This window comes from Echeneis naucrates, chromosome 16 (assembly GCF_900963305.1).
Source record: "Echeneis naucrates chromosome 16, fEcheNa1.1, whole genome shotgun sequence".
Taxonomy (NCBI): domain Eukaryota; kingdom Metazoa; phylum Chordata; class Actinopteri; order Carangiformes; family Echeneidae; genus Echeneis; species Echeneis naucrates.
In genome coordinates, this window is record NC_042526.1 from 18566896 (window position 1) to 18711074 (window position 144179).

At 40.5% G+C, this 144179-nt stretch overlaps 4 protein-coding genes across 9 annotated transcripts; 2 read left to right on the forward strand and 2 right to left on the reverse strand.

The window, feature by feature from the left end:
* Window positions 1-12351: 12351 nt before the first annotated feature.
* Window positions 12352-34350, forward strand: slc6a13 (solute carrier family 6 member 13). The gene is made up of 23 exons (XM_029522546.1): window positions 12352-12444; window positions 12588-12755; window positions 12915-13031; window positions 13475-13552; window positions 14357-14479; window positions 14896-15005; window positions 15942-16107; window positions 16209-16291; window positions 24039-24064; window positions 25380-25580; window positions 26781-26915; window positions 27642-27782; window positions 28172-28253; window positions 28410-28542; window positions 29620-29754; window positions 31165-31268; window positions 31557-31681; window positions 31886-31998; window positions 32195-32332; window positions 32745-32847; window positions 33204-33304; window positions 33539-33709; window positions 34186-34350. Exons 1-23 carry the CDS (start codon window positions 12352-12354, stop codon window positions 34348-34350), a joined length of 2811 nt encoding a protein of 936 aa, XP_029378406.1.
* Window positions 34351-42074: 7724 nt separating this feature from the next.
* On the forward strand, window positions 42075-78545 carry mon2 (MON2 homolog, regulator of endosome-to-Golgi trafficking). 5 transcript variants are annotated; one of them, XM_029522438.1, is made up of 36 exons: window positions 42075-42573; window positions 49250-49313; window positions 50742-50869; window positions 53759-53890; window positions 54334-54463; window positions 55649-55746; window positions 56134-56259; window positions 56425-56616; window positions 57034-57158; window positions 58017-58156; window positions 58487-58640; window positions 59660-59850; window positions 60247-60328; window positions 60794-60975; window positions 62318-62430; window positions 63212-63316; window positions 63573-63653; window positions 63808-63881; window positions 64357-64447; window positions 64671-64772; window positions 65187-65189; window positions 66101-66211; window positions 67110-67285; window positions 67393-67555; window positions 67990-68283; window positions 68561-68759; window positions 69780-70423; window positions 71211-71354; window positions 72307-72324; window positions 72893-73021; window positions 74452-74642; window positions 74744-74804; window positions 74889-75012; window positions 75502-75709; window positions 77251-77333; window positions 77853-78545. In XM_029522438.1, the coding sequence occupies exons 1-36, from the start codon at window positions 42466-42468 to the stop codon at window positions 78014-78016; spliced, it is 5130 nt and encodes a 1709-aa protein (XP_029378298.1). In that variant the 5' UTR covers window positions 42075-42465; the 3' UTR covers window positions 78017-78545. The 5 variants fall into 5 exon arrangements, with proteins under 5 accessions (XP_029378298.1, XP_029378299.1, XP_029378300.1 ...); XM_029522439.1 differs by lacking the exon at window positions 65187-65189 and adding an exon at window positions 59904-59942 and having other exon boundaries at window positions 60250-60328; window positions 77853-78016; XM_029522440.1 differs by lacking the exons at window positions 65187-65189; window positions 72307-72324 and adding an exon at window positions 59904-59942 and having other exon boundaries at window positions 60250-60328; window positions 77853-78016.
* A 6777-nt stretch (window positions 78546-85322) lies between these two features.
* Window positions 85323-119835, reverse strand: ppm1h (protein phosphatase, Mg2+/Mn2+ dependent, 1H). The gene is made up of 10 exons (XM_029522885.1): window positions 119460-119835; window positions 111144-111309; window positions 108771-109127; window positions 101542-101654; window positions 100873-100957; window positions 100456-100574; window positions 92078-92141; window positions 89761-89868; window positions 86496-86647; window positions 85323-86076 (listed from the first exon to the last, which is right to left on the reverse strand). Exons 1-10 carry the CDS (start codon window positions 119690-119692, stop codon window positions 85929-85931), a joined length of 1545 nt encoding a protein of 514 aa, XP_029378745.1. The 5' UTR covers window positions 119693-119835; the 3' UTR covers window positions 85323-85928.
* Window positions 119836-131131: 11296 nt separating this feature from the next.
* avpr1aa (arginine vasopressin receptor 1Aa) lies at window positions 131132-134417 on the reverse strand. Of its 2 annotated transcripts, none has more exons than XM_029522252.1 (2): window positions 133336-134417; window positions 131132-132826 (listed from the first exon to the last, which is right to left on the reverse strand). In XM_029522252.1, the coding sequence occupies exons 1-2, from the start codon at window positions 134282-134284 to the stop codon at window positions 132543-132545; spliced, it is 1233 nt and encodes a 410-aa protein (XP_029378112.1). In that variant the 5' UTR covers window positions 134285-134417; the 3' UTR covers window positions 131132-132542. The 2 variants fall into 2 exon arrangements, with proteins under 2 accessions (XP_029378112.1, XP_029378113.1); XM_029522253.1 differs by having other exon boundaries at window positions 132667-132826; window positions 133340-134417.
* Window positions 134418-144179: the final 9762 nt, after the last annotated feature.

Sequence of the window (144179 nt, forward strand, 5' to 3'; positions counted from 1 at the left end):
AGTTTGGTATATATTCTGCAATTTTGCTTAATCTCTCCCTCTATAGGCCTCTGCATTCATTCTGGACTTAGTTTTTTACTGCTTCATTATGTACTCAGTTGCTTAGAATGATTTCCTTGTTCAAAATAGCAGTGGTGTTTAACAGGTCGGAATGACATAGAAATGGAATATTCAAGGGGTGTCCTCGACTAAAGATTTTCATAGTTGAATCTGATTCATCAGATTTTCGCTATAGCTGACAAATCATTGAATCAGGTTGTTTTTTCCGTTATTGGTTCATGATCTCAATTGGGTCTTTTTCCACTCCAGAGTTAACAGCTAAAACACCTGAATAAACAAATTTAATTCTCCAGTTAGTATAAGATTACAATAACAGGACATTCTCCATCCATCCTTTTCCTGATCTCACTCATTATGCATGCATGACATCACCGTCTCTCCTTTTGGGGATGGTGTAGCGATGATAAGCACAAGTGTGTGCTGTAAATTAACGAGTGTGTATGGGGAATGAAAATGTTAAGTTCCATCATTGTGTGGCCATGATATGTACATCAGTGCTTGTCGCCGGTTCATAGGTCGAGTGTCAGAGCACCATCAATGGACAGAGAACGCATACCTTTAGTTTAAATTTGTAAATACAACATTAGGTCCAAAATAAATTTCCGGGAAACAACATCATGTAGTGAGAGAGAGACAGAGAGATGTTCAGCAGCAGGGAGCACCCCTATTTATTCAGAATGGTGCAAGTTTTTATTTCAAAACCATATTTTCCAACACATGGACGACAAGGTTGATAGTTGACAATTCAGAGAGGTCTGATTCAACTATTTGAGGTCACCCCTAGAATATTCTGTAGGGCCTGTGCTTGACACATGTTAAAAGGTGAAGCTTATTAGAAATACTCACCAAGCATCAGTAACAAAAATAGCATTTCTCACCTGTTTTCAGTGGCAAGGAGTGGGCCAATTCCTGGCAGCCAAAGGATTCTCTTCAAATTGATTAAAAATAAAAATGTGTAATGTGAATAGTTTTGTTTCAGTGTGAATATTTTGTTTCAGCATACACAGGTGAAACTCAAAAATATGAATATCGTGCAAAAGTTCATTCAAGTCAGCAATTCAATTTCAAATGTGAAACTAACGTGATATAATCGTTACATATCACTTAACGTGATATGTCAAGGCTTTATTTGTTTTAATCTTGATGATCGTGGCTTACAGTTTTTGAAAACACCAAATTCCAAATCTCAGAAAATTTGAATATTTGGAAAAGGTCCAATACTATAGGCTCAAAGTGTCACACACTCAGCCAATTAATCCAAAACACCCTGAGTCTTTAGATGGTCTCTCAGTCTGGTTCAGTAGAATTCACAATCATCACAATCAGTCAGGGGGAGGCATGTAAGGCTCGAGGGACGCGATCCAGGGCTTCCACCTCATGAAGGCTGAGAGAATGCCACGTTGTTCAGTAGTTTCAGGTTTCAGCATGGCCCAATAGATGTCTGCATAGGAACCTTGCATTGGCTGGAGGAGATAACTGCCTTGTTTAGAGGGGTTTCTGGAACAGGGCAACTCAGTCCCATCTGGTAGAGTCAATGTGAGTCCATCTGGTCAACACATTATGGATGCCCCCAGTTTTATCAACAAGTCTCTACCTAGGAGATTGACAGACACGGTTGGAGAGTAAATGAACGGATGTATAAGGCTTTGCTTCCCCACGGTGGTTAATAGTGGCTTGGTCAACGGCAGAGTTTTTGATTCCCCAGAGAAACCCATGACGGTGGTCGTTTGGTCTGACAGTGCAGCTGGTCGAGAAGTGTTCATCGTGGAGCATGTTGCGCCAGTATCGACCAGAAATGGCAGCACCTGTTTGTCGACTGAGACGGGTAACATCGGGTCTGCCGTTAAGATTCCACCCACGTCTCTCTGTGGGGTGTATCACTGGGCATGGGATGGGCAGAACTGGCCACCAGAAGCTGACATTTGGCGGACAGGACCATGCCCACCGCCTCCATGCCCAGGGTGCCCTTGAGGTGTGATCTGAGGATATCTTGTGCCTCGTCCCCGTGACCTGTGCAGACATTCACAAGCCCAATGCCCTTCTTGTTCACAGTAGTAACACCGGTCATTGCTCCCTCCTCCCGAGAAATTGACTTGGCTTGCCCCGACCTATGAACCCCCACGCCCCCGATTATAGGGTGCTCCTGATCCTCCTTGGAACATCACCAGAGGCATTTCCTGGTGTGTCAGCTCTTCCCAAGGTGGGGTGGGATCCCTGGAGCCCTGGCTTACCTGGGTGTGCACCGGTGTGGTGGATCCACTTATCTTTACATTTATCTAGAAAATCTCTGGGGTTTTGGTTATTTTCCCACTTAAACGTAGGTACCGCCGCTGCGATGGGCAGGGGGTATTTTGCGCGTATGGCTCCTCCTATTTGGTCACTAAACCTGGTGAATCTCTTATCGTCTCTATGTCACAGCGTCCCTGCCTGATTCTCCATTTCTCTCATGTCAGCGTTAGTCATGCATCTTCCCGCCACTGCTCTGAAGTCACCTAGAGCCAGCATCTGGCCCGCAGTCAAACTGTTCAGTTTCCCTAACCACAATGCTCCTCCCTCTGACACAGGGGGTAGCTTGTCCACTATGGCCTGAACATCTCATAGTCTGAAGGGTCGGCATTTATGTCCTTGTGCTATTGACAGTAATTGCATGGCTAACCCTGGCCCCTTGTGTTGCTTGGATCTCAGAGTTATTGTATGTGTCCCTTTTGCTTGTACAGTCTCTCCTCTTTCCCCTAACTTCTGGTGTATATGCTGTAGCAATTGTCCTGATGCCTCCCACATCTGCTCTAGGCCGTCAGTGCTACCTGTCTCACTATCCTCTGCTTCTTCTTTGGGCTCTCTAGTTTCTCCTCCGAGCCAGGCGTCCTCCTGGCTTTCTGCCCACTGTCCGCTAATTTTTTCTGTGACCTGCTCTGCACACTCATCCTGCCATAAACCTGTCAGGTGCAATCCCACTTGATTATCTCCTCCCTGTGAACCTCTCCTATTCATTCTTTCTGTTTCCCTTCTCACCTTTTGTTCCCTCATCATTTGTTCCTCCATGCTTCTGAGTTGATTTTCTAACATCTCTTGTTCTCCCCCCCCCCCCCCCTCTCTTTTTTTGTGTCTGATATTGCAGCGGCAGCTGATATTACCATTAGAACTTGTGCCAGCAGCGGCTTCCAGATGGGTGGTCCCCACCCGTCATCATCTATCTCCCCGTCGAATTCACCGTCCATCCTAATTAATCTCTCAGCCGGTCAGTGGGTATGACACTTTCGTTCCGAGTAAAATACCCTTCTTCTACCTGCTCAGTGTAGCCAACCAGTTTGTATGACACTTACGTTCAGAGCAACTGGTCCTTGACCTCTACTGACACTGTTTATGTTATCACCGTTAGGTTTCCACAGTAGTCAGTTTCAGGCTGACACTACACCTTACAGATATCAGGACACTGAGAGCCTTCCCGCCTCTGTGTGTGTGTGCGGATACTTACAACACGGCGTCTTCTTCCCTTTATCCAATTCTGTCTGGTTTTTCTGTAATAACAGATAACTGAACAATGACCTTTAATATAGGAGATCTCGCCTCCTTGTACCAAAGTCTTTCAAAAACCAAACTAGTGTCCCTGACACTTCCAGATCCTCGTCAGAATCTGGTGGGACGCGTCACGGTCAAGATATTTACTGAGTGGCTGCTTTTGACTCCGGAGAGTTCCTCACGTTTATGCTATTCAAGTACTTAATTCACAGTCAAGTTCTTATGTTATTTTAGAATGCTCAATAGGGCAGTTTTTAGAAAAGGTTTGCTTACCTTTATTTCGTCGCGACTCGAAGTTGACTGATCCTTTTTCCTTGAACCCGGACCTATGCCGGACGAGCCCCCAAATTGTTGCAACCGCACTTGCTATGCTCCTCTCATGGTTGCTCTCCCAAAGTCCAAATTAATGCGAAGACAGGTGAACTGGGTGAGGATAAACACTTCTTTATTCAACGATCGTTGGAGAGCATTACATGCAAGCGCCGTGTGAAAATGCTCTGAACAACAAAGAGAGGTCCCAGTCTTTTGTACCCCAGGATTTCCCTATGTTTTTTTTTTTTTGTTTTGTTAAATTATCCTATTATGGAGTTGTTTTTCTGCTTTCGAACGACAGTGAGTCTTTGCAGCTCTCGGATCCCCCTCCCCTTCTTTCTCGTTCAGAGCAGTTTTCTCAAGGCCATTATTACATAGGTTGTTCTGCTTTGCAGGAGCAGCTCCTCAAGGCCATGATTATGTAAATTGCTCTGCTTTACTGTTACACTACTAGATTATGATTAAAACATATATGAATTCTTACAATTGTTACAGTACCGGATTATGATTCAAACATATGAATTCTCACACTTGTTACAGTACCAGATTATGACTCAAACATATTATGTGAATTCCCCACAGTTCCTTCAGCAGACAAGCTTTATGGAGATGCTGACTTCATTTTCCAATAAGATATGGCACCTGCCCACACTGCCAAAAGTATCAAAACCTGGTTAAATAACCATCAGATAACAGTACTTGATTGGCCAACAAACTCGCCAGACCTGAACTTCATAGAGAGCCGCTATCAAAGCATCCTGGTCTTCCATAACACCTAAGCAGTGCCACAGGCTGATATCATCCATGCCACGCTGCATTGAGGCAGTAATTCATGCAAAAGGGGCCCAAACCAAGTACTAAGTGTCAGGCCGGGACTCAGACGCAGAGGCTTTGCAAGACACAGACTTTATTCTGGGTAGCAATGATCTCAGAACCGAGTGATAAACAAATAGGGCTATGAAACTTTATTACGAGGATGTCACTAGGTTCTATATAAACTAGAAAACAAAAATCGCTGCCGAAGGAGGTAGATAATCCTAGAATAGAAAAACCCAAAAGGGGGAAACAAAAAAAAACACTCCGTAAGGAGGAAAACCCTGACTAATAAAACGAAAGAAAATTCACTCATGCTACTAAGCGGAGGGTCAAAAGGCAGTACTATAAAAGGTTACTGAAACTCAAAATCACTCGAGAGGAAAACACAAAAGCTATGAACATTAATCTATCAAAAGGATCTACAAACAAAAGGTCACACATACAGAGGAAACACAAAGGCTATGGAAAAAGGCTAAACTGAGATATAGAAATTACAACAAAAATTCACTCAATCAAGGACCAAACGCTTAAACAAAGACTCGAGGACTGTGGCATGGACATAATGCTGGTGTGGGACATGAATCAATGACACACTGGCACAAGACAAGGAGAAGACAGACTATTTAAGATGTGGAGGGGAAATGGGGAACAGGTGGAAACATGGTAATCAGGACGACACAGGACACATGAGGAAGGGCAAGTGTTCTGAAAAGAGGAGAGTTAGGACTTTCAAAATAAAACAGGAAATGACAAGACAATAAACCAAGACGAGACAACCTCACCACAGTGTGACACTAAGTACATATGCAAGATTAAACCTTTCAGAGGGCTAATATTTCCCTGTTTAAAATCCCCTTTCTATTAATTTTATGTGATATACAAATTTTTGGAGATTTTCAATTTGAGGTTTTCATAAGTTGTAAGCCATAATCATCAAAATAATATCAAATGAAGGCTTGAAAGATCTTGAGTTACATGTTATGAACATATGTCATACATCAGTTTCACCTTGTAAATCTAATTGCTGGAATAAACTAACCTTTGCACACTATTCAAATTTTTTGAGTTTCACCTGTATTTCAAGTTTCTGTGCTGTATCTAAGGAAATATTTATTTTAAGTTCAAATCAAATCAAATCAGATTTATTTGTATAGCGCCAAATCATAACAAAGTTACATCAAGGCACTTTACATATAGAGCAGGTCTAGACCAAACTCTTTATAAATGTATTTAAAGAGACCCAACAGATCCCCCGATGAGCAAGCACTTGGCAACAGTGGCAAGGAAAAACTTCCTTTAAGAGGTAGAAACCTCAAGCAGAACCAGGCTCAGGGGGGGCGGCCATCTGCCTCGACCGGTTGGGTTGAGAGTGGGAGAGAGAGAGAGAGAGAGAGAGAGAGAGAGAGAGAGAGAGTGAGACAGGCATTGGAGGGGGGGGGGGGTGTAGGCAGGAAAATGTTGCTGCATGGAGTTCATGGAGTTGAGCTGTAGTGCAGAATTCATGAAATATGGGACCAGCAGGTGTTGCAGGAACATGGGATGGCGATGAGTCACCACCTGCAGGATGAGGACAGAGAGAGAGAGGAAAGGAACTGGGAGAGACAGAGACTTTGGCAAAACATGGTTAGTAAATGCAGTATAATTGCTTAGAACTGGGTGAAACTGTGTTTTTAAGAAGGATGATATATATAAAGTTGATATACGATGGAGAACTCAACATACACTTCAATTTTATTATATCACAGCAAACGTATTGCTCGATTTCATGTTCTTGACGGTTTATTGCCTTTTTAAAGTTAGTTACTTTCACAATATTGAAAAACACACGTTGTTGCTTTTGTGGTGGACAAACTGTCGTGTCAAGAAATAAACATAATTAACAAATGATGAACACACTCATGCACACCCAAGTGGTCCCACTGTGCCACACTGTTCTAGCCTCCACTGGAAGATGTCAGACAGGAACACACATGACACAGTTATAGTGTGAATACACTTAGGTCTGCTACTTAACTCTACAAACAGAGAATGCAAACCCTCGGCGCGGGACCATTGCAGAACGGCAGATCCACAAATGATTTTCTCCTATAAATTAAGCTTTGCGCAAATTGAGGCCCTGAAGACACTGAAGTCATAAGTGCCCCCCAGCTGTTGTCAACTGAGAGCCAGCTGATTAGTCTCTACCCAATCACATTCATTCTGGAGAGGACCCTTCAGTGCCAAGTCTAACTGCATAACATTTGTTGCAATAAATGGTTTAAATCAATGACAAGAGTGTTCCTGAATGCTTACCACAGTCAACTATATCAAAACACAACCTGTCAAAGTCCAGATTTTTCACAGCACAATGTGAGGAAATGAGCATGGGCCATACTTCTTTTTTTCACATCCTGCCTTTGTGAGATGAGTGAGGTTTTTTCTGCTGTGGCCTCAATCAAGCCAAAATACAGATCGAAGCTGGACATTGCAAACTTTTTCTTATGAACCAAAGGGGGGCTCAGCAGAGACAGTTTGGTAACCGCTGATCTATCCTGTCAGTGTGGGAAAAGGTACAGTAGCTAGGCCTAGGCTGTGTTTATGGCCATATTAAGGGAATGGGGAAATATATCTCAAATATATATCATATATAAATATATCAAGAATACATATTTTAATGCGAAAGGTTGGGTTTAAACTGATCCAATTCGAGAAATCTGACTGTTTGGAAGGCAAACATTAATATTTTGAACATATTTGGCCATTAAATAGGCCTTCAAAATTGTCAGACTTATTTTATCTAGCTGGGACTTTTAAGGCATCTGAGAAAGTACACCTGAAAGAGGCTTGGCTTGGAGCAAGATTTAGAATTATTTAGAATTATTTTTTATCACAGGCGGACAATGAAGACATCATTGGAAAGGTCTTGACCTAGGGAGTAACATATTTCAGAATGGAACATGTGGGTGTTTCCTTCGCCTCAGGAATGACCTTTGAACCTTGAAATTGGGATGTTTTTGAAGGCTCATAAAGAAGCAACAACATGTGCTACAAATATGGGATCAAGAGTTTTGGAAAGCTCTTGAGCTATACTACGATAACCGAATTAGTGTCAATAGGGGGCGCCACTGATGAGGGCCAAAATCTTTAAAAAAAAAACATGGTTTTACCATTTCATCAATAATAAGAATAGAGTTTGACCTATGATATGTATTCCTCTTCGTCAAAAACTATTAATAAGCCAACAATATTCTTGGTTATGACTACACATAATAGAGAAAACATATTGGAACTACAGTGGCTATTTTTTCCCTAGCAAGTTAGAAGATGGTTTTCATAGTCTTGTGTTTAGTAATAAAACCGTTGTTCATCATTCTCGCAAGTTAGAAGATTGTTTTCATAGTCTCGTGTTTAGTAATGAAACCAATGTTAATCATTCCTTCAGTATATAAACCATGTGAATCAAAGCAAAGTAAGGCATCAGTGAGGCGGTCCGCTTGTAATTAACACGCAAGACGCAGAGAGCTTCGACTGATGTTCTTTTAATTCTCTCCTCTCTTTCCTTTCACCACTGGCCATTGGCACATTCTGTCACTCTGTCATTCTGTTAAGACACCGTGAAAACTATATAAATGGACAAAAAAATACAAATGCCGTGGTATTATATTTCAGAAAATAAAGCATAAATCATATTCACATTTTAACTAAAACAATCATTTTAGTACACTCTAATAATGAATTTTATATGAAATAATCCAATGAACCACTTCTTTCAGCCTCCTCCTACCTCCTTCTGCTTTCCAAGGGCGGTAAGCTTGAATTCTGGCTAGCAGCCTGTTTTCCACACACCTCGCGGTAACACTCTTCACACAAGATATACAAAAACACCAAGCGAACCACAATAAAATAACTTTCCACAAGTTCCAACACAGCATACAAGAAGTAAATAGTTCGTTTGCATGTTTTACCAGCTCTGGAGAAACGCAAGCATATCGTTACCTGAGGTGGGAGCAATAAGTCTGGCTTCGGCAAAACGGGAAGTAGCAAAATACAAGCGGTGCTCTTCAAAATAAAAGCACAAAAATAAAGTGGCAGAACTAAAAAAAACGTGATGTGAACTTGCCGTAAATAAAAAAGCAAAATAACCACAAAAGAGTTTTCTAATCACTACATGCCTGAAGCCTTTAGCAAGTAAGATGAGTAAAAGCATTAGATCATAAATATGGAAGGAAATTACACAAAATATGGCACTTGAGTCTTAAATGTACTGGCTTGACGTTACATTAAAATCCGGAAAAAAATAACAATTTGAAATCAATACGATACGAAATGTGATATACGAGGAATATCCGATTATTAAAATTCATTATTCAGTTGTTGTAAACATTCAGAAATGAAACAAAATCGAACCCCCTCTGTGCGCCGCGACCTATGACTCGTGCTTGTAGACACGAAATTAACTTGAAATACATTAGTTTGAAAAACGTTTTGGGGAGCACGAAAAAAGGGAGAAAATCATGCTGGTGAGAACGAAACAAGAGATTACAAAACGTGACAGTTTCACGATTTCCCGTGAGACTGGTTGTGCTCTGTTATGAGAGCAGCTGATCAACTGTTAATACTGACATTTGTGTTAGACTGCACAACACGCACAGTGAATGATATACACACTCACATAAATACATACAGATATACACAGGCACACATATAGACAGACGGGCACACAAAAACATAGCCAGACCCATACAGAGAGAAACATATATACAGACAGACAGCCCTATACATAGGCACGTACACATATACAGAAACACATATACAGACATACAAATACACACACCAGAGGTTGCGCTAGACTTTTTAATTGTCCGTCGTTTTGACTGTCAGGTAAAAAATAATTCTCTATAATATATTTTTATCTGTCATTTTAATTTTCGTTTTTTAATGATAATAAGGATACAGTCAGTGGCATTTAATTTTCATTTATTCGTTTTTAATGCAAATTCAATTAGAACAAACTAAATGATACACTTATCAAGGCATGAGAGAAAACATTGTTCATGTCAACACCACATTTCCCAGCAGTGACATCGGTGGCCACTAAAAACACCAACTGTGGCAATGCGTAGTAGTAAAACGCAGTTTTACAAAATTAAATTAAAATATGAACAAACTTCGCAAGAAATCAACTGAATTTTACTCAGTGGCCTGAACTCAGTCTCATTCACACCTTGTTCCTGTTGCGCATAGAGTGAAACAGGATGTCCGCTATTGTCAAGTGAGGTTGCTGCAGAGGCGATTGTCATTACATTTTGTACCTTTGCCTCGGACAGACGGCTTCTCATGCCTGTTTTGATATTGTTCTGAAGTAATTGCAACCCGTCAAAATGACAGATGGCCTTCAGATTTGTCCGTCAAATCTTAATGTCAATGATGGCGAATTCTCGGTTAACTCAACCCCTGATACATACACACACACACACACACACACACAAACCAGACTCAAGCACACAACTGACGAACACTATGACTATAGCCATCAGTTTGATACGGGAGCAGCTGATCAACTGTTAGTACTGACATTTGTGTTCGACTGCACAACACACGGAAACTGATACGCAGATGCAGACACAGACACGCATGTGCAGACATACACACACACATAGACGGGCACACAAAAACACAGCCGGACACATACAAAGAGACACAAATATACAGACAGACAGACAGCCCGATACATAAGCACACATATACATACAGAAACGCATATAAAGGCATCCAAATACATACAAACATATAGATACACCCACACACATAAATACATACAGACACACAATGAAACAGACACAATCACACAACTGACGAACACTATGACTGTGGCAATCAGTTTGAATGACTTCTTCTCTGACTCATCCCTGATTTATTTTAGACTGCAGAACACACACACACACACACACACACACACACACACACACACACACACACAAAGTCAGGAAGGCAGGCCAAAACACCACCGAGAATAAAAGGGACAAGGCTCTAACGCGGACCAAAGAGAAAACAGGATTTAAATACACAGTGACTAGACAAAACATAGGCGATCCGCATCAGGGCAGGGAACGCAATCAACAGGGGATAACAAGCAGGACGTAAAGTAACGGGGAACACGACAGAACCAGGACTTCAAAATAAAACAGGAAGTGACACAGACCAAACACTAGACACGAGACAGAACTCAAAACATGACAGAAAAAATTCAAACCCCGACATAGAACCATAACCATGACACATCCAGGCAACAGGCCTCGTGGCACTTCAAAATTTCCCTGTGTGGCACTCTAAAGGGTCTCATTTAATTTAAATTTACTCAATACCAAACAAAGTCATATTTAATAATATTGCATGTAGCCTGTTTCTTCAATTTTAGAGTAGAGAGAGTAGATATGGTGTATCTTTTGTTAAAGTAAAAAAAGTAAAATTCATACAAAACCAAAAGGGCATGCACTGCACATACAAAAAGGAAAGCCAGCTCTCAGCACTGGAAAGGGAAAGAAAAATGAGTGGGGTTGACTAACCCAAGACGAACCAAATCATAAACATACACAGCAAATGACACAAACAAAACAATACAGAAAATATACTTAAACTATACAGAGGTAAATAGAAAAACCAAGAAAAACAAAGAAATCCAACTACATCAAACTACAATAAATGGGCTCAAACCCGCAACTGGGACCCAGGCTTCAGTCGACTGTAAGCAGGATGACACACACACACTCACTCCAGAGTACAGACCCACTAACCATAAAGGCCACAATCGGTGGTAAGTAAAGGCAGCATTGGAGCAGCACAGCACCACACCAAACAGAGCAGACAAGGCTCAAGGTTCTGTTAGCAACTGGGGCTTACAGTCCCTATCACACACTCACACACACACACACACACACACACACACACACACACACACACACACACACACACACACAGGCTGTACAAGTGGAGTCTAGAGGAGGCAGAGTCCATCATGCATACATACTCACTGACCCTTCTGTCTAACCCCAGGCGTCAACAAGGTGTTCACTCAGGGGGATCACTCAGATGGAGTGGGGGGATAAGATCAAAGTCGCACCAGGTATCTAACCAGGTATCTAACATTGCAAAAGAGCCAGCCCAGTAACTGAAATAAAGCTTCAGCAGTTCAGCCATTACATGCTTACCTGCAACCGGTGGGGTAATGTAAACAGGAAACAAGGCAGCTGGAATAGGGTGTGCCCCAAAGCCCAGGGGCAAGAGAGGGCAAGAGAATGGCACTGCCTCTCTTTATAGGGTGCCCCCAGCTATGATTAGGCCAGGGGGAACACCAAAACTGATCCAATTACCCAAACAGGCGAGACCTCTATCCTGCTCCAATAATTACACAAGATTGTATAACAGGAGTCAGTGAGAGACAACTATGTGCTTTGCTGCAAGCTGGCAAACAAAGAATTGAGTTACAATTTACAATGTGACACATTATAGGTTGTCTTTACTAATCTGAAAATGTTCCCACTCAGTGAGCAGCAAACAGTATTACTGAACGAAAGGCCCAGATCAGGTGTTCAAGGTCCAAGGTTCAAGGCTGCGCAATGTGTGCTCAGGAGCGATCGTGTTGACCAGGTTGTCTTGTTCACAAGCATGGAGCTGACTGCAAAGAGCCACAGTATTCCTCTCAGTGACGGGAATTATATTCCACTGCTGGGACTGGGCACCTATGGGGACCCCCGAACGGTATGGAGAAGAGTTTTGGAGTTGTGTTTTGGATTTAGACATGAGTGTTTCTGTGACTGCAACTCGTGGTAAGATAAGAGTGTCTCATTGACTCAGTTCACTCTAGATTGGATCATTTTTACTTTTTCCTGGATTTCCCACAGACACCCAAAGGCACAGCATGGGAGTGTGTCAAGTTTGCCATAGATGTGGGCTACAGGCACTTTGATGGGGCATTGGTGTATTTCAATGAGCATGAAGTGGGACAAGCCATTAGAGAGAAGATTGCTGATGGAACAGTAAAACGAGAGGACATATTTTACTGTGGAAAGGTAATAAGTTCTGAATTTTCCCTGGTTCTCTTTTTACCTCATTTAAATTTCAACACAATTCATTTAAGGGTTGGCATTGTTATTTTTATGACACTTTAACTCTTATTTTTAAGGATTGTGTACTGCGCTTTATTTAACATTTTCTATTCCCCTCCTCAGCTTTGGAATACCTTTCATCCACCAGAGTTGGTGCGATCAGCTTTGGAGAGGACACTGAAAGTCTTACAACTTGATTATGTTGATCTCTACATCGTTGAGACTCCCATGGCCTTCAAGGTTTCTACATAGTTTAATGTTCAAGCTCAATAGACAGCTATTGAGCTTGAACCCTCACTACCCTCATTACCCTCACATTTAGATAAATATTCTCCTTGTCAAACAGGATAGGTATAAAAATACACTTTAGCCTCTCACTGAAACTAAATAATACAGTTGCAAAGGACTCAAAATCAATTCGAATGACACATCTGAATTATCATATATAGTATAACACAGAAAATGGCTGTTAGTGACAGTTTTACAGTTACATCCATGCATTGCTGCTCTTTAAGTTGCAGTGGGGTTTTCTAAGTTTTAAATTTGAAATAAGACAAGACTGGAACCATTTGGCAGTGCTCCAGGTTGTTTTGGTCACAGGTTTGTTTTAGCTCACAGTCTCATAGAATGTGAATCTTTGAATAGGAGATAATGCAAGGGATTCAATTGTGTTTGAATTTCAGCCTGGAAAAGACTTCTATCCAAGAGACAAGGATGGAAAATACATCTATCACCACACAGACCTCTGTGCAACATGGGAGGTGAGTTCATTTGAATTCACAGTGGAGGGTCCTGATGCTTAATTACCTTGCTCATCTGCTCCTTAGTGTCTGCTATATATATACATATATATATATATATATATATATATAATGGTAGGATTAATTGCAAGGATCTTGTTTTGGATTGCACTAGATTTACAGTTCAGTTTAATTCTTCCAGTATGCTCTCTATAAGGGTGTTAATTATGAGTCTTATCTTTATTTTGATAATATTTGTAATATGTAATTTATAAAGATCACTAGTCATTTCCCTGTCTAATTACAATATCCTTTCTCACCATCTGAGCTATGATGAATTTATTTAGAGTGAACACAAAAACTTGTGCAACTTGAGATGGTTGTGTGGACATAAATGAGGTGTTTATGTGCCACAGTATTCATATCTGTGAATCTGAATAAGTTGTGTAAATTCACAACTTAACCAGGTGTGCAATGATTCATTGGTGCTTCTCCAAATTGAAGGATGTGTTTTTCTTTTATGCACATTTAAATGTGACCTCTAATATGCAATATATTTTCTGAGAAAACTACACAATAGTGACTCATGTGCAACTCCTGTGAATTTGGTGTTGGCTATTCCTTCAGATTTGAAATGTTGGTGCTGAACATTTTGTGCTGCAGCACCAGACACTGACTAGGAGAGTCGTAAACAGCCAAACTGTTTTCTGATTTTTCCCCTCCCGTTTTACTTTTGTTCTGTTTTTTTGACCACTGTCTCAGAAAGTCTGCAAAGATAATCACTACCCAGTCTTTCAGGAGATATAAATCTTTTATTCTTGACAGGCTTTAGAGGCTTGTAAAGATGCAGGTCTTGTTAAGTCTCTTGGAGTCTCCAACTTCAACCGCAGACAACTGGAGTTGCTGCTGAATAAACCTGGCCTGAAACACAAGCCCGTGTCCAACCAGGTGATTCCAAACTTGTGTCCTTAGCCCCCATAATGATACTACACATAGAATAATATACATCATAGTAGTATATTATAGTATGCATTAGTTTTATAGGCTGTGAAGTAGAAGCCATTGTTTAATGTTTTATACTTTCATGCCCTTGAGATTTAAACCCTTGAAAAAAATTAATTGGCAACTTGCCAATAAGTGTGAGTTCATTCGAGTTGCTTGAGGAAAGGATTAATCATTACTTGATGAAGTACTAAGGTCTGTTATATGTATATTACATATTTAGCAATTTTACTTTTAACTGGTTATATAAAAACCAATGGCTCTGGCCATTTCTTTTCATTTAAAATTTTAGAATGCAGGGCACTCATGTAGTGTCAGGCCACTTTTTCTTCAAATCACATTTTCTTCTTACTCACCTGCAGGTTGAGTGTCATCCATATTTCACACAATCCAAGCTTCTGGACTTTTGTCGACAGCATGGCATAGTGATAGTTGGCTACTCCCCGATTGGCTCCTCTGTAGATGCATCCTGGTACGTATTTTCTAGGATCAACATACTCACTCACTTCTTCATCTTCTACCACTCATCCGTTTTTTGGTCGTGTTATATTTTTAAAATTTAGGAGATGACATTTGATGTCATCTTTTTGGGAATTTTGGAATTTTGCATTATAAGCAATAAAACACAGAGCAAGAACAGTGGGGTACAGGATGACTTACACTGAGGATGTTCCTTGAACATTGATGAATCAACGAGAATGGAAATTCACCAGTGCTGTTGTGCACAGTATGCCTGAGCGAACCCTGAGGATAGTCTAATGTACTGAAAAGGGAATGCTATAGAATGTTAATCTTCCGGGATTGGGAAAATACCCAGAGAAAAGCTGGGAAAGGGATGTGCAACTATGATATTGGTTCTCTAACCGTAATCAGGAAAACATTATTATTTCCCCATTCTGAAAACACAGAGTTACGGACCATCCAAGGTCTGCATTTATAAACCCCAGTTCCAGTAGTATCGGTATAAAGCTTCAGCTGTGTCAGGAGGAGCGGTCTGAGTGTCTCAAGGTCTCAAGATTTAGTGCAGTAGCTCATGGTGACCCTCTGACCTTCTGACAAATAGGCATACAGGAGAAGTCTCACCTACATCATGTCCGCTGGTACTGTACATTTTTCAGACAAACACATGATATGGGATCACATGTTGCTTCTGTAGCAAACATTAGTGACTAATTTGACTTCAAGATGCAGAACTCAGATTAAGTAACAAAACAGACATGAAGGTCCTGACATGACTCAAAAGTTTGCGTTCAAAAGAACCTGCATTGCGTTTTCAGCTGAGATCAGTATTTGCAGTTGACTAAATCAAACAACAGGTGTGCAAAATATTAATCTGTTATGTGACACTGTCCTATTATTAATGTGACAAACCCACATACTAAAGGTAAAAAAATGGTCTATTGCTCAGGGTGAATAAGAAACACCCTCCCCTGCGAGAGGATGAGCTGCTTGTCTCCATTGGGAAAAAATACAACAAGAGCAGTGCCCAGGTGTCTTTGCGCTTCAATGTCCAGAGAGGAGTCGTGGTTATTCCCAAGAGCTTCAGTCCTGAGAGGATCAAACACAACTTCCAGGTGCGTTTACATATATACACAGATATATTTGCATGTCTGATTCATAATCACTGGCTTGGCTGCTGTTCATTTAATAAAACCACCATTATATTCTGATGCAGATATTTGATTTTTCACTCACTGAGGAGGAAATGAAAGCCATTGAAGGACTAAACAAAAATGTTCGTATGGTCGACCTGCCAATGTAAGTAAAGATTGAACTAAATTTGTGTAATAATACGATGCATTGTAGTAACACAACATTAACTGTTGTACCTTGCATTATGTTTTGAAACAGGTGGAAAGACCATCCAGAGTACCCATTTTATGATGAATATTAAACTCACTTTCTTATGTAAGTGAATATCAACATCTTTTTCATCAAAGGTGTGAACAGTGCCTTTTCAGACTAAACACCAGAGGGCTCTAGCTCACATAAGATGAACAAGGCAAAAGCAGAAAATTAATAAAAGTGATGACACACAGCTCTCATGTGCAGGGGTAACATATATGTAATGTGTAATATTCGAAGGCAGTTAACTGTTAATTTGTACTGATGTGAAATTTGCTGAGTGACATAAAGGTTTCAGTTGTGGAGGATCTCATGGATGGACAGTAGCTGTAGCTAATTCACAGCTGTTGCTGTTTGAGCGGGAGGTTAAGTATCTTTGCCACCTCTAGGTCTATATTAGAAATTTTAGTAATTATTATGGGTCATGCTGAATGCTTAATCAGTCTTTATTTTAATGGAATGTTAAATATAACATCGCTTCGGGATTAAATAACCAGAGCAAATCATTAGGATGTCATATGATTATTGGTGCCATATCTGTACAATTCCCACAGATGCAATGAGCAAACAATTGCTTTGCAGATACTATTAGGATTATTTTTTGTCTGCATTAGTAAAATTAAAGCCCTTTCATGTATATTTACGAGGCCTGTTTTTAAATCCTCAGTTGTCTGGCTGCATATCATCATTAAATTTGTTCTGCTTGGTACTGCTAATATTAACTACAAACTGATAAAGTATTTGAAATTAAGATTAACACAGCTCACAGAGCTGGATAATTTTTGTTGTTGTTTGTTGTTGCTGTTGTTTTATTGCTCCTGTTGACAATTGTTGACACATTGCAATAAAATTGTTCAAATATTATGGTGATGTTAAAAAAAAAAAAGTAAATTCAACCATTCAGATTAATTAAGTTCTGCCTGGAAATTTATTCATAAGAATTAACGGAACTGCTGTAATAACTTTAGCTGGAAAAATGTTTTTACAGTAAATGTGAGTTAATTCATTTGTTCATCTACTCACACTTATCCATTTCCGGGTCGTGGGGATTGCTGAAGCCAATTCCAGTTCTCTCTGGGTGAGGGCAGGGTATACCCTGGACAGGTCACCAGTCCATCACAGGGCCAACACAGGGGAAGCTCCATTGAACTGGGCTTCAGTTTCTTAAAGTCATCCAGTGAAGTACAGTTTTATTTTCCAAGCTTAAAACAATGTCCTTCCCTTTGACTTATCTCCAGTTAGCCAATGTCTGCAACAAAAGTGGTCAAATATTAATCAAAGCCCAGTGACTGATCCTCTGTAATGTCTGAACTGCCGTGGATTTAAAGACTTACATTTTCTGTAGCCTTCAAATCACTTTTACATATCTAAATGAACCAGCATATTTGAGTTTGATGTGAAGGGACAAGCTGGGTCCTTTGGAGTAAACAGGCCACAATCAGAGCGGTGACCTGTGGCCATACAGTTAGAGAACAGTGGGAGGCCGCAGAGCAAATGAAAAAAAGACACTTCATTAATGAGTTTCCTTCTATTGTTTTGCCCTCTTTTCTTTTTCCTTTTATGTCCCATTCATATTCGCAAGCATGACTATGATTTGAAAGAAAGAAGTTGTAACACAATTATACTTTACACACACAGTATGGCGCTGAATGGCTGCAGACCAGTCAGGGTGTCCATGCTGTCCACCACCAGAAACCCCTACAATTGACATGTGCATCAGGAATGGTACACAGAGCAAAGAGAAAAGGTGGCCTAGTCTGATGGATCAGAGTTTCTTTTACAACATATGGCTAACCAGGTGCATGTACAACTCTTAGCTGGTGAATATATGACACCAGGACACAGCTAGAGACAGTGTGATGCTTTGGACAATGTTCTGCTATGAGACCTTGGGTCATTCATTCACTTTAATGATACTTCATGGAAGTATAATCATGGAAACTGCATTCCCTAAAGGCAGTGGCCTCTTTCAGAAGGATAATGTTCCCTGCCAACATTTCAGGAAAGTTTGAGGGACAACAGGCAGTTCCACGTGGTCCCCAGATCTCTGTCAAGCATCTGTGGGATGAGCTGGACAAACAAGTCTAATCCATGGAGGCTCCATCTCACAACTTCCAGGACTTAATGTATCTGGTGCTTGAGCCTCCACCAGACCTTTGAAGGTCTGAACAAGTCAGAGCAGTTTTTGCTGGCTAAAGAGGGCCAAATATAATATTTAGCAAGTGATTATAATGTTAATGCGGATGATTGTCTCTTTATATAGGACAAAATGGGTATGAATCTGCAGTCAACAGACAGCTAACCTAGCACAGAATAGCAAAAAGACAGAAAAAGAAAAGGAAGGGACAGCCTGCTTATCATGCTACTGTCTCTTCGATGCGATATTATGGAATTGTCTTTGACTATCTACGATTAGGCCATTGAAGCAGAGCTGTGTGTGATGCATTACAACATCATTTTGTGGTAAGGATCTGTAATCTCACTGAAGATATATATGAACAGATCTCACTGAATAGCAGCGAGGTCTGTTCATACATTGAAAGTCAAATCAATCACTTAACTGAAGTCAGGGAGACGTTTCAATCGTTACAGGAAGCCTAATGTGTCTGCGTCTTGAATTCCAATTTGATCATAGGTTAAGGGGGGTATGTGGGGAATATCCAAAAAAAAAAGAAAGGCCTCACCAGGAAAGATTCTGACTGGAAAAGGAGAAACACATCAGTCTCCCCTTCCTCACCTCTATAAAGACCCTCTGGATTGTGACCTCATAACAAATGCCCTGAACTGGGTTGCTCAAGACCCCTGTGGTGGGAAAATGTTCTGAATGGACTTCTGGGTCTGTGAGGAGGGAATCTGGTTGAGGGAATAAAGGCTCTTTTCCGGGGGATGAATTAAAGATGTGTGCTGAACCAAGGAGTGATGTTTTAATTCCAGTCAGTCAGAAGGAGAGCATTACTATGCACAAGATATTAGGAAACTCGTGCACAAATCAATTCAAGGCCACAGGTTTTGTGGATGAGAGATTCTTGTATTTTTAAATCAAGTTCAGTTCAACTTCAGAAGTCCTTTGTTGATCTTAATCATAAAGATACAGTACATGCTGTGATACATGTTCTCCACCTAAAACACAAATTGGACTGTCCTCTTCTTCAGTACTCTCTGCTTGGTCTTTGGACCGAAGGGCCCTCGGAGAATGCATGTGTCAAAAGGTTATGCAATCAGCCCACCACGCTGAGACAGCACAGACCTCTAGTGTGTTGTGGGGAGTGAGTGTGTGGGGGTGTCTGAATAGAACTGGATGAGGGGAGGGAGGATGGACGGGTGGGGGGTTCTCAGAGAGGGGCAAAGCAGAGAAAATCTCATTGCAGGCTGCACCAAAGTTTTCAGTTTTTCACATCTCCTCCCCTCCATGTAAGTTATACAGTGAAACCTGAAACAGCAGCAGGCTTGGATTTGGTGGTCCACTCTCTTCTGGAACCAACACCATGAAGGGTGAGTTGACATTGACTGCTTATCGTGTGACTTCCATTTGATTTTTCTCAGTCACATATGGGCGATATATTAATTATATTATCACTGCTGCATATGAGCGGATTTGTGGTCACAGTGGAATTTTATGCAATTGTTTATTTTTGGCAGCAGATCTCTGTGAAAGCTATTGCGTAACATTTCATTTATGAGACATTTCAACGATGTACGGGTTATTTGCCATGCAAATAACCTGTACATCGTTTTTCAGTTAACCCAGCAAATGAAAGGTGTGCATCATTAAAACAATACAAACATGCTCACACACAAAGACTGCACATGTGGGAATCAAAACTTGGCTTTTATAACTTAGCTGTTGTTTTCGGCACATTTTTATGCAGCATAGTGTATCCCATGCTGATATTCATGCTGTTCCACATTCTGCTAATCAGGACCATGTGACACTTTGCCTTACCAAAGAGAAAAACACAAAAGATTATTCTGCTTCTTCAGATGTTCAGAACTCACAACAGTTGTCAGTGTTGCCTTTTTCGATTTTCACTCTGTCCAAGTCTGATTTTGCATTTCGAACTACAAAACATCATATGCCACAATGGTATATCTTTGCTGTGCCCAGGTAGATGTGTAACATTGTTTGTCTTTGCCATATGTAACCAGTCTGGTTATGCATTAGCCTGCCATTTTCCAACTGTTGCGGTTTTAGGGCACAACAAGTTATGAGGATGTAACTCTGAGCGCCACGTGTTTATGAGAAATGCCAAGATCACTGCCATTGGCCATGAGATGCCATGAGGGCTCAAAGGACTAGGAAACCATTATTTCCCATGAATTAAGATATTTTTTCATCAGTATGCTTCTTTGTCTTTGTCTCATAATATTGCATCCAAAAGCATCTAGTAGCTATAGAGACGGACATTTCCTGATGTTGGCGGAGACAAAAGCGGACCTAAAGGTTATATTGTGCTACCAATATCAGGAGATACAAAACCAGACTGAATGCTGAAGTTGTGTGTGGCAGATGTGTAATGACTCAGCTGTTTAACGTGAAACACTGACAATCTTGGGCCACTTTGCCACACATCTCAATTCAGCACATAGGCCTGGGAATACATGATTCAAAGATCTGATCTCCAGTGGTTTCACTTCTCACCTTGCTGAAATACAGAAGAAATACATGCTTTTGATGTGTTACTACACTGTGACATCACAGAGTGGTTTGGTTGCAGAAGCAATGCTCATTGTTAAATGTACAATATGTATACGTATATGTATATATATATATATATATGCCAGACTAAAAAGATGGGTCTTAAGATTACTTTTAAAAATATTAATATTAATTACATCCCTCAGATCTTCAGTCAGGGAATTCCATGAACGGTGGGCATAGTAATAAAAAGATGCCTCACCATATGTTTTGGTTCTAACTTTGGGTAATGTTAAAAGGCCACTTGCAGAAGACCTCTGCTGGGTTCAAATGGTAAAAGCAAGTTAGATAAATAAGAAGGAGCAAGACCATTAAGAGCTTTATAAACCAATAAAAGAATTTTAAAAGCAATTCTAAAATGCACAGGAAGCCAATGCAGAGTCTTCAGTGCAATATGAGCTCTTTCTGGTCTTTGTCAGCATTCAAGCGGCTGAGTTTTGAAGTAATAGTAGTTGGAAAATATTCTTTTTAGGGAGACTAGAAAGAGAGTATTGCAGTAGTCAATCCTGCAGGTAATAAAAGCATGAATAACTGCAGTTCTGAGTTTTGTCCTGGTTGAGCTGTAGAAAGTTATCTGCCATCCAGGATTTAATTTCTGAAATACAGTTAAAAAGGACATCAAGTGGTCCTGTGTCATCAGGAGTAAAAGCTGTGTGTCATCTGCATAGCTGTGAAAGTTGATGCCGTCCCTCCTGATGACATTTCAAAGTGGGAGCATGTACAGATTAAAAAGGGTTCAAAAAGGGACCTAAAATTGACCCCTGGGGAACACCGCATTTCATTTGATAAAAACTAGATGTGTGTTCACACACGCTGACATAGAATTTCCTGTCCTGTTAAAAACAATACCAGAGATGCCAATTAAATTTCGGAATCTGTTTAAAAGAATGGTATCATCTACTGTGTCAAACACTGCACTCAAATCTAAAAGCACGAAGACAGATGGTATTTTTGTGTCCATGTTTGATCTGATGTCATTGACAATTTTCACTAGTGCCATCTCCGTGCTGTGATATTTTCTAAAACCAGACTGATATATTTAAGCAGTGTTTGTCAAGGTCATAAAATCATTTAAAAGATTAAAAACAAGTTTTTCTAAAATCTTACTTAAAAATGGCAAATTGGAAACAGGTCGATAGTTGTCTGGTAATGATGCGTCCATTAGACATAATGGACGCATCATCAGACCAACTATCAGAATTGCTTCAATTTAATAATCAATACATCATATCTTGGTTATCTGGAAAAAAAAGGTTGCTTTAAAGGCTAAGGGCCGTGCAACATTTTGTATGCCTGGTATCCTTTAGCATACTTTTTCAACATGTACGGTAGTCTAACACAGTTAAATATTGTTGGCTGTGTTGAAGGTTCACACACATGGGTCGAGACCGCATCATGGTTTCAAAGACACAAAGAACTTCAGTCAAAGGATATGCTTCTCGATACACAGTGATAAAAAGCAACACTAACGGGTCCTGAAGGGTGTGCGAATGCCACAAGTAAAGTGTGAATGCCGTGTTAAAAGGGGCTGCAGTAATAAGCCGCACCCGCTAAATTTAAAAAGAAAAACAGTTTTCTATATATATAGGCCGCACTTGTTTATAAGCCGCAGATGTCAGATATATGGGAGGAAATGGCATATGGCAGGAAATATGTTACACAGAAAGATTTTGCCTTTTCGCCAGATTGATCGAATTTAATTTGAAAGTTGCATCATATGCATTGCTCCGTGTGTTTTCCATGATAAGGGTGTGTGCATGAAGCGCAAAATAAATTAGTGAAGAATTCACTATTCTGAAGAATTTAGTGCGGGTGTGTTTAATTTAATTAAAGTTCGTTACCCGTGCTACCCATTATCCATAAATTAGCTGCATCGTTGTTTAAGTGTGTGGAAAAAAGTAACGTCTTATAATCCGGAAATTACGGTACTTGTTGGCTGAGTGTCGAAAATATTTGGAGCACTGTTGTCATTGTGAGGTTGCCAGACATCAACTGAATCCTCCAGAAGATGGATTTTTGTTACGTTTGCTTTTTCCATCCTCAAGATATGAAGGCAATCTATAGACAGAGGTGTAAAGGATTAAATTCTGAACAAAGAAACTAATATATATATATAATATAATTTACGGACTATTACTTTCAGGGTCATGCATAATTTAAGATCAGCGACCAATAGTCCAAGATGTCCAGTAAGTCAGCCAGTCCTCATTCAGTTAGTCAGTCTCCAATTCAATAGCTCAGCCTGTCAGTCACTCAGTCAGTCAGTTCACAGCTTTTCAGAGCGAGGTGAAGTTGGCGCTCTTTCATGGGATAATGCTGCACTTTGAGTGTGTGGGGTCATTCTCCTGGCATATTTTCTCACAGTGCACCTCTCCAGTGATGCTCAAGAAACACAAATGTAGGAAAACAATTTCGGCCCAACTTTAACTCTATAAATATCTAAAGTCACCAATTAAAAGGGGCCATTTGATGGTGTCTAAATAAAAACTATGAAAAAAAAGGAAATGGTAAACTGTGATCTAACTGCAAGGCCAGTGAGGATTCTCTTTTGCCAGCACAGTGGAGCAAGCGCCTCTGCTTTTGTTGCACTAACCCTTCATTCCCACCAAGTTCCTTTTAGAAAACAAGGGGCTTTATTTTTACCTCAGGCTGCAATTTGGCTTAGCGTTGAACATTTTGGCTCCAAAACCGGATCCAACTTCGTACACATACAGAATCACACTTGTGCTCGACCTCTGCCCTTTGCCAAGAGGAGCACATTCCTAAATGTGGCTTCACATTAGCCTGCTGGGTAAATGGGATTTCCACCCCATGTGTTGTTTTCAGAACGTCGAACAGTTGTCAACTATAGGCAACCTAATCAGACCCAACGCAACATGTACGAGGCATTGTTTATATGTTTGAAAGACAGAGGAAGGGAAAGAGTTTTGGTGCCACTGTGCATTTTCCTGTCTCCTCCTGCAGACTGATGACCTACTTGTTTGTGGACAGTTTCAGGGGGAGATAAAAGGCTAACAGAGGAGCTGCTGAGAGGCCTGTTAATCTGTTAATGCATCATGACAGGAGTGAGCACAGTCAGTGAGCTGTCTGTTTTCCTTCCCAGAGAAATTCTTTTCTCTGTCTGGCCGAGGTCTGGCCGAGGTCTTGACTAACATCTAATGTTCTCACATATGAAGCTATTACTGACATCACCCAGCATGGCAAAATAGTGATGTGATATGCTCATGTGAACATAAAGATATTTATTTGGCACATCACATGCATGGTGGGTAATGTTCTTGAGAGCTGGCCAAGGTCCTGAAACCTGAAGGTTTTCTACCTCCTGTTGTTAAATCCATTTAACCCAAAAACATACCCCTTTCAATAGAGAAAACAGAGGGCAGCACGGCAGCATAGTGGTTAGCGCTGTTGCCGCACAAGAAGGTCGTGGGTTTGGTTCCTAGCCTGGAGTTTGCATGTTCTCTGCATGCATTTCCTCTGGGTACTCCAGTTTCCTCCCACTGTCCAAAGACATCATGTTTGGTTTAACTGGTGACTCTAAATTCTCTGAGTGTGAGTGGTTGTTCGTCTTACTGATCTGCGATACACTGGTGACCTGTCCAGGGTGTACCCTGCCCTCACCCAGTTGGAGTTGGCTCACTCCCCACAACCCAGAAATGGACAAAACGGTAGAAGATGAATGGATGAATAAAAAATAGAGGGAAAATATATAAAATGTAGCTTGCTTTTGAACGTAGACATATTCCAGGTCTTCAAACTGCATAAAACTGTAAAGCATTGTCACCTAATCTGAAACCTGCTTATCCATTGAGTTGTTTCAAAGGCTCTTGCAATTCAGCTGCTGCATTTTGAATGAGCCGGAGCCATTTTATGGGATGCAACTTTAGGCTTACTAAGCAAACTGTACCACTGCTAACATTTGTACAGGGTTAGATAAAATAAGTGTAAATTTGTATCCTTAACCTTCTTCTTAAGTGTGGGACAATAATACTTCTATATCTGTACTGACTGTCGAATCACCTTTGACCGATGTCATACAAGATAGAAGAACAGAGTTGATTCTGTAACACAGCCAATTCGCTCTATTTTTTATGTGATTTTGATTATATTGATCCCTTTATGAATTGGATAAAGGAGTTTATTATGGGATATGGTTTTCAGGATATATGAAATTCTGATAATCCAGCTTCACGCTGCCTTGCTATGACCTTTGGTCATAGACAAAGCTCTGCAGGCAAGAGCTTTGTCTTTCTTTGTTACTTTGTAATTTTTTTTTCTTCTTGCTCTTCTTAATTTAACCGTTAGGACATAAAAGTGAAACGGAGAACACATCCAAGGTGGAGCCCTCCAGCAGGCCTCTGGACATTGTGCCCAGTACGGAGGAGAAGATGACAGACAGGGGTCAGTGGGGCAATAAGATTGAGTTTGTCCTGTCGGTGGCTGGAGAAATTATTGGCCTGGGAAATGTCTGGCGTTTTCCATACCTTTGTTATAAGAACGGAGGAGGTGAGTGCTAGAATGACTTCCCTTTGGTTTGTTCAACTGTATCACAAAGAGCACCTAAAGAGTATAACACACAGGTTGGTGTATGATCTATTCAGTGGAGCTCTGTTGCTCGAAGGTCATGATTCGTCAACCAGTTAGTTGATCCCCAACAGGAGATCAAACAATAAAGAATACAAATCTAAATGATGATTGTGATGTTAAATATTTTTGAATCCTTTGGCAAATACAGATGGGTGATTTATTTTAAAACCATTTTGCATTTTTTTTAATTTAGAAACATTTTGTCATAATCAATGACTGTCAGGGTTAAGCTAGTAGATGTCTAAGCCATCATCACCTCTATGCGCACAATAAATTCACCTATATTACAGCAAGGGAGCAGTAACCCAGCTAGTGATAGCAACAATATACATTTATACTACGGGCATGATTAGGTTAGCTGACATTAGCATTCCCAAATAGACGTAACCTAACGTAGCCTTAAACCTACCCACACACTGAGGAGAAGAAGCCGCTTATGAGTGAAACAGAAGTCTTTCTTTAAGCAACTTGTAGGCTTTCCCTCCATCTTGACTTGGTGCCACTGTCTATCTGTCCTTTAGAAAAGGAAATTAGAAAATGCTGCCCCACAATTCCATTTCAAATGCTGCACAATTATAATTTTACCACAGCAGACTCACATGAATGCATGAACATCAGAGCAGTGGTTTTATTAAACTAAAAAAAAAAAAACATTTTATATATTAAACAAATATATAAAAAAAAAATCAAAATCAATATGACCTGTCTAGATATAAGACATTCTGGCCTCCACGTGATTATTTTTTTATTGAATTGTTACTATAATATCTTAATGTTTTTGTACTTTCATTCTTTCGTTTTGTGTTTAGACTACAAGTGAACATTTAACTATAAGTTAGTTTTAAAAAAAGTGCAAGTTCTTTTGACTTCATAATGTTCATAAAGTTGTTCACTGATATCAAGGAATGGTGGTTAGGAAAGGAGACTATTTACACTTTTCAACCAAGGCCAGAGATTTTTAATGGTTATCCCCGTTGCCACTCGGCATTTGCTCTGCTCCTGCTCTTTCTTCGTCAGAGGCCTCATTTCCAATAATATGCACACATACGTACATCTTGCTTGGGAACATACTGAAGGCATCTGGCTGACACGTTTCTTTAATCTGTTTGCTTTTGTCAGGGGCCTTCTTTATCCCATACCTCATCTTCTTGTTTGCTTGTGGGATCCCAGTCTTCTTCCTGGAGACATCTCTGGGTCAATACACCAATGAAGGAGGCATCACCTGCTGGAGGAAGATCTGCCCTCTGTTTGAAGGTAGTAAATTTGTTTAGATAACATAAAGGTAATTTAACTTAAAGTTTAATGTTATTAAAATATCTTGCAGCACCAAGAGTAGCTCAAACTCATCTTAATATTTGATTTTTTGTCAGCCATGCATGATTAATATCAATAAGTATTTATCTACTTATCTATGCTCCCCCATACAACCATGAACTTGTGCACTCAGGACATCATTAAGATGTTTCCTATGCCCTGTAAAAGTTGTGTGTGTTATGTGTGGGGCTAGAGCCATCTTTATGACGATTGCTGATGATGAATTTAAAGCTGAAAATACATATCTGCTCAATGTGGAATGAAAAGAATTCAATTGTTTTCCTGTCCATTTTCTTGTCATTTTCATTGATATATGCTGACCAGGCAGTCGTGTACATGTAACTAAAATGACTGTAAACCAACCAGCACCGTCTCTTATCACATTTCTCCAATGCTTTTATGCATTCAATTGCAAATGAGTCTGTTGTCAGCCTGTACTCATGACAGCTGGAGTCCATCAGGGTACAAATCATACAATAAAAGCCAGGGCAGTCAAGAGAAGACATAAAATGGACATAAATGAAGCACAAGTTAAGGTTTCTAAAAAAGCCTCAAAAGATGTTGTATAATTACAGTTTTTATGTGATTGAATTAAAATCCTTTGGGTTTTTTTTTTTTTAAAGCTCAGTGAATGTCATAAACCTTATTTCCTGTTTTCTGCTCCAGGAGTGGGTTATGCCACCCAGGTGATTGTTGCTCTGCTCAATATCTACTACATCATTGTGTTAGCCTGGGCCATCTTCTTCCTGTCAAACTCCTTCACCTGGGACCTTCCCTGGGCCTCTTGCAACAACTCCTGGAACACAGGTAATCCACAACCGCAGCCGAAATGTTCCATGTTGAACCAGGCACGCAGTTATTTTGACAAGTCGAAGCATAAATTAGGAAAGGAAGTATGATATCGGGAAGTGATGACAGACACTGTTGCTAGTGTTAACCCACTCAGGTGCTCTTTTTGAATCAACAGTTCAGTTCAGTTTTCATATATTCGCCTACATTCTAGTCATTCTTTTTGATATGTCTGCTGTTGTCCTTCAGATTTTATTTCCTCCTTAGGGAGAGTTTTCCTCCACCATCTCTCCTCTCCATCTCTGTGGTTGCATTGTTTCTTTTGCCTGTGTGTAACTTGGAAACCTCAGAGAAAGCTTGGATTTCTTCATGAGATTGAATGTCTTTTTGTCTTTCCTTCATTCAAGATTCCTGTATGGCATTTCAGAGGGGGAATAGCTCCATCAATCACCATGAGAACGCCACCTCTCCTGTCATTGAGTTCTGGGAGTGAGTGGCTTTTTGTTTGGCTTTGTCCTCAAACAGCTTCATGTGCCAGCAAATTCACCAAATATTCATCCTAACAAGATAGTTTCAAAAATCTAAGATTAGATTAAACATTTTTGGTGTGTTTGACCTGTATGTGTATGTGTGTGTGTGCCCCAGACGAAGGGTCCTGAGAATTTCCTCTGGTATTCATCACATCGGCTCTCTGAACTGGGACCTGGTGGTCTGTCTGGCCATTGCTTGGGTTATTTGCTACTTCTGTATCTGGAAGGGAGTGAAGTCCACTGGCAAGGTAAAACCTTTTTCCTGTTCATGGTACTCACTATGGGACTAAGATCTCCTCGTCCCAGTAGATTAGGAGTGTTTGAGTGTTTACTGGGCAGCAAAGCAGCATAATGGTTAGTGCTGTTGACCCAAAATAAGAAGGTTGTGGATTTGGTTCCAGCCGGGGGCCTTTCTGTGCAGAGTTTGCATGTTCTATGCCTGCGTTTCCTCCAGGTACTCTGGTTACCTCCCACTGGTGACTCTTAATTGTCCATAGGTTTGAGTGTGAGTGTGAGTGGTTGTTGGCCTCTGTCTGTCTCTGTGTGTTGGCCCAGTGATTAACTGGTGACTTGCGATGGTGAGCTGGGATTGGCTCCAGCACCCTCTGTGACCCAGAAAGGATAAGCGTTTGAAGATGAATGAATGAATGAATGTTCGCTGACATCCAGTGCTGAAGCTCTTTAAACATTTGATAATGAACTAATTGTCTCATATTAAAGACGTGGCAGCAGGCAGATCCATATTCAAGCACTCAGTCAGAGCTAATGGCATTTGTAGTCACTCTTTGTTGTTTTAAATACTTTCTTAGCAATCAAATATCTTATGCGCACACTTTATAACACAATTTTGTGAACTAGAGCATATTTAATTCTGTCAGTTTATCTGTGTGTACAAGGTAGTGGTCCAGTTTCTCAAAATAAGACTTGAACCACTACCTCGTTCTCCTTGTTGTTATTGGAATGGACGTATTATTGATGACATTCTGCAGCATTTTCATTAAAAAAGCATTTAAAACCACTTTCCTCTGGTTTTTATTGTTAAAATTTGTTGCATAGTTAAGCCAAGAACTGGTCAGTATAATCAGCGTAAGCCACTTTAGCATGGCAGAATGGCAACAGCAGCACATCAACCATAAACAAGCATTTATTGGTAATTTCTATGCAGAAAATTTCAAAGCTTACCACCCCCCCCCGAACAATATTTTTGACTAAACAAACTCAAAGTTGAAGTTGAAGGTGCTGCCATCATGGGAGAGGCAGCTGTAAGCTGAGCAGATGAATGGGTGATGAATGCCTGATGACAAAATATTGCTGCTTCTCTGCAGGTGGTTTACTTCACAGCCACCTTCCCGTATATTATGTTACTGATCCTGCTTATCAGAGGGGTCACCCTGCCTGGAGCCTCCAGGGGAATCCACTTCTACCTCTACCCTGACCTAGGACGACTTTCTGATCCGCAGGTAGGTTGGAGGTGCATTCTCGCTCAGAGTTCATTTATTTTCATAAAAGTTTCCAGGCTGTTCCAAAGTGTAGCAGGTCTAGATTTGAAGAGGGGAGAGAAGATGAATCTTGTTAAACACTGCTGTGCCTTCTTGTATTGCATTAATACATTGCTTCCTGTTTTTGGTCCAAATGTAACCATCAGTTTTATTCACGCTGCTTTAAGTAGTTATAACAAACACTGCTGCCTCAAGGCAAGAGGTTGACTTCAAAATATGACCAACACAAGTTCGCAAACTGCAGGTGCAGAGTTTTTCCAGGATGGTGGTAGAACCACAGACTTTAAAATGCCATCTTTCCTGGGTGTTACCTTGCAAGCAGTGTGAAAATCCAGTGAAGAGGCCCACTTCAAACCCATTCAGGCTCTGTGAGTGAATACAAGCCCTGTGTACGCAGGCCAACACAAGCTAGGTACCTTGGGAATACCTGTTTTTGTGTCGTGTTGTTGGTTGGATTCCAAGTCAGTCAGGTCCTCAGTCCCCCTGCCAGCTGCCTTATACATGCCCCAGGCACTTTACTAGAGGCGCAAAAATAAAGACAGACCTCATTTAAATTTTTAATTGCGAGGGTGTTCAAAGAGAAGGTGGAAAAGCAGTGCACTCTGTGCCTCGGAATGGCTGAGGCGAGTAATGGGCTTTGCTGGTTTGGTGATGTTAGGATGGCATCAGTGGAGAGGGCGAGTTTTGGCATAAAGGATTTAGGGATTTCGTAACTGCGCCAGGAGATGAAGTGGTCTGAGTGGAAGGGAACACTTTAAACGTGAAAACTGGATGCAAGGTTGTGTGAACATCACAATGGACATTACTGATTTCAAAAGGCTTCACAGCTACTTTTCTGTGAGTCTGGGGCTGAACTGAGTCATTTGACGCAAGAAAAATCAGGTGTTTTGTCAGGTTAAATTCTTACTCAGATGTTCATTGTCCTTATTTTATCATAATTAGTTTGACATCTATTTCCACACAATAGAGTGAGTCAAGCCTGAAGTAAAAGCAATTCATAATTTTGGATTACTTACTGAGTTGTAAGCACACAAAGATGATGAAATATGTTAAACTGAACACCAGCCACGCTTTTTCTAATTATGACCTTGATCAGCTGGTTTGGTTTGAGATCTGTACCATCATTTTTCAGTATGTGAGAGTAGATTTAGGTCAGATAAAGAAAGACTGAAAGAACTATCCAGACATGAAAGACATTTTTTCAAAGTTGCCTCGGGCACATAATGCTTGGATATATTTTTTCAGCACACACTGTAGTTCTGTCCAATATTACACCTGAAGGTCACCAAAACAGAATCCTGATACAACAAATTCAAATTCAAATAATGTATTTTTTTCTCCCTCTTTATCTTATGTCTCTTTTAACCTAAGGTATGGATGGATGCTGGGACGCAGATCTTCTTCTCCTATGCTATCTGCCTGGGCTGCCTTGCCGCCCTGGGAAGCTACAACAAGTATAACAACAACTGCTACAGGTGGGGGCGGAAAAAAACATGAAAATGGCATTATGATCATCTGTCTAACTCTGAAATGTCAGCATGATTTAACCCTCTGTTAATCATTTAGTCAGTGTACATGCCTTTTACTACTACAAAAGCCAACAAAATTGATTAATACAGCTTTCTATCATAAGGAGAGTGGGTTGGTGTAGCCCCTGATTTCTAGCCAACAGTTTATAATTATATAAATGAAGTCAAAAACCAGACACTGCTGGGGACTATTGATTCCAGTTGATCGCAGTTCCCCCTCTGTGTGGTCTCCAGAGATTGCCTGTCGCTCTGCTTCCTGAACAGTGGCACCAGTTTTGTTGCAGGCTTCGCCATCTTCTCCATCCTGGGCTTTATGTCATACGAGCAAAACATCCATATTTCAGAGGTGGCTGAATCTGGTAGGTGGTTCTTTTACTGCAGCTTGCCCTTACTGCTTTTTCATCTTTTTCTTCTTTTTCTTTTACAGCATAAGAATAAAACAATAACAATTCCTATTCCCTCCTTAGCTGATATTGATGATATGGTCAGATATGGTCAGGGTCACACCCCTCCCCTGAGCAGGTGTTCTCAGTAAAAGGTCATTTGAACTCTGTCCAAACCAGGTCCAGGTTTAGCTTTCATAGCTTACCCTCGAGCTGTGTCCATGATGCCATTCTCCCCTCTGTGGGCCTGCTTCTTCTTCATTATGATTGTCTTCCTGGGACTGGACAGTCAAGTGAGACTGACATGTTCACTACAACTACACAGTCATACACACACAGCACGTTTAGTACAGTACAGATATCCAGATATAACTCTTGCTACACAATCTTTTTAATCAACTAAGACCAATGGTAGAAATCACATGCATTAACATGCTATATAATATGTATGTATGTGTGTGGGGGGGTTAATGTTGCTATCCTTATCAGTTTGTGTGCGTGGAGAGCCTGGTGACAGCCATGGTGGACATGTATCCTTCCACCTTCCGTCGTAAAAACCGCAGGGAGCTCTTCATCCTAGTGTTGGCTGTGGTGTCCTTCCTCATGGGACTCATCATGCTCACAGAGGTTAGTCTCACCAGCTCTTCCCACAAAATAATGATTTAATCTTTGCGTTTAAAAAGGGGTTTGTAAATAGCAAACCCATTTTTAAAGGTGATGGTGAGATGAATGAGTGTTAATGGGACGCAGTGATTTACTTCCTTGTAGCCAAGCTGATTGAATGACAAACAGTTTACCAATTTTGTTTTGAAGTGAAAATGTCTATTTCTATGTATTACAGCTTTGTCATCAAAGCCTTCATGACTCTGACTTGTACTTAGACTTGACGACAGACTACAGTAACACTCAGAAGTTGGGTGACTTAAAAGTATTCATTTAGGACAACTGTCTGAAGAGCTGAAACAGATCACTCACTTTAATCATATGCAGGTTTTCTTCACTTTCCTATTGGTTGATAAACATATGTTTGAGTCCACAGGGAGGAATGTACGTCTTCCAGCTCTTTGATTACTATGCAGCCAGTGGGATGTGTTTGCTCTTCGTGGCTGTTTTTGAGACAATTTGCATTGCTTGGATTTATGGTGAGTGTGTTACTCAGACTATTCAGCAACATTTGAAGGAGGTATTTAAAAGAGGCTTTAGTCTCACTAGACACTATTCATTCCCATCCCCTACTCTCCTGGGCTCTTTTTTGTCTAATGCATGGATTTGGAGGCTGAGCTGGAGCAAGGGTGGTATTTCTATGTGATGGCTTCGTTTGAATCTTAAAATGAATTAACTGAATAAGACGAATCTATTTATTTGAGCTAAATATCACATTAAAGTGGCCTAATTTGGGTAGGAAGTATTTATGGTGATGTCTTCAGTTCCAAGTGAATCTTGACGCATACAGTATGTTCATTCATATTGATCTGTCTCCACTGTGTTTCCCTTCCAGGTGCTGACCGTTACTATGACAACATAGAGGATATGATTGGTTATCGCCCCAGCCCTCTCATCAAATACTGTTGGCTTTTCTTCACACCTGCAACATGTTTTGTAGGTTTCACAATCATTGCCACGAGGCATGTTTTTACTTTGATGAAAGAAGAGCGGCATCTAGTGGCCGATGTGGAAAATACATCTTATTTTTAAATGACAACAAATGATATAGCAAATGTCTTTGCTATAATTACAAAATTATATGTTAGTATTGAAACTGGAACAGGTGAGCATAAGTACACACCATAATCAATACCAAAAAAGCTGAAATACGACTGTCTCTGTTATCAGGGAACTTTTGCCTTTGCTTTGATCAAATACACACCACTGAAGTACAACAATGAATACATATACCCATGGTGGGGCAATGGAATCGGCTGGATCCTGGCACTGTCCTCAATGCTGTGTATCCCTGTGTGGGTGGCAGTGAAGCTGTACTACACCCCTGGAACACTGAGAGAGGTACATTTCACCTAAAAAACTACCATCTAGGAGAACAAAGTCTCAGCTCTCTGCTCTGCAACTTTATTGTTTCCCTCAACGTTTTGATCAGCTTTGTTTTCCCACAGGCTGCTCTGGTGAAGCCATTGGGCACTGACTATTGCTGACTAGTTGCAGAACATAGTGAAACTTGCACCTTAAGAGCCTGATATTTCCCTCAGTAGTTGGTGGAGACCAAACCAAAGTGTGAACATTTGAATTATTCAGTAGATTGACTCAAAGTTAAGGCTAATATCTTGTGGACAGCTGCTGATATGTTAACCATATCATCTTCACAATGTCCTAATATGTCTTTGCTATGTCTACATTTTATTGCTCGTTCCTCAAGTGGCCTGGAAAAAAATTAGCTGTATCATGATGTCACCTCCTTAAAATGAAATCTTTTATTTGGGAATGAGTCAATAAATTTAAAGGATTCACACTTTGTTTCTTCACAGCGCCTGACTCTCTTGACCACACCCTCCACTGAGTTACCGAAGACAAAGCAGGAGCAAGAGAGGCTGCTTGCCATCTTTGCAGCGGATGGTGACAGCCACCAACAGAAATCACTTCCCACTAAAGACGGTTACTTCCCTGTCGATGAAAAAGAGTCCCATTGCTAAAAACCTAAGGGATGAAATAAGAGCCTTGCAGGGGGGTCAATGGTCACTCCTCAAGTCTGACACTCTGTCTGGCCCCTGCCCAACACTCTCTCTGCTATACCTCACCAGACAAAGTGACGAAACATGTAAAGACGCAGGGTTTAGGATCCCCCTGGGTCGTAACTGCAGAGCTGCTGCTGGAGGTTTCTCTTTTGTATGCTGCCTTAAACACACAGTATGACAGCATCAACATTCTTAATCAAATATTTAAATCCTTTTTAGGAGAGCTGGATTTCATATCATTTGCCAGTGGCAGAGTTGTGTATACACTTGAAAAAAATGTGGCCATTGCTGTAACGCAGTGACTAAGAATTTACATTTGGTCGTGTCTGCTTTCTAAGGAAGCATTTTTTTCTGTTATGGACATCTCTAATGTTCAGTTAGTCTGACTTGCCATTTTATTTTATTGATTCTAACAGCTATCCAAGTGAACAGATATGAAAAGTTCATTTGAATAAAATCAATGTGTTTAAATGCACTTCTGTAACATATACAGTACAGCAGTATTGTGTATTGAAATCAGACCTGCTGACAGCTCTGTTTTTAATGTCTAGTAGTGACTTATCATCTCAGGAGGTAAAATCATCCAGTAAAACACTTAAAAAAGCTTCTACTAATAACCAATCTTTGAAAAGACAACAAGCATTGGATTTTAAATTCACATATACCTGAATTGACCACAACTGATCTCAATTATGCTTCCCTGTCAGTATTTCATATTAATGTGACTGAGTTCATTGTTTCAACTTATGTTATTTTGTCTTTTTCTTCTGCATAAATATTTGAAATGACAACTTCTGATTATTGACACAAGTTTTATTCAGTTGCTTTTACCTCATCTTATGCATTGCATCATGGGAAATTAACATGTAGTGTGCCTGAAGGAGACAGCTGTGCCACTTGTATAATGTGAACAGGGAGAGCTGTAATGATTGAAGGGATTGATTCCAAAATCTCTTTTATCTCTTTTTTTTCTATATTATACTGAACTGATGTTTGACTAGTTATAAGCAGGATTGAATTTATGATAATCAATTACTGATAGGGAAAACTCTTAAATATGTAACTTTTTTATGCTAAAATTATTTTTTATGACTGAATAAAAATGCCTTCATGTGAAATTTGTCAATTTCTATTCAAAATCCTTCCTTATATTTTTGGATTCATACAATTCATTCTGTACATCAATGACATTTGTCATTTGCAATGACATTTCTGTGCATTGATGATTGAAGACATACATATTTAAAATTTCAGCAAAACCATCCTCACTTAGAATAAATACATGTTCTCAAACTAAAAGGTATCAAAACTTGAGATCTCACTCACTATCCTTCAATTCTTGAGTACTTGGGGATTTAGGGATCTCATGGTAAGTAAGTAAATGTGCTGTCCTCAGAAATGTTTTGTTTCGCATAATTTTAAATGTCAAAACACACTGGGTTGCAAAATGTACAGCATGAACAATTAACCCTCCTGTCGTGTTCAGGTCAAATCTGATTGATTTACAACTTAAAACACTCATAAATATTGTGTTTTACATCTGGTTGCCTCAAGGCCTTATGATATCCTCCACACTATGCACTTGAACATATAAAGTGATTCTCACCTCTTTCACTGAATTTTGAGTGTTTTAATCACCTGTGGTGTTCAAAAGTGACCGCCATAGTAAATGAATGGGTATCCAGACCGTATTCATCCATCGGACAGAAAACATCCCCATATACACCACCCCAACTCACTCACTCACACAGACTGAACAATGTCTTTTGCGGGTACACATCTCTTTCCCGCGCTTATGTGCCGATCCTCCCATGTGAACCAACTTCCTGATGAAACAATGTATCATATCTTCACACAGACTAGACAAGTGTCTGTTATGTGAACCCATCTCTTTCCAACACTTTTGTGCCTATCCCCCACGTGAACCACACCTTCCAGACTAATCAATGTATCATCTTCACACAGATGGCATGATGTTTGCCTTGCACTCCTTTTACTCTGAGCACAATGAGTAGGCCACTGACCAAGTGGTTCTGTCAAAGAGGTTCTGGTCCAGGTTTTTGGACATGATGAAGAGGGCACTGAAACTGAACCAGAGATAGAGGAGGATGTCTCGGAAGTGGAAGACAACCTAGATTTTGATCCAGACTTTGAGGAGACTGACCGGTCAACAGATGGAGAGGGAGAGGCACCTGAAGAACAGGCACCTAAAGAGACATTCCAGTCCAAGAGTGGACACTCTGGTCTTCATCCCCCCAGGAGGGAGGAAGTAGATCAAGAGTGGAAAACATCATAAAGATGACGCCAGGGCCAACACAGTATGCCACATCTCGTGTGGATGACATCAAGTCCAGCTTCCAACTCTTTTTACCAGAGTCCATTCAGGGTATTGTACTTGAGATGGAGGGGCCTGGAGGGGAAGCGTGTGTTTGGGGACACCTGGAGAAAAATCAACCTGGTAGACCTCGAAGCCTACATAGGTCTGCTGATTTTAGCTGGAGTATATCACTCCAACAATGAGGCTACAAAAAGTCTGTGGGATGCTGAGTCTGGGAGGCCTATATTCCAGGCAACTATGTCCTTACAACAGTTTCATGTTATTTCAAGAATTATTTGATTTGATAACAGAGATACGTGACCCATCTGCTGGCGAAATGAAAAACTGGCTGCCTTCAGGAACATTTGGGACCGGTGGGTGGAGCGCCTACCACTTATGTACAATCCAGGCCTTGAAGTGACAGTTGATGAGCGCCTGGTTCCCTTCAGCGGTCACTGTTCCTTCAAGGTGTACATTCCAAGCAAACCAGGGAAATATGGAACAAAGATCTGGGCAGCACGTGACGCCAGGAGCAGCTATGCCTGGAATATGCAGGTATACATGGGGAATCCCAGTACTGGAAGGGCCAAAAAAAACCAGGGCATGTGTGTTGTGCTGGACATGACAACCGGTCTCCAAGGGCATAATATCACATGTGACAACTTCTTCACATCATGTGCTCTTGGTCAGGAGCTGCTGAAAAGAAAGCTCACCATGGTAGGGACAGTGAGGAATAACAAGCCTGAACTTCCCCCTGCACTGGTATCGACCAGAGGAAGAGAGGCACTCTCATCAAAATTTGCTTTCACTGTCACACACTCTCTTGTGTCGTATGTTCCCAAAAAGAATAGAAATGTCATCCTGATGAGCTTGCTACACAAAGACGCCGCTGTCAGCACCACAGAGGACAGGAAGCCCCGGATGATCCAGGACTACAACAAGAACAAAGGAGGTGTTGACTGCCTTGATAAGGTAATGTAAAGTTTCATCCATCATGCATTTTACTTTTTTACTTATGTGAATCATAGCATTTTGTGTACAACAGATTCAATATTGTTCCCAATCTCTTATTTATTGTTCCTTTTATTGCAGCTTACTGGTACATACACCTGCAAGCGAATGACAGCCCGCTGGCCTGTGGCACTGTTCCACAACATCCTTGATGTGTCTGCTTTCAATGAACATGTGGTGTGGACAGCCATCGACACAACCTCGAATCAGGGGAAAAGTTTGAAGAGGAGACTTTTCCTAGCAGAGCGGTGAATAAGAGGTGACTCCGCTTATTCAAAAGCGCCAGCACATTCCCCGCACACTAGTCTCTGCCAGTCTGGTTAGGAGTGTGCAAGCCCCAGCTGCTCTCCCCCAACAAGGACATGGGCAGAAAAGGAAACGCTGTGAACTCTGTGCCCCTAGAGACAAAGCAAGCCTGAGATACTGCAAATGTGATGCCTATGTTTGCAAGACCCACTCTGACCTGAGTGTCACATGCCACTCATGTGCATGAATTCACATGCGCACAGACACACACGGCTTCATGTTGAGTTTGGTCTTTGGTTTTCCATTTCATGTTCATTTTGTAATACATTTTCAGTGCCTATTTGTATTTTCACTGCAGTTATTGTCTAATTCTATTAATTCATGTTAAACACTACTTTGAGACATTATTCACAGCTAAAGAACGTTGAATAAAAATTTGGTGGTGAAAAATGGTTTTTGTGCTAAATTTAAGAGCAGTTAAAACAAACCATTTTGACTGGGAATACTAAAGGGGTGGGAGGTGAACACGACCGGAGGGTTAAAAGGTTTTTTTTTCGAGCGGCTGTGGTGTAGTTGGACAGAACAGTGACTATGTGCATTGGACTGTAATAAACAAGATTACACTAGCTCTTAACATTGTGCTACCTGTATTCTGCTGGCTGCAAACTAGTCAATCACATCACACAACATGTTAAGACAGATATCCTAACTCCATCATGTACAAAATCCTCTTACACTTCTAATGTAAGCTGTTGATGGCCATAGAACTTTTGAAAGTGACATAAATATTCAAGAATATAATGAATGAATACCTGTATAAATCCAACTACTTTTGTGGTAAGTTTTATGTATTTTGTCATGACCAAACAGAAACACATGAAAATGCACACCACATTTTGTAGTCACTATTCAATCACATTAAGATTACATTAATAGTTTTTCTTCTAGGATGCAAGATTGGTAGCAGCATTCTACACGCCAAAACACACAAATATATATTATGACAAGCACTGGCCATACATAACACTACTATTACCATTACTGGGGAAATCTGTGTTTTAGTTTACTGATTTGCAATCATTTAACTTATTCTCTGACTTGAAATCTCAAAAATCACTGTGCTCTACTCAACACAAGATACATAAGGAACACTATATAAACTGAAATATGATGTGGCCAAAATCATCCATCTGTGACTGTAACTACCTAAGAATTTTGCAGTGGTTATTAGTTGCAAATATTTCAGGTCAGTTTACCAAAGTATCTATGCTTAAGGATCCTTTACAGCACAGCCATCTACTGCAAATGCGCATTTTTCAAGCTCTGAAGTTTTGGCCTCAGGTTACCTACACCTAGGTTGAGCATCACCCTTTGAATGAAGTCAAAGGTATTCTTAAGACTTTTGGGATAATCTTGAAGAGCATAGATTAGTCCAAATATGAGGCAAATAGCTTGCGCGTGGCTTTCAATGTCATCCATGACGAGATTACCTTCCAGTATGATACCAACGCTGGATGGTTCAAGGTGCAGAGCATTTGGACCTGGCCACTGACTCTTCAGGTATAACAGTCCCTACTCCAACGGGAACCTGTGTGAAATCCACAGTGGCATCCGAATCCTGCAAAGAAAGGTCAAAACTGAGGTTAAGATTTTGTCTTTGCAGTGCAGAACCTTTAACATACCAAATAAGGCAATACTTATGAAGCAGACTGAAGAAATCATTCCCATCATCACCGAGAAAAACTGGGAGGCATCGCAGGACAGCAGTCTTTATAATTGTCTCTTTATCATTTCCTTTATTTTAAAGGTACCAACAGATGATTTCTTGTGTGCTTAGATTGCACTGGTAACTTCTGAGGCCTCAAGAGCAACGACAGCTTCAATCCAGTTTACATGACTCAGCTGCTGGTGAAGCAGAGCCCAAGCCAACACACAGAGGACGGTGTGTAACTGACACACACACAATCCAACAATACATTGACCTTAAGGAGGACCTATTATTCCTTTCTGTGATGTATAGTGTTTTGTGCATCTAAGTGGTCTACAGAGTCACAAGACAAAGTTCACACTGAAGGAATTTATTACCGTAGGTATAAGACATAATAGCAGCATCACCCAGGGGAAAACTGCTGTTTTCTGTGTGAACATGCAGACAGAGATGTCTTTTATCATTGTGTGTAATAAAGGCGTTCTTAATTCCTGATCTTGTGCACTGAAATTGGTGTACTCTAATAAGAGAAAGAAGAAACAAACCAGATGAATTAAACTATTTTACTGAAATTGTTTCCTGTATCATGTATGTTGCAGATTTGCTGATTGAAGGCTGGCCCAGTCAAGACAATCATGCACTTAATTTGCTACCTTGTGGTAAAAAATCAGGTGCTCATTGTGGAGTAAAAGCAGGTTAAATGTTGTTGGACTGTACAATGTTATTGTTTGTAAATGTTTGTTTACTGTGTCTCCTCTCCAGGGTGAAGAGGCTAAAAGAATCCCCAGGTTCCCAAGCACCTATTTGAAGTCTCTGGGAGGAAACCAGACAGGTAATTAGTTTCAGGGTGTTAGTGTACTTTAACTTGCTGTTTAGGTCTTCTGATGAAACAGCAATTTTTACCCTGAATTGAAAACAGGTATAATGATTAGTGTTTGTTTAAGTATACCTGTATATTTTAATTTATTTGTCCTGCTTGCTTGGTTTAGATAGATAGATAGATAGATAGATAGATAGATAGATAGATAGATAGATAGATAGATAGATAGATAGATAGATAGATAGATAGATAGATAGATAGATAGATAGATAGATAGATAGATACTTTATTTATCCCAGACTGGGAAATTGCAATGTAACAGCAGCATTACATATAGGGAATAAAATATATAAAAATATATGCAATAGGAATAAAAAAATATATACAGTAGAGTAAAGTGCGCATTGACTGTAAGTAATGACCAGGGTTAATTAGCTGTTATTGTATAGTGTGATGGCATGTGGCAGGAAAGATTTCTTGTATCTGTTTCTTCGACAACGGAGCTGTAGTAGCCTGTGGGAGAAGTTGCTCCGCTGTCGGTCCACTGTGTAATGGAGAGGGTGCTGCTCATTGTCCATAATGGATAACAGTTTGTTCAGTATCCTCCTCTCCACTACAGTCTCAAAGGAGTCCAGTCTCAGACCAAGTACAGAGCCAGCCTTCTTGATGATGGTCAAGTCTGTTGGTGTCGCTGGCTCTGATGCTGCTGCCCCAACATGCAACAGCAAAGAAGATGGTGCTGGCAACAACAGACTGGTAGAAGATCTCCAACATCTTGCTGCACACGTTGAAGGATCTCAGCTTCCTCAGGAAGTAGAGTCTGCTCATCCCCTTCTTGTACACAGACTCGGTGTTGGATTTCCAGTCCAGTCTGTTGTCAATCATCACTCCCAGGAATTTGTAGTCCTCTACCCTCCACCACTTTAATGTCTAGATGTGAGTTTAGGCCCACCTTCTCTTGGAACTCTGGGACTTTTCTGTTTGTCTGGTCATGATGCATATGTTTACCAATTTCTGTTCATCTATGTCAATCTGGAGAGATGATAGATTTCCTCAATTTTCAACATGGAGTGGTTGAGCCATTTTATGACATGCATTTCTGCAATGCATTAAATATCAAAGTTTTCCCCATACTTGACAATTTGACCAAGTTTCGCAAGTTTTGGGCTGTCAAAAAATGTGCTTGTTGAGGTAAGAAAATAAAGAAGAAAAACAATTTCAATAGGACCTTCGCCAACTGTCTAGTGTCTGCTCAGGCCCTTAAGAAATGGCACTGACCTCATCAGAGGCCAAAAGGGCAGAAAGAAATGGACAATAATTTAAACACTGTGACAGGTAACGTTCATTGAACATGACACATTATTATGTATTTGACTAAGATACACTGCTACTGGGTACCGCATACAGATAGTTTCAGAGGCGGCTGCTGCAGCCTGCAGCTCCTCCCCTGGCCTTTGGGTGCTGCATGTCGCCATGTGAGGCTCTTCCAGCAGGGGGCGCTGCAGTCAACCGTCTGAATCCGTCACTGTTTACGGAAGTCCCAGTGACGTGTCACTGTCTAGCGGAGCATTGTGGGAAAAAAAAAGTGGTGGAGCTGTCGGCCGCCGATGGCAGACTGCTCAATTTGACAAATATCTTCGATTAGCGTGCGGTGCGAAGAAAAAAAGAGAGCTCCCTGTGGGGAGGGAGGCAGACGATGCTGCTTCACGGCTCCGGTGTGGACGAGCTCTGAGGAGGACGAACGCCTGCCGGTGTCATCGCCGCTCTCCTGTGGACGAACGGCCGAAGCAGAGTAGTGGGATCTTGTGTCAATGGACCGCGGCGTTTTTATTTTCTTTTCCCGCGAAGGCGAGTAAAGTAGCGGCGGATTAGCTCCCCGCCGTTGGATGGGTGGCAAGGGGGCGACTGCGCTCCCGCTTTCCTCATCGTTTTGAAGTTTCTTCGAGGCATCCGTCGACGGCGCCGTCAAAAATGTCGACCAGCAGCCCCGAGGCGGTAAAGAAATTGCTGGAGAACATGCAGACGGACCTGCGGTCTCTGTCCATGGAGTGCAAGAAGAAATTCCCTCCCGTCAAAGAGGTGAGCCGGCCAGTTAGCCCCACCGGGCGTTACTGCGGTAGTGATATACACGAGTGTGTTCGATCCCGGGTGCAGCACTACGCTGGGCCCCCAGCTCCGCTGCCGTACGTGGACTGACTTGTATTCATATAGTGCTGTTAAAATTAAAAGTCCTGCCATCAGCTGTTATTATGCACTTTTTAATGTGTGATCTCATTCATCAGATTGTGGAGGGTAGCCTGAAATAAACCCAGCTGACGATTTGTGTCATAACAATGCAACGCAATTATGTTTATTCAGGCAAATTTATTCGTCATTAAAGATTTGGACGTTCATAGTGAATTAATTCTCATTTGGACGTATTAGTAAAATATTCTATCATGATAAACTTGATTCTTTATTTTAGACCATGTGTTTTGAGTTGTTTCTACTGTTGCCTGTCTGGGATAAACATTTACTTCTAAGCCTTGCAAACATAGCAAGTGCTAATACTTCCAAATTCACAAAAATGCACATGAATGTCAATTCATGTGAGCATGATCTGTGATTCACCTTGAATGGCCATGGGTTTGACATTAAGCATGTTACTGCTGTGGTCTAAACTTTAGCAGTGTGTGTTTCTCACCAGCTAAAACTCACACTACCAGCAAGGCTCAAACTGTTAGGATTTGTGAGATCCAGCCCTTTAACCCTTCTAAATCTGGTAACGTGACAGAACTCCTTAGATTTCCTGCGAAGTCAAGTTCCCCTTCTGTAAAAAATGAAAGTGTATTTGACCTGCCTTATAATAGGTCTGTCTTTCTCGAATCTCATCTTGCAAGTTGGTTTCACACCAAGAATACTTGTTTTGCCGTAGCCAAGAGGCAATTGTTTTTCTTCACTTGAAATTACTTTCTGTCTGGCCACTGACTGGTTTCATTGTGGTGCAGCATGGGTGACATTTCTAGTACCATCAGTGAGCTTCAAGTATAGGGTCTTGCCATTTTTTTTTTTTTACAGTGTATGTGCATTGAGTCACACATAGAAGTCAACAGCCATCCCATTTTTTTTTTTATGACATTCCACTCCTTGTTATGCCCCTTGTTGATCCAAAGACAGGGTTAGAGTTCATTTACATCTGGACTGTATTATATCTTTACATAAATTTTAATATATATTTGACACACACAGATCAAAGCACAGCCTCCATTCACTTCTCCATTTCCAGATCAAGTTATGATTTTCATCTCACTGACGTGCACATGGGACATATAAGTGTTTGCGGAGTAATGTAATTTATCTGACGCAAATTCAGTCAGAGCCCCTCTACTGTCATTCCCTGCTATTCCCAGGTATGGCCATCTCACTGTTTGCTTTCTAATGTGACTATATAAGAGTGGTCACACTGGTTATTGGAAAAATGCTGTACTGTGTGTGGGGCTTTTGTGGTCTTGGAAATATGTGCCAACCAGCTGAGTGGGGAAACGCATATCAGGCTACGTGAGCTTAGTTTGTTTTCCCTGAGGTCTCACCTTGGATAAGACATTAAATCAAGAGAAGGAAATTCCCCAGCAGGTGCTTTCAGGTCCTTTGTGTTTCGCTCTCACTGCAGACTTCTCAACTTGAAAGCTGATTGCTTCAAAATGACATTTGCTGCAGTCACACAGGGCCATAAAAAGCAAACAGCTGGTCTAATGTCAAAGGCTGCTTGCTGGCCTTTGCCCAAGGGCCTTATGCAGGATCTCCTTCAAATATAGATTTATAATTTCCCAGGTTCTCTGGTTCTTACAAGCATATTTCTTTCAGAGATCACAGAAGTGCACAGAGCCACTTTGATGCTTCCCATTGCACAAACTCACTCATCCTTTGTTGATAGTGTTGTGATTGGAGCAGCACTTTCCAATTGGGGTTGTCGTGATTATTTTTGTCGGGATGTTACTGTTCAACAAACAAGCTGAGTATCAGGAGCTGTAGCTTTCATTCAAATAATTTGGAATGCTGTTGGTGCACGCCAATGTGGTCCGCATTACATTTTTCCATTCCTAAAATATGACTGCCTTTTTCTCTGTCCCAACCACAGTTTTGTCAAATACTACTTTTAGATGAAAAGCTGCTTAGGCATTTTTAAGTGAATCATGCTTGATAGTGAATACTCGAATCTTAATGCCAAAGCGTTGTATCCCTAATGTGAATGACAGATGAGGAAGCCCTGTCCTCATTTCCCAGTCAGTCTTTGTTCCAGTCCCCCCCAATTTCCCAGTGCATCTCCCACAATGGCATTGCACCCTTTCTGTGTTAAGATGGGCCAAGAACAGTTTTCATGGAGCAGCCAGTCAATGAAACCACCAGGGCTTTGCTGTCTGTAGTTCTCTGATTACTTTTGCCTTGCTGAAAAAAACCCAACAGACATCTAGCCCTCTGTTCTCCCTGTGGATGAGTCAGGTGCTGTCACCTCACCTGTGTGTAGCTCACAGCTAAATGTGTCTACTTGTCCAGGAAAAACCTGCAGAACTAATGAAAACATTATGGGCAACCTTTGTACAGTTCACTTAGCATAACGCATTTGCTAGACAGGTCATGTCTGCTGTAGAGAGACATGATAAGCAACATGCAGCAAGGCTTCAGCAAAGAGAGACTGTTGCGCTGCAGCTCTAACTGAATGAGCTGTTTCTATAATATGCTAAGTCAGGTCCATAAAACTGCTGAGTTCAAAGACTCTGACAGTGTTTCTAAGGAAGTCAGTCTGTGATGAGCTTCACTAACGTTGCTTTGCAAAGGAATGAGCTGGCGCTCAGACTTGGGTCAGTTCTGCTTTGAGGATCCCTACACAAACAAAAAGCTCTGGAGAAGAACTGAAACAGTGTAGCACATCCTGAAACAACTTAGCCCTGACATCAGTTACTCAACAGGCTTAATGTTTAATGTTGCTTTCTAATGGGTAACAGGATTTAAAAACCACATTTGTCCAGCTGTATTTTGTGTACTGATTGCCCCACAGTCATTCTTGAATATTTTGACTGCATAGTTTGCATTCATGAAATATCCACATGGATCTCACTAAAAGCATTCTGTTGATGTACAGCTTTACAGGGTGCTGTCAGAAACGTCAAAAAAATACAGTATACATAGAGGTCTACATACACTGTATCAAAATAAACATACACATTTTTTCTCACTGTCTGACATTAAATCAGACTAAACCTTTCCTGTTTTATGTCAGTTAGGATTACCAATATTTCTATTTGGTAAATGCAAGAAAGAATTATTATTATTATTATTATTTTTTATTTTTATTTTTATTTTTTTTTTTTGCAAAATCAGATGGTTTACATAGATTTCCTTCGTATTTGGTTTCGCATAGCTCTTAAACTGTATGAAATGGGTCAAACGTTTTGGCTATCCTTCAATGTGTGCATGTCGCTTCTCTAAAATACACTAAATCCATCAATAAATAAAAAGCAACAGAAGTTTATTGGACAGAGAAACCTTTGAGATGAGACACCTTGTTTTTTCTATTGGGGAATCAAAAGGAGTTGAGGACTTTAAAGAAGTATCAGGATTATGTAAAAGCAGGACATCCTCGTGGCAGAACAGTAAGGCATGTACCTAGAGCTGGATGGTGTTCCATAAATTGTACTGGGTTTATTTTCACAGAAACTGCTCTATGCAATAGCGATTTCAATTGGATTGATTTGGTTTAAGGTTTTTTGTGCTTATTATATGAATATTTCACACAAACAAACAAAGAGCCAGAAAGCACAGATATTGCCAAATTTGAAAACAATCAATTCTGAAAATTAATAAATAAATAAATTATAGAATGATCATTACCATAATGATATCATTAATGTCACTGGATGTCTCTCATTGACATTTCCTGTCTCTCTCATTCAGCTAAAGCAGCTGTGGAGCCCTCATTGGTTAATGCTTTAGGTTCCTCTCAAATGCACACAACATGATTGACATTTAAGTGACAATGTTTTCAAATTTTACCACCCAGCACTTTCCCACTGTAGCCACTGAGGTTATATGCTCTCTTACAATGACCTCATCTGGCCAGTGGTGTTTTTCCGCCACACATGGTGACATCACGGTGTTGACAGATAGGGAAGCCCATCCTTTATAGGTGGGCAGAAAAATGTGCTAGCCTTCTTAAAAGGAGTTTTCACTTTTCAGCCTTGGACTCCATCAGGCAGCAGGCCAAGATGAATTTGAATTTTCATAGCATAGAAACATGTTTGTATTTGGACCCAAGATGGAGCGTGCGGCTCCACTTGAGGCTGAAATGAAAGTAAACCCACACACTTCAAGGCATTTATTTTTTTTCTAGTTTGTTGCGTATTGGATTTACTCAGGGGTCTGAGCAAATCAAAGAGGCTTTCTTCACCCACTGTACCCACCCCCTTTAGCAGCCCGGGGCCAAAAATCTCCTCAGTACAGTTTTATCATTCACGTGGTCACCAGACTTAAACGTACATGGCCACTTTGGCAACCCCGTCCTCTTGATAACCACAAAGTCAGCTCTTGTCAGAAGTATTTTAAGGGGCCTTGAAACACCATTTATAACACGGTGATTAGAGAAAATTTGCTTGCCTTTCTCTGTGCCCTTCAGAGATAGGCTTCAGAATTTCTTTGTTACTCAGTGTATTTCACTAGGCTGACAGCTGTTGCCCATTTTAGAGGTGCTTTCGTGGTATATGTGTGTTTATATAGAATCTAAGATTTAAATCTGTTTCCAGTCTCCGGAGCTGAGACTGAGATCTTCAAATAAGGAATGTTTTTTCCGACTTGTATTATGAGTTGTAAAAACTATAAAAACTGCAAATATTAAAAAAAAGAAACAACCAAGGTTTACATATTCTTTATTCATAATCAAAACGAGTGTCAGTTGCAAAATTATTTAATTAATTAATTGCAGCGGCTCTAAATTCATTAGACGGCAGCATTAGCTTTATTACACCAATCCAAAGCCAGTGAAGAATATCTGGAAGCACTGCTTATAGTTGTCTATTTCATTAAAACCTCACCGAGACTCTCCTGGACTCGGTGGCCTGGCACTTGGGTTTTCAGTTATGCATCACAGCTATAATATATTATTCTCTAAGCCTCTGGGGATCTGATAAGTAGCTGAAATGTGGTTGTAACTATTTGGGACTGAACTTTCACTGCGTTGCTTTTGGTTTCCCGTAATGAACTCTGTCTCTGCGTGAGGAACAAAGGAGAAGAGGAAGCCTAGCATTTTTTTGAAGATTAACTTTTGAAGGAGTTGGGCCATATCAGAGTTTGTAAGAAGGCCCGACCCACTAACTGGTGGTTGCCTGGTAACCGGCAATTCAGCAGGTTATGAATTGTTGACTTGCAGAGAGGTTCAACTTTGTGACAGTTCCAATAACGTGTTAAAGCAACACAGTCACCTTATTGTCCAAATCCCAAGGCCAATATAATGTTAAGAGCATTCCTCCACATCCTATGCACTACAATTATTCATATTTTCTTTTTGTAAACACAGAGAATGGGTGGGTTGGTGGTGGCAGGGCGTGGGGGCTCGCTGCTTGATTTGCATCATTTTCACTTCATTCATTTGCAGACATACCAAATAGTCCCTAAAATCAAAATGATTTGGTTTGTGCCGTGTCTCTGTGGTGCTTGTTAATGGTTGCTTTGAGGATTGCGTGAGGAATGCAGTGTAGCATAGCCATGCTTGGGATATAGTCAATTCATGCAGAAGCTGCATGAAAAATGCATTGCAGTTATAGAGGCCCACTGGCAGTCTCATTGCTACTACTGATTTTAGTAGTAAACCTGTTGCTGGGATTAGATGCTGCAATGGCCATTTTTTTGCTTTTCCACAGTAAAATAAAAATGTTTTGCAAGGAAGTCTCAGCTGCAGTAAACTGACTGAATCGTGTTTAAGTCCTTTATCATCATGTGAAGAAATTATGCTTTATGGATTGATGGTTTTTCAGTCTGCTGCTCCACATCTGTCTGACAGTACAAATTTAGATGTAACATGTCTTAGGGTGGCTGTTTGCGTGAGGGGAAGTTGTTTTTAATAGCAATTATAAGAAAAAAATACTATCTGCAGTATATTGTGATTTTTGGAAAAGATCATATGAAATTAAGGGTGAAGAGGAGTAGTGATGGGAAGATGAGCAGTCAATATTGTGGAACGATTATGTGTTTCTTCTATTTGCGTTGTTTTTGTACTGCGCTGTTGTCTTTAACTTGTGCCCCTCAATACAAGCAAAGTTTCCCATTTAGTAAAATGATTCAACTGAAGTTAAGTTGGAAGGAATCTGACTGGCAAGTTACACTTGCATGTTGTTTTTATAGAGATATGATAAGAAGAGCTTCTGTTTTGACTGGTAAATTCTCAGTAACTGTTTCTCTCTCTTGTCTCCATGTCACCCCCCCGTCCTCCTCCTCCATCCCACTCTCCTCACTGCTTCCTACTTTCTTATTTTTTGCAACTCATCCCTGCCAGATACCTCACTGGGGAAATCACATTCTACTAGCGTATCCCTGTCAAGATGAGGCCCATTTCTTAGCTGTTTTATCAGCCCTGACTCTGTCGGTCCTTGTCACCCCCCATGGCCATCATTACATGAAGTTGTGCCCACCAGTAGTTCAGCAGTTGCTGCACCATCAGAACCATTTCATACGCATTACATCCAAGTGTTGACCTAAATGTCCCCTTTTCTTCTTTCCCCCCTGTCAGGCCGCAGAGTCTGGCATTGTGAAGATTAAGACTATTGCAGCCAGGAACATGGACATACTGGCAGGTGAGTAGGAAAGTGAGCAGAGTGGTGATTGGCCACAAATGCGAGATTTAGCTTCCACTTTGTGAAAGGGTTCACCTCATTCTGATTTGAAAAAGATGAATCCTCACTTAGCAGCATAGTGATATAGTGGCTAGCACTGTTGCCGCACGATAAGAAGGATGCAGTTTTGGTTCCCAGCCCTGGGGCCTTTCTCTGTGGAGTTTGCATGTTCTCCCTGTGCTTGTTTGGGTTTCCTCTGGGTACTCCGGTTTCCGCCCAGTGTCAGCTGGGATTGATTACAGCGACCCCCTGTGACATGGAAACGGAAAAGTGGTAGAAGTTGAATGAATGAATAACCCTCTATCAAAGTAATTTATATATTTGATTCATTTAAATTTAATCTGATCATGTTCATTCATTCATTCATCTTCAACCGCTTATCCATTTTGCGGGTTTTCTTTATAGTGGTTTAGTTGGTTTTGAAACACAGGTGCATTTTAAGCACACTCTCTTTTTATCACTTCTTTCTGCAAATTTTGAATAATATGCAATATCAAAAATGCTAAAAATATACAAACACATTTATGTTTAAATTCACATGAACAATGGATGTACAGAATGATAGCTTTCAATGCATTGTTGTTTTATTCATGGCATCAGCTTAATTAGATTCCTTTGATATATATATATATCTGTCATTTTGGTTGCTTCAGCTTTACCGTAAATTGAAGGACACCTTCATATGAATCCACGTTAGTGTTTATCCCTCAGCTTTGGTTGTGAATTGTCTTGACTGATCAGACATCTGTATGCCCTGAATTTACTACAGAGCAATTTCAAATGCAACTCCTTTCTCATCGCTTGAATTGGAAACAGTATCAGCACTGTCTTGTATCTTTTTGTGACATTTGCAGAGTTGACACATAGTCAACATTTCCTGGGTTCCACTGAAGGCTGTGCAGCTCCAAATGGGGCTCTGTGTCTGTGGACTGCACAGTGACACAGTTACTGCTGCAGAGCTGCTTTATCTTAGTTTCCACAATGGACTAATTAGTTGTAAAAGTAATGAGTTGGTGTTAAAATATAGCTAAAAGTCATTGTGTAGGTGTAGAGCCCTGATTCTGATGCATGATTAGACAGAAAGAACAAATGCATCTGAAACTTTGAAATCAAAAGTCTTATTTGATTCTGCAGTTTTGACCATTTCGTTATCATCCATGTCTCAGAGAAGTTTGGGAATTTTCTTTGCCCCTTCCTCTGCAGCACTGTTTGTGTTTGTATACTTTTTTCTTTTTTTCCCATCATTTTATTCACATGATGGAAGCATTTCTGTGCTTTCTAGTACATACCGAAATAAAAAAGAATGCTTAGATTCACAAAATGTGTATGTGCAATGATATATAAAAAAAAAAAATGCATTTTTCCTTACCCTTGTCCTTTCTCCTGCAGCTCTGAAGGAGAACAGCTCAGAGGTGGTGCAGCCTTTTCTAATGGGCTGTGGCACCAAAGAGCCAAAGATCACCCAGCTGTGCCTGGCTGCAATCCAGAGACTCATGTCCCATGAGGTGGTATCTGAGGTGAGAACAGAGAGCTGGTTCTGTTATTTCAAAATGCTGCCATACATGTGCAGTACATTCTGGCTTGGTCTGGAAGTTGAGACTTGCACATAAAAAAAGCGCGAAAGAGCCGAAGGCCATTATTATTATTATTAGTTTTATCCTAATTAAATAAGTGTATGTTGAGTCATTATTATGCTTACGAATAATATGCAGTCATGTTATTAAAAATAATTAAACCATTTTAGGCCCATTTCCACCACATACCTTTTCTTTTTTTTTATGTAAGTAAAATGTTCAAAACTGAACTGATTTGTAATGGACTCAGTCAAGGGGTGGAGATTAGACTAGAGAAGAAGCCATTAAATTCCGGGAAGGAACCACAAACTGTGTATTAAAATGGATGTTGACTCTAAAGTGAAGTCAATGCTGAAAAGCCTTAAAGAAACGCTTAACTCAGATTATCATTGTTTTGTAGTGATTATCATCTTTAAGAGCACAAAGTCAGCCGTGTTGTGAGCGGAAAAAATGGGTTTGAGGCCAGACAAAACATGACTCACTTCTTTGTGTTGTTCCGTGCTGCATCAGCTTTGTCTATATCACAGATCAGTATTGTTTGTATCTTTTGGATTGTCACAATTAAAACAGGCAAGACCCGTGTTTTCCTGCTATTGTTTGAGATAATTCTCTCTTGGACCAGTTCATCGACTACCAAGTAACTGCATATTGATAGTCCTCGTGTTGTAATTTAGGATTCAGTGTACATGTGCCTGCAAATTTAAATTCACCTACCATCTCAAGAACATATTTTTTGATAGCCTAATGGTAATTGGTTTAGATCAATACAGAAATCAGTTCAACACGTCAATACCTAACCAGACAGAGTAAATATGATTGTTTAATCTGAATTTACTCTTGTAGCTGATGGTGTCACCTGAAAGACACCGATCCCTCCTTTCTTCCTCCACTGCCGATTTCCTCCTTCAGTTACTAACTCTCTTTAGTCCTTTTACAGAGTTTCTGTATTTGAGGAAAACACTGGCCCGAAAAAGCCATGACTATAATGCTCCAGTAGTTTAATATGATCTATGTGTGTTATGGTAGTTGAACAGCCCTGAAGGAGTAGGTGTAACAATCTCAGAAAACAACACAAATATAGTTTAAAAGTTTTAAATAGTGAAGAGGTTTTGAACCTTTTAGATAATGAAGCTGGTAACCCACACCTGCAGCACCACTGCCTTGTTAATTAATTAATTAATTCATCCATCTTCTACCGCTCATCCATTTCCAGGTCACAGGGGTTGCTGGAGCCAATCCCAGCTCACTCTGGGTGAAGGCAGGGTACACCCTGGACAGGTCGCCAGTCCATCACAGGGCCAACACACTGAGACAGACAGAGACAAAGACCAACAACCACTTAAATTCATACCCACGGGCAATTTAGAGTCACCAATTAACCTAAACATGATGATGACGTTGGGAGAAAACAGGAATAGCCCAAGGAAACCCACGCAGACACAAGGAGAACATGCAAACTCTGCACCGAAAGGCCTAAGGCTTGGAATGGAACCCACAACCTTCTTTTTGTGGGGCAATATCAGAAAAAATGTTGTAAAAAGCTTGAGTCAGCCCGTATTTTCTTCTTTTTTGGGCAGGCATTAATTATTAGTTTAATATAGGTTTCAAAAGCCTCTGCTGTTTGCAGAGACTAAGCACTCTGTAGTCCCAGAAGAAATCCTCTTTCAAGAGAGGTGTGACATGACAGGCTGCTTGATCAAATTTTGATTCACTCTTAAAGCACATTTTCAAAGCATATAATTCACATTTTGATTGCAAATAATAATAATAATTATTAATTAATTGTCCACTAATCAATGGCCTGCATAACTGTATAATGCATCTAGTTTTGATAACGTCTTAAAATTCATGACAGTTTAATTAAAGCTATAAGTACAGTGTTGTCGTGGCAGTTGAGTATGAGAGATTTTATCAGAGAGTCTGAAGTTTGGGGGATTCTCGTCCTTTATCAAAGCATTTTGTCTTTTTAAAAAATATTTGCTTCCAAAGTTTTTTATCCTTGTCCTTGAATGGTTGTTCTCTCTGGTGCACCTAACAAATGTTTAGGAAATCTAGGACGCACTCCTTATATTCTATAATACACACATTTTCTGATCCATCGTACATAGTAAATTCTCTCTTTTTCTTTGCCAGCAGCACTCTATCTCATCAGAAGCACAGAACTGCAGGGTTTCAAAGCCACTTAAGGGCCTCATAAGGAAGCGCCAGTCTACCTTTATTCTGAAAGTGTCACCAGAGAGTACCGTTTCAAAAACATTGTCACAGAGAGAGAATTTGGTGTCACCTTGTTTCCTTGGGGAAGGAGACAACACTGTTCAAATTTTTTGACAGAAAATGTTGCAAAAGGACAGCAGAGACTGAATTGCTGATGGCTTAACTTATTGAATGGGGCTCAGTATTAGGACATATAAATCATATAAAAATCTAAAGTATTTAACATTTCTTTGATTTCTCACATGAGAATTTTCTGATTTTAATACTATAAATTTGTAGCTTCCTTGTGTTTTATAGACTGATTATTTTATTTAAGAAAGGACTATTTTCATCTATAATAAAAAAATTATTGATAGCCTTAGAGTGCATGCCATTTATTTATTTAGTTATTCCATAATAGAGGAGCTCAGAATGACTTGCGATGAGCAGTTTTTTTTTTTTTTGGACATCACCCAAAAAGGGAAGTGTGGTGTCTTATACAGTTAGTATCAAGTGACATAATGCTAACTGGCAGTTAGATTTTGTTGGTTATAAAAACTTGTGTCTGATGCTGCCTCCTGACGTTGAACTCTAAATGGCTGTGTTGTGTAACTGAAGGCTTTTGCTTTTACCCAACAGGCAGCAGCAGGAAATATCATCAACATGCTATGGCAGCTGATGGAAAATGGTTTGGAGGAGCTAAAACTTTTACAGACTGTCCTCGTCCTGCTAACCACCAACACAGTTGTACACGATGAAGTACTTTCCAAGGTACCCAGACAGCACACTCCTCTATCACATTATTGGTATCAGTACATACATACTGCACATGTAAGCTCCACACTTAACAAGTATTCATAAACCTACTTCTTCTCAGTGAGTCATCTTCCGTTTATTATTGATCTGTGGCTCTCAGAGTTTCCCATACATGGACCTATTTGTGCCAGCTTGCCACAATATTAACACTGATTGGCACATATTTAGTTTTCCTCCAGATGCATTTCCTTGCTCTACACTGGGGCAAAGAGATGCATGGGAATGGAGAATTACTGAGCTGTAATGTTTAATTATACTTGATTGTCAATTATATGGTGTCCTATTACCTCAATGAGCAACATCATAACTTAGCAGCAAACTATTCAACTCTGTTCACACAGTTTCAGTTCCTCTGCCAGTGTCTGCATATGCAACATCATATTTTTATGTAATTCCAGGCCATTGTGCTGTGTTTCCGTCTTCACTTCACCAAGGACAACATCACCAACAACACAGCAGCTGCCACAGTCAGACAGGTCGTCACTGTGGTGTTTGAGCGGATGGTGGCTGAGGATGACCGTTTCAAAGGTGAGAGGGCATTGCTGCTGTCTTGGTGAAATGCTGAACGATGATGGTTAAGTGTGTCAGTGTGGTGAAATGGAAAATATTGAGTTAGATTTCGTAAGCTCAGCTACATTGAAACTGTGAAGTACTGTATGCCAAGAGTCAGTTAAGATGTGCAGTTCTTGTTGCTGATATAATTTTAATAGAATATAATAATAATAATAATAAGGCTAAACCATGTGTTTGGAAAGGAACACCTGTGTTTTAAGTTATTATACTTAGCTTTAGTCATTTTAATTTAGAAAACATAAGTTATAGTTTTTTGAGTTGTACCCAAATTTTTTCAGCAATTCTCAAAACTATAAACACTTCATCTGTAAGTGATGCCATATCTTCATTGCTCATGCATCAGATATTGAATTTCTTATCCAGTTTTAAGCTACATTTTAGGACTACTATATATTTTAACTAGAAGAATCATTTTAGTCATGGATAGCTAAGGTTCATTTTTTGTTTTTGCTGGTTTTAATCATCTAATGCAGTTGCTATGGAGAAATGGACACGTATACTTCAGGTTCTGGTTAAAAACATCCCAAATGTCTGATTCCTTAGACAAACAATAGAAAAAAAGTGTAGCAGCAGTCTCTGTTTTTACTAGTTTCATTTCTTTTTTACCTGTGACCTGGAAACGGATAAGCAGTTGAATGAATGAATAAATTTCTCTTTGAAAAAGTTATGATATAAATTTTATAGATAAAAACAAACATTTAGAGGAAACTACATGATGCAGTCTGGATCCCCTATGATTGAGATATTGTGCCACACACGGCCCTGCCTGACAATCAGTATACAGAACAGAGCAGGTCAGATCCAGCCCTCACTCCTCCAGATATGGTTTCTAGAGGCTTCAAAATATAAGTTCACAAACCTATGGGTGACCTCACTTGGGTTGTCATTATTTGGTCTCTTTGTTTTGATGTGCACTAGACCTCTGTGAATAATTCAGCTTATGTTAAAAACCTTCTGAACCACTGAGAATGAATGAATTCAAACCAGGAGCTTACAGAAGCTTACAGAAATGGTGGTAAAGACAGAAACTCCCATTATTGAAATGGCACTTGTGGCAGAATTTACTTAAATCTTTATGTGTGTACATTAATATGTAAACATAACATCGGCGCTCACACTCAAGTTATTATTCCCCTCCAGGTATTGTGGAGCAGCCCCCGCCTGTCCAGGGAAACACGAACCGGCGTTCTGTCAGTACTCTGAGGCCCAGTGCCAAAGATGCGTATATGCTGTTCCAGGTAAGTCCACCAGGGGACAGCAGCCTTCCACAAACCTCATCAGCCTTAGGAGAAATCCATCAGGCCAGACTGGCTTTTAAACATGGCTCATGATGTCATCATTCGAGGACATAAGACATGAGATCAGAGCAGTCCCCACGACTGAAAATTACCAATGCTTAAACTTGAGTCAGTGGAAACTAGTTGGTAATTATTTTGTCTCAGCTATTAAATTAAATGTTTCAAAGTTCCCTTGCCTGCAAGTGTTTTCTTCGAACATGCTGGATTTTTCTCTGATAATGTTTGTCCTCTCTCCTCATCTTCAATGACTGCACTGTTTCAACCACTGTGCTGAGTGTGAGACATAGCACTCCATTGTTTTGAATGTTGTTGTGGGCTTCCCCGCAGGACTTGTGCCAGCTGGTTAATGCTGACGCCCCCTACTGGCTGGTGGGGATGACAGAAATGACGCGGACGTTTGGCCTGGAGCTATTGGAGTCTGTTCTTAATGACTTTCCTGGGGTATTCCTACAGGTGCATACATTCTTATACATTCTGTTGTTTTTCTACATCCTGTAGATTTAGTTTAATTGAAACACCAGTTATTCTGAAGTAGAACAGTAACTCTGTGACAACTTGTCAGTCTTCATATCTGACACTTGATCCCAGTGTTGCTCTCCCTTCCTCTGCTCCCAACAGCACCAGGAGTTCAGTTTCCTGCTGAAGGAGCGAGTGTGTCCCCTCGTCATCAAGCTCTTCTCCCCCAACATCAAATTTCGACAGGGCAGCAGCTCCGCCTCACCGGCGCCTGTGGAGAAACCTTACTTCCCCATCTGCATGAGGCTGCTGCGCGTTGTGTCTGTTCTCATCAAGCACTTCTACAGCTTACTGGTGAGGAAATGCTCTGGAGTGACGGTCGAGTTGCTAGAGTTAGAGCCCAACTGATCGAGCGAGGAATTTATTATCCAGACCAGAATTGATTTTCATTAGCATTGGGTTCGTGGAGTTGTACTGTTGTCTTAGTTCTGCTCTAAGTGCTTTCATGAGCACCTGCGTCTGAGTAAATCAGCATTACAGCTGTTTTTATTTCTATCTACCTATTGAGCTATTGATCTATCGATCACTTTCTATAGATGTGATTGAAAATAAAATTTGCCTAGTTGCCCATGTCCATCAAGAAGTTGGGCCACAAAACCTCTTCATCAAAGCCTGAAGGTATTCTGGGATTTAGCCAGAGGTGGTCTTCCAGTAATTTTTTGTTTAGTCAGTAATTTCTTATCCCAATTCTTATCTATGTTTGCTTGGCAGGTGACTGAGTGTGAGATCTTCTTGTCCCTACTGGTGAAGTTTCTAGACGGTGAGAAGCCCCAGTGGCTGAGAGCGGTGGCTGTAGAATCAGTCCACAGGCTGTGTGTGCAGCCACATTTATTACGGTAAGATACTTTTTAGTTGGTGTCCCAAAGCCCCCTACCACCCTGAAGAAAGTGTATTTTCTGCCATTGTTAAAGATAACAGATCTTAACTTATCTGCAAAACAGTGTGTAACTGTGTTAAACATTTGTGAAACTGCTAATTTATCTGCTTCAATACACAAGAACAGAGGTCAAGTTAAGCATGAAAGGAAACATACGCTCTTTCTTTCAAATCACAAAGTGATCTCCATAACCTTTAGTAGTATATATAAAAATGGCTTAATTTTTTCTTACTTTTTTAGACCTGTTATAATAATTTTTGTATTACATTTGACTCGGATATCCTTTTTAAATCATCAATGTCCACAATTGCCCTTATTAATGTCTATTCACAAAAGACAGATATATATATATATATAAGATGGGCACACACACATGTATGTGCACACTGCATTTGTCATCACAGTCTGTCTTTTATATGTGCTTTTCATATCACACTGGCTTTGGAGTTGTTAGTAATAAATTAAATGTGTAGTGCCACAGGGAATTTTCAGGAACCGGCAGTGTTTTGTGAAATGTCTCACCACTTTATAAACAAGGCTACAAAAATTAAGATAACATTTTGATGCTGGCACATAAATGAGAGTTAGCACATGAGCATGCCAACAGCAAGCATGAGGCCTAAAAGCAGCATGTAAACCTGGTTCACATTAGCTGCCATTAAAGGTCAGTTCAGCCTATTAATGTAGAGCTGAGTATGAAGTGTAAGAGATTCCCCAAAACTTTATTTATTTGTTTTTTAACGATGTAGTTCTGCATTGCTACACCAGCCACATGGCCACTTTCCTACTATGTCTGACCTCTTTTTGTCCCTCCCAGTTCTTTCTGCCAGTCATATGACATGAAGCAGCATTCCACCAAGGTATTCAGAGACATTGTCAATGCCCTGGGCTCCTTCATCCAGTCCCTCTTCATCGTCCCCAATACAAGCAGCACTGCTTCTGTCAGTGCACCTGCTGGTCAGTTCACTAGTTTTATATTCAGGTCCTTGTTTTGAGCTCTTCAATACTGTGGTCCACTTAACAGTTGGTTACAAATTAATTAAGTGATAAGAAATGATTAAGATTGCTGAAAAAAAAAACACATTTTCAGATTCAAAGGGAAAACCACTGAAATATAATCAATACATTTAATATACAAGTAGTGATGAGAATATTGTGCATATTTTAAGGATTATTTTATTTATACAGTACAGGCCAAATGTTTGGACATAACATCTCATTCTGTTTGACTCCTTTCATTCACTGTTCTCATTCTCCCTCTTTACTTTTCCCTGCTTTTGTGTTTAGGCAGCTCTGGTTCAGGGGCCCAGGGCACAGCACAGGGGACCCCGGGGACAGGAGGTGTCAGTGGCAATCTGACCACACAGGCAGCATTTGAATACCGAGGAACTTGGATCCCCTTGATGACTGTTAGTGTCCAGGGCAGCGCCAAAGCCACCTAGTAAGTCCTCTTACCACACTGACTTCAATAGTTCACCTTTTTGTCTTTGCTCCATCTAATTTATTTTTATGTGTGGTTCACAAATTTTAGCCTTTAACCCATACGAAGCTGTAGGATATCCCACGTTAGGGCTGCTCATTAGTATGAGCAGAAGCTTGCAGCATAATTTTTAAGCCACCTGTACCCTGCAGGCAGTGATACTGTGAAGCCATGCTTTTTCTTCCAACCACACATGATAATAAGACAGAGATCAAGGGCTTAACCCTACTCCAGGAGCCAAATGATATTATAATTAGTCCTTAAATTGTTCACTGCACAGCAATCGTTTTAAACAGAGAATAACATTAATAGCCAGAGGCTCTCTGGTAACAAGGTGAGGTGTTGTGCCTTCTCTGACTGTAATAATTAAGACTATTGTCAATGAGCTTGCAGGGTGCATATAGCAGAAGTAATGTAAGGGAGAATTTAACTCCAGTAATACCTTCTTTTACGGAATGAAACAAACCATCAGAATCCAGCTTTTGGTTTAAAATTACTGATTTATTCACTCCTCCCTACTCACAATCCAGGGACAGAATAATGAACTAATCAGTAAAATTCAATCACTGCTTCAATAATTTTCTCTGCACTGTTTTGACTTTACAGCAGCTACTTAGAATTTATTGCTTCTGCACTTGGGCAGCAGACAGGATTGGTAGGAGAGCATCACACAAGTAAAACCTGTGGGCTATAAAAGCTTGCAAGTTTTCTTCTTTGCTGCTCTGAGAGAGAAATGATAGCACTTCAGGAATATTTTTACGGTGGTAAATGGCAGATTTGGGTATAGGCATTTCTTCTTACAGTTTGCTCTGGCAGGGAGTAAGGCAGCAGTAAGATGATGCAGGGCAAGAGCAGATGTGTTTGCCGTGTTTATTTTTACACCTATGATGTAAACCCCTCAGATAGATTATTTATGAATAGATTAATATTAATCAACAAAATCTACATTGCTCATTTTGTCCCTCTGTTTCATCCACTAGTCTAGAGATGCTGGACAAGGTGGAGCCCCCGTCCATCCCTGAGGGCTATGCCATGTCTGTGGCATTCAGTGCCCTGTTGGACCTGGTCAGAGGCATTACCTCCATGATAGAAAGAGAATTGGCTGTGGAGGAGGAGACAGCTACAGAATTCAGGGAGGCTCACCCTGACCGGGAGTGGCAACCACAAGCTGGTAAGAACGGGCAAGAGCAAAAGTGGAGGACTATGGAGCTCATATGCCATGAGATGTTCAAAGGGGAAACTCGTACATTGATAAAATTAAATGTATGGAGTTGCATTAGATTCCTTTATGACACAAGGGATGCGTTAAAGAAAGCAAAGATGACGATGTCAAAAGCAACATCTGAAGAAGGAACAATGCATTGTGCTTGTTTGACAGCATGATTGCCAAACCAAATTCACTTCTGGCGTTGCAGCATTTTCATGACTGCTGATGCTCATACGAATTTACTCTTCCTCACTCATGTAAACAATTAAGGCTTTTCTTTTGGGGGGGGGGTTCAAAGTGATACCATCACAAGTGGAATGAAATGATTTCAAATGAACTCAGTAACAGTTTCTGCATCAGGAGCTCACCTGGTGTGGGAGGAGATGGTCAACGCCTGTTGGTGTGGTCTGCTTGCTGCTCTGTCTCTGCTGCTGGACGCCAGGTAAACCTGTTTGTTTTAACTCTGTAGTCAGCTGTGAGGTAACATTTACATCAGTGATACAAGCAGGAAAGAAATATCACACACCACAATAAATGTTTTCATACAGTACAGGCCAAAAGTTTGGACACACTTTCCTATTTATTTGAATGAGAAGGTGTGTCCAAACTTTTGGCCTTTACTGTATGTATACGGTAGGCACAATGGTTGAAAACAAATTGTAAACCCCGATACATGGCATGTTCTTGTTTTCGTCCTTGTTAGACATGTGCTTGTGACAATGAATGAGTGTTAAACTAATGCCAAAGTAGATGAGAAAATATATTATCTCATATATATATATATATATATATATATATATATATATATATATATATATATATATATACACACATACATACAAGAAAATACTGCAGGCAAAACATGTGAACTATAGTCATCATTTTTCTCTCCTCTTTTCATCTTCAGCACTGATGAGACAGCAACTGAGAACATCCTGAAGGCGGAGCTGACCATGGCCTCGCTGTGTGGTCGACTCGGCCTAGTTACTCCCCGGGATGCCTTCATCACAGCCATCTGCAAGGCCTCTCTGCCACCGCACTATGCTCTGACCGTTCTAAGCAGCAACGCCGCCAACCTCTCCAGCAAAGGTACAGCTCTGCCAGCTGCAAGAGGCTACTTTAAATAGTGCATAGAAAACACAGCACAAGTCCTACCTCAGGTGTGCGGTTACAGAGGTTTGCATCATCCTATCCATAGTGCGATCACCATCATGCATGCAGAGTTTTTCTGATTTCCACCACCCTCATCATGGCATAGCACCTACACCATAGAATGTATAAGGAACTGGACTCTGAAAAATGAAGCCATTGCTTAAGTGTTTTAAACCATCATTCCAGTCTGATTAAATTGAAATCTATGTTAACCTGCTTCTTTTTTGTTAGCTCAGTCAACATTTTCTTTGTGTTTATGGTCTGTAGTTCTATGTCTTTTTCAACACAACATAACATAAATTTTTTAAATGATGGCACCATTTAGATGAAAACAGACCACAAAGCAAAGTACGCATAAGGGTGTGCCCACCGATTGGTTGACAGACTGTAATACACACAGCAACCTGTTGAAAATCAGTATAAAGGCCAGAGCAGGGCAGATGCAGCCCTCATTCCTTCTAAGCTCCACATTCTCCTAGCAAAGTATTTTCTGGTTGGAAAAAAAAAAAAAAAAAAGGATGATGTCACATACGGGTTATACTTGACCTTGCTTGTGTGTTCTTTTCAATCATGCACATTAAACGATAGCAGGAAAAATAGTGAAAATATAGAAAATAATGACAATGGTAAAGTGAATACAGTAATGGGAAAGCAACTTAAATATTCCTTTGTACAAGACACCAGGCAAACATTTAACGTTGTACACACCTGAAATACCTGAGAATTTAAAACCATTCAGGGTTGATTTTAGAATTCATATCTGATCTCCTGCTTTAATGTGTGCATCATGAAATCCAAAACACAGCAGGAATACACACAGTGAAATGTTCCCCTTTCCAACCCTGAGGATGGCCTCTGGTCATGTTTAGTTATGTTAAATTAATGAGCACATCTCATGTCCCATATGATTCGTTGTGCATTCTGTTAACTGAGCTTAACATGCACACTGCCAGTGTTCTGCCTGTCCCTACTGCCCTGCTCTTATTACATTAATCCATAAGTTTTCACTCTGGCCCTTAATTAGAAACACCATTGGTATGTGGTATGTGTCTTGGGATGTACACACACAGACACACACAACTGCTCTCAAACGAACCACTCAAGACTTTCACCATTTGCATATTAGCTTGTAGAGATAAAGCTGGCAAATTGGGTCTCAACTCACGATGGATGTTTGCCTCAGAGTTAATTAACAAAGCTTTTCTTGCATGTCGTAAGCTTGTTACAAAACTGTGTGTGCATTGACTCACTCGTGTGTGTCTGTGTTTGTTTTTCACAGCCTACTCTATCCAGGGCCAGAATGTGCAAATTATCAGCCCTTCCAGTGAATCTCATCAGCAGGTAGTGGCTGTGGGACAGCCACTCACCGCCCAGCCCCAGGGCACTGTGGTGGTAAGGATACACAATTACAAAGAGGCTGCAGTTATACTTGACATTTAATAATTTAGTTCTTATAGCAGATTTCTAAAGACACAACATTTTGCAATCAAATTAGACAAAATATTTTGTACAAAGAAACAGCAGCCACAAATAAAGCAAAGCTGTTGCTGCTGGGGTGGATTAACAACCTGAGTACTCATGACATGAGATGGCCACAGCCAGGACCACTGGACATTAAACACTGTCAGACTCAAGCTTAGAGTCAAAGCCATAAACACCTTAGTGATTTATCTTGCACGAAATTCAGTCTTTATCTTAGTCTTGTTGCTGTTGCTAAAGTTTCGCTAAAAGTCACAAAAAAAAGTCACAAGTAAAACGCAAAGCATAGCAATTTGTTTACTAGTTTTGTGCGATATTAATATGCATATTATGAAAAAAAAAAAAAAACACATTTACAATACGCCCCCACATAAACCCATTCACTGGTCACCATTCAGGTACACAACAACTTTTATGAAAACCTGAATGTAAATCTACCTTGAGGGCAATATCGAAATACATAGGAGGTGACCTTGATCCTGACTGGGAAACATTATGCTGTAATTGTAATTTTCTGCTCTAGTCAGGATGGTTTAGCTCATACAGTTTGTGCATGTATTTACCCTACTTTGTCTATTTCAGGTTATTGTTTGAATTGACGTGAGCATTTTTACCCTTTTTTTCTGTCAAGGCTGAGTTCATTTGGACGTGCGTTTTAAATGTAGTGAAGTGTAACTGTGTGTCTCTCTGTCAGCTGACTGCAAAGAACATCCAGTGTATGCGAACCTTGCTGAACCTGGCACATTGCCATGGGGCCGTGCTGGGCACCTCCTGGCAGTTGGTGCTGGCTACCCTGCAGGTACTACTATCACTGCACACCAACACGCGCATCTTTATCTACTTAAACATATGCGCTCCATATTCTCTCACTCACACACCCACGCAAGTACACATCCTGTTCCCATAACACGTTTCTATTTGAACTGAAAGAAATGACCTATAGCACTTTAACATTTTCTGTTTGTTTATGCTGAATAATAATTATTATTTTCCAATATTAAGTATATTTTATATTATCTTCAATCTCCTTCATGATTTTCACTCATCTTTCCCAGCATTTAGTGTGGATCCTGGGTCTAAAGCCGGGGTTGGGCGGTGCCTTGAAGCCAGGCCGGGCTGTAGAAGGACCCAGCACAGTGAGTTTAGATTTTTATATTTTTTTTATATATATATATATATATAACCTAACCCTATCTCATTACCATTAAATCAATATCATTGAATTGTGTGTGGTTTCTCACCTCTTCGTTGCTGATAAGATAACTGTAGTTGTGCCTTTACCCTAAACAGGTCCTGACCACTGCGGTGATGACTGACCTGCCTGTCATCGCCAACATCCTCTCCAGACTGTTTGAGAGCTCCCAGTAGGGATCATTGCTTCATTTGTAAAACCCATCACCTATAATTACAAACTCCAGTTATATACCTATATGCTAACACACCTTCTACCACATGTGCTTTTTAAAGAAATGTTGGTCTCTTTAAATAATTTTAGAATTTCATAAAGAGTTTGGTCTCGACCTGCTCTATATGTAAAGTGCCTTGATGTAACAAAGTAGTAACAAAGTTACATCAATGCATTTGTTGGTGCTATATAAAATGGGAGAAATATAGCTGGCTGGCAAAGGTCACATCTGGTCAATAAAAATATTTTGTCTTTGCTGTGTGCGGGCAAGTTTTAGGCATATGATAAAGTCTCGGCTTGAATCTTTTTACTCTTTTTTTGGGAAAGAGTTTTGTTTATCCTCATTAATATTTGCTGTCCTTTCAGAAAAATTAGGATTTTCTCGTGAATATTCAGAGTTTTTCATCATGAGGTGTGTTTGTTGTTTGATCTAGGTACCTGGATGATGTCTCTCTTCATCACCTGATCAATGCTCTCTGCTCCCTCTCCCTGGAAGCCATGGAAATGGCTTATGGAAACAACAAGGTGAATACTTGCTATGCTTTACTAAGAGGTGAAATTTGGATAACTGATGTTTTTGAGCTGTGGCAAAATAATCTGAAGTAGTGTGACACATCCTTTCACTGCAGGTCGAGCATGGTACTTTAACTTGGACACATAGAGCCTCAATACATATATTTAACCAGACAGAATAGAGTGGAAGATGTCCAATACCACTTACTTTGAGTCTCTGCTTTCCTATTTTCAGGAACCATCCCTGTTTGCGGTTGCAAAGCTCCTGGAGACTGGCCTAGTCAATATGGATCGCATTGAAATCCTGTGGAGGCCTCTGACGGGCCACTTACTTGAGGTAGCATGTCAAGTCAAATTTAAATTATTTAAATTTACATGGAATCTGGAGCACATTAGCCCCTCAAGTAAAACTTGAAATTATAGCTGGAAGCAGCATCAGGGAGACACAGGCTTGAGTTTAGTCATGCAGGAGACAAATAGTTGAAGAGGAGCTGAATATTTTTAATTAGTGTAGCATTTTTTGATCAAAATCACAGTCATAAATTGAAGGACATTTTTAGAGCCTTGTCACACACAGCATGAGTCTTTACTTAACTCAGAATTTGTTGGACATCATGTCCTTTCCTGATGTAGGAGGATTCTGTTTTTACACAGTATATAGATGTGTGTAAAGGTGTGTGTTTGGAGGTTTTCTTCACATTTTCCTTGTCTGTCTCCCCTCTCTCTTTTTTGCATTCCTGTCTGTTTGCAGAAGGTAAGTTCAGATTCTCTTCTCCATAATCAATGGCTATCTCAACTCTCTTTATTACAATCTGTCCTCTCTCCCTCCTTAGTCTGGCAATGACATGTTGGAAGTTGAGGAGTCGCTGTGTCAGAATGTGTCCAACGTGCACTTGCTCTGCTGCCAGTGTTTGATTTTGTGTTTTTCTGTGCAATTTGCAATGTGAAGCTGTGATTTGTCACAGAGGCAGAATTAGAGACTTGCAGAGTTTTTACTTGCTGCTGAGCTAAAACGCTGCTTCTCTTTCTTAGCAGGCTTCGAAATTTTAAATTCTGAGCTTTTTATATTTTAAATGAAATTTGACAACTTCCCTCTTTTTTTTTATTATTTTTTTTTATTACAAATGTACATCATGAGGAAAGATAAGATTAAAATGTGAGGCACAAATCATCATGCAAGGCTATGGATGACAAAAAAATTCAAAAGATACACATGGAGTGTTTTGGTGGTGCACAGCTACAGTATGTTCAGTTTATCTTTATGCCTTTGAGCAATGCAAATTCTTTTCCTTGTAGATTACTTTTACAGCAGTCACACCTTTTCTGAGTTTGGCAAACTTCCCTACAGACCAAATAGTAATTAATTATAATTAAAGAATATTTAAATTTAATTTATTTGTTTATTTATAACACCAGTGTGCTTGGCCTTGACAGGCCAAGCCTCTCCATGTGTATCTGTAATAACTGATAATTGCACTGTCACAGCATATCCTGATATCACAGGGGGGTTCCCAGTCCAATTTCTGTGGTTTATTTCACTCACTTGTGTCACACCCATCCACTGTGACCAAAGCAAGGAAACACTGTTCCCAGCAAGGCTCTGCATCAAATCTTGTAGTCCTTGCTTGTGTATGCATTTTTGTGTATATGTGATCTGTCCTGCAGGTCTGCCAGCACCCAAATTCCAGAATGAGAGAGTGGGGGGCTGAGGCGTTGACGGCACTCATCAAAGCTGGCCTGGCTTACAAACATGACCCTCCACTGTCCCAAAATCAGGTAATTTAAGAAACCAGAAATGGCAATGACAAAACACAAAAACCTACTCTCAGAGATTTATTCTGTGGGTCCCACTCCTCATCATTGCTTGTTTGTAATGCTGACATTTGAGAAGTTACTGACAAGAAATCATGTGACAAATTTCCTGACTGTATAAAAAAAAAAGATTTTCTCTTTTCTCTCACAAAAACAGTCAGTGACCTTCACCTCAGTGAGAAAGATAAAGGTGCTGGTGCAGGGCTTATCTAAAAGAGAGCTCAGAAACTGTGGCGATTAATAAAACAGCACACGGCCATAAAAGTGATGACTGTCCTGTAGAAAACGCACAGTTTTACAGTGTTAAATATAAAATAGCAGTGGAGATAAAAAAGAGCAGCTCTACTACAAGAAGTAAGTGGCACAAATTGAATGTTGTTTTTTCACCATGTGGCCAGAATGTGCAGGTTTTGAAATCCTTCCCCCAACTATATTAATTGATGTATAGTAAATATAATGTAACTAAATTGTGAAATATCTGTATTTAATTGGTTTTACATGTATTTTTTTTTTTTCAATGTGTAAATTTCAGAAATTCTCCTGTGCTTCCAAGAGAACAGGGGTTATGCAATTAACCTGTTGTTTTTATGTGCCACAATAAATTGAGAAAGACTCCCAAGGCTGGTATAGAACAAATTTACCAGCAGATGGAATTTAACTGATTTTGCACCTTCCCACACATTATATGTCTCTGATGTAAAAAATGAGTGTAATATATTAAAGATGACTCTTAGATGCTTTCACCACAATCAACTGCTAATTTCACTTTAATTTTAAGTACCCATACTTTGCAGCATTTTAATAACTAAATTATAAAGATAACTGTCTGTCCATTAACAGTTAACTTCTTTTTATCTCCAAGCGGCTACAGCTTCTGTTGCTGAACCCCCTGAAGGAGTTGTCCAATGTACTGCATGCAGACATCCGCCAGAAACAGTTGGAAAGTGTCCTACAGATCTTACAGAGCCAGGGTGACAGCCTGGGTCCCGGCTGGCCCCTCGTCTTGGGAGTCATAGGAGCCATCCGCAATGACCAAGGGTAAGAGCACAAATGAAAAGAAGGCTCAAGTAATTATAACAGTTTTTGTTCTTGCTTCACACTTAATTTAAATGTTCTTGAAGAACCTGAACTTTTTTTGTTTTCAGTGAGTCGTTGATCCGAACAGCCTTCCAGTGCCTGCAGTTGGTGGTGACGGATTTCCTGCCCACCATGCCTTGCACGTGCCTCCAGATCGTAGTGGATGTAGCTGGCAGCTTTGGCTTGCAGAACCAGGAGCTCAACATCAGCCTCACCTCCATCGGCCTGCTGGTGAGAGATCAGTTTCCCACTGTGTTCTTTATTTCAAAGGCTATCCTTTAACAAAATGCCCTGAAATATGTCTCCTTTGTAAGCTCTTGACCACTCAAGCAATTATCTGAAAAGCAAAGGTGAACTGTGTTACGTTTAATATGATTAAGAGATTTAAATATCCCATGATTCTTGGCTTTGCATTATTGTATCTAATGTAACAGCACTCCACTGCTGCTCTGATATTTTCTATATACATTGTAAAGGATTGAGGACATGAAAAACCTGGTATTGAGCTGTGGTTTACAGGATTATTTCTCTTGGAGTGTGGCAGTTCCTTTCAGATAACTTTATGGTAATAGGATAGCTAAACCACCAGAAGCATTTTACCCAACCCTCTGCTCCAATTTATTCCTCCTTTCTCTGCCCCTCCCCACTTCCCTTTTCACCCACAGTGGAACATTTCAGACTACTTCTTCCAAAGGGGCGAAGCCATCACACATGAGTTGGAAAGGGAGGAGGAAGCTTTGCAAAAGCAGGCACTGGAGAGAGGGGAGACCCTAAACAGGCCATTTCACCCTGCCCCTCCCTTCGACTGCCTGTGGCTGTGCCTGTACGCCAAGCTGGGCGAGCTATGTGTCGACCCACGTCCCGCTGTGCGTAAAAGTGCTGGGCAGACAATGTTCTCCACCATCGCTGCCCACGGGACCCTGCTGCAGCAGCCAACGTGGCATATTGTGGTCTGGAAGGTAGCATGAAAAAATTTGTTCCCATTTCATTTCATTTTACTGAAGGAAGCAGGCATTGTTTGTCCAAAAAAGGGATTTAGTCAGGTAGAAAGTTTAAGAATCCAGGTTTTTTTTTTTTTTTCCCCAAAATTTTTTATCATAAATTAAATGATTCACAGCACAGATTGTATTACACATCGTATTTCTAGCTGTAAATAAATATGCTTACTGTGAAGATCTGCAGATTGCACCATGATTAATTTTGCTGGTGATTGAACCAATTCTGTCTCACCACCAGGTGCTGTTCCACCTGCTTGACTGTGTCAGGACATCATCAACCACGGCAGACAAGGAGAAGATCGAGTCTGGCGGAGGAAATATCCTCATCCATCACTCACGTGACACAGCAGAAAAACAGTGGGCGGAGACGTGGGTGCTGACGTTAGCTGGGGTGGCACGCATTTTCAACACAAGGCGGTATCTCCTCCAGCAATTAGGTGAGCCAGTTGTAATCCAAGCTGCTTGAACTGTGGTCTTTCATGTCTGTTGTACATATGCGATGGGAAATGTTGCTTAAGGAAAACAAACAATACAAATTAGATATTGAAACATATTTATGAATCTGTGCAGAAGTCCAAAAAACAGCCCAGCTGTTTGTGCTGGGATACTTACCACCTATTGAGTACAGGATTAATATCCCAGGGAGATATGAATCCTCTTTAATTACTCCCATTCCACTGAACAGTATGTCAACCAATGCCAAGTTCTAACAGGTGACTCATTCGGCCCACTTAACATAAAATCACGAGAAAGAATCTACACAAAAATGTTAAAATAACCTTCTGGTTAAATAATATCAGTGAATGTCACTGAAAATAGTGGTAACAGGAAACCAGATTCACCTGTGTCTCTTTGAGCCATAAGTGAAGGGAAATCCATGTGTGGTCTCTTTGAGTATATGGCCCTGTTTCGATCTGGCATCTAATCACAAATGGAAAGCCAACACAAAGTTTGAACACATACTTGAAAGTATGAACACATTCAAGGTGCAGTCAGGATGCATTTCAGATTTAATCATTAATGACCACATTCAGAGGAGTCATTGTTGAAATGTGGCCAGATTCTTTCACCAATGAAAGAAAAGTGTCCTGGTCACACTAGAAGACTGTGTCCTTTGCTGACATCCTCTGACACAGTCTAACTAGTTTGGACTCATAATGAACTGAAATAATTTTACCTTTTCAAAGTGTAGGCCTTGCTCAACCTTTCTCTATTGTGCTCTCTCACGCATACACATACTCACAAGCATATTGACAGCACTCCAAAAAAACCCAACGTCTGTTTACTTTTATATAAGGGGGAATTGCTCATTCATTCTGACTACTTGCCATCGGGTCATTGAAGATGCTTGTTTATGTGAGCCCTGAACGGGCCTCTGTTGGCTGAGTGATATAGGTTGTTGAGTCTCACATCTTAAAGTGCTCATTGTCTTCCACCATTATGCTCTTTATCTGCAGGAGATTTCTTCGAGGCCTGGGAGGTCCTGCTGAACCACATTCAGTCAGCTGCTCTGAGCAAAAACAATGAGGTCTCCCTGGCTGCCCTCAAGAGCTTCCAAGAGATCCTACAGATTGTTACACCAGTTAAAGACTCAGACAAAGCAGGGGACGCACTTGCTGCTATGGGCGTCCCTCCCGTGCTTATTGACCCACTATCAGCATCTGGTCCTGGCAGACCCCTGGTGCGTTCAGACTCGCTAGTAGAGCGGCTGACACGTTATAACGGCGCAGAGCTGCAGGCCCCTCCCCCAGGGGAGGAATCAGCCTTAGAGGACTCTGCATTGTGGTGGTCAGCATGGAACACATGGTATCGAACCGGTACAGACAGCACAAGGCCGCCCATTGGCCTGACAGAGAAGCTTTCCTTCATCCCAAGCCAGCCCTTCCTCACAGCGTTGATACAGATTTTCCCAGCGCTCTACCAGCACATCAAGGCTAACTTCAGTATGGAGGATCTGAAGAAGCTGGGGGTCATCCTCCACGGGGCGGTGTCTGTGCCTATCAGCAGTGATGCCTCACCTTTCATCCTTCCTTCCTACACTGAGGCAGTGCTCACCAGCTTGCAGGAGGCAGTGCACACAGCTCTGGATGTTTTACAGAAGGTGGGAAAATGAAATGTGTTATCAGTAAACAAGACATTGGTCCAAAAATAGTATGAAGTGATATATATTGTGTTCTTTATATATAAATCAGTTTTAGGTTCTATATTAACACTGTGAGTATCAAAGCTCAAAGACCACAGAGAAATTCTGGACTGTGCCTTAAAAGCAGCCCTCAGGAACTAAGGAAATTTGCGATGTCACAACAAGTCAGTTGCTGCCCTCAGCCTTGTCACCCAGCCCTGTGTACCTGTACATACCAAACAGAATTCAGTTTCTCTGAGTGTTTAACAGGAACCTCTGATATTTAAATTGGATCATGCGTTTTAACTGCAGAAAAAAAAAGGAACTTTGCACGTCGCACTTGTTTAATTAAAGAGTACCAAATTACTTGTAAAATAATATAAAATTAAGAAAAGCATTTTAAATTTGAAAATGTGGAACCAAGAAGACAGCAGTGGACGGTAGTATTATTCTTTCATGGTTGTCCGTCCTGCAAATTGTCATAAACAGAATATTCCAATCCTTTTAGGGAATTAAATTCATTAAATTTGGCACAAATGGCCACTTGACTTCTACCTGCTATGAATACATTGTCTGTAAGAAAATCAACCCTTAACACTACCTGCCAACCAGAAGTATATTCTTTCCCATTTTGTGTCATTTCAGCCTAGGAAACAGTGTTAGTCTTTGCTTATATTACATATTACTTATTACATATTCTTATGCAATATGCAGTCCCATGGCGGATGTCAACAGTGTTTGTTCCTCCCTTTCCCCCCTGCCGCAGGCCATCTGTGTGGGCCCGGAGAACCTGCAGGTCATGTACCCAGCCATCTTTGAACAGCTGCTACTCTTCGTGGAGTTCTCCTGCAAGCCTCCTCAGTACGGCAGGATGGAAACCAAACACGTGGCCAATGCCAAATACAACCAGGTATGGGGACAGAGACTTGGCACTTTAACTGCTTTGGCTTTCATTAGCTGTTGGAGCGTGTACACTGTTATTCATCGCCCTTCTCTCTTTGGCCATTCACAACAAGATCATCCGTCTTCTTTGATGTTCATGAAGCACACCCCCGCTCCCTCCTCCTTAGGGTCTAGTCCTCATGAGGCCCCTATTGTGGCCCTTGGTGAGCTTGACAGGTTTATTTAGGCCCGCATTAGCAGCTCTGAGCCAAATCTTCTCATATTTCTTTTGTCATGCTTCGTTGTGCTGGCAACATGCCAAAGAGAGAGGTTACAGTTCAACCACTGTTTAAATGCATTTTTTCTTTAAACTGCCACTTCCAATGAACTCAGTGAGCTCAAGCAAATTTACTTCATTTATAAAGCCACAACCACCCACTTGTTTTTTCTCAAGTGCATAGGAGTCTTTTGTCAACATTGTTCTGATGCCAGCTTCTTTCTTACTCCTTGTCTCTCTGGAAACCTATACAATCCAGCAAGTGCAATGCCTTCCGGGGAAAGCTGAGTGTTGTCTTAATCTAACCGGCAGGCACGTTTATGCAGAGAAATGTCAGTGCTATACACAACATTCCTCAGATCCTGGTGGCCAGCCTGTTAGGCTAGCATGTGGGACCCAGACTAAGCCCCGAATCGGGACATTTTTTGTTGATCCTATTCTGCCTAAACTGTTTAAGAAAGGGGGTCAAACAAAAGTCACACCCAGCCAAACAGATGTCATGGGTGGTCCTTATTGTCTTTTTGGCTTTTGACCAGTGCTGCAGGATTTCCTTGGTGCTAGGAGTGAGTGTTTCTGCCCCAAATCAGTCCTGAATATTGAACCTAGTCAACATGTGACTACAAATCTGACACAACTTGAAAAGTTTAATTGCGATGTTCTCTCATTCTGTTTCTTGGGATTACTCACTGGATAACCATTTTAGATCCAGCTGTTTGCACCGGTGAGTTCCATCATCTTCTGCAGCCCCCCTCCCCACTCTATAGTTGTACTAAGTTGTGCTGAATGGTGATGACCTGCCCTCTGCGGTAGGTGAGAAATCACACCGCATGGTAGGCTCTCACGTATCATCTGCATCTCTCACTCACTCCATGCTCCTCCTCTCTGCCTGCCACTAACTGGTGGTAATTGCCTCTGTGTGCACAGTCTCTGTGCAGATCCATTTTCAGTTTATTTTGTGCTTTTGGTGATGTTCCTATATGCTTGTGGTTCTGTTTATATCTGTTAAAGACACACTTTGTGGCAGCAAGTCTTTTTTTCCCTTGGCTTTAACATTTCAGCTTTGCTCATTCAAGCCAAACAAAACTTTAAACTAATGGTCAATGTGATGTTAATATAAGTGTGTGTGTTTATATGAAGTGTGCCTTTAAAAACTGCTTTCCCTGTGGCTCTGCCAAAAGGTAGGAATGATTGTTTTCATATTGGTTTGACTGTTTAATCAATCAATTCTTGTGTTTTTTTTTTTTTTTTCCCCTCCCCCGCCTCCCCTGTGATATTTTGTTGCCCTACAGGCAGAATGGGTTGCCTTAAACTATGTGCCCTTTGCTGAGCGCTCCCTGGAAGTGGTGGTGGACCTCTACCATAAAACTGCGTGCCACAAAGCTGTCATCAATGAGAAGGTTCTGCAGAACATTATCAAGGTATTTTCATCAGGATGTGGTGTTCAGTTTCCATGGGTACCAAACTCCTAGTTAAGCTGTGGAATTGATGGACTTAAAAAATATCAACAAGAAATGCGTTGGATTAGATTAATTTCAAAACACATCACATGTGTATCCTATATTGGGGAGTAAAGTGATAACATTTAGCAGTGAAATCTGACAGTGGCCCAGTAAGGAGAGTGAGACCTAAACATCACTTTGCTCTGACTGTACATTAAACAGCAGTTATTTTTTAGCCTTGTGCGGTGACAAGATTCTGTGAGATGTTGGTGGGTTGTAATTTTAAAAACTGCTCCTTTCGAACCGTAAGTCAAGATGATCTTCTTACGAAGGCTCCAATCAATAAGTTAATCAATATTTTTATGTTAACAATGGATCAGATGACTGCATGCATCTGAAAGGAACTTTTTAAACTCAGACTTATCACTCAGCTGTACATTTCACATTAGTTCTATTGTTCCTTTTAGTCTATTTTAATTTAAAATCTTTTAGATGTAATGCAGATTTATGAAAATGACAATAATCCCCAAAAAAGCCTAATTTTAAGCAAAAAAAAAAAAAGATTTAAAATGCAAGGTGAAAATTAGCTAGTAAATATGATGGAGCATTTAGTAGTTAAAGAACCACATGTTTTCTTTTAGGAGAAAAACATAGCAAAAAGAGCAATGTATATTTTACTTACTTTGCAGGGTAGCTAGAAAAATTACTTTTAATTATGTGTCTTGGCTTATTGTTTGAATGTAATAAGTGAGATATATTTTGAAATCCCTACTTAATTCTGTTAGCTGTCTGAGGAATGTCTTGCCCAGCCTCTGGGAAAATTTCACTTCACTTGTCTCACTTGTCTGACTTCACAACATTGATCTCAAGACTTGCATCTTGCACGTACATAGCACATATGACAAGCAAGTGGATGCCCGATACTTGTGGGGTTTCCAAACCTTTACTTTGTATGCATTGTCTCGAATACTTTTTTTTGTAAGTCATCATAGGCTTCATGTCCTATATCTGCTTCTGACACCTGTGTTCGACTGCTCTTTTCCCATAATCTGTTCATAGGAAACCCCAAACAGAGGAGCGTTCATTTTCCAAAGAACTATTAACAAAGTACAGTACAGATGGATCCAAATCTCACCCCCACCCCTTTTTTGTCTCCAAAACAAGAAAGTGATACTTGTAACCCCAGCTGTTTTCTGAAAAGAGAAACAGATTTTTGTATTGTGAAACATGAAGTAGAACTCTCCCCTATGCAAAAATGTCCAAAAAAGCTGCTTGGATGGTAACTCTGAATTCAAGAGACTCAACGTTTCAGTAAAACGAAAGCTTTTGGGTTACTCTGGTTAGTTCTATGATCTAACTTCTAGTTCTGCTCTTTGTGCAAGTCTCATGTCTCCTTTTTCTCTCTCTAGACTTTAAGAATACCGTTGGGTTTGAAGTATGCATGTCCATCAGAGAGCACCTGGAAGCTTGCTGTTTTGTCTCTGCTCAAGGTGTTGTCAATTGGGCTCCCAGTGGCCCGCCAGCATGCCTCATCTGGCAAGTTTGAGACAATGTGGCCAGAGCTGGCCAATGCCTTTGAAGACTTTCTTTTTACCAAAAGGTAGAGTTTTCGAAAGCCTTCATTTCAGCTGTTCTTACAAGTGAGTACTTAAGAAAGTCTGTGTAGGAAGTTCATTGTTTTGATCGTTTTGCTTTTTGTAGCACACCTCCAGATAACCTGTCCATCCAGGAATTTCAGAAAAATGAAGCTATTGATGTTGAGGTAAATGCTTGTGCCTACTTGTCTAGTATGTCAACCGTGATTGTTGAGTCGATTCACATCCTTGTTGTGTTCTCTTCATTTTAGGTGGTCCAGCTGATCAGCACGGAAATTTTACCTTTTGCCAATTTCATCCCCAAAGACTTTGTTGGCCAGATTATGGCTATGCTCAATAAAGGCTCTATTCACTCTCAGTCTCCCTCATTCACAGGTAAGATTTGACTTTAATTTATTTTTAGTTATGCCCTTAACTTATATGGCACAGTGGTCTAGATGGTTACTTGCTTCTTCCCATGGTCCAAAGACATGTATGGGAGGTTAGTTTTATGCTTGTGATTTTAAAAGTTCCCATAGATGTGTATGTGATGATGGACAGGCAACTTTACCAGGATGTCGCCTTGCCCAATTACAGCTGGGATTGTCTCCAGCCTCCCTGCAACCCTACAAGGACAAGCGGTATAAATAATGGATGCTGTTAACTTTATACATATATTTTTTTATATGTTTATTAATTTTTTCACACATGGGACAGAAAAGCAACCAAGAGCTAGTTATTTTATTTTAGTCAGGTTTTGTTACAATTGTCCTCCCTTTGGAAACAATGGCTGCTGTCAAACTCAGAAAGACAGTAAAGCACTCTCTTTTTGCTCATTGTAAATCACCCCAGAAAGCTGAAATGTAAATGGTTTTCTTTTGACAGAGGCAGAGATCGATGTACGGATGAGGGAGGAGTTTTCCAAAGTGTGCTTTGAGACGTTGCTGCAGTTCTCCTTTAGCAACAAAGTGTCCACTCCACAGGAGGGATACATCTCTCGTATGGCGCTCTCTGTTTTGCTCAAAAGATCCCAGGATGTTCTCCGGCGCTACGTGGAGGATGAGAGGTTGAGTGGACGTTGCCCCTTGCCCAGGTACAACCTTTCCATACGCTTCTGGATACAGGACATTGTGTACCTGTAAAAACAATTTTCGTTCGGAGTTCAGCTCCAATCACTGCACCATGATTCACCTGAAAACCAAGGTCATCCAAGCGCCATCTGTCATCAAGATTTCTCTTGTGTACATAACACAAAACTACTCATATCCTGTTTCACACACTGTTTGAGTGTGAGGTGTAACTCTTAACTGCAATAGTTTTTTTTTCTAAGACAACATGGAAGTTAAATGCTGCCCACAGGGAAAACGCTCCTTCAGTAGCAATAATGGGACGGTGGGAGTGTTGAAAAAATCATTCATTCATTAATTTTTTAGTGCTTATACATTTCCGTGTTGGGGGGATCTGGAGCCAATCCCAGCTCACACTGAGGGTGGGGTACACCCTGGACAGGTCACCAGTCCATCACAGGGCCAACACACAGAGACAGACAGAGACCAACAACCAGTCATACTCACATTCAGACCTACAGACAAATTAGAGCCACCAGTTAATCCAATCATGATGTCTTTGGACGGTGGGAGGAAACCAGAGTACCCAGAGAAAACCCACACAGGCACAGGGAAAACATGCAAACTCCACACAGAAAGGCCCCAGGCTGAGAACCAAACCCACAACCTTCTTGTTATGGAGCAACAGCGCTAACCATTATGCCGCCTTGCTGCATCAAATGGAAATTACACTTAAATACAGGCGATCATTAGTTTTAAACAAAGCATGTATTTAAAAATTGTATAGTTTTTCCAAATAAAAAAAATCAGTACAATAAGAATAGGCAGAAATTTCTTTTATCAAGTGATAACTTGATGGGCAGAGCTTTTATTTATGCTTTAATCAAATTACGTTAATAAAAGTGCCAAACAGGTGCTCCATCTCTCTCAGGTTTTAAATACATTTATACATATCTTCTGATTTATATTATGACCTTAATTCGCAATTTAAATCTTCAATTCCCGGGTGTTGCTCTTTGGGCCTGGTTGTCGCAGCAGCAACCTGGGTTCAAGTCAGGCATGTGGTCATTTGCTTCACGTCATCGGCTCACTCTTTCCTGTGTCTTACTCACTGTCACTTTAAGAAAGGCAAAAAAAGGAACAAATTCAAATTTTTGCTGTTACTACGTGGTTAATTTTGGCAGTAGCATCTGTTTACTTGCGAGTCAGGGAGAAAAACTTTGCATCAAACTCAGTCAGCACGCTAACCAGCTAGCACCTGCCCTATTTGTCATTTTCTGATAGCGACTCGTTTAGCCCCCAATCGACCCCGAACACGCAGCACTGCTCAAAAGGAATATTACAACCACTTGTCTTATCAGTACAATAAAGAGACAATAGCCACTCGCTCCCAGCAAAAAAACACATTCAGCAGCAAAGAAACTTTATAAAAAGCCTCATTCTGTCAGTGATGGGTTTATGATTTCACTTGAGGGCTCATTGCTTTTTCACTTGTCCCATAATTGTAACATCTATGAGTTTGTATGTCACAGCACCTAATGAAGGTCTTTGGTCTTTTTCACTTCAGGCAACAAGTGACAGAGATTATCTTTGTCTTGAAAGCTATCAGCACTTTGATGGACTCGCTTAAAAAGACACAGCCAGAAAATGGTGAGTATCAAAGTGTGTCAAGGATTAAATAGATCTTGGAAAGAGGAGACAAAAAAAAAAAAATCCAATAACGACACTGTATCTATCATCTATTCATTTCAGATAAATGTGTCAGAGTACAGTTGGGACCGTTTTTTTATATCAGTTTTATCTCTAATCTCAATAGAACTGTTTGTTTCCAACAAGGTCAATTACAAGAAGTGATCATATTTTATATATATATATATATATATATATATATATATATATATATATATGTATATTTTTTTACCGTAGTAGATTGAAGTGAGACAAGTGAAATTAAGTTTTTGAAGTGCCCTTCAAGATATTTGCGTTACATTGCCCTTTATTCAGAAAAAAACTAATTTCCATATGCCTGTGGGAATTTTATCAAGGAAATTGTTTCTCTGATTGCCCTCTGTTATAGTTCACATTCTCTTCCTTTGCTTCCCACCCCCAATCCTCCTTTGTGTTTTCTTTTCCTCTTGTTCTGCCATTTTTTTGGTCTACCACCTGTAGTGGATGGCAACACATGGGCTCAAGTGATTGCCTTGTACCCCACGCTGGTAGAGTGCATTACATGTTCTTCATCTGAAGTGAGCTCAGCCCTGAAAGATGCCCTTGGGCCCTTCAAAGACTTTATGCAACCACCCGTCTCCAAAGTACAGAATGGCGAGTCCTGACCAGGCATAGCCTGTGCTTCTTTCTTTTTTCTTTTTTTTTTTAATATTATGAAGAAGTCTTGAATGTGCTCTCTCGACCCACATGCTTCACTAGCGCACAGACATGAACTCTGCGTGAGACCCATCTACAGTGACATGAAGCAACCTATGGTGAGCAGAGATTCAAGGCCCGCTCGGGCCACATCAATGACCCTGACCTTCATATGCATCATTGTATGCTTCTCATGTGAGCTGATAACACCTCTGCCCCTTCCATTCTCATACAGACTGGCTGCACTCTTGTGTTAACTACAAAAATAAATAAAAAAAATCTGTGTTGCCTCTGGGTGTGTGTTGATGATGTTAAAAAAAAGGGGGGGGAGGCGAAAACTGGGACTTTATTGGTCTTAAAAATGAAAAAAGATTTTTGCAACATTTTCAGCAGTGAGGATTTTATGCAAGAAAACAAATCTTACTGTAACATTCCATGTCACCTTTAGCCAGCCATCTGAGACGGGATGTACTTGTCTGTGTAAAATAAATGGGACAATTCTACAATCAGCTTTGTGCTATGAGTGTGCTCAATTGCAATGTCAAAGAGTATTACCACCCAAGTACATGTATTTTACAATATCTGTTTATTAGTATCAGTCAGTTTCTATCAGCTTCCATGTCCCTGCCACAGCGCCTTTTATTTAAAGTTGAAATAGAGGCCTGAACCATCACGACCAACAACATGAAGGTAATATATTTCATCAAGGCAGTCACAGTGGATTAACCCACACACCTCTGCCAAACAAACAACCCCCCCCCCAAAAAAACAAGACAAGTTGCAGCTGTACTGCTTGTTGTCTGTAGGTGGTGGGGGTATTTAAATCACTTCAGCCAGTACTTTGGTTGCCTGCAGGTGGCCACACTGAAACATCTACATCTGCTGGTACGAACAATTTTCACAAAGAAGTATGTATTCCCCAGTGAGGTCACCATCAGCTTTCTAAAGTGTGGTTTTGTGGCTCAGAGAGACTACTTCACCATCACTATCTTGGAAGGGCCTTAGTCTTCTTGTCTTCCAGCAAATAATCCAGAGAGCTGAGATGATGTGTGTGGCAGTGACACTTTGTTGTATGCATTTTTAGAAAAAAAAAAATCACCTCTTACATGTTCTTTCCACAAAGACCAGCTAGCTATAAACATTTTTTTGTACCCAGCTGTAAACATGTTTACATTATTTGCTGTTGGGAATTTGGAGTGTTTGTGCATTGGCCCTTTTGGAGCCAGTCTTCATTGGAGTGAATTCTAGTTGAATTGAGGCCGATTTGAAGGGGGAGCATAAATAGGAAGTTGACTGTTTTTCTGTAGACTCCACTTTCAGTTGAGTGTTTGGAAGTAATCTGATGAAAAACTTAACTCACCCTTGTAGAGATGTAACACCAACTAAATATGCTTTTGTCATTTGTGACTGAGAAACAAGCCAGACTTGTTTATTAATCTATCAGGCAAATGAAAAAAAAAAAACAAAACAGTAGTCATCTAACCCGGATTCAAGTTTTAAAGAAAAAAAAACAAAAAACGATTTTTTTGGTAATATGTGATTGAACATCAAATTGACATAAAACCTGAGAAGTTGAAGATGAACACAGTGGTTTTGGACAAGAAGCTCAGACAAAACGGGACACGTCTTTAGTGTGTTAATCCATATTGTAACTGATCCTAGGGTCCTCAAATAACACATAATAGTTCTACACCACATCAGTATAGTGTGGGAGTTAATATTGATCCAGTTGCATAGATGCTAAAAGGAATTACTTTTCATTTCCTTTTCCTCCCTTTTTGTATTTTACTGCAAAGTCTCTTATCAAATCCCTGTGATCCGCGGTGCCGCCCCCCCCAGGTCGCCGAGCCCTAGCTAAGGACCATCCGCTGGGTCATATGAGGGGAAAGGGCCTGTGTGTGTGTGTGGTGGGGGGTTAGCAGAGGAGGGAGGGGGAGCAGGTCTGCCTGGGCGGGGTTTCCCCTCTTATTTCAAGTCTGCACCGAAGAGCAGCGACACTGAGAGAGAGGACGGTCCACCTTCGGCTGCATGGGAATGTCGCTGAACGCCTGCTGCCTTTCTTCACCTCTGCCCGTTTTCTTCCATCTTTTTTCATTTTTTGTTTTTGCTTCTTTTTGTTTGTTTTTTGAAATATATATTTTTTTTTTCTTGTTTGTAAATCGTCGTGCTTTTGGGCTCCCCTCCTTGCACTGAGCCCAGGCACTGGCTGAGGTAGTAGTTTGTGCTGTTGGTTGGGTTGTGACACTGCCCGCTATGGAGATGACTGCGCAAGCTACTGCCTTGCTAGTGCTGGTGCCTCCACTTCAGCCGAGCAGGAGAAGAAAGGGGAAGGAAAGCATCTAGAAAGGACGGCTTTTTTATTTGTTATTTTTTGGTGGTGTGTGTGTGTTTTTTTATTTATTTATTTATTTATTTTTCTCGGTAAATGCACGTCGCTGCTGTTGTAAGCAGCCATCGTGTGTGTTTTTCAATGCTTCTAAACGGACAATGGCTTGTGCGTTGCATTTGTTGCATTTTGAGCTGAAACCGCCTCACAGCTGTATCATGTGTCCATCCAATAAAACAGTGACTGACTGTGCTGTGGAGGAGGAGGAGAAGGAACAGAAGGACTTTGGTGTTCGCAGTTTTCATTTATACATTTAGATTCATTAACATGTTCTTCATCTTTTAGCTGGTGCTATCATGTCTTTTCTCTTCTTCCTGCAGGGTGAAGGAGAAATAATAATACATGTGTTAGATGGTCAATTTATTTTTTTTAGTATGCAAGTTATGATAATTTGCTTTGCACTTTTTTTAAGAATGCAGAGGCAAGTGGTGTGGATTTGCATAGTTTTCCAGCACCTCAGGCGGAGTGGGCTGTGTAGAAAGCATGTAGGTCAAGTACTGTTGCTATGAGGAGAGGAGTGACGTGGCTCCCGCTGCCCACCGAGGTATCCTACAATACATCTGCTCAAATACACACGATCGAGCTTTATGGCTCTCCCTTCCTTTGTTAATAATGCTGCATACCATCAGACACTAGGGGAGCGTCTCTGTGTGTGCGTGTGCTCCTCCTGCATCCAAACACCTCTTCTATGCAGGGCAGAGCTCAGACATAAATCTGTGCAGCGATGTTGGCACTGTTCACCAAATAATCTGATTATTATGATAAATCTGGGTTGTGTGTGTCTGCTTGCGCCTCAGCATTTGAACTCTATGCTGCACACAGATAGCACATGACTTTAACCCCCCCCCACACACACGCACACCGGGAGCAGAGTGCTGATGTGGGTCATGTGTTGTGAGTTAACCTTTGAAATCCTCCCTCTGGTCCCTAACAGCATCTGGCTGCTCTGTATCACATTAGTATGGTCAGTCAATGGTCTCATGATTGGTGGGGGTGGGGGGCAGATAATGAGCTTGGATTGGCTGTAGGGGGCGGGCAGCACTGGGTCCATGCAACAATGCAAGGCCTGCAGTCGACTTGAACCCACCCCCCTTCCTTCTAAGCCCAGAGGAGAGCATGCCTGACGTTCAGTGACTGACTGAAGATTGAATCCTGCATTTGACCTTCCAAGGATACTTCCATGAAATATTTATGAGTTCACACATGATGGAGTGTCAGACGGAGTTATGCTCATCCTGGGCTACAGTTCCTCCCACTAGCATCTGCCTGATATTACACAATAAATCCTGCTCTAGGTGTTTATTGTGGAGAAACAGGTAGGTTGAAAGGAGAGACTTCTTCCCCTTTGCAGAACACGCCGACTAGTAAACAAACCCCACAGGAAACCGGTAGTTATTGTCAAGCCTGTTGAGTAGCAGCCCACAACGCTGCCTTAAACACATTCGAATAGGTGTAAGAAATACAAGTAATCCAGCCTGCGGGGTAAAGCAAACATCATTCATCATTCCGACCGTATAGAGAGCCAGGCTGTGGACCAGTGAGCTGTGCTGAGGCAGCCCACGTCCTCATCTATCTTGTGTCGGAGCTCTCATTTGAGACTGGCTGCAGATAAATCACTCTGGAGGCACCCAAAGCTCTAAAGCAGTAAATTAGAGCCCGCTGTGGAAAATCTGCCCGCTCACGTAGGGTATCACATCTGCACTGCCGAAGCAGCTGCACCTTGGACAGGACAGTACACCCTTGAGTGTGCATGTGTATTTCTTTTCACCAAGTACCTTCATATATGTTGCTTCTGCAATGTGCTGAAATGAAATAATACAAAACATCTAATGGTTCCAGCTTCTCAGGGATGACGTTTTTCCTGGTTATCTACAGTTAGGAAACTCATTTATACTATTGATCAATCCGCTAATAATTCTCACAATTAACCAATCAATAATTGGGTGTATAACAGAAACCAGAAATAATCATCACACAGTCCACATTTAATTGAACAAGGTGATGCAATTAAATGTGTCTTTTTTTCTTCAACCTACCGCCCAAAAGCCAAAAATATTTAATTTACTCTATCATGAGAATAAGGAAAGAAACAAATTGTCAAATGTAGGATTCTGCAACCATCAGATTTGGCTGAGAAATGACTCAAATTATTAATCAGCTTTCACTTACTGATTAATTTCCTTCAAACAAATAATTGATCGACTAATTATTAAAGCCCTGGATTTAGATTCCATGCATTTGACAAATTGATTGACATGAAATTAATTATCAACTATTTGAATATTATTAATTCATTTCGTTCTTTTTTTGTCAGAACAAAACATTTGCTGGTTTGAGCTTTGAAATTTGGGATTTTTAGTGAAGGACATTACTTTTTCATTCACCCGCTTGCTTTTTATTTCATTTATTTATTTTTTTGGAAGAAATTTTTAAAATTAAAATTATTAGTTGCAGCCAAATTTGAAATATGAAAGAAACACCACTGTCCTCTGAAATCTGGCTTGAGGGCTGTGGCCTTGGCCCTCCCATGTTGCACGCAGTGAGAAACGGCGTCGCCCCTCCAGGACAGGAGATGAGTATTCGCTGCAATCCAACTCAGCATCTCCCTCAGATTCATCCATGGGTGGGGTGGGAGTGCCGTGACCTTGGAAAAACAAGCCACCCACAGCATTGACTGTGTCATCAATGCCGTCATCCAATCTGGACCACACACACGTGTGGAGAGTGGGCGTGGAGTGCCAGATCAGTGCTTGCCTGCCTGGAGGAGGATGCGGTGCTGGCCTGTGGGGACCAGATGGCCCTCCAGCTCCTGCAGAGGACCCAGCAGTTAAGAAACTCCTACAACAGAAATTCAAGATCCTGTGTGTGTGTGAAGCCACAGAGTGGGTGTATATGGGATTTACATTCTCCTACTACCTGTTGATAGGATAACAAGACTTGAAAACTGACTCATAAAAGTCACTATTTGTAATTCTAGACATGGGTGGTCTGTATAGTTCTGCCCTGGCTCTCTGCTCTGCTACTCCTAAGACATTTCACCTTAATAACTGGTTCCTGGTTTAAAAAAATCTTAGAATATATATAAATTACTGAAGATAAAATGGAGATGAAAAAAAAAATACAAATAATGCGCCTACTAATTGCTCAGAGTTGCAAACAATCACAGCGTTGAAGCTTGCTGACATTAATCAGCTCAAAACAGAACATTTCTGAGTTCTCATAATTTTCTCAGGCCCATAAAGACTTTTATCACAGAGGACATGTTGACACATCACAGTAATAAATAGTAAATAACAATAATAATAATAATAATAATAATAATAATAATAATAAACAAATTCCAATCCCCCCTTCACTGTTGTTGTTGTGTTGATGCCGCCTCACTGTCACTGGATGAAGACAGCCATAACTAACATTACTAGTCACAGCTTTGCTTTTCACAGTAGGACGATTCAAAATGGTTGCATGTGACAAAACCCTGTTTGAACTGAATGAAATGAGGGTTGCTCTTGCTTTTTTTGTTCATATGGAAGTTAATCAGGAAGCAGATAGTTCTTGATATAAAATTCACACCACCTGTTGATGCTGGAGTTGCTGTGGTGGTGAAGCTGGGCTAAATTCAGGTTGAGGTGTTTCCACCTTCAAAAACATAGTTTGAGTAAAAAAAAATATCCAAACAAAACAAAACAAAAAACAACATAAAAAAGCTTGTCTAATGGCTGTGGGGAAATGAATTACCTTCTCCGGAGCCTCAGGTGTAAAACTCCTACCAGGTCTACCTTTACCTGTCTCAACGCAAACCAGGGGACTGCCTCTTTGTTCATGTTGTGACTCTGTCATGAACTACAGATGCTTTTGATTGACATCATCCTTCTCAGAATTTTCAAGTATTTGTTCTCACATCTCTTCAGTGGGAGTGTGATATGGCAGAAGCTGCACCTTAATGTAAAGTCAGTTAGTTGTAAGTTAGTCATTCCACACCCATTCCCACTTATGGGAATGAAGTGAGAAACCAGCTGAACTACAGACAAACAACTCACGCATTTCTTCTTTCCTTTGTTATCAAGTTGTCTTTCATCACTTCTGGGTGTTAGCACTTTGGTGTCGAATTACGCCCCTTGCAGCAGCCTTCACCATGAAATCTATCTGTGAACTGATACCCTTCATCCTTCATTCACATATTGCTTTGGGACTCACTTGACACAGTTTGTCAGACTGTTATGGCCACTCTGTAGAGTTACTGCAGTGTTAGAGAGCATTTGTCCCCATTCAAGTTCCTACAGTTTCTACAGTCTGAGGCAGTACAGCCAGGTCTTGTCTTTGGGTCGTTTTCTACAATAAGCCAACATTAAATATCCCTACTTATATACTGTAGTTGTTATTTTGTTTCCTTGTAAATAGTCAGCACATAATACAGCTTTTGATCAATGACACAGCAAAGTAACACAGACGAAAAAGGTCATGAATCACTGTTTTTATTGGGCAGGAAATATTGAACAATTTTCTTTTAAAGTACTGTTCCCAAGTTACAAATAACTACTTACTGTCTTAGCAAGATGTACATCACTTACAATACAAGACTGAAGTGACCACTGAAAAAGTTATGTACAATTTTACACTTAAAATAAGGTACTCTGTTCTATGTTCCACAACAAGAGACTCATTTATTTTTCCCTCTTAAACCCGAATTAATAGGAAAACTGGGGAAAATTGATAACATGATAAGATGTAAGCAGGGAAAAAAAAGGACAAATACGTTTCTTGATTTTTAAAGTTTCCTGTAATATCAACTACTCTATTGCAACACAATGAGTATAAGTCATAAGAAAGGAAAAATAGCAGCTGCAGCCTGAAGTGACTCAGCTGGCGGACTATCTGAAGACTTACACTTTTTTTTTTTTTTTTCAGCTTAACAATTGCGGGTAACTGACTTAATACCCTAAAATCCAAATGGAACAGAGGAGGAATAGTTAATTTATATATACACATGACATCGGTCTGCAGATTAGTGGGTGTTTGTTTTTGTTAGTTGTTTTTTTTTTTTTTACACTGTACAGGCGCTCAAACAAACACACTTAAAAAAAAGTGTAATACCTGGGAGTATTTACATTTTCACATTTATATATATTGTGCAGTAGTTACTGACAACAATCCTGAGATGCGTATTACCATCTCGTCCATGAGAGCACATGCTCTCAACTTGTGCATTGCTTTACTACTTCCTTGGAGATATCCGTAGTTCAGCTCTTCATCATTAATTTTCTGCAGTATTTTTTTTTTCTTTTTTAAAAAGGGGAAGAAAGGATAAGGTTATCCCAGATGATCGGGGGGGGGGGGCTGGTCAAAACATCACATCTCTGACCACAAACATCGTGGCTCCCCCAGCCGTAGAGGAAGCCAACAGAGCACAAGGGATGTGGGGAAACTGCAGAAGTGACAATGAAGAGTTCAAGGCAGGGTCAAATTTTGGTGCCAGTCGCAGTCATGTCGTTCAGTTAATTCTGTTTGTTGGCGTACATGAGGGGGATGATGTAGACAGAGATATCATCTCCGGAGCCTAATCTGTCGTTGGATATCCTCCAGCCACGATCCTTCAGCACCCCTCGTGCTCTCATGATGAGGTCTTGAGCTGCCATTGTGTACCTGGCATAAAAAAAAGTGATAAATAATGGTAAATAAATAAATAAAGGCTTCATCTTAACATGGTGATCAACAAAAAGGTTATAGATAGTTAAATGGTAGAATCTGATGATAGTTATACATAGTACACAGTAACTAAGCACGTCTGTGCGGTGAGATAAAATAAAGAAGAATCCAACAATCCAAAAATCAGTAAACATGAGGTCAAAACATTTGAGACCAAGATCACAAGAGAAGAGTCAGAGCGCCTCATTAATTGTCTTACAAGCTTTCCCTTGACATCAGAGAAATTACTTATTTAAATGTTTGGCTATTTGCATAATTACAAAAAGATAACAATGTTTATCCTCTCCAAATAAGATGGGGTGACAGGAAGTTCAGCCCCGACTGGCGGCTGCAGCTGGTGTGATGGGCCCACATGCCTGTGCTGATCGTCGGGGTCGCAGTTCGCCAGGAAACAGGTGACAAGTTCAGCTACTTCCTGGTTGGAGAGGACATCCCACAAACCATCAGTTCCCAGGACCAGTACGTCGTCAGCTCCATGCTCACACTGCGCCAATGGGTAAACTCTGACCTGACGGTTGAGAGACACATGGTTTCTATGAATCATTTGGACCTGTAAAGAGTCAATTTATAAGAGTTAATTTATAATTAATCTTCTATGGATTTTCCCCACATCTGTACTACAAACTACTTCAAAGCAGGCTGCGAGAGTACAATGTGTGTTCACACTGGAAATTACCAGCAATGTGTATACACCAAATTACACAATAAGCATGCGATGGATGCTATTTTCTCACAATGCAATGCAAAAATGAAGTAAATGAGCTGTGCACAACTGGAAAAGAGAAACAATAGTAATAATAGTAAATGGTAGTGAAATTGCTGTCCAGCAGCCTCTCTCAAAGTGTGCTACTCATAGGATTCCTGTGCTTATGGACACTGTCCACTCTTGTAGCTTCATCAGTCACAGGTTATGCTTTATGCTGTAGATTTAAAATGATCTACTGACATAACAGGGGAAATGTGGATGAACACTTAGCTTGCTCTTAAGTTGTGCTTAACAGCATAACAGTAACAGTAGCCTGTTAACTATCAACTATCACTGAGAAAGGACAAAATCATTGACTGGAGATTTAAAACTGCGTCACTCAAAAGAATGTCAACCAAAACGTCTGACACAACGGAAGTCAGCACTTCAATATTTTGACTAAGCCCACTTTGACCCACTGGTTTCTGAGCTGCCATTTTGAATACCTCCAGTTAATATTTTGGCCATCACCAGAATTCATTTTGTATTGAGGAAGACTTGAAACTACAGAGTGAGAACATAAAAACGCTCAGTGAGCTAATAATTTCAGTGAGAAGTTGGGCCATTTTCCCATAGACCATTATAATCATTATAATCTAACTTCTTTTCGCATCCAGTGGAGCCACCTAATGATAGTCAGATAGAAAGTTGATTTTAAGCTCTTCAGCATTGGCTTCACTTTACAGACCCAGAACCTTCATTCACTTTTAAACAGTGTTCACATACAGGAATTAATACACTGTCCCACTTCATCAGGCAAAAGCCTCAAATGTAATAACAATGCATGCATAGCCACAGCCATGTGGTTTTGGGGATGTTGGAGAGTTAGTTGGTCTAAAAGTTTTATTCAAGAGTGCTAGTCCTTGATATGAAAAGGTTGGAAAAACACTGCAAAAAATGTTGGATTAGGCAGTTACCCTGTGCTGCAGTTAGATTGACATCTGATTTCACATGTATTTAATAATTTCCTGATCTGTATATAACAGCTGGAGCAACACACATGAAATTTGGTATGAAATATGTATTAGTAGCGTGAGAGAAGAGAACGAAAAGTGGACATGCCGCCTCTTTTCCAGTGTAATGTGGACAGTGTTTGTAGTATGGCCCTAATTCAATGCAAATAACACTTTTTATTGATATTTCTCTGTATTTAACAAGTAAATGAAATGACATGTTTCTACATTTCTGCAAATAAAAGCAAAAGCTTTTGCACAGATAGATCCCACCAGAAGTAAGCGAGAAAATGATTATGCTTAACTTCAGTGAACTTAGCATTCAGGCCCAATTTTCTTTTTGCATCTTCTTTCAGACATTTTTCTGAAAGCAATTGATGGCCTCAATCTTCCAGAGACACGCTTAAACAAAGAGTTATGTTACTGTGGCAACACAAACTTTCAAATTACTATGGTCGAACAAAAGCACACTGCGCACAGAAATAGCATGCAAAATAATGCCAACAGCCTTTGGACTAGCAAAACAAACAAACAAACTATTGGTTACCCTTAGCTTCATGCAATTCCTTTCATGAAGGCGTTACCTTCACAGCAGATGCATCAACCTAATGCAGAGGCTATTACTGTGAAAGTAGCAAAGTATGTCCCTGGTGGCTGTGAAAGCCATTATGAAGAAGCCAGAATGACTATGTGGATCAGGAGACTCCATGTAGTTGTAAAACCTTTTAGTTTAAGTTTAACTTTGCAAGAAAGAAAAGGAGAGAGGTCACTGAACTGAAAGAGATGACAGTTTTACCAGAAGCAATTTCAAAACCGATTTCAACAACATCAAAATCTAGTCTAGATGGGGGTCATGACCACAGCATTTGTTTTCCCGTTTTTTTATTTATTTTTTCTTTTTTCTTTAGTGCCCACATTTGATCTTATGAGAATGATCTGAGGACTCCAAATGTCAAGGTCAGCTTTTTTTTCTTTTCTTTTATCTAACCTGTGAGCGTGCAGTATTTCAAACCTCTTGGCAGAAACATTTTTCCCACCTCCTGCACATAAATGATTTCTTTATGTAGAACTTTTTCCTGTATTTAACATCAAACAGGACCTCGACTGTGCCCCTGACATGTCTTAAGTCCGCAAATAGTGTGTTTATGCTCTGTCTGAAACAATTGCTGCTGCGGGGGATCTCAGAGGGGAAAATCGGAAAAGAAATTTAAGATCAAAAAGGAGGCTGAACTATGACTGAACTCGGAGGGTGATGAATTAAAGATCAAGAGGATTCATGTGCTTCATTACTGCTGCAATCATGCAATAGACACAGGGAAGGAAAGGAGCCACTGCAGAGTGGAGGCTGGTTGGGAATGTTAACGTGCACATTGACCGTGCAGTTTGCAGCGGGAAACGCTAAAAGGCATTTCAGTTGCTGTTCCCTCTGCTAGCTCTCATTTTAACTGGAGGTCAATAACATGCTCAATGCTACTGAGGACCTGTGTTGCATTTCCTTTGTGAAGTTTTGTATCGCTCAAACGTTGATTACTTTTTCAACAATTCATTTTCGAACATAAAGAACTCTCATATAATTGGTATTGAAAATGGAAAACGACTATGTTTTCTTCCTTGCTGACTAATTTAGGTGAAAGAGTAAGATGGTTGGAGCAGGAAACATTGCAGGGACTCGTCACGTGTTCCAGATCCAGACTAAGATCGGTATTCGTATTGTATTTTTTTGTTCCCCTTTTTGTGAAACGTAAAAAATTTATTCAACTGTCGAAGTCATATAACAAATGAATTTTTGGGAAGCAAAAGTTTCAGGGTGGTAAGGTGACATACATGCATTTCCAAACTTTGGACTATTAACAATCGTGTGTGAGCATGAATGAGGAATCAGAAGTAATACTGAAAGATAAAATTTTGTAAATGTGGCCTCACCTCTGGGCAGCAGGACAGGAAGGGTTTGATGTAGATGTTGGAGTCATGCACTTTCAGATTGTGATCCCCAAGGCCTCGTGTGACCCCGATGGTTGCCAGCACACGAGCCTGCAAAAGATGGAGATGGATATGAAGGACAATGTCTGAGGTTGATGTAACTCACTAATAACAATGGTTCACTTTCCTCTTCTTCATTCAACATGGCTCTTTTTACATTGTGTCCGTTCCATAAAAATAGATAAAAGGGATACAGTGGAAGTCTCATTGGATATTTTGAGTTCATTATAAGTCAGGTCTTTGTGCAGCTTTGGCAGTCTTTGCCGCTGGTTATGGTGACATTGCACTCATTTTGATCACTGAGATGTGCAGATGCAGCCTGACATCACCGCTGCAAAGTTTACCTGGGTTATAATTTACCAATTATTTGGAAGGTGAGGTTTAGTATTCCCCAAAGGTTGAGAACATCTATTATTCTTAGTATTATTAGTGTAGTAATGGATAATAGTGTATATCACTGTGATATATATATCACATATATCACAATAATAGTGTAGTATATACTACACTATTATTCTTAGTGTAGTATAATACTACACCTAGTATTCTATAGTATAGAATGTACAGCTGGATCATCTTCCTGAGATTTAATCCCTGAGTTTCAATAGGGTAGAATTATCCAGTGGCCACAAAGGAAAAACTAGGGAGTGGTAACTAGTTAAAGAACATTTTGACATTTGTGATTTTGCTCCTGAGCAGAGACTGTCTAAGGGTTTAGGATTGTGTTCATCTGGATGGTTTCTGATACATCCCGAATGTGTATGACTGTGAAGCAAGATCTTCTTAAACAAGAGTGTTTATATACAGTACAGGCTAAGTTTGGACACACTTTCCTATTAATTTGAATGAGAAGGTGTGTCCAAACTTTTGGCCTGTATTGTATATATATATATGTCAAACCTCCTTGGATGAGAACACTAAAATACAATGTGACTTTCATGCCTGATAACTATAAAGAAATTATCTGTGCGATGTATCCCTAGTGACATTTCACTGAAGAATATACACTCACCTGGAGTAAATCTATTTCTGGATGTATGTGTATCATTTTGGCAAATAAATACAAGCTCATTGTCAGCATCTTCAACTTTTGCAATTGCCTAATGACCGTTCCCCTTGTCCCAGAAACCATCAAACCAATTTGCTCTCTGTACGAGCCTTCTTTAGATTCCCTCTGTCTGCACAAATTGCCACCGCAGCCTCTAAAACTGGCTGCTGGCACCAGGCTGGGGAACTGGGCTAATTGAATCTACTGTACGGTGTATGAAAAAGGGCGGCATAGAAGGACAGCGAGAGGATTGCGAAGGCAAGCGATGGCTGGTAGGTATGAGCTTGGATCAGTATGCAGCACAGAGAAGGAGATACAGAAGGGGGAGTGTTTCAAAGTGGCGGTGAAGCTCCTCTGGCAGAGAAAGGGAAACATCCTGGGATTAATTGTTGAGAGCTGGGGCCCAGTAGGCTCTGTGCTGGGCTTTGAAGTGCTCTGGTGTTACTCTCCCTTGCACAAAGCCTCCTCGCTGTATCTAGCCATCCATCTACACGACTTACTTCAAAGGGAGAGGATGCAACGTGGGCACGGCCAACTGTGCAGCGGTAAATCCGAACATGATTGGAGGCAGAGTACTGTTGGGTGACATCTGGCCCAGTCATCAGTCAAACACAAATCTGTTGTCTGTCTGTGTGAAAGCGCAGACTGGAGAAGGCCACAGAGAGAACACATTCATTCCTCTTTCATGTTTCCTCTGACCTTTTTAATGCATCAAGCACAAGATGCATCACACCACCATACGTGCGGAATCACTGAGGAAGAGGAAAATGTCACTAACACTGTGGTGCAAGTCTTGACCTTTTCTATTGTTTTTTCTGTTAAGATTTTCCTGAAAGCCGGTATCTTATCTGCTTTATGTTCCAATTAAAGTATGTCACTTTTCATCCGTTCGCCATCCCATTTTCATCATCTAACATGTTGCCCTAATGGGACTCCCATCACTGACCTCCTCGTCTGTGTTGGTGCTTTTAGACTAAAAATGTGGCACTAAATGATCACAGAGGAAAGTTGCTCTGTGATGTAGGTTTGTGAGGGATGTGAATCCGTCTGGAAAAAGAGGGCAGGAATGCTTTCCACTTGCAGGCTCCACCACATGGCGATGGAGTTTAAGGGTGCTGACTAAAGGTGCCCTGGCGAGCTTTGATTACAGGTGAGGCATGCAAAGTAGTGGGAGTAACTTTTGCAGCGGGGTGGCCCCCGAGTATTTCTTACCTTTTTCCCCTCACCGTAGATCAGGGGAAACTTTAGGTCGTCATCTTCTATGGTTTTATATGCCCTGTGCAGAGAGGAGAGGACACTTTAATGGCATTTTGGTTTATAGGAGGAAATGTACACATGCCCTGGAGATACATCACCCCCCCCCCCCCCCCCCCCCCCACCCGCAACCACCATCACCACCAACAGGCCTTGCTGGGGGCGACTGGCACAGAAAGCAAGACTATGATAGGAGGGAAACGAGACTGGGGAGGGAGGGGGGAGGTGGTTCCTTGACATCACACAGGGCCTTTGCATTATTCCCTCCTTATTTTCTACTTTTTCTCTCACTGATCTTGTCTCACCATTGTCAAAAACAGAGACATCTATAGATGTATGGTTTACTGATGGCTTCCTATGACTGTCTGTTGCAGTGAGGTGTGCACGTCTGTGTGTACACATGCATGCGTTTTTCTGCGAGAGTATCAATGTTCACATTCCCCTTCTCTCAGAGCGGTGTTTAAACTTCCCAAACTAATGAATAATTTACAATCTTCAGACTTAATCCAGCTAGAGCTGCTGCACAAGGAAAAACGGTGATGCTGTACACAATCCCACCAGGTCTGAATATCCTTTTTCACCTTTCCAGCACAGACAGTTGTGGTGGAGATGCCGTGCACTAATGTACTCTGTTTCTTTTTCTCGCCTAATTCCCACTGAGCAGTTTCACTTCAAAGTAACAGCTGTTTCACTATGCAGCACTAGAAACATTACAAATTGGAGCCAATTTCCAGTAGAGCCGCCAGGATAAAGTTTTCCATTCACAGCTCACACCAGGTGCTATGAATATGAAAATCTGGCTTCTTATGCCAGTCAGAATCCTTAGCAGGAACAAATTCCATTTATAAATGCAATAAAGTCTTAATTTTCGCCTTTCGATTGGAGGAAATGAAGAAAAATGTCATAAAATGGTCATAAAAGTAAGTTTGGAACTCCTTTGTTAGCAATAAATATAGAACTACTTATCCTGAAAAGTTGCTTTAAACTAACCTTAAAGCTTTCCTCTGTAAATTGCATGTGACCTGTCTTACACACCTCATCCAACGTATTTATGCTGCAGTGAAGCAGATTAACAGGGACCAGGATGGTTTTTACATTACTGCTGGTTCCACTCAGAGAGACCATATGTTTCCACCTTAGGCGAGTGCTCTGCTGCTGCACTCAGCACTTTTCAAAAGTGTGCAGAGTGAGGACTATCACAGTGAACGCAGGCCACAAACACAGAAATAGAGTCTGCAGACACTTCTGAGCGTAGAGCACAGACTAAAGAGACTGAAGAAGTGTTTCCCTTCTGATGTTTCCAATGTTCACTGTGTGGAAAAAGCTCTAGACAGATTTTTGATGATGAGAGACAGACTGAGCATTAAAGGAGGCGTTAATTAAACTGGGGAAGGTCCTCTCTGTTGACAAAACAGTGAAACGCCATTTATGCTGCCACATCGCCCTTTCTGAAGTCTCACAAAAATCACAGTAACACGGAGAGACACACTTTCTGTCATTATTTCAAAGATGTCTTGAATTGAAATCCCCAGAGCCTGTTGTCTGGAATGGTCTCCCTCTAGAGATTTTGTGACAGACTGAGAAAGATGCACATTAATCCTGTTATGATACCTGCTCCCTGCTTTGGGACATCGAGTTTAAAAACAGTGAGGAGAGTCGCTCAAGGGCTGTACTGTTTCACCACAACACAGAGCGCTTTCATATTCAAGGGCTGCTTGGATGCCCAGTACATTGCAGCTTGTGACTGACTGAGAGAGAGAGGGAGAGAGGGATGCAAGCAAGAGGGGGGAGGTGGGGGTGGTTGCATCGTCATCGCTGCAGGTGACGAGATGCGGGCAAAGGATGGCAGGGGACTGATGTCATCTCCGCTCGGCACTTAGAGGGGTGGCAGACAACTATTAGCAGTGTGTGCTCAGCATCCTGCGTCCACACGCACACACAAACACACACTTACATACACATATACACATACACATACATACATACATACATACACATACACATACATACACATACATACATACACATACATACACAGAAATGCATTCATGCCTCACACACATTCAGACACAACTATCAAGAGACTTTGAGCTGACATTGTGGCAGGCTGGTGTCAGCAGCCGATGGGTCAGACAAATTAGCACAAGCCGACAGCTGGGGTTCAGTAAAGCTTTCAGGCTAACCTTGATGGGCCTTTCACAGATCGACGGGTGCTCTCAGGAGCACGGCAAGGCCACAGCTGATGGCGGTGACCCAGTGACTCTCCATGTACGGTGAAGCCGCAAGCGTCAATCACACCGGCACAAAAGGCAGATTGGGGGAAAAAGGAGGAGCAAGACAGGAGGAGCCTACTTGTGGGTGAAAATATTTGACAGTGATGAAGGTGTGCGTTAGTCTCCCTCCTCTCTCCTTTATTGTCTATAGGATCTGGGGGAGGACAGATACCCCAGTGGGCGTCAGCATTAAGGAGGAACAGCTTGAGTGCCGCTTATTGTCATTCATCACTGCCCTATGTAGCCTACACAATACCCTTTTTTCTGTTCCTCCATCCTCCCCTCCCTCATCTTTGAAGCTTACCTCAATCTACTCAAATCTCACTCTTTCTTTGAACCAATTTCCATCTCATCTGATTTTGATCTCATCCACTCTCATTTCTCTCTCTCTATCTCTCTCCAGCCACATCCCCATCTTCCCTCCTGCCTGCCTGCCTGCCTGCCTGCCTGTGTTGCTATGGCTTCCACGGCTGACTGCTCAGTATCTATCACTCTGGGATGTCTCGCAAACAAGACTGCCCTCCATCCGTCTGCCTGGATGAAAACAGCCATTAACACTTCCAACACTCTGACGCCAGCTCACGCTCTGGTCCAAGCAGCCGAGGGAGGGGAGATAAAGAAAGTGAGGGAGTGAGACAGACAGAGGTGGGCTGCAGGCCTTCATTAGAGCGTGGCCTTGATCATGGAAGCCCGAGCACACCCACACACGCGCAGCATGTGGGCACAGCGACTACAGGTTCAGACAGGAGAGTGTGCAAACGCACAGGCAGAGAGCTGCAGAGGTATTAAAAAATGGTCCTCTGCACCTATAGAGCGTCTGAACTGCACCTATACAGGATGGCACAGTTAAGTCACACCCACACACATCAGAGCAATCAGCCACGCTGGCTGACAGGGTACTAATTTAAGACCTAGACTTAGCCTGGGTGAAACAGAAGCAGAACTGGGTTATGGGTAGAACCTGATTAAAAATACATCACAGGCGTCTTCGCTGCTGAGACAGTAAGCAGGAAGATGACAGGCTGAGAGTTTTGGGTCCAATAAGGAACACACCACCACTGACTGACCTACATCTGCTTAACCGAGCGGCACTGCAAAACATACCTACAGGCAGGAAGGCGACAAAGGGGGCTATGTCAAAAACATACTGTATACCTCTCCCCAGTCACCTGCTTTGTCCTGAGTCCATGGTCTCCTTCTCACATCTTTATGCATCAGTGCATATGAACCCAAAGTGCTCTACAAGAGGTGCAGCACAACAAGAAAGAAGCACACACATTTCTAAACAACGGCCACTAAAACAAGTACTGCTGAGAACCTTTCATTGTAATGTAACATTTACACTTACCATGTGCTTCACCTGAGTATTTATATTCCAAATCCATTTTCTTGGAGTGTTTGACTTTAAACCCAAAAGCATTTATCTGACAGCTGGAGTTGCTAATTACAGAAACATAATCACCCTAAAAGAGATGATGTAATGAGGATGAAGATATAAATAATATTGAGAATATACAGATGAAACAGCAAGATAAATCTGATTTACATGTTAATGCATCGATACAGCCGTTCTGCAAACATTATAATTTAATAATTAATTTTAATGTTAATGCCTTAAACACATTTTGCTGTTAATGGTGTACTATTATATATTGATTTTACTCAGCAGTGTATGAAATAATAACAGTATGTAAAAATAAAAGACCCTCATTCAAACTTTAACATTAACCAGTTCAACCGAACTTTTAAGCGATTTTAACCAAATTATGAATTGACTTTAATGTGACTTTAGTCAAATGTTAACTAACCCAGTGGGTGAGAGCATCAGTTGGTTTAACGCACACAACGTGACGACCTTGTCCTAACCGCAGTGGCACAGATTCAAATCCAATCCATGGTGCTTTGCTGTATGTCTTCCCCCCTCTCTCTCCCTGACTTCCTGTGTCGCTCTCTCTTTCTTTCTCTGTGGCCATCGGCATGCAGCACAAAACAGCTTAAAAATATTATTTAAAAGCTAAAAAAAGAAAACAAACTGTCACCGATAAACATAAACCTGCAAGCATGTGGAGTGTGGGAGGAAGCCAAAGTACCAGGAGGGAACCAACACAGGGAGGACATATAAACTCCATTAAAAAAAGTCCAGGCTGGGGGTTTGACCTGTTATTGCTTTTGAGGCAACAAACCACTGCACCACCGTGCCCCTCTTAACAACGGCAACACAACACCAAATATAAAGGCAACTTTGAATTTGGTACAACTTAAACCATGGCTGCCTGTACTGTAGACCATGCATTGTTATATTATGAGCATTAAAGTGTAAGCCACCATTAAATGTACTGCAGGAGGTCAAGTTAAAGCTACTCATTATTGCATCATATACTTTTGAGGAAATTTACTTACAGCACATTCATGAATCCTCTTTTCTTACCTTGTCTAAACTTGTGGAGTTAAATGTTGTGGAGTTAAGAGGGCCATATTCCAAAAGGCAATATTGACATGCAGGCATGATAAATCAAGAAAGAAATTTTGAAAATCTGAAGAGCAAACAGCTCTGGGCTATGTATCAATACACTTGGCTGGCACTTTGTGAATGTGGACAGGTGTTTGCATTATAATGTCTGCCAGTTCATTAGAGGCAGACTAAATAACAGAAACCCATAATGCATCACAGTTAACCTGTCTACAAAACAACCAAACACCTGAATGAACATCTTCTTCTTCAAAAAAACTGAATAAGGTGGATTTATTCACAAATTATCTGATTGTTCATTGCTTAAAATCTTGGTGTGTGTTGGCCTATGTGACTGTTTCTTTTAAAAGGAAGTGTTTTTTTCCCTTTTCTTAAATTTGAGTCATGTTTGGCCACAATTTACACGCTGCCCAAAAACGTTGTCTTGCAGTTTGAGATTGCCAGTGAGTGCCGTTGATCCCTATGTGTACCTACAACTGTGTTATTTTAAAGCTAAAGAATCCTCACGCTAAAATGATTTTAAATAGTAAAATCAATAATGAAACTGGTCCAAAAAAAGTTGACACTTAAAGCTGTGCCTGCTATTATTCCCCAGGGCCCTCATCTCCCTATTTCAACCTTCTCCTGTCTTTTTCTCTGGTTTTCAGGGTTAGATCTGTTTTTATGTGTTCTCTCCCCACCGCTTTCATCAAGCTCTTTGACCTTTATTATCGCTCTGTCCACAGTACAATAAAGAGCCTTACTGTGCCCAAAAATTCCTTCTCGCACTCAGAAATTTAACAGCCTCCTGACAGCAAAGCTTTCAATTACTTTTCTTTTTTATTCTCCACACTGAATAGGATTGAAATTTCTTTTATGGAGTATTTTCATATTGGGTGCATTACAGGAAATTAGTCAAATGAGGACAGTCTGACCACCTTTCTTTGTTTCTCACCCCCAAGTACTCCCCACTCATCCGATGTGTGAAGCCAACAGTGACAACCATCAAAGTTTGGCCAGCAGAGACAGACTCTGTAGTTCAGGACAAGTTCCATCATACAGACTAGAGTTTGTTTGCTTCTCAGACTTCTCCCACATTCATGGACTCCTGCACTTCTTCTGTGCTGGACTACAGAAACACCAGCATTGACAGTGTTGTAAAACAGACACAGGTCACCTTGTACCCAAATCAGAAGGTGCAGAACAAGGAGGTGCGGCTTCTGCTGCAGGCTTGAAACACCGCCTCCAGATCAGGCAACACACAGGCCTACAGCACATCCAGGGCAAACCTGAAGAGGGCATCAGCTGAGCCAAGCACTGCTACAAGCTGAAGGTAGAGGAACACTTCTCCAACTCCGACCCTTGAAGCATGTGGCAGGGCATTCAGGCCATCAGTGACTACAAACCCTGCAACTCCACCCCTATAACCTCAGATGTCTCTTGAATGAATGCCCACAACCAGACCCCTTGTGGAAGACCAGCCCCTCTCACTCACCACTACAGACATCCATGCTGCACTGAGTCGGATCAATGCACAAAAGGCTGTTGGCCCTGACGGCATCCCGAGGCACGTGCTAACACTAGTAACACCTACGCGAGAATGTTTGTTGATTTCAGCTCAGCATTTAACACTGTCTTTAACATTCCCTCAAAGTTAATCACTAAACTTGGAGATCTGGACATTAACTCCTCACTCTGTCACTGGATTACGGACTTTCTGACTAACAGACCCCAGCATGTTAGGTCAGGACACACCATCACACTTGAAATGGGCATACCACAGGGCTGTATGCTGAGCCCATTCCTCTACTAACTTTTCACCCATGACTACAGGCCTGTAGATGGATCCAACGCCATCATCAAGTTCACAGACGACACAACGGTGATCGGTCTCATCAGCAAAAACGATGAGACAGCCTACAGGGAAGAGGTGCAGCATCTGACCACTTTGTACACTAATAATAACCTGCTCCTCAACACCAGGAAAATGAAGGAGCTCATTGTAGACTTCAGGAGAGGAATAGGTAGCACGTATGATCCCATTCTCATTGATGAGATGGCTGTGGAACATGTCTCCAGCTTCAAGTTCCTGGGGACCCACATCTCAGAGGACCACTCCTGGTCTTCCAACACCTCCAGTCTGGTCAAGAAAGCTCATCAGCACCTCTGAGGACACTGAGGAACCACCACCTGTCTTTGGCCATACCGGTGAACTTTTATCGCTGTGCGATTGAGAGCATCTTGACTAGCTGTATCACAGTCTGGTATGGGAACTGCTCTGTCATAGACTGCAATGCGTTACAGCGAGTGGTCAAAACCGCCCAGCATGTCATTAGGACGTCACTTCTAGCCACTGAGGACCAGGTCCAGGGGAAACGCTGTCTTCGTCGAGCTCGCAGCATTCTCAAAGACTCCTCTTACCCTGCCCTTCAGCCCTCTGGTAGACGCTTCAGGAGCCTCCAGAACAGGACCAGCAGACTGAGTAACAGCTTTTTCCCCACAGCTGTCTCCCTATTGAGCTCTGCCCCCTGCTTACCTGCCCCTACACATCACCACACACTCAGCATAATCTGCATGTATAATTTGCACATTAATATGGTATAGTATGTTCATTATAAATCATTATGTACATCTTATATCCCCTGTATAGCTGTATAGTAGGTATATTTATATTTATAATCATAATTAATTACATAATCATAATTTATATTCTTGCTGCTTTTGCACTTCTGGTTAGATGCATTTCGTCGCCTTGTGTCTGTACATGTGTAATAACAATAAAGTTGAATCTAATCTAATCTAATGTCACAATTCCTCTCTTAGGGCTTGCAAATGAATCTGACTATAAACACCACAGTTAGAGGATGGAAAAGAAAACTAAAAACGATTTTTCATGAATGTCTTTAGTCTTAAATAATATCACAAGAACTCAGAGGAGACACGTAATAGCAAAACACAGGTGAATAGAGTAAAAGGAAATTCACCACCATGAAACCTCCTCAGTTAATTATTTTTATAATTTACTGTTCTGATGGGCACACATTCCAATAAAAGAGCGTGAACATTTGATGAAGTCATGGTCCAAATTAAGTTTCATGTTGGTGACATATGACAGTTTTTAGAGAGGGGATTTTTATCAATGCTGTGAGTGAAAAGCCATAAAGAAATCCTTTTTCAAAGCCATTCAGAAAGTTTTTATACAATCTAATTTGAATGCCCCTTGAAAAACCTGCTCGTGTTAAAAAGATGTTAAAATAAATTTGATAAGCTCAGTGTATGGATGCACACTGGGGGTGGGTGGGTGTGGAGGGGGGGTATGAGGAAAAACGGCCTTCATAAATGAACAAAGTATGAATAAATGTGCAGATAAAAATTATCATGGTCAAATACACAAACTACAGTAAAATATGAACTGAGCTTTCAAATCACTGTTCAAAGGTGAATAATAATTTGAGATTGCTGTTTCACTTTGTTTCTTTCTCTCACTGACACACCCACACTGAAGCAGCAAAGTTACACACTGGTATCCTCACAGTTAGCTTGCTTGTGCATATTATATGAAGTAGCAAATTCATAGCAAATCAGTCTATAAATCAGTGAATCAGAGCACCCACCATCCTGACATGGTGAAGTCACGATACAGCATCCTCTTCCCGACCTCTTTGCTCTGCACTCTCCTCGGGAATTCCAGATGTGTAAACTCGTTCCCTAATAAGTGAGGCTGCATGTAGGCCTTAGATATGAAAAACAACAACAAAATAAAAAAAAAACAAAACAAAACAGAAAAAGAATAAGATTGACAGGCCCAGGGGAAAGGAAAAACAATTCCATAGTCTATTTAGCTGGCAGAGGGAGAAGGCAGTGTAAGAGAGACTGTGCTAAGCATAGCCAGCATCTCTACAGGAGGGGAGGTCAGTGCTGCTAATATCTGACAGCTGTGCTCTTAAAAAAAAGAAAAAAAAAGAAGAAGAAAAAAAAAAAAGCTGAAATGGGCTTTTTTTTTTTTTTTTTTTTTTTTTTTTTTTTTTTACCAGGAACTGCAGCCGCTGTCTCTCTGACTCTGGTGTGAACTCTGCTGACATGGGGATGACGTCCTTAGCCCGGATAATGATGGCTCTGAAGGTGAGGAGCAGACAAAACACATCTCAGTTTCTTTAAGGTGGGACACTCCAGGCTGCTGAAGGGAAGGAAGAGGTGAGCGACAGAGAAATTGAAAACACCTGAACATTTCTTATTGTTCATTGGGACGGTCATGTTGCACTGCATCACCCATGGATTTGTGAACTGCTGTTTTTGTAGTCTCACGTGACCATATAGGTGGAGCTAAAAGGAGTAAGATCTGCTCCATGCTTTCTCCAGCAGACTGCCAAAATGACACACCTCTACTGTAAGTCATCCATTTTCCTTGAAATTAAACCATTATTTAAACTTGAAACTAGAGACTGAGGCCATGAACTCATTGGAAAATATTTACCGATGTAATACATAAAGTGAGAAGTGGGGTCTTTTTCCCCATAGACTTCAATCTAATCTGACTTCTTTTTAAAATCAAATGAGGAACATTAGATAGTCTGCAGGTTTAATGCTCTTCAGCATTGGGTTCACTTTCAGGCCCCAATGTTTATGTTCACTTCCACTGACAGTCTATGGAGGCAATCAAGTTTTTTTTTTTTTTTTTAGTAGCGGTGTGTGTAGCTCACCTGCTGTCCCCGGCGTTCCCGATGTAGAGCTTCCCAAGTAAATAGACGACCACCAGGGCAGTGCAGCCGCCTGAAATGTTGTAGACTGCCTTCTCCTTTTCGATCTGTACATCCTGAACACAAACACATGTGCACAACAATGCTTTGGTGAGAGTGCACAATACGCACACACATCCTCTGGAAATAATCATGCGTCTAATCATCACAGCCTTCAAGAAGTTTTTCCTATCACGCTGTGGCATTAAAGCAAGAGTGAAGTATTTCCCCGATACTTCATAACGTGCCACAATGTGTGATTATTAACTATAGCAACTTAATGGATTAATTCATTAAGACTGCCATATGTCAAGAAGCAATAAAAACAAAATGGAAACCAAAAAGGACATAAGAGAAAGATTGGAGGGAATGCTGGTTCTTACACCAGTTAATTAGCCCAGATTAATTTGGTGCTAACTAAACCAAAAGAATTATTTAGAAGAAAAAAAACCAAAACAAAAAACACACTATTAGTACATTAATTAGATGAATAATTAACCTGCCAGTGAATTAATCAAAATGCTAACACAAATTTGAACCAAACTGCTCACACTTGGATTAACCCTTTTTTGTTCTCTCACTCTCTCTCTGTGTGTCTCAGGCTGTGTCTGGTCTGGTGAACGGCTCCTGTTATGGATGAACTGAGAACTGGGAGAACAGATGACACCCCGGGTGCCTCCTTAAAGTCCTTCCTTCGCTATCAACACGCTGACTGGGATGAAAAATGCTGGCAAAGACATCTGCAGTGGATTCATCCCAGGATGGATGTTCAGCCCAGCTAAAGTGTACCACCCTCTGCTCCACTACAGAAGACCATCTGATTACAACTTTGCAAATGTGTGTTTGTGTCTGTTTACAGTAAGTGTAGGGATGTATTTATGTCTGATCTGGGGAGAAACAGTGAACTGTAATGTGTGCGTGCATTGTGTCCATAAATACGTGTGTGTTTGTATCTGGGTGAAAGATGGATGTACATCTATGAAGCTGATTGCAAGTGCATATACACTGCTCTGCATGTGTTTATGTGTGTGGGCTTGTACACTCTAGTGTAACATTTCTTTTAAGAGACAGAAAGTCTTTGTGTAGATGCATCCTTGCATCCTTCGTCACTGGTAGACCGACACACACCAACACACACATTCCGGTGTTGCTGCTGTCTGCTTGAAAAAGCAAGACATTTCTCAGGAGTGAGAGGGCAGAAGGTATGTAGAGGACAGCATACGTGTGTGTGTTTGTGTTGAGTGGGAAGGAGGTGAACAAATGTGTCCTTCACACTGGATGAATTATGAATCCATAGCAAGCCATACATATTTATCCTCACTGTATCCAATACCTCTTGCTGCAGGCGAAGTCTTTAATAATGAAAATGCCTGCATAAACACCTACACCTTTCTTCTCTCCACTTTCACTAGGAAGTATCAAACAACGGAGACGTCTAATGTTCAAACATACAAGTCTCACACGTTTTCTGCAAACCCTCAAATAAAAGTCCTTACCTTTTACTTTAAATGTGTAAGAAATACTGATAGGTTGGTGTAATCAATTGGGAACTGCCCAATTTCCAAAAAAAAAAGAAAAGAAAAAAAAGAAAGAAAGAACTACTTTGGCAACAAAGAAGCAGACGTTTAAGTCCATTGTAATCCACCTGTATATACCCAGAGAAAAATTCAGGGACACATTAAAATACAGCAGAGATGTACACATAAACTTTCAAATAGCTCACACCTACACGTCATCGACTACACTGAATGCAGGGAGGGTTTTATTTGAATGAAGCCTCAAGGGAATGCAAACAAAAAGAACGTTTTATGCTAGAAATTTCCTTGAGTACACTATGTGTGAGTTCACAAAGATGCGCGTTCACACATGCAGTATACATTTTTGTATATGTATGATTTTGCTACAAAGGTCGTGCACTCTCTATGCTGTCTGCAATGTTACTTGAATTTTGAGTTTGTGAATTGAATGAGAGCCTAAAGTAACAAAAAGATAGGTTTGGGTAATTTTGGCCGTACTAACTGAGTTTGTAATAGGTGGAAAAACTCAGATGAAGGCCAGTGGGGCAAGTAATTAACCAAATGAATCATTTTAAATATTATTAATAGCACTGGCCCATAAGTTGTTCAAGCATAAGAGGAACATTTGGGCCAGGTTGGTCAAAAATTTGCCATTTTAAAGATAACCAGGTGCCGGCATACAGTAGCCTCCCTTTTCTCTCCTGACTGTTATTATTCACATATTATATATACTCCAGATTAAACTCATCATGCTGTGATAGACTGGCAATTTGATCAGCCACCACTGCAGCCAAATAGATAGAGAGTAAATGCAGAAAAGGATCAGCTTGGTTGAAAAACTGACTACAATTGTAGACTAAATAATCCTACGTGGTTTTGGCAGATCCAGATTATGGTCCAAATTAATTGTAGATGTCAACACCATCAATGTTTCAGATTTTTTGTTCTACCCTTGAGGCATTATTTCCTCTGAAATGCTGACAAATGCCTGAGATCTAGATATGTTTAAGAAAACAAACAAGACAAATTCCTGGATCTGCCACTTAACAGAAGTAGCAGCTGTCGGTGATGTCATCCATTAGTCCTATTTTGAAGAATCAAGTATATAATTTGGCTGTTCCTAGCTCGATGCTTTGAAAGCTAAGAAACTATATATAGAGGAAATGGCAGAACTGAGGACCAGCGAGGGTTGGCTCTTGTGCTCTGTACTCTATCCTGTCGGGCAGGCTGCAATTTGTGGTACAGCCTTTCAATCACAAAGTAGCCATGCCCAACTGGAACATAATTTAAAAATTATTATGTTGTAGTGAAGAACTGAAAGTATAATGAGACAATAAACTCATTAGGAAAATGTTAAACGAGCCAATGAATCAAGTAAGAAGTTGAGAAAGTTTCCCATAGATTTCAATACAATGTGACTTCTTTTTGCACTGGAGTCTGCCATTAGATAGACTGCAGGTCGTTCAGCATTGACTTCATGTTCCAGGCCCAGCACTTAAGTCGAATTAACCATATCAGTGTGTAAATGGAATGTTTTGAGGTTTTTTTTTTTCTCCGTCCATCAAATTTGGTGCAAAATATTTCATCCCCTTTTGCATTCTCTAACAAAAAGAAAGCAACACACAGACAGCACTGAAAACATTAACTCCTTTGATAATGACTATACTCTAATAAAAAAGCAAGTGACAAACACTTCTTGAGTTTAAAACGAGCACAAAATAAATTAAATATGATTAAAAAAAAATATTCAAAAAAAAAAAAATCAATAATTGCTTTCCATTCCAAGTTCAATTAAAAGGCTGAGCTTCATATTATCTTTGTGCAATGTTGTTAAATATGAGCCTTGATGCTAAATTAGCACCAAGACTCTTCATTGCAAGACTGTTGGTCTAAATTCCTTCACCTCTACAGCTCACTGGTTTATATTGTGGCAGTTTATTTAACCCAATTAAAAACTGCAACGCAAAGAGCACACATTGTAGTTTTCAGCAGGGTTGTATGAGACCTCTTTCTTATCCAGAAGCAGTGAATTCCTACAGTCCCATCTCTTTCCTGTAGTGAGCTCACTGTTTGTACAGATCACATATACAATATTTCATAGTTTTTCACGCTAGATGGGGACACACACATCTCTTGCATAGAGATTACATAAATATATCATAACAAAATCAAATCATGCACATTTTTTATCCTTATGCCGCAACAACTTGCGATAATGTGACCACAAGGTCTGTGGTTTTCTGATAACCATAATGCTAACATCCGCATGTGGTAATGTAGATAACAAAAGGCCTATTTAAACCACAGCTATGGCTTTGGAGTTCTTAATCAGCTGATTCTTTTGTTATAGACCGACCCAGTGTGTATAAAAAAAAAAAAGAAAAGAAAATAAATTACTTTATGATATGAGAAAGATTAAAAAACATCTTAGTCTCAATATATTTTTGTGTGTGCCCTCTGATCCCAATTCTGAAATTTTCAATGCCAACAGTTTATAGTAGAAACAAGATTTGATTAAAATGACAACAAACTTGGGTGTTGGTTGAGTAGCCGCACAAACTGGTTACTTTCATAGGAATGCAGTGAGTCGTGTCAAAGGAGACCTTGATAACAGAGAGCTTCTGCAACAGGCAGACATCGAGTGCAACAAACCCACCAAAGAATCCTTGACATTTCACATTCCACTAAAGAATGAGCTTCATTTAAAAAATGAAAAATAAAGGAAGAAAAGACGAGGAGCTTTTAGTGGAGAATTTCTGCAAAAATTGGCCTTTAGGTAGGCGCATAGCAAAAGGGGAAGTGACAAGTTTTTTTGTGCAGAAATATGTCATTATTTGAAGCAGAGTGGATCTAATTTTACTGTAACAATTATTCAAATTAAAATAGATGATGGCTGTGGAGGAAAAAAATTGGTTCTGTCATTAGAGCTCATAGGTGAGAAAAAAGCTGTAATCACTTGCAAAAATAAATTAGTAAATCACTTAACAATCAACTGAATCTATAACTGAATATATATGAAACTACTGTTCTCTGAAGAATAACTAAAGACCAGTTTAAGACAATTATGTAGCTCTAAGATTTCGGTACAGTTACCCTTTCGGAGAGAGACGAGAGACGAGGTAAAAAGTGCAGATTCACAGCCAGATAAAGAGTTGGGAAGGTACATGTGAGGAGAGAGGGGAGGCAGAAGGAAGCATTGATGTTTGCTGACTGCTGGGAGTCATGGGCAGATATGTTTCTGACAAGGAAAAGGTGAATAGAGAGGAAAAAAAAAACAGCAGAAGAGAATAAAAAAAAAAACAAAACATGATTGCACTGTAAAGTCAGAGAACATACTGTGGACGTGGACAAAAATGTGGACCTTTTTAATACTGAGGATCTGAAACAGGATTTCCGCTGATTACTGCCACAGTGGTTGAACTAACTGCACCATGAATGTCAATACTATCCAAAAGTAGCTCTGTTATTATCATAAGTAATGAAAGACACAGTAATAATGACTGTGGAACAAATCACCTCACGGTGGCAGACAGCTTCAGTAAACATGGATTATTGCACAGTGGCACCTAGTGTTCAAAAAATAGAAGCACAGAGATTAACAATATTTTCTAATGGGATTGATCTGTGATCGCTCCATCTAGACCCCCTGAGTGATTGTCCCCACTTTGTGTCTTTGTGTCTTGTCTTTGTGTCATGTGAACATGGGCCAAGCTCTAACAGACAAAAACTCAGTCTCATCTAACCCAGGTGAGTTTACAGCAGCAAGAAAACATACATACTAAATAAGTTTTAGGGTTAAACCTCCCGTTTTATTCAATGGATGCTTTAGTGTTTGCCATCTCATCTTCTCTTTTCACTTTGTTTTTAGGTGAAACTATTCAAAAATAAGATGGACAAACTGTAGATCAAATCACTGACGTTCTTAGGTCACCGATCTTTGAACCTTTGAACTTGTGCCCTTAAAAGCCTGTCAGGCAGGCCTGCCATGTTTTGATTGGCACTAGTCTTGATGTCTTTGCCTCTGCACAAATTTAGTCTCCAGCATCCACATAGTACAGCCAGATGGTGAGTGTGTGTGACGTGCCCAGCAGCTAAAGGCAGAAGGCTGGCTGAGTGACTGGTCGACCGACCGACCATCTGACTGACTGTGACTAACTGACACGTCCTTCCAGTGTGACAGATACAGTCATACATAAATTTCTAAAAAGTTTAATGTGTGTTTTTCAGAGTTTTTGTACAGTTTACAGTGTGCGATCACACCTCAAACTTATTTTTGAGAGTCAAACATGATTTGTCTAATGTTGTCCTGATTGCTGCATAAACAGTGGCCTAACAGTCAGATAGTCATCATGTATGATGAATTACTGACCGTATGGAACGTACATACAGATGGCCAGCAGAGGCGGCCTGTGATGGAGTTGTGGTTGGATGTGTCTGAGTTTGTTTGTCTTTTCTATCATGACAACTTTGAGTAAATGATAACTTCTGTAAATTCAAACTAACCATTCCTGAAGCTCTTTATGAAGGCGGAAACAAGGACAGAATGATAGAAAAAAGCCAGACTTTGTGTGAGCTAACGTTTTCAATATGAGACCATATGAAAAGAGGCTATTTGTGCTATGTGTGAGTGTCCTGTGTGCGCACTTTGTGCAGTGCTCTGTGTACTCATGTACTCACCCGGATCTAACCCATGTGTGGACACTTATCATTGTTATCAAGCAGGAAATTGAGATGCCTGTGTGCATTTAGTTTGAGCTTCTAATTACAGTGAATCAATATCAGCTGAGTGAGAAAGCAATTAGAGCTTAATGGGTACTAAGTAAGTAGACTGGCTGACCTGAATGACCCAACTGAGGGAGATGGAAACGAATTATAGGCTGTAGAGAATTTGGTATAAAATTTCAGATACACTTTTTATGTCCTGTGTGTAAAATCAATGGTTAATGTTTGTTAAGAAAAACTCAACAGAATTTAACACGGAGTTAACAGAATTAATTTTTCAGAGAAGGGTATGACTGACTCATCAACATAAAATAAAATATAAAAAGAATAAAAGCTGCAAGCAGTGATGAACAGGCCCTCAGTCCTGTGAAAGCTGGAGCCTTCTGGACACTCACACACCCAATCACACTAAGCCTTAACATGTTTCGGGGAGTGTGGTGCAAGAAAACACCCGCTACTTGTAGGTCATGCTGTGGTGGACGTTTGTGATATGAGGCTGACTTCCTGTGTCCAGTAGGTGGAGGTCTGATTCTAACTCAGTATTGAGAAATAGCTGTGCTCAGGGAGGAAGTCATATTAAGAACCATCCCTCATCAGACTTAATGGGCTTGTGTGGAAACGAGCAGTCAGCAGTTCAGCAAAAATAATTAGCAAATTTCTTCATCTCAAAGTTTTCAAGCAGCTTATAAATGTTGAAGTAACCAATATTCCTCAAGAGGTACACAAACAGAAACACGTTCTTTGAACGTGTTTCTTTCTTATCCATAAGTTATTAATATATGAATATATATGCTTTCATATTAATCACTACTAAGAAGCCAGACACCGTGTTTTTAAGACTGTCTGACTGTCTCTTTATGCAACATGTTTTTTTTTTTTTTTTGCAATTGTAAGTGCACCTGTAATATCTCTATTTCACATTTCTAACAGGTCTGCATGTTATAACAAACTTACCATGTCTTTGAAAGCATTCTCAATGGCTCCAATCACCAGGCTCTCGTGTGAAACTTTTTTCTCAGTAAAGAAGCGTGTGGGCGGGGTGCTGGGTGAGCCTGGAGCCCCGGCTGCGCCGCGAAGGGAGGCGGCCCTGGTGAGGGCGCGTTGCGACGTTGGGGTGAGGTGGTGATTGATAGGTTCCTCAGCCAGGCATGTGGGGGGCAGCAGGTTTGGATTGCAGAGGATCTCCATCACTTCTTGGAGTTGTAGGGCGATGTGGTGATGGAGAAGGCGGGAGGCCATTACAGCCACCCCAGAGCCAGCATGGCCATCAAATAACGCCCAATAGTGGAAGGTTAGTCCTTCAGAATTGTCCTGGATACGGGTAAGAGTCAAACATGGTTTCATAATTAATCTAGAAGGTGAAAACACTTTGATCTGACCCAACAATCACAGCCAAGAATTTGTTTCTTTGACATTTTCTCATCATTAAAAAGTTGATTTTGGCAGGTTCATTATTCGCAGCCCTGATAAGTATTTCTAGATGAATAACTAGTGAACAGCATCAGCCATCACTGGGGCTTTGGAGAGCTCAAAGAAAGCATTTCAATCACAAGATTCAGCAAAATCTATAACCCCTAATGACTTAATGTGTGGCTGTGGGGCAGATTCAAAGCAGCCACTCCCTTCATTGTGCTATAACATACAGCTGGGGTCCCATGGACAAAGAGACAAAATAAGTTATGCTTTTACTTCTTCTCTCTAACTGTTGTTTTTTTTGTGAGATACTCTTCTCCCTGACCGAAACAGTCTCAGATGGGAACATCACTTTGGCTGTTTACAAATAGTATTGAGTGTGTAATCAGTGGTGGGAGCTCATAAATAGGTTCACAAGCCAAAAAGGTTGGAGACGTTCATATACTTATGCAGCTAGTGACTGAAAAAGGCAGAGTGGAATACAATACGGGATCAACTTTAACCTGGAGTCCCACTGCTGCGAATCAGACTCCAGCAGGAATCTGACTTCTGCAAACAGTGCTTCACTTAACCCAAGCTTAATGGGAAAAAGCTCCTTTTAAATGTATCCCATAGGTGTGGAGCAGGAGCTCTCTGCCTGGTACTGCAGCGGCCAATTCAGTGACACCATCTGATCTGAACGTTCACTTCCTGTTGGAAGGTGGGTGTCCGTGAATGGGTGAGCTTGATGCATAATGATGTTAATGTTTTCCTCAGGCAGCAGTGCTTCCATCTACATGTTTGAACAGGCCCGCCACGACATGCTGGATGTTGTGCTGTGCGTCCCTCTACGAAATGCCTAACGTTTAGACAGAGTCTCCCCACGATTCATTCAGCACACGTCTTGAATTTGCCGCCTTCAAAAAGTGCAGCACCTCTCTGATCTTCTGCCCTCTCGAAAGTGGTCTTTCTTGTTTTTTAACACCAGTTTCACTTTACCGTTTAATCATATATAATACAGCATACATCTCACTGTGCACTGTACACATGTAGAATGAATAAAATTAACATTCTTGGTTTATTCAGCATTTTCCTGTTCTGCGGCACGAGCTTATGAAGGAAGCTAAGAGCACTAGAAAGGCTCTACAGTACTCCTATTGGTCTAGCATCACTGCAGTAGTGAGTCATGAGGTACTTGCATGAGTTTCCTGTAGGCTCTGGGTGGGCCTGAGTAAAGCACTGGTGGGCTGAGAAGAAATTTTAGCATCAGTGTCACTTTACATAGATATGCATTGCCTTTGGGAATCTAATTACAAAGCACTTAAAAAAAATTGGAATACACATGTGGCAAGGAAGTACTGCACGTCAGATTAGTAAAGATGAAATGAAAGAACAGATAAAAATCAGCGACAGAGCCAACGCCACTGGGAAAAAAAAATTATCTACATGCTCTATAAATGTGTCACACTGCGTTGTTCTCTGTTGAGTTTTATAAATGTTATTACTAAATTAATCGAGACCCTTTTCAACAGAAATGTTGCAATATAAAAAATGATTTTTAGAATTATGAACAATAACAAAAGGAGAAAAAGGAGTGAGTTTACATTTCACAGTGATAGAATTGTCTTTCTTAAATGGTATACTGCTATTAAGGTTGATTTAATATCCTCTTTGTGCGTTTCCGTTAGTTAATTCACTGACATCTGCCTTCCAGCTGCTGAAGGCCTCTGTGCTGTGTAAAGGACACTGCATGTCCCAACAAATTGCTGACAGAACAGGATGAGGGGACACTGGCTCACACCAACCACAGGCCTCTGGGTAACTTTCAAGGACTACATTAGCATGTGTGCCAACCTTTTATCACAAATAGGGCTCAACTGTAAGTACATGCCAACAGAATCAGAACTGAGTATTTTCCTGATCAGTTTGACTCACCAGGTTCTCTCGGACGCCCATGCCCTCTCCGTTCGGCAGGGAGGATCTCCTGCGGGTCATGGGGGTCCTGTTGGGTGTGCTGGTTCCTGCTGGTCTCCTTTTGACCATCAGCACTTCACAGCAGGCCTGGTCTTCATTTAATGTGCTCTTTCCTGCATTGATCACCCTACACAGAGAACACACAAACACAGGTCATAATGAGGAGGACATAATAAAAACCACTTGAGTAATTAAATTAAAAATAATATAAGCTTCATAAATATTACATATGACTTAATATCCTTAATAATTTAAACATGGTAACATGGTGTTTACTACACATATAGTACATACAGCTATAAATTGTGAATATAATTTATATGATAATGAAGACCACAGTGTTACACAAATATATTTGTTTAATGTAGCATTTAAATTATATTTTGACATAACATTTAATGTCATTTTATATATAAAAAAACAATCCTAACAAAGCCTCAGGGATGAACTGTGACCAACATCAGTTATTGTATGCACTCACATCATGTTGAGTATACCCATCTACCTACCCCTCAGAAAAAAAAAAAAGAAAAAGCTCAGTTACAGGTGGGTCTTTGATTTTGTTTACCAGTGGGTGGTTGGACCTATTTATTGTGTTTGTTCTTATGTTCTTATCCCTGGCTTGATTCACAAAATTTCCTATGTACCAGACGTGTGCGGCGTATGAAGTTGTTATTGTTCTCCTTTCTTCGCATTTGCATTTATCCAGTTTGATATACCAGTCTCTCAAATGCTGGACAATGATACACTGATGCTACTAATCTAAGGGATTTGGCTCAACACATCAACCAAAACTTAAGACTGCTGATCTCGGGTGATAGAGGATGGACTTTCATCCACCTGATGTTTTCAAGACTGTAAAACCCGTCCCGACGTCCTGACAGCAGTTATCTACAATAATCAAAGTGAGATAAGGTGAATTGAAGTCAGCAGAGAAACACAAAACTCCCCGCTCAACAATACTCCAGGCATTCTTAATTTAGCCACACCAGGGGAGATGTCAAGTAAACAGCGGCTCTATTGAACCTGACCATAAACAGTGGCAGATTGCACAGTGTTTTCAAGAAGGGTCACGAAGGGATGCAGAAATACAATAAGAGAATATATCTATATTTGTGGAAATTCTGTCATATTTTACTTATACGGGTCTTCTGTCAAACCGTGATGCAAAAAGACCATTTCATTTAAATATTGCAATATTTAATGGCATGTGCTTCAGGTCCAGCTGAAGGCAGCCATGACTGCTTCCCTGTGGAGTGTCCTTTATAAATGATCCTAATTGGTCATGTGTTGAACAGACCTGCTGGCTCCAACTAGGAAAACACTGTGCACTGTGTGTTGTAAACCTGGGAGGACATTCACTGGGAAGGAATACCCAAGCAAGATTGATTTAATTGGGCTCTTACACAATGTGCTGTTCACCACTTCATCATCCTTACAACTAATAATAGCATATTCCCTATAGCGTATCAATAAGGAATTCCTCACTTGGCGTATGGCCTGATGCACATGAAGCATGATGAGAGTTCAATTTGTGTCAGTCAACAAGCTTTAAAATCAATTTCTTCTTTTTCTTATTGAACTCATTTATCAGCACCAGACGTCAAACATTTACTGGCTCTGGTGTCAAAGTTAAACATTAGCAGTTTTTCTTTTTTGGAGGTGGGGTAGGGTTTTACTGTCAGTGACATTCAAAGACATTAGGATCAAAAATATTAGACTTTAGAAGTTTTGTGCTTTGCCTGTTACTTTACGATACTTTATATGAAATTTGAGCCGCATTTTTTTTAGTCACAGATACACTTTTAATCTTCATGGGATTGAAAGAATCAGTAAATCCGATCTCACCCATGCGATGATGATGATGATGGGACTTCAGTGTTTTGCTCATTTTATATTGTTAACTAAACCTGGAAAATCCCTAACCTATATGTTACAATGTTCAAGACAGAGAGACCAAAATGTAGCAGTAATGTTTGCCTGTGACTTTCACCCTCATGTCTGAGTCTTCACAAACAGTTGCAGGTCTGCGTCATTACTGTACTTTTAAGAAATCCTCTATGAAAAAGCTGCAGAAAAGCAAAACATATTAATTGATTTAAGATCAATTTGCCTTTAAAATGCTTTCGGTAATCAACTCTTTCTGGGTATAACATTTATTCATTTCTAATAAGGCTGGCTAATTTTTCTGTTTTATGAACATTATGAGAGACATTTCTACAATTGTAAAAAGTTCACTTTTAAAACAAACTCAGTGAGACCTGCACCCCACCAGATTACAATGTTCCTGTGGGTTTGATGGAGCCCTCCATTCCCATCTGATGACAGAAAGTCAAACCTTGAAAGTAGAGCAAATGAACATATGGATTTAATAGCGTCTCATATCGAGATGCTCGCCCAGTAGTAGTAATGTAAGTTTTCCAAAATCAGTCGTCACTTCCTGTTCTCATACTCCGAACAGTCCTCATCAGTGATATGAGAGCATATTTTCAAGATCTTGTTAATGAAACTTAACTCTTTTCCTTGTCTTTATGATGCGTAAACTGCAAACTTCATACACCATCATGTTTGTATGTGATCAAAGCACTGCACATTCGCTTGACCCTGGATGATCAGAAGATTACAACAGTGGTACCTTCAAAGCCCTTCATCTCAGCTATGAGAGGAAAGCTGTCTGCACCCTGAGGCATAAGCAGTATCTGAGAACAGAGCTGTCACATTCAGTTACCTCATCTCATTTCTTCTCATTTGAGACAATGGCCTGACCTTAATTACCCTGTCAGAGCTGTAATCCACAGCTTTCCCTCTTTGGGTTGAGGATTTTTCTTCCCAATGACACTTGATGTAAAGTGATTCATCTTAGAGACACTATGATTCACATACTGTCAAAACTCCTTACAATAAAAATATCATTTTCAAAATGTAACTAATGGTGAAAGAATAAATCAAAGGCTAAGACTTTCTTTTGACAAATATGTTATTTAGCAAAAATGATAACCAGCTTGATCTGTTGGTCTCCATTTTGAAAACTGAACTCTGGCTGTCCTGAGTCATTCATCTTGTGCAACCAACGCACACACAGGCAATGCCAAGTTGTGTAAAAAACTGAGCTGGAGGGTATGTCATGACAACTATGAACACACTGCTCACAAAGCACAGGTAATTATATCTTGTTAGCTATTGAACCACTGCAGTGACTGTGACTGAGTTTCTATGTTCATGGAGCCTCCAGCTCCCATTTTCTTTTATGTGTGCCAACCAGATACTGTTCAAAGCTCCATTTTACCAACCCCATTTCCAGAGGAGTTCAGTTATTCTAACCCTACCATCATTCTGTCCTTAAATGCAACACATGTGGCAATATTTTTCATATTATGTTATATATACGTTATATTGCGTTCACACATTTACCTTTTAAATCAAATTTTTTTTAAGTTGTGATTAATTACATTGAGTGCAGTACGGCACTGTAGTGGTTAGTGCTGTTGCCTCACAGCAAGAAGATCGTGGGTTTGAAAGACATCACGTTTGGGTGAATTAGTGACTCTAAATTGCCCGTAGGTCTGAGTGTGAGTGTGAGTAGTTGTTGGTCTCTGTGTGTTGGTCCTGTGAAGGACTGGTGACCTGCTCAGGGTGTACTCCGCCCTCGCCCAATGTGAGCTGGGATTGGTTCCAGCACCGCCTGGTAGAAGCAGTATAAGATGGATGAATCAATGAATGAATAATTAAATTGAATATTTAGAATGATAACTGAATGATGGCGTGTACATCAAGTATTGGATAATCCTTCATATAGTCAACTGTATTTGCCTTCGCCTTTTTTGTGCTGAGGGCTCTGCCTCCTGTGTTTATCTCAGTTTCCATAAATGCACAAGGTAAGGTCAAAATAAAGACATGATTATTCTGGTATGTGATGCATTTTGCCTCACGGCAACTCCTATCTCAGCCTTACAATAATGGAAGCTGGCAATGAAGCGAAACAACAGTTTCTGCCTCAGAGCAGTGTGCCGCGTTGATGTCGCAGAAACAACACAAGAGCATGTGCTGCATCATGTGAGTAAGCACCGGGAAGCTTTGTGGGTATGAAGAGCTGCTCATATGTGCTTCCACTCCAGCCTTTATTTGGCTCGTTTGCATTGGAACAACACTATTTAAAATGCAGAGAAAAAAAAACTGAAGAAACACCCTGCGAAGGAAATACAGATGGCAACATACAAATTTTTGGTATGGATGCAGACTTCACAAACTATATGGCTTTGTGGTTAAAACATTACAGGAATTGTTCAACACCACGCAGTTGCCAGCTTGTTGCTTCCAGCAACGTTCTTCTTGCACTCACCTGCCTTAACACATAAACATCTGCTGACTTTCAGCCAAAACATAATGTGCAGAGTTTGTGCTTGTGTTCAACAAACAGACACGCATATTGATCAAGTATGGATTGGACTGCTGCTGAGGTTGCAAGGGTATGTTGTTGGGACTGGGTCAGTGGGAAAGCTTTGTCACGACTTCTTTGCTCATGCTTTAACCTCTGCCTACACCTATGAAACAAATCTCCTACTACAGGTCACTTGAATTGGCTTTGGGCTAATCACTCAGAATCACTCCACTTTGAAAACGGCAAGAGAAACTAGTGGTCACAATCAGAATTTGTCCAGTTGTTTTGCAGGCTCATTAATGATGTTTATCAAGTTTATCTCTCTACATTTTGCAATGTGGTCCATCTTACCATCTTAAAAAAAAGAATATTAGTAAATTAGACTCAGGCTGAGATGCAAAGTAGCATTTTATGCCATAATCTTAGATAGATATGAGATTGAGATTAGTTCTGTGTTTTAGAAATAGGCTCAACCAGGAAGAGCTTTCATTTTGAGATTTTTTTCCTCTGAATTATGACCCCAATAAAAATAGTTCAGCAATCTCACCATAAACCAAACCTTGTCAATATCATTAAATTGTAAGTGGACAGAAGTGCATTCAATAGTTCCCTCTAAATGATAAAAGACTTCCTTCAGGTGAAACAACAAGCAACATGCAACATGGCAGTGTTGCACCCAAAATGCTGACAGGAAAAGTGAGGTCTGCTTGTGAGTTGCACAAGGAAGAAAGGATGAGAGTGAGAGTGAGCAATACCCACTGATCCATTTAAATGGATCACGCTCACTGGACCTGACAGTGCTTCCACTCAGGGAGACAGGGCAACGGTCCTTCCAGTCTCCATTGAGAGCAAGACAATCACCCTGGTTGATGCTGAAAAGTTCAGAAAGACCTGCTCAAAGAGAGTCAGGGGTATGAAGGAGAAAAACCTTACACTGGATGTGCTGGATGGAAGATGGAAAACAAACCAAAAAGGGTTTCAGTTTTAAGTATGACTGCGAAATTTTGTGAAATCTAGCAAACTCCAAATTCAATCCTCAGAGATTCACCTCAAACCATCCTTCAATACCAACATGCAAATCAAAGCATTTTCTAATTCTGCTAACAGGTCTAATTAACGTGCATTAAATAAACAAATGTAAAAGCTAGAGACTCATGTTAGCATGCTAACATGCACACAATAAAGTATAATGTTTACACTCCTGCACTTAAAGAAACATCCAGTGTGTCTGAGTATGGTCGAAGAAATGCCCAGGGGTTCACTGAAGTCATTAGGGAGCATCATCTGGGCACCAGGAAGTGTATCTGTATCAAATTTGACAGTGAACCATCCCATAAAAGATATATTTCTCTGAATGTAACAAAAATTACAAACACAAGTTAGCACTGAAGTAAAATTCAGAGAATCACTAATATCATTAAAGTGCATCATCTGGGAACCTCAACAACTTTTTGTAGGAAACGAGTTCATCTGTATCAATTTTAATAGCAGCCCACCCAAATGTTGTTGAGAAATCAGAGTGGAATGCGCAAACCTTCAGAGTATTCTATTGATTCAAACCATGTTTTCTTCAGTGCAAAGAACTAAATCTAAGCAGTTATAACTGTATATATGTTGGCCAGGCATAACACTGCTGTTACATCTATAGATGTACACATTTTTAAAAGGCAATAACTTTATAACAGCATCATGCAAAAAGAACCCTACCAGATGATAAATCTTCAGATGCACTTCATGTATATATCTGACCTGTTCACCCTCGTCTGTAGACCTGTATGAATAACCCCATCTCCTATAGGCTCAGATTTTTCACTGTTGACAGTGAACTTTCACAACAACAAAGCCTGATGGTCAACCAGCTGTTGACAAATCCCCACTATGGCTGTATCTGTGCAAAGCTGGCACAAACACACATGCCCCCACAGAGCTCTCATAGAGCAGGAGTGTAACTGATCCTGTAGAATTATCCATCCTATTAAATATGTTGATTTAAAAAAAATAAAAAATAAAAAAAATACTCAAATGTTTTCTTTAAGTCGAAAATTAATAATTGTGATGAATAAAGATGGAGATGATATCAAGCAAAACTATAAATAAAAATAGTCTGGATTATCTTTTTAAATAAAATGATTCAAACCCACTTCAGAACATGAGTGGGCGATTGTTTCTGAATACTGAAGCAAATCATCCTCCTTTCTTTTCTTCTCCACCTCCAGATTAATAACTCTCAATGGCAGATTAGCAAAAGGAAGCAGAAGAAGAGGGCGTGTGTGAGAATTTAGCTGTATAAAAGGATTTCTTCATACCATAAGAAGCTGATACCAAATAGATCTATTTCACATCTGAAAGGACAAATGGATCTGTTAGTGGATCATGACAAAAACTAACCATATTCACTATTAAGTTAAATAAAAATGTCAAAAGTTCTTTGATTTCAGCCTCTAAAGTGTGAATCCAACCGGCAATTTTAAAAATACGCTGAGCTGTCCTATTCTAGCAAATTTAGGAAAAAAAAAAAAAAATCATTATTTCACTGAATTCTTGCTGTGTCCTGAAAAAAAAAAAAATACGCAATTCCCTGAATGAGTGAGACTGGATTGTCACAAGACCCCTCTGGCTGACTTGAGCTGTGAGCTGTGAGCTGTTGGCTCATGGAAATTAAGCCCTAATTTTTAAACTTTCAGGTGCAAAAAGATGAGTAGAATTTCTGCACATTGAATGTCTGACATCATCTCTTCAGCAGCTAAACTGCCAGTAACAGCCCATTCACGATGCAAAGACAAGAATCACCGCCAAGGAGAACAACAGAGAACAAACTAACCCTTACATAAATTCAGGCCACTGCTGTGTCACACTGTGCAACGTTGCCTCAAGGTCTGAACTGTGACCTACAATGCTCTCAGGGCACATCAGCAAGCACCCAGAGACTGTGAACGGGTCTGGGCGAGTAGAAGTGACTGCGACTGTGGTCTCAGGCAAGATATAATGGCGAGAATGAGGCAGTCAAAGCTAGAATAATATGTAAAATGTAGAGCAAGCTGGTTTTATTTTCCTTGATGCTTGCCACTCTTACCCACATTCAAATTATTTGACTCCATTCTCACCTCTCCTGTTTGCCAGACCGCACATCCTATGACATCAACAGCTAAGCTTTCATCATTCAAGCCCCTGTTTATTATCGGTCCATTTGCAACACACAGACAACACAGACTGGCAGAAGGTGGCAGGGAGCCAAGTGGGGTGATGTGATATCAATAATACAACATCTGATGTGAGCTCCAGTTCCAGATTGTGATCTCAGGTAGCTTATCAAGCTGGAGGAGGAAGACAGCGTGTGACGGCATACAGTGTCTGAGCAAATACTGCAAACCTGCTTGTCAATACATCCTAACCATCAGGTTTGACTCACTCTACACAGTCAACAAAAAGGGGGGATTAATACTGAGAAAATGCACAAAGGTAACAGGTAAAGCTTAGTTGTGTATGTTTTCCTTCTGGGCCTTGGGTAAATAAAAGATGTAACATCTACTCCAGACAGCCATATCTGAGGGAGCAGCTCAAGTCAATGTCATCAGAGTGAAAAATATTATGATCTCATATGTGACAGTGAGTTTAGGCCAATCTGAGATTTCAGTAGCATCTACAGTTCAACCACTATAATGATAATGTGTTTTATGAGCAAGCCCATAGGAAACTGATGCTCATCCCCTAAAGTCATATATCTTGACTACATGGAGAAAGGCCAGCTGCGTTTTTATCATATTATGGGCTCACTAGAATCCTGCTGGAACAACACATCACGGCGGTGTTTGTGTGTCCGCCCCGCTGAGTGATCTCAGTGGTCCCACTTCTTGAGGATGCTGCGAGAAAAAAGATGGACGCGTGCGGGTCATACTTACTCTGCGTAGCCGGTGGACCACGGCAGCCGCTTGGTCTCCTTCAGGATCAGGATCGGTCTGGCGATGTGGTCCGCCGAGCACTCCACCTCGTCGGGGGAGAGTCCCAGGAACTCCGGTCGGCTGTACGGGAATTTCAGCGGCAGATCCGAGCAGCCGGGCTGCTCTCCGTTGGAGCCTCCGGCCATCATGCCTCCCATAATGCTGGCAACCGCCGATTTCACCCGCGTGAGCATGGTCCCGCCACTGCGTGGCTCCAGGCGAAGCAATTGCGTGAGTCTCCCCGCGCCCGACCGATCCCGCAACGGCGACGCAGTTCCGCGGCGTGAAAGGTAGACACAGGGCGGCCGTGGAGAGTCATTCAGCGGCTCAGCTCAGATTCCTCGGTGAACACGGAAATAAACGCCACACACACATGCACACGCGCACACACACACGGAGGGATAGGCAGAGCGGCAGGCTGGTCATGTGACAAACCGGTTGCTGCTGGTGGATTTGGTCGCACCGGCATCAGACTGAGCAGCTTAATGTTTACAGCGCTGGAGGTCAAAGGTGCGTAATCCCGGACTGAGGAGGACCTCCTGGACCAGGTCTGCAGAGAGGGGGGAGCTGACCCCAGGTCTGCAGAATGAGGTGCTCAGTCACAATTACAGGCTTAAATCATACCATGTATTTAAGGAGGCCTACACCCTTATCTTCTTTAACATATCAAATACTGATTGCAAATATATATATATATATAGCATTTGCATGTATCGTGTCATATTTATTGACACGATACATGCAAATGGGCATTCCCTAAATATGAGTGAGACCATCACCAGGGCCCAGAGTCGAGTCAGGGGCCCCAGCTCCCCAGACCCATCACACTGTGTGCTGGAACACAAGACGCACCAAACCCAGAGAGCCTGCGCAGCCGTGAGGCACGCCACAGCCCCTAGTGTTAATACTGTAAATATACATTATAATGTCCCACATGTCTGGGGTCTGTTAAGACCCAGAGACGTGTAGCCTACTTCCACTGCCAGAAGTTTTAAGAGGGATAACACTGCGTATTGAATACAGCACATAAAGCATCAGTCACAGATGTAGAGCATGTGGAAAAAAATGTATTTACAGCCGAGGTCAAAACTGATGTAATATACAACTTTCAGCTGTCATTCACAACTTATTTGCAGGGATTTGGGTCTTGGGAATAAAATAAAACAGAGACTTTCTCTTTCTCGCTTTCTCTGTTTCATGGTTGAAAGGAGTAGACACCCCGGAAGGAGCCAAAAATGATATTATTATAAGATGGACAATTACTTGCTTATTCATAATAATAACATCAACATCAATACTGCTAATAATAATGATATTGTTTGAAGAAAATGCTGTGTGACCAGACACTGACTGTGGCAGCCTAATTTCCTCAAACTGACTGCACAGTGAACTGCAGTAAAAGCCAAGCCTCTGATTTCATCACAGAGAAATCCGCTTTTTTATCTGCACAAAGACCCGGACAAAAAGGCAACATGATTATTTTTGCAGTTCTTAGTTTTGTTTCTTTTTTAGAATTCTTACTTCTGTTTCGTCTGTCCGGGGATGTGGTTCAATTCTGAGGCATTGGGCCAAACCACCGGGACATGTGTCTAGACATCATGAAGTTAGAGCAGCATTTTGGAGAAGTAAATTTCACAAAATGATCTGTTATACAATACCACAATGCGCCGAGCTGCCAACCCTCAGATCAGACTCTCTCGCTTCTTTTAGCTCATGCACCGGTAGTGTAAGAGTTGAGGTTAAAAAACATGGACTTGTATGAAAACATGTCTCTCATAATGATTGAAAGGATGTCATATATTGGCTCTATCAGACTCTGCTGGGAGTTGATTCAAATCCATTTATTTTCGCATACAAATCAAATAGAGGTGCACACATTTAGCTTTGTATTTTCAATAATAACTGATACAAAACACTAATTTCTTTCTCACAATCATGTGCCTGAGTCTTTACAGCGCTTTGGTTCATCATTTCTTACTCTTTACTAAATTATCACCATAAAAACTTATGTGCCAAGTTACGTAAGAACATAGTTGCTTCAGGTCTCTTGTCAAGTATGGCCAGATTAACTCCTAACTCCTTACTACCTGCTGTTCTGTCACTCAAACCACCAACTACACTGACACACCTTTCCCTTTCCACTCCAGCAGTACAATACTGGACTTTTATTGAATCCAGATGTAGGACATTATAAACCAAAATAAATGCAAAGCCCAAAATATACATTACATGTAATTTAACAAAATGTCAAGGTTCTTAATATGGTTTACACAATTTTCACATGAAATGTAACTTTAGTAGTTAAAACATGTTTTAAAAAAATATGTTGTTCATGTTATTGTTTTTGTTTTACTTGTGCAACTGTGTCGTAAATGTGTTTCATTTTGGACAACATAAAAAAAAAAGAGTTATTATTGTGGTCACTTTAAGACATCTTGAACAGACTGTGGTGATGATGAGGCAACATATTAACTTCAACCCCCAGTTGTATGGTCAGTGCACCAGAACCAACAAAGATTTCTCACTGAGATAAGGTGTTACTTGCTTCCTTTTCTGGAATAAGGCTTTTTTTTTTTTTCATTTTCATTCCATGTGTCTTTTTGGAGAACACAAGGCCAACTCACAGAACCTCACTGAACTCTTAACATCCATGTGGTCACATAGCCATCAAAGGAGTGAGCTCGCTCATTATATTGGGCATCTCCGTTGAAAACAAATGAACTCCAATAAAAACTAGAGTTGCCAAAATGGCAGACTGTGGCCTATCAATAGTTAATGAATTAGCCAGCAAGAGCTCCACTGACCTAATTACACACAACAAAGCAGTGTGTGAGCGGTGTAGGGTGTGATATACTCCACCTGTGATACACAGTCATCCATAGTCCATAAAATCTGCCATCTATCACTGCAGTCAAACATTTTTTGGAAAAGATTTTACATGCGGCGCTGAATATATTCATGAGCTCTTGATACCAGAATTTGGAGTCAGGAGATAACCAGGGTATAATCAAAATGATCCATCAGTCATGGTTCATTTTAGCACTATTTAGTAAAAAAATAAGTATTTTCAACTGTGTGATGAAAAGTGTATGAACAAGGACTGCTCTTTAAGTCTGGGCTGTTTTCAAGAGAACTGGAGGAAATCTTTCATATGTGTTTTGTGGTAATATTTGAAGGAAGGTGACTACCAGTTCAGGCCAGAGCACAGTGATGTGGAAGAGCTTGAATTTTGCCTTGGGGAATGCATTTTACACTAAAACTGAAACCTGACTTCACTAACGTCTGAAAGCTCTGATTTCTGTACTCCCAAAGTCTTCATGGAAAACCTGAGGCTGTTGTAGTAATCCATATTCATGCACATGGATTCAAAATAGATGTCCATCATTCAATATGAGTGTGTTTATTTAGTAGTAGAATAAATTTTATACTGAAAAGTTCCAAAATCAAAGTTTCCAGCTTCACGCTCAATGGAATGAATTTTCATTTTCAAAACATTTCACTATGAATCCCCACTGACTTCAGTCCTGAAATGAGGCACAATTAAAAGTCTAAAGAGATGAGCTGTTGTGAAACATTTTCAATGGGCCATAAATGGCCACTCATTGACAGGGAGTGATGACACAAATATGTGCTTAAAAATGAAAATTAAAAGCTGCCCAGAGCAGAACTTTTGATGAATTATATGCCTGAATCAGAAGTGCAAATTTGTGCAAACTTTGTTTTAGCTTAAGCCTCTAATGTTGATTTTAAATTGTTGGATTGTGAATATATTCCAGAAAGTGGACATCACATGTTGTGAGACATATACCTTTGACAGATTATAGCATCCTATTAGTATCCTACTAATGTCAACTGAAGTTCTACTGACTACTATTACAATGGTATGTGTTTCTATTTTATTTCTCACTACTGCACATTATCTGCATGTCTGTATTATTCATCGCAGGATTATGACAATGACAACAGGATCAAGATGGCTTGAAGAATATCCTAACAGCCTGTGTGTGTGTGTGAGAGTGTGTAGATGTGCGTGCCTGGCAGTGTGTCTGTGTGTGTGTGTGTTTTGAGCCTGCTAGTCCAGCTGACAGACACAGACGGCCACCCACACTTGCTTGTAGCAGAGAATAATCTGTGTTTGAGTATGGATGATCACAAAAGCTGGTTTTGTGTGAGACACTAAGAAGTGATTCAGAATGTCAGCACTGTAGCACTGCATCTATCTTTTACCTTCACACCAGAATTTCTCTCTGGAGATTTTAATAAGGTATTTCTCATTCTGGAACAGTGAGACAGTACAGATACAACTTTAACCAGACCAATGCCTCTATGCACTGGCAGCTATTCTTTTTACTTGCAGTATTTCTCCATATGTGTTTGTGCAGCAACTGCTGCCCAGCAATATGAGCAGAGCTAGATCTACTGTTGATTTTTATAAATCAGTTGATGGTCAGACACTGAGCAGATAACTCATTCACTCAAACATTTGTATTGCTGATTTTGACAGTGAAATTGCAAAATGTAAGTATTGAAGATTTACCATAGTCTGGTTGTTTTTCTGTATTTACATACAAGAAAGAAGCCAAAGCAATGTTTTGAATCAGTAATAAAAGTAAAGACTGTATCTTGACTATGTCTTGAGTCTGAAATGCAGCCAAATAGTCTTAATGTCCAACTGTAATATAACAACAAACACAAAAATATCAGCTGTACTGCATGTGGGTTGAGTTTGAGTACCAAAATCTCTTTTTTTTTTTTTTTTTTTTTTTTGCTGTCATGTTTTGTGTCTGGTTTATTGTTCTAATCTATGACCAGCAGATGTCACCAGTGCACTGATTAACGCTAAGGAGGAACCTCTCAGGCTCTGATCAAAGGTTTTAGATCAGTGGTGTTGAGCGGTGGATGTAGGTGATTTATGGGTGTCAGTAGGGCCACATTCCATTCCCACCCGTCCCGTCCCATCGGAGAGCTGGGGTGGGGTGGGTCAGCAGCCTCACATGGGAGCTTGCTCTCACCCTTTGTGTCTAACTGTTACTACTTACCTCATTTAGTGGTAAACAACACTTTTCTCCAGCAAAGTTTACTTTGGGGTCTACCCCAAGAAAAAGTGATAAGTTGCTGCTGTTTTGCGTGTCTTTTGAACACAACACATCTTGAATGTATTCACAGATCACACATTTTCTTCTCTTTTTATTCCATTAAAAGAACATTACATATTTTAAAACCCACTTTAAAGTTTTCCTAATATCATCTGTAGTAAATCATATGATTCATCATGACTCTGTGCTATGATTCTTGTTATTCTTTTTCGCTGATCCAACTGACTTTTTGCATTTTATGATATCCACTCAGGGTGCACTGGGGTGAAATACCTTTCTTAAAAAGAAAGTCTGTAAATTTGAAATAGCAGTGTTTTCAAACTGTTTTGCACATTGATACTCAAACTGCCAGCAGCCTCACTGAAACCAATAGAAAGCAGATTTTTTCTGCATCTTTCAAAATAATTTCTTCAATTCTTTTAGGTGAATAATTTCATAAAAGTGAATGTTACAACATGCATTAAATGCAAGGATATGACATGCATAAACAGCTCATAACAACATAGTCTGGAAACAAACATAGTGGTATTGGTGCAATATCCAAAAGGGGATACCTAAAATAATCAATGTTAGAGACCTTGTGTAAACTTTATCTTTAAATATGATAAAATGTTTTAAAGGCAACTTTTATCTCAGGCTCACAAGAGACCGTCTAGCTACTTATAGTTCATTTCTAAAATCTTAAAATGTATTAAAACAAAACTGATGACCCTCAAGGTAGGTTATTCTACATGAGCCAATGTTTTTATGAACAAATATTAATCTCTCATGATTATCGTTTTAGGTGTTTCAACAGTTTAATTTTGAGTCTTCAGATATCTTCTACATTAAATCCATGTGTCTTTAAACCAGACAATTCCAGTGCTTATTCTTCTTCTCTTTTTTGGGGGGTGGTGGGGGCTGTCGACTTGATTCGACTTGACACCATAAAAAAAATATTGAACTGACAGAGAATAAAAAGTATCCTTCAGGTGACATTACATAAAGTAGTTAACCAGAATGCAGGTACTATCTCCTTTTACACTTTTTTCAACACACATCCTGGTATTGTTTTATGCTAGAGAACAAAAACTGTGCTGTCGTTCATTCAACACAAACAGAACTATGAAATAGTCAGATGGTGGAAATTGACTTTCAAGCTGTTTTTTTTTTTCTCTCTCTCTCTCTCCCTAACAGAAGAATATGCTGCAGCAGGAAGATGGCAAATCTCAAGGTAACCTTATAGTAATTCCAGAAATAACAGTTTTATGTGAATTGCTCTTTCACCACTAGAAAGCAATATTTTGATGATATGGTCCTGGTTCTATCCTCATGTAGTGTGATCATGAGCATGGTTATGGAAATGAGTATGCAGTGGACTTTCCTGAAGAGTGCCCGAGCAGCAATGCAAATGTGTAGTGCATGCATGTCTGTCAGTTTCTTTTTCTTTTCTTTTCTTTTCCTATTTATTTATATCAGGGACCATTTAAAAAATATACTAATTTAAAAAAAAGAAAAAAACAAAACAAAACAAATTTTTATAATCACTCCCTTGGCAGGTGAGGGGAACGCAAAGTACAGAGTAAAAACCCACTCTCACTCTTGAAAATTGGGAACCATCCTATTCATAATAGTGCTGTATGTGCCTTATGTGCACATACAGGAAACAGAATATAAATATTAAAATAGCACATACATGTTTCAAAGACTCAGAGGTTGTTGGAAGGACGTGGGGCTCTGCCAACTTAAACGAGTCAATATTGAAAGCATGAATGAAGGTTTTGTGAGTGTTTTCTGAGGAAGGAAATGCTTCTACACATGCTTTTGGACACATTCATATATTCAGGATAAGGGTGCATTCAAGGATACATACAAACACTGAGTGTAAACACAACTGTGTTGAATATAAGTATGCATTCTTGACCTTGGATATCAGAGTTTGAGGAAACAATGCCACCTCTCAGATATGACAGATTGTTTTATGAAGTAAACATTTGGGAAAAGTTCAGAAATTGAACTTGAGTTGGGATTATTTTATCACTGGCTATACATATTGCTTTGCTTAAACGAGCTAGCCAGTGTTAGGAAGAAACTATATATCCATCCATTCATCTTTTACTGCTTCTCCATTTCTGGGTCATGGGCAGTGCTGAAGTCAATCCCAGTTCACACTGGGTGAGGGAAGGGTACACCCTGGAGGGGTCGCCAGTCCATCACAGAGCCAACACACAGAGACAGACAGAGACCAAGAACCACTTACACTCAAGCAAACATTTATTAGCTAATTTTTATGTCAATTAACAACAATTCTCTTACAGTGAAATAGCATGTCACGCCTGTTTGGGCTGGCCTATAAAAACCAGAGTACTTTATGTGTGGAGCTTTGGACTTGACATCCAGCCACATTGCTCTGTTCACAGATGAACATGGCCGGCAGATGCTGGAACATGCAATATTAACCAGGCAGGAAAGGATTAAGAATAACACCTAATCTCTCTCTGCTAGTGACATTACTGTTCATAAATGAGGCTTTCATGACTATAGAGGGTCCATTTTTTTCCCCCAACTTGCAGGCATGAGGAGGGAAAAACTATTGCGGTGACACTTCATTAATCATTGTCCACAGAGCCAATTTAACCTCCTCTTCATTTCTAGGCAACAAACTCCACTGTGAAGACATAGGCATATTTTGATTGTTGCGTGTGTGTTTTGTGTGTTTGGGTTGGTCACTTTTATTCCAAAAAAATAAACCAACACATTTGTATCTGTCATAAACACATATGCAGGATTTGAATGTAATTTTAGTATTATGCTAACGGTAACAGTGTCATCAGCAACATAAATATATTGCAGCATGTATGTCTGTAAGACAGATATATCATTTATGTTTTTTCATGTGTTTGGGTTGTGTATATTCTGTATAGACTGATCACATGACACAGTGCATAAACTGTCCAGCGGTCTTCACTTCACCTTCCAGCCTTTGATTCCCACCTGGATGTTGGATGTTCACAGATCAAGTCGGTGATCCTATGGCACATGAAAGTGTTTGATTAATAATATCTCGACGTGACCTTTCCTCTTCTCTCAGACTGAGATGAAAGACAGCGCACGCTGCTGCAAGACAAATTAGTTTCTACATTTCTCTCAGGAGGTAGGTTTTCATCATTTGTTGTTTTTGCAGAGACAAAAATGGTATTTTCTTGCTTTTTAGACACTTACCACAAGTGGTGGAATGATGCTGAGGGCGAAGACAGAGAGAAGAGAGGTAAAAAGGTCATGTTACTCACAACTGTCGGCATACCTCAGCTGAAACCCCCTTCCTGACATTATGCTGATGGTGATGTCTGCTTCCAACAAATGTGTTTTTATTGTTGAATCTTATAGATGTAGGTTAAGCTGAATTCTTAAATCGGTGCTAACATAACCAAGCTGCTGACAAGGACGCAGACAGGTCTCTAGTCTATTGCCAAGTCAGCATACTGTATAGAGACACATATAGACAATCCCAGGCACACTGCTAACCATTTTACCACCATGTCACAAGGTGTACACGTTTATCAATAACTCTGGCTCTCATCTGAAATGTTAGCAGAGAAAATCAGCAGACTGTGTAATACAATATCCCATGTTATGTCATGATCACTATTAGGAATCAAATTCCTCTTCTCCCCCTTTTGAAGCCCTCAGCTCAAATACTACCCTTTGCAACTAGGAAACCATAATTTATAGACACTGTACTGACTTCAGACATATATTGACAATAGACAATAGCCGTGAAGCAGTGCACGATTTTTGGGACACTGTAAGCAAAAATCAACAGGATGGGGTACATTGAAAAACTAGGACAGATTAAACAGCTGCACTTTCTGGGAAGATGGTGTGTGTGTGTGTGCGTGTGTGTGGGTTAGTTGGTTAGGTTGATTTTCCAATCAGTCTGTGCATTGCTGCCTGTTCATCCCTTGTCATGCTGCCAGGATGTGACAAGGCTAAATGTTTGATTGAGCTACAGATTTTGTTTACTTGCTTATTTGCATGAATGGGAAATCTCTCTGTTGAGTGATTAAGTTGTACAATACTACACAGAAATGAATGTTATTGTTCAATGCCAATGGAAGGAAAACAATGGAGCAGGAAGAGCGGGGCAGCACTTTAATTGAGGGGGACATGCTTAGACGCTGAGAGAGCTTCTTGCCACTGAACTCTTCCTTGGGGGGGGCTTCCTGTATTAAAGACATGTCCAAACAAACACTATAGTCTTATCAACCTGAAGAAATATACATCCTCATTTGCTGAAAATCAACAATTCACCTCTGTAAACACTTTTTTAGCGTGTTTTGTTTATACTCAAACCAGAACAATTTCTGTTCTGGGTTGAGGAAAGGCCATGGTGTCAGGTGGAGGGAAGACAGCTGTGGAGACAATTACCCAGATAGAAATGGAAAACAGGATTTGTTTCCCATAAGGAAAACTGAGTGGAAGTTGTTTAGGGGCTTATTTATCAACCAAGAAAGGAAGTATCTTCTCGGCTATTGTCACACATGATGTAAAATGTTTTTCTAAAGAATTCTTCAATGAGTGAGCACCATTCATCTAAGCCACTGTGTTTGCCTGAAGTATTGACACAGAAAATGCTAAAAGGACACACAAAGGACATTGCTGCTGCTGCTCTTCCCTGTCTGGCCCATTTCTTACTCTATTCAATTCACTGGCAGCTCTTCACACACTGTATGAAAGCCACAAGTGAAATAGTTATTAATTTGTTTTTCAAACAACGAAACTGATGAAATGTTGGAGTGTTGAGGTGTTTAAGACACAGCAATGAGTAAAATGACAGCAATATGTTTAGTTCAGAAGCCTATTGGTACAAAAAGTCTCTTAGTCTGTCAATACTTCTTTTTTTTTAATTATTATTTTTTTTAATAATATGATCTGTCGCCAGCCAGCTAAGTCTCAGCTTTTCTAACTCTGGAGAAACTCCATCACTGCCCGCTGAAGTGTTTGCTCAGTGTAGACTGACCAATAATCTGACCCCAGATCTTACTGGTGGAATGGCCTGTTCTCAGAGGCATCTTGATGATTGGCATGTCTCATGAAAAGCAGAGCTGCACATGAAGTGCTACACTGGGAATTTGAGATGTGTCCATCAGACCTGCAACGAATTTCCTTTGAAATTGCCTTAAATAGAGATTGCAGCTGCGTGATAGCTGTTGATACCAAGAAGTACTGCCAGACTCCTGTTTTATTCCCTTTCTCTTACTTTAATACTGAAAGAGAACAACCAATGGATAATAGACTCACACGTGGTGAGAAAAAAAAAACCCATAATGTTAAAATTGACTAATAGCATAAAGAGTTGATTAAGTGAAGTAGTATTGAATTATTGCAAGAGGTGTGACACAATTTCCAGCAACTCAATTTGAAAACCAAATGATGAAATATGAAATGAAATAATTGAAGAGCCAAATTGGCAATATGTCAATTTTACAAATAACCAAATAACATCTCTCTCTCTCTGCCTTTGGTTTATAGCTTCCCATTAGCGAAGCTGAGGTAAATGGAGTTTCGCATGTTCCCTGTCCCTGCTCAGGAAGGCGAAGAGCAATAAAGTAGTAAAAAAGAATCATGGCAAAGTCTCTTTCCTGGAAAACCATCAATTACCCTCTAGCGTGCTGTAACCACATTTCTTTAGACCAGTTTTTTCCACAAATGAAGAATCCCTGTAAAAAAAATAAAATAATAAAAATAAAACCTTGACTGTGTTCTTTGTACATAGTCCAGGGTCACAGACATGTTTCTATAGAGACATGTTTGCTGTTAAAAAATATGCTCATTTGCTGTCAGGATGAGCATTAGACCACACTGATCGTGGCTTGGTGAATATGATGCTTCAGCCCGCAGCTGGTAGGAACAGGGTAACGTAAACCTGGAAAACCTAACAAAATCCACTGCTGACAAGACTCAATAATTGGCTTTTTTATATTTATTTTATTCCCCTCCACAACTGCTGTCAGCACCACTGACGTTAGGCCCTCCGTCTCCTCTGTATTGAGTTGCTGGAAAAAGTTTCTAAATGGTTGGATAATGCTAACAGTAAGTGAGAAAACATGTTTTTGATCTTGCCACAGCGGGTTATCTGAACCTTAATCGCAACAATGGTGTTTCTTTCCAGTTACACACTGTGAAAGGAACATTTGCATCATGAAACACTATTAGACTATCTGTTGATATAAAATCTGCGGGGGTGGACAACTTGTCCAGAGGCATTTCAATAATAAGAATGTCATCTTTTTCACTTTCATTTCAATTGAAAAGTTGCGCTGTTGCACAAGCCCAGACCTTGGCAGGTTTGGGGTTTTTTCGTTTGGCTGGGGATACAAGTGTAAATTTGCTCAATTCCTCAGGAAAAACAACACCAAAGATTTATGTGGCTTTTCAACAACTGCATGAAGCAGCAACATCTGTGTTGTAGCTGAGTAAACAGGAAACAAAGCCAGCGCTGTATTCAATAATGTTAACACATATATATATATATATTTTAATTCATAGTATTTTTTGAATTCTTTTCGATGTACATATATCATTACAGACACATAGCATTCATGTTAAACATACAGTATTTACATATATTCTATTTACAGATATTCAAGTGCTTTCATATATACACACATTTATACAGTCAGAAATAGAGATTTCTTTATATGTAAAAGTTTACAAAGTCAAGTTCTCAGGGTGGCCTGAGAAACACCATGGTGCTGACCATCACATCAATGTGCAGGAAATCGTCTTTGTCTAGAGTGCAAACAAAGCCAAAACACAAACCAACCCCCCCTTACCCCAAATGGTACAGGATGCCAGAAAAAAAAAAAATAAATAAAACAACGCTAAGTGTGTAGACGTAGTGTGTGTGGAATGTGTGACTTATGTGAGAGCAGTGGGAGGGGTCCATAGGTCAGAAAGTATAGACTCTGTGACATCTGTGGCCAATCTCTTCTCAACAGAAACCCCCAGCAGCCCTTACACACCCATGTTTGTATGTTTTTGTGTGTCTGTGAAAGTACTTCTGCTGAGCAGAAATGGAAAACCATCCACACAACATGAAATTAATCCTTGAGCATATCATAAATATACAAATGCTCCCAAAGGAACGATTAATAAATGTAGCAGAAACCCCAGAGTCATCACTTTGAAATTTTTCTGAGAGGTCAAACGTTTGAGGCAGATGTTTCCCTTCACACAACCCTCTCGAAACATATAAGTCAGAGAAAAACAGCAAAATGCAAGGCAGAAAACACAAAGAATGAGGTGTCTGTTACTTAAAGAACTGTGGTTTGGAAGAGCCGTTCACCACCACCACCACACTGTTTGGCTGCTATAAGTTTTATCTTTGCACACAATCTCACAAAAAAGGGTGTTCAGCAGCACAGCATGGAGAAATAACCACCAGTAAAAGTAAATGGTTTTCCTGGAAAAAGTGATTCCTATTGTAAGTATAAAAACCAAGAGGCTTGAAAGTCTTCTCAGCTTCTTGAGGCTGTCAGAATTTTACAGCTAAATTCAACAAACAACGCAAGAAAAATTGCTCCAGGACTTTTACAGGCAGCTGTAGGGCTATAAAAACGTGATTGATTATAGGTAAATCTGTACAGTTTTACTTCCATCCTTTGTATTTTCTGTTATATAAATTTGGTGGTTATCTGAAAATTACGTTTGTACACTGAATCCAGTGAGAAGAAACGGGAAATAGTCCAATATTTTCTGCCACTGTGGCAAATTCTCAATTTACATCACATTTCAAAACTCTGAGCTTTTCCACGTAAAAGGATTGGTCTCTGTTGTGGGTTTGGCACGTGAGGTACAATTTCAGCCACTCAGTAATATCCAAAGTCAAGATGAGCTCATAGTGCTTGTGTACCTTGCTGCAGATATGTTAAGCTACCCCTGTAAACAGACTCATCTGGTTGCCTGTTTACTCCATCTGAACAGAGGACTTGGGCGAATTGTCCAGCTCCCTCCAGTTGCCACTGCTGCCCGTGGGGCTCCGGTTGGTCATCTTCGTCAGCAGTGTTGTTCTGCGGATGCTGCTGTCTGAGTTCTCCTTCTTGGAGTCAGTGTTGGTTTTATAGAAGCAGCAGAAGCAGTGCATGAAATCCTGGAGGAGGTGACCACTGAAGATCATATATATCCACGGGTTGCAGCAGCTATTGAGACTGGCAAGGAGTGCAGACAGGGTCACTGCTGTGTTCTCAGAATCTATAGAACAGAGAGAGAGAGGAAAGGGGGGTGGTGATTTATCTGCAAAACATCTGGTCCAGGCAAGGTTAAAAAAAAAAAAAGTTAAAAAAAAAAGTTTCACACAGGTCAAACTAATCAAATATTGATATTGTCAGATACAATAAGGCTGGTGTGAAGTGAAAGGTTGTTTTCAAGAGCCCAGCTGCTGAGACTGAAGGGACAGATGCCGAGAGACGTGGTACTTTATTTTGAAGGGTCACGGGATGCCTTTTTAAGTACATATAGAAAGGTTTGTGAAAAAAGCATTCTGTCTAGACAATATAACTTAGTTGTTTTTACTCATATTCGTCTAATTTGTTTTTTTTTTTTGTGTGTATGCCTAATAGGTCCGCGCGTAAAGGCTGTGCGCACTTGGACTCGTCGTTGTGCACAAGTGCCATCTTTCTATCGGAGGGTTCCTTCTCCTGTGAGTGTTTTGCATCAAATCACCATGAATACATCGCTAGTTTCATTTCTCCGGCACTCACCCACCCACTGGAACTTCTCGTCCCACACGGACCACATCTGCACAGTGAAAAACGGCGCCCAGCAGACCACGTAAGCCAAGACGATGACAAAAGTCATTTTGACAGTCCTCAGCTTGGCTCTGGATATTGTGGTGACGCTGCTGACCGAATTCTTCCCGATCAGCCCGTTCTTGCCCGCGGGGCCGGCCATCGTCTTTCTTTTCTTGTATTTGATATTTTTCCATATGCTGTGGCAGATGAAGCTGTAGCACACGACCAGAATGACCACGGGCAACAGGAAGATTCCCACGGTGATCCAGGTGATGTACGCTTTGGCGCCCCACGGCTCGACGAAGTGCGCCCAGCAGTCGTAGACCTCTGAGCCGTTCTTGATCTCGCTCAGAGAGAAGATGAAGTACTGCGGCGTGCTGAGCAGCAGGCTGCACATCCACGTGGAGACAATCATGATGTAAGAACGCTTGGTGGGCTGCTGGAGGGTTTTCAGTGGGTGGCAGATGGCTATGTAGCGATCCAGGGTCATCATCACCATCATGTAGGTCGACGCGAACATCCCCATCACCTGGAGGTGCTTCACTATCCTGCAGAGGAAGTCTGGGCCGTAGAAGCGGAAGGTGATCTCCCAGCAGAGCTGCGGCAGCACCTGGAAAAATGCGACCACCAGGTCTGCCAGGCTGAGGTGCTTGATGAAAAGGTGCATCCGCGACGTCTTCTTCTTAGTGTTGTACATGGCCAACAGAACGCTCACGTTTCCGAGGACGGCCACCACGAACGTGATGCTTAGGACCATGATCTCCATTTGGGCCACCTCTTCGTTTCTGGCGAATGGGTCGGATCCGTTGGGGTGCGCGGTGCCGTTTCCAGGCGTCTCCATGGTCGGGTCACCGGATGGACTGAGGAGCACAGACAGGTTCCCCCAGCCGCGCAGTTGCGCGGAGTCCGGAGTGCGCATGGCACTGCTGCCCCCTCCGTTCGCCCGAGCAGAAACAGCGCCAGAGGGGCCGCGAAGTGCCTCTCCAAAGCCGTGTGGCTAGCTGCCAGGAGCTCAGAGAGGGACCTGCTGCTCTCTGACTGCCGTCTGCCGGTCGGACCTTTTTTAAACTCGAATGAAATTCAGACCGAGCGTGCATACAGCGGAAACAGTTAGCGGAAAAAAATTAACCCCCACCCCTTGCCCTTCTCTTCCTACTCTTTGGCGTGTGGATGGAGCATTATGGATTCATCCTCTAACTTTTCAACTGAGCATTTTATTTTTCAAGAAATTAATCATTCTCTTATTAATCTCTTCCATCCATTTTCAGTGTGAAGACATTCATCTCGACACACAGGCCTCATATGAGAAGCTCAGCCCCTCTCTCTCCTCTCTCTCTCTCTCTTTTTTTTTATTTTTTTTATTTGCAGTGCGCAGCCAGTCCCTTCACAGCGATCCAAACAACCACCACATCGACGGTTTCTCTCACCCATTGCTTAGGAGCACATGTTGAGAAATTAACCGTGCGTGCGTTGAAGAAGTCAAAACAACACTATTACTAAATTCCACTGGAGTATGTTGAGCAACGGAGTTCAAACAGGCAGCGTGTAAATGTGTGCGTCACACTTGACAGTGTTTCAACTGAAATATTGGGTTCATTCATTCGTGAGCTGTGGTTTTTTGTTTATTTTTTTCTTGGTTGGGGGGTGGCTGCATCTCAAGTGTAAAACAAAACCTTCAACGGGTTTAACAAGTGTTTACTTCTTACACATTGACGCATTGATTAATTGTATTTGCCTTCATCACTACAGCGAGGCGTCAGAGTTGCAGTGATAAATTAATTAAACATGTTTACCTTAAGTGGTTTTTATGTTGATGTGTTTATTCAGGTTCCATTAAAGCCCTGTTTTAAACTGAATGGCACAGTCTAGCTGCAGCTGTGGTTTGGTTTTTAATAATCATCCAATCAGATCTTACACAATGTGCTTGTGTTTTTAGGTCTATGCAACTTGTGGTAAATAGAGATAATTAAGATGAATTTTGTCTGGTGCTAATCTTTCTTTAAAACGTAATCCAATTAAATAGAAATTCTCAAAATAAACACATTTTCACCCATTTTTCTTAACGTTTTTCCCATATTTCCTTTATCAGTGCAGTTTTTGTTTATGTTTTTTTTTATATTTCTAGAATCTGCCTGGTGACATTCACAGTGATGAAGCAAATAAAGTAATGTCAAAAAATAAGACATTTTTTTAAATGCAACTTTTTACTTCTTGGAGCACCACACCTTATTTTGGTTTTCAAAAGTTCACAAAAAAGTCATTTCTCAGTATTTGGTTGTGATTTCAAGTTTACACATAATTTTTATAACTCTGTGTTGGATGTGGACAAGAATTTCATCAGTGAGCACACAGATGCCTCCTCCTTCAGCAGATGAATGTGAAAACATCTTCCTGGTGTCAAACTCCGCAGACATTTGGCCCACAATGGTCAAATTTCTGATAAATGATGATGGTAAAAAATTGACAGTTTAACTAGGCCTCATCAGCTGTCTTTTTGTGCTATGTGCATCTCTTTCCTCTCTGTCATGGTGAGATCATCCATCTTGCACTTCTTTATTACGCATCTTTAGTGACAACACCTCAGTGAGCTCTAACATTGTCAGTTGCTTATTTTAGTTTTCTGCCATTGTGGCCAACTGGCTGTGGGTGCCAGCTACTCAGGTCATCTGACCCTTGGGCTGATAGTGAGGATAGCTAACTTTATTGTAGTCACATCGCATTCACCATTGGTGCAAACTGGAACCCTCCCTGGACCCCCCCCCCCCACCTCCCCATTTCCTTCAAATTTCCTGCTGGGTGGTTGAAGTGGCTTAGACGTATAGTGAAGTTTTCTTAATTATGCCTGCCTGAGTCTTTAATCTTTCCTTCAAGACAGCAGTGAAGGACATTTCTGATACCCTGGGCCTGCTAACCAATCTCCTCCCATGGGAGCCCCGTCGTTTTTTCTGCTCCCTAATCCACTTTTTTGGAGTCATCTCTAGTTTTTTTTACAGTTCAACAGCAATGAAACGGATGTCTCTCTTCATACTGGACTGAGCCACATTTACTCTCATCTCCTGTTTTTGAGGACGCTCGCTGGAGACGTCCCGATCTGTTATCTAGCTTCAGGCTTGGTTTGTCTCATCAGTGGCTTCAGAAGACGAAGCCTCTGTTCACATAGCCCAGTGAACATTGTCTGTGCTTGGGAATCATGAGAATGCATGTTGTGTCTCCAGTAGTCGGAGCCGCTAGTCTGAATCATTCCTTCCTTTTCCTCACTGGTGTAAGGTTTTGTAAGAGCTGCTCAGACTCTGGGAGAATTGGATGCTTTATTTCTGCCCTTTGGGATATAAAGTTTAGTTAAGAATTTCCTCTTTTATAAATCAAATAATCCTTATTGCATGACTCAAATTTGTCATCAGGTTGCTTAATAGAGATGAAAAATCTTCATCACGCTTTTGAATGCAGGTTATTAAAGTCCCCTTCTAACTCTCAGAAATTTGATTCATTACCTACTGTGTTTTGACCTGGAGAGCTCCTTCTCAGATCGCTAGATTTTTTTTAATCCACTTTTTAAGCATAATACATTTTCTTTCATTCTTAGAGTTAATGGACTCTGTCATCCTGGATCATTGTGTGTCAAATTTCAAAACAGAAATTTAGATTTTAGGATGATTGTTTATATGTGCTGGCATATATATATTCTCAGGTATGCAAAGAATGGCTACTCTTGACAAACAGCATGGTATTCATGCTTTCCATGTCTTTCTGGCCTTTATCTCAGACACCTCAGGGATCATAATACCCTTCAGTCCACCTTTCACTGTATGATATATGCTGGGCCTTTGAAATAACCTGACATCCAGAAGGAATAGCTGAACATGTTCCCTATCAAATAAAAGAGAAAAGTCAAAAGTCAATAGCCTGTACCTCCTGATGCAGACATACTTATCTCCTTTTTTTACTTTATAGCATTCATGAAAACCAAATTCTGTTTGCCTCCTGGGTGATGAGGAAAATATGTATTAGGTTAGGTATACATCAGTCATGCATCCTGGATCTATCCAGATATATTCAGACATGAACAGAGAACATGGACTTATGCAGCAGATTTATGTCTCCTCAGTGGTGAATCCTGGCTCTCGAAGTAAAGGATTCTTGTGACCAGTTGAGCTAACATATTGGTTTCTTTTATAAAAACCTAAGCACTCTGTTTATCGTGGCAAAATTGCAGATGAAAATGGTGAGTAATAAAACAACACAAAAGGTAGTGAAATATTTGCATATACAGGTCAATTAGCTATCTGGGTAACAGGCCTGTATATTACTTTCTCCGATACATTAAAGGCAGAATAATGACCACTTAAAGAGTATCGATGCCAGGTTTCTTTACTCTTGCAAACTGTCTCTTGCAGGTAGCTGCTGGTAGTTATCGTTGTTAGACAAGCACCATTGTTGCATTTACAGGACAAGGGGTTATAATAAGAGCTCAGAGCAGCCCTATCTATTTAAGTCTAAGGACTGTGGGAGGAAAGCAGAGCACCTGGAGACAATGAATTTGAATGGATTAAAGTTGTGAAGGGAAAAAAAATGTTCGTAAGCTTTTCAAGTGTTTCCTATCCATTTTTGGACAGTTTAAAATCACCAAATACAAAAGGTTACCAGGTTCAAAGTAATGACAAGTTCTGGGACAAGACCCACACAGATACAGTGAATCATGAAACATGGAAATAGACTGAATAGATAATAAATAGACTGGAATAGATTTTAAATAGGAAATAAATAATAATAAATTAACATTGCAGATGTGTCCATTTGCAGAGAGGACTCATGAAGTATATAGCACGTATGTAAATCCTTCTCTTATGGTTCTCTTCACCACCTCTGTTAACGCACTGAAGTTGTTTTTGTGGCAAATGTGGCAGCAGAACACTTTCAAGATCAACTCAGTTGTTTACTCACCATGCTTGGGAAGCTTGGTGAGTAAACATGCAACGGCACACAGGCAGGTCCAAGGCCAAGGGCTTTGACCCAGAACAGTCAGACAGTGCTAACTTCTGTTCACTGTAATAGGGGATGATAGCTGATAAAAGAAATAAAAAGACACAGAAAGTAACCCATTATCTTTGTCTGATCATGAGTTCTGCTACTTTCTTTTGAGCAGTAACTGATAAAAATATGCTCTAAAACCTCTGATGCCCTAAATATTATTACTTGTGTCTGTCTGCATTTATTCTGTCACAACATTAACCTTAGATCAACGTTTCCACACTCTATAGCAGAAAATGACCAGATAAATCCCAGAGACTGGATATACAAGCAGCTGACAGCTAGCCCTCTGAATGAGACAGTGACCCCACCGCACCTGTCAGATGTTCTAATGTCTAAACAAATCAAATCAAATCAAATCCCATAAAATTTATTTATTTGAGTGTACTGTAAAGCAAACATTACAGGCCCATCAAGGAAAGCACTTTATATCCAAAATCTACTATCATACAGAATTTTGATCATATTGGATCTGGTAACATCTTATGTGCAATACCCACTTTTTTAAGGCAGTACACTGAATTCCAGATGTGATTTGCAAAGACTGGAGGGTGAGGGTGAAGCTGCAACGCTCCAGTGAAAGTGCCAGCCTGGTCCAAATATCACCTAACTGCATTTCCTGAGTTTACTGCCTGTGGTTAATGCCAAACAAATGGGTCTTGCTGAGGGAGCTGGTTGCCTACTTTAGGGAGGAAACCAGACTTTTGGATGCATATAAACATTCCGTGGGTTTAATAGATTCAAGGCTGATCAGGACATAAGTGCTCCATGTCAGAAGAATTGAATATAAAGTGTTATTATTATTAACTAAATGCACAGGAAAATAGAAAGTATTCCCAATTCTGGTACTAAACATGAAACTATGAGACTGACTTTAAAGCTGGATGACGCCTCCTGCGGTATATTAAAAAAAAAAACAAAAAACAAAGAACAACTTAGTCTTTGTCTTCAAGGGAAGCCGATTTATTTCCCATTTAAATGCCAACTGGGAAATGTGGCCAACGCTCATAAAGAGACAGTAACATAACAAGAAATTAAATGTTGTTCACATGAGAGTTACAATACAGCAGATAAATATATATATAAATAACTCACCCAAAGGTTTATACAGTCTGAGAGTTAGCTCACAAGGTCATTACTTATAAAGCAAATTTAAGAACTTAATCTGATTTTCTGTCAAAAGAATAACATAGTGTACTTGACCCTCAGCCACAGTTAATCCACTCGTCATAGTATTGTGGCTCGTCTGTTCATTTGTACTTTTATCTCTGGGAGCATGTGTTTTAAGACATGATCGCATTGTTTTCTTCAGGAATAAAACTACCAATATATTTCCTTGGAAATTTCTTTGAAAATGCTGCCGCTATCAGGATCAGTCAACAAGCCAAAGCTGTCTGAGAACTGAAAACTTTCAGTGAAAGCCTGACATCATTCAAAGAAAACAAAACTGTGACTGTTCCTTGACATACCTGCTACAACCTGAGCCCTTGCTGGCTTTTCCCAATTGCATCATTTTACAATTGTGGTTGTGATCAGTGTTTGAAAAACTATGCACCGAGGTGCCAATGTGAGGCTTTTAAAAAAGGAAATACGAACACCACTGATGAGAAATTTAACTTTAAAAATAAACAACAAAACAAAGTCGAGTTATTTATATAAAGCCAGATTAGCTGAGTGGAAATTTCCACAGCCGTGTGTGGGTGAGTTTTTGGTGCAGATGTGCAACCGTTCATTGGTTCATGTGTGTGTGTCTTCTGCAATCAATTGCTTATGGGAAACTGGGAGGCATGGACTCGACTTGTCATCTATCAGGAAAGAAGACAGCAGCAATGTTCTCACTGCTGTTTCTTTGAATCCACACTGTGACCCAATAACATCAACCCTCTGGGGGAGAATCAAGGCCTTGGCCTGATCCCGTCCATTAATTTGGCACAAAGCCAACTGGGCTGTGGAGCAGTATTATTAAAAAAGGCCTACATTGCAAATAAATAAATAAATAAAAAATGCCTTTGCTTTATAATGTTAATATCCTTGTTGTTACTTTGTGTCTCCTTCTCCTCCTCCTTGCTTTTATTTGTTTAGTTTTTTAAGTGTCAGAGAAATGTTTGCTGCTGTCTATGATTTGTGTACAGTTTTTGCCCAAAGGGAACTAATTGCATTTAAACGTATTTTTAAATGACCTACATTTCATGTTCGAATGGGTGTTTGTTTGACACACAAAAATGGATTTTAGATGAAGCTTTATTAAAAATCTCCACCCTCGTTTACATTCTTACCATCATAATTTTTAGAATACAGATGGGCCCATGCCCATAATTCAACTGCTGCAGGACATACATTTCTGTCAAAATTGGAAATTAAATAACAATACCAGCTCCTCTATTATGTCATCTTGGTCTTGGTTGGCCACCAAACAAACAACATATGCTGGGAGTAAATGAATTTCAACTTCAGTCTAAACTTCCCATCTCTTTTAGCTGGTGACACACAATAGCTTCCTGTGTGGTCTTAGGACTGTGCCAGTTCAGAGGAAGAACGTAAAAAAATTTTGACAGATGCCGCAACTGGCAGAACGAAAAACAACCTCAGAAAGCAGGGCACGAGGATTTAGTGATTACTTTCTCTTAGACACCCCTGTATGGAATTTTCAAGGTTATTTGGAGACTTGGGCCTTGACATATTTGGAAGGTCAGGAGGTGAAATAAATCCTGGGGCCTTATATCGATACATATGAAAGAAGAATAAACAAACAAAAAACATGGTGCAGCAATATGAAACAGCAAAATTTGATCTGTTCCCATAAAAAAGAAGATAACGTACATGTGTGCGTTCAGTGTGTAGCTTTCGTGATATTTTTCATGTATGATAAACTTTTCTGCTTGAAACAGGATGTTTATCATTCAACTCTAAGTCTAAGCTTGGCAATGATTTACTTCACCCCATTCTTCAAAATTTCATCTTTATTTTGTTGTTATAAATCCATGCGATGCAGGATTAAAAGGTGCTGGTCTGCTGTATCCTTCCTTGCTCATGTTGCATTTAGGGGGCTGAAGGGCAAACAGAAATAGATGTGAGCGGGTTCAAGGCCACCTTCCTGATAATGGCACATGAAGGACTACGGCTTGGCCTTTCATCCAATTACAGTCTGCCTTTGCTTCTCTTCCTGGTCTTATTGTAGGTGATTGAGTCAATGTGAGGTAAATATTAGACTGGTTGTGTGTACCAGCAGATTGCATGATTGTTTATTCCTAGTATTCCTAGTTTAGTTCCTAGTAATTCTTACATGGGGTTTATATGGGGTCTAGTTTATATGGAACAAATTCAGGCTTGATTACAGTGAAGGATGTTGTCAAAAGTTGGAGGAGTCCTACATGGAGTTATAGTCTGTTAACTGGACTGGATTGTTGTATTTAATAATTATATGACATGAATGTATCCTAAAAAAAAGACAAGACCATTACCTGTATCTCCTCAATAAAACACCAGCATGTTAAACCAGATTTAAATGAGCTATTTTATTTTTATATTTATTTACTTATTTATTTTTGTATTTTGACACTTGACACTTTCTACTTTTTTTGTACATGACACTTTGCTTTGTGTTCCTGGAACACTTGAATTTCCCCTATGGGGATCAATAAAAGATTATCTTATCTTATCTTGTCTTTCCATGTATAGCTACATAACTAGGATTAGTGTTAACAATAGCTGACTTGCTAGTTTAGGGAAAAGGTTTTGAGCATCTTTTATTCAGCATCATCTATCTCTATAGTATCATCTATAGTAGCAGCAATAGCAAGGCAATTTTAAGTCTTCTTTCTGAGTTCATTTTCTTATGATTGGCATATATATATATAATCAGCAGTCATTCCCAGGCCAAATGACTCAGCTGTAGACTGAGGTGTTGATCAGCTTCATCTCTGAATGGCATTGATACAAGCACAACATCCAGGGGAACCTGCTAATCCTCTGAGGAACTCTTTTTTTTTTTTTTTTTTACATCTGTTCAGCAGATGAGACAGTATTTCTCCTGGAAATAAGTTGAAAATCACCCATCAGACCTTTCATGACTCATGCTTTTTGATGAGTTGTTTTAATTCACTGGTTCAGCTGTTAACCATATTTTAAATTAAGGACTCGAGAGTTTAAATGCCATAAGACTGTGTGCATCTCTGTTCTGTGACATTCACTAACTGGACTGTTTGGAAATTTAAGTTTTCAACCAACTAACTTTATAACCAGCAGAATACCATCACTTTACTTCAGCCTGTAAACACAAGACTAATTTGGTTTCTCTGTTGAAGTTATACTCAAATGTGCTTTCTGTGCAGAAAATAAGTCTGACTGATTTGTGTGAAACTGTAAACATGCTGGTGAAAAGTTGACTGGACCCTGGCTGGTCAGAGGGAATAAAAATAAGAAAAGAAAAAAAAAGGCCTCTGTTGTGGCTGCAGTGACCCCCCTTTCCGTCAAAGATGACCCCAAGATCTGGTTCACAGAGGAAAAGGCTCCATATTCACGCTCAACATTGTCCTCAGAGGAAAATTAAAAAGCAACATGCAAATGGTACTGTAGGGGGATTTCATTACATCCTTTTGGAACAATTTTTGGGCAAACATGACTGAGAGAGTTCTTTCACATGACTTATTCAAGGTGGCATTGTTGTGCCTGTGTTAAGATGAGTCATAAGGATGATGGAAAGGCAATGAGAGGTCTTTGGTTAACAACTCAGCCAGATAGTAATAGAATTTGGGATTGTGAGAAATTGTGGCGGTCCACTGCAACTGGTGTCTTCCCCACCTCAGAAAGGGGTAGCGCAGAATGCAGACAAGGCAAAATGAGCTCCATCCCAAAATTCTCCTGGACCTCCAGTTGATCTGCGGGTAGCAGGCCTCGAGTTAGGGAAAGCCTAAAACCAGTGGAACAGCAGGGGAAGAAATAATCTTAAACTGGAGCGTCTCATGATAGTTAGCAGGTGACCAGGTGGATCGGCATTGCCTGGTGAGTAATGCTGGTTAACCTCTTACCATTCAGTGCGTTAACTGCCCAGGCCTCTGGCAGCTGGCTTCCATCCTGACTGCACCACATTTTTGTTTGGTTGGCTTCAGCCTGGTTAATAGTTGGTTTATTTTTCTGATCCAACACGCTTCACTCACTACTCACCACTCATCTATTTGCAGACATACTCATACCACTGCCTATTGACCTCATAACTTTAGTATGCTTTCGTTGTTCCTTGGTATGTAAATAAATCTTTTCAAATTTTTTGCGTTAAAACTGTGTCATCTCCACTTTTTGCCATGGATCATGGGGTTCTTTTACATATTAATTTATAGAGACTTTGATCAGTAAATGTATTTGGCTTTAGCTGTGAATCGGCTAACATGGGTTTCTGTGTTTGTTGGTTGATAAGTCGAGTATACGCTAATTACTTGGTTTGCTCCTGGTGTGTGCAAGCAGGTAGGTAGTCAGTGAGCGGTTTTTACGAATGGGCTGACATCATCTGGGTTACTACAGAGCTGCAGCATTGTAGTACGTAATTCAGAACCTTGAGTGGTTGTTTATGCACCTTGGTCGGAGATAATAAAGCAACTGGAATTTTATTGGAATTGTATTAATAATTGCTTGTTTGTTTTTTTTTTGTTTGTTTGTTTTTTTCAAGTGTTGTGCTGGAGGTTAGGTAAGTGTCAGCTGGTGCTGAAGTATCTTGAATGTGTAATACCTGGGATAGGCATAATGGCGGCAGCAGTAGCCCTTACTTTGGTTTTGTTTTTTTCCCCTGCTCG

Bases quoted from the DNA above. Each gene is read 5' to 3' on its own strand.
- ppm1h (XM_029522885.1), bottom strand. From the start codon at position 119,692: ATGCTCACGCGGGTGAAATCGGCGGTTGCCAGCATTATGGGAGGCATG. The intron at 101,655-108,770 runs GTAAGTTTGTTA...GTTTGTGTTCAG, and splicing joins AGAATGCTTTCAAAGACATG to GATGTACAGATCGAAAAGGA. The intron at 100,575-100,872 runs GTAAAAAAAAAA...TTCATATCTAAG, and splicing joins GACAGCGGCTGCAGTTCCTG to GCCTACATGCAGCCTCACTT.
- avpr1aa (XM_029522252.1), bottom strand. From the start codon at position 134,284: ATGCGCACTCCGGACTCCGCGCAACTGCGCGGCTGGGGGAACCTGTCT. The intron at 132,827-133,335 runs GTGAGTGCCGGA...TCTGTTCTATAG, and splicing joins CGAGAAGTTCCAGTGGGTGG to ATTCTGAGAACACAGCAGTG.
- slc6a13 (XM_029522546.1), top strand. From the start codon at position 12,352: ATGGAGCTGACTGCAAAGAGCCACAGTATTCCTCTCAGTGACGGGAAT. The intron at 13,032-13,474 runs GTTTCTACATAG...TTTGAATTTCAG, and splicing joins AGACTCCCATGGCCTTCAAG to CCTGGAAAAGACTTCTATCC. The intron at 28,254-28,409 runs GTGAGTGGCTTT...TGTGTGCCCCAG, and splicing joins CCTGTCATTGAGTTCTGGGA to ACGAAGGGTCCTGAGAATTT.
- mon2 (XM_029522439.1), top strand. From the start codon at position 42,466: ATGTCGACCAGCAGCCCCGAGGCGGTAAAGAAATTGCTGGAGAACATG. The intron at 63,654-63,807 runs GTGAGTTTAGAT...TACCCTAAACAG, and splicing joins CTGTAGAAGGACCCAGCACA to GTCCTGACCACTGCGGTGAT. The intron at 66,212-67,109 runs GTAATTTAAGAA...TTTATCTCCAAG, and splicing joins CTCCACTGTCCCAAAATCAG to CGGCTACAGCTTCTGTTGCT.